The following is a 144,179-nucleotide window of genomic DNA, read 5'->3' as shown; positions in this document are numbered from 1 at the left end:
AAAAAAGTTTAAATGCATACAGTGACACTTCCATGAAATGGAATTTTCAGAGACATTTGTTTCTTGGATCTGTTGCTACGATTTTAAAATAGGAATGTTATACCCAGGAAAATATGCAATGTGGGAGCAGGACATATTTTACCACTGTGGGTATGTTCAAATTTCTAAAAATATTTTTGTTTTCTTTCTCTTTTTAAAGTTTGACAAGAAAATATTTGTGTACTCAAATTTTTTTCCCTAGTTATTGAGTTGTTTTTCCTCATTGTTCCTTGATGTCATCTCACCTAAGTATATGATTTCAGTGTGTTTTCTGGTTGGACTCCTGAGAGATGGCAACGTCAAGCAGGTTTGTTTAGCTGTGTGTTGAACAGAACTGCAGGAAGCAAGCAAAGGCTGTTAGCAGAAGCCAGGAGATCTTTAAAAGCATGATGAGCTATGTTACATACACCAAGGGCACAAATAAATTGCATTTTGCACCATCCTTAGAGATGTCGCCGGTAGGTGGTAGAGTGTTCAGGAGTCAGAGCGCTAGTCCAGGATCAATGCAACAGCAGCAGCATGGAGGTGAGAGAGCCGAGGATGCCGGGAGCCACCTGGTTTCCACAACTGATGGAGCAGGACCACCGCCCTCAGCCTCAAGCTGTTCCTGCAGCTTGGAAACTATCGGCTAAGCTGGCCCAGAGTATGAGAATTTTCTAAAAGCTGAAGGGAGACAGTCCCTTTAGTGCATGGGTATTCTAGTCATTAGATCCAAAGACAAGCTCAGCTTCTATTTCAAAAAAAAAGCAGCAGATAGCTGCAGGGTTAGCTCTTCCCCCAATGGCTGTTCACATTGATTTGCTTCATAGATTGATTGCTTTTGGCATTCACAATCCTCCTGAACAACAGGGGAAAAAACCCAGTGGCTGGGCCAAATTCACAAATGATGAATGAACGTGGAAGACACATTTGGTGTCACACTGACTTGCAATGGATAACAGCATTTAAAAGTAGTAACAGCTGGATTCAAGTTTTTAAAATTAGGGCTGTATTATTAATGGGGGAATTGGGACACTGGGAGTCTGAGAGGCAGATTAAAAGTTTATTTGAAATGAATGGGCTTTCTGCTGCACCTTGGGATGGCAGCCACAAGGCGGACATGACACACGGCTCTGGCCCCTTGTCAGACAACTTTTACTCAGCTGGATTCAGCATTAGACCTTGGTGTGCAATGAGGACACTCTAACAAGCAGCGGCACAAAACTTCTTTTGTATTTATTGTGGGGATTTTGTAAAGTATATTGTCCAATAAATCTCATACCGTCTTCTTCATGAAGACATCCAGGAGAAATTCCTCACACGCCTTACAGACAGGAAAAGCTATGTTCTCCAGAGAAATGATGCTAGTCCCCTTCACAAACACTGAATCTTGTGACTGCCAGAGTTTCCCTCCTGCCTTGGTCCCGGTGAGGCAAGCGACTGGGTTTAAGATTAGAATGGGACCTTCCGTATACACTGATATTCAATACTTTTATTCCTGGCTTCACTTTGCTTTCTCACCCGTATTTTTCTTTCTCTCCTATTACATGCATTTATGCAATGAGGAGGAAGATAAACAGTCAGTACACATTTTCTAGTGATAAATTATCATTTTAAATTTTGCCCAAGTGGCAATATAGTTATAAAAGAAAATATCCGAACAACAAGCTTCCAAGATGCCGCCCAAAGGAAAAAGTGGTTCTGGAAAAGCGGGGAAAGGGGGAGCAGCCTCTGGGAGTGACAGTGCTGACAAGAAGGCTCAAGGTCCCAAAGGTGGTGGCAATGCAGTAAAGGTCAGACACATTCTATGTGAAAAACATGGCAAAATCATGGAAGCCATGGAAAAGTTAAAGTCTGGGATGAGATTCAATGAAGTGGCCTCACAGTATAGTGAAGATAAAGCCAGGCAAGGGGGCGACTTGGGTTGGATGACCAGAGGGTCCATGGTGGGACCATTTCAAGAAGCAGCATTTGCCTTGCCTGTAAGTGGGATGGATAAGCCTGTGTTTACAGACCCACCGGTTAAGACAAAATTTGGATATCATATTATTATGGTTGAAGGAAGAAAATAAAATCATATGAAAGACTGAAAAAAAAAAAAAAAGAAAATATCCTTAGTTTTTAAGAAATGCAGACCCAACTATGGATGAGAGTGAAATGATGTCAACTGCGATTTGCTTTAAAATACTTCAGCGGCCGGGTGCGGTGGCTCAAGCCTGTAATCCCAGCACTTTGGGAGGCCGAGATGGGTGGATCACGAGGTCAGGAGATCGAGACCATCCTGGCTAACACCGTGAAACCCCGTCTCTACTAAAAAATACAAAAAACTAGCCGGGCGAGGTGGTGGGCGCCTGTAGTCCCAGCTACTCGGGAGGCTGAGGCAGGAGAATGGCATAAACCCGGGAGGCAGAGCTTGCAGGGAGCTGAGATCCGGCCACTGCACTCCAGCCTGGGCGATAGAGCGAGACTCCATCGCAAAAAAAAAAAAAAAAAAATACTTCAGCAATCAAAGGGGTAGATAAAGCAAGAAGGGAAACATTTTGAAAATTGAATATAGGTGGGTTTTTAAAACTATCCTTTTTAACTTCTGTGTATGTTTAGGAATTTTAATTAGAAAATGTTTTCCATTTGGATCAAATTTTTGATATGGTGGGAGGCCAAGTTTCTTGTCAACTTGACAGTTATTTCCATCAGAAAATGTTGAGTAGTTTTTCATATATTCTTCTGAAACTGGTTTAACTGTTTTGTTTTTCTCCCCCTGCCTTGTCAGTTGAAGCTTCAAGTCATACAATCTAAGACAGAATGAAGGCAGCAAATCTAAACTCCAAGGCTACATAAAATGTGCCAATCCACAGGTAGAAACACTCACATGTGCTTAGAAACGCTCTGCTTTCCTCCTTGATTACCCAAATTCTCACTCTAAGCTTCTATTTCTCCAGATCTAGACCTGGGAATTTAATATCTGAAGACTCATATAGGGCTGATGTACCCTACGTTGCAAAATTTCATGCGTATTTCATACTTACACTCTTCATATGTCAATGGTGCTATTGAGTTTGGTTACTTTCTCTATCTGTGTGGTTTCATCACCAGTTTATTCACTCCTATATAAAACTTAAGATTTGAGATAAGAACTGGAATTTAAATGAGCTTTAGGAAAGAGTGTATCTTGGTTAGAATATAAGAGTCTGAAAAGTCTGCTGTGGGTGCTAAGCTGGCTAACTAAGGGAAATGGTGATGCTAACAGAAATTTGTCATATGTCTTCAGAGTATTGTCTGGCAACTGATTAAAACAGAGGAAGAGTGAAACAACATCTGCTTCTCTCCACCTCACACTGATAAAATGGTTGAATAAATGCACTTTGCTTATGGCCATGAAGAACACAGGGGACTTCATCTTTCCAAGTGTTTTCATGCAATGCTCAAGGCTAATTCTTTTGGTCCTGATGTTTTATTTCTTAGCACCTGCTGGATCAAGAAGCACCCACAAGGATCATTTCTCAAAAATGTCTGAAACTATATCTATTCTGACTATGAACCTTGATCACAATTCAAATCCTTAGGCTACTAAAAATAAAATGTTCTGATTGTTTTCAGCATTACCCACTAACTTTTGCTTTCTATTTCCACATTCTGTCTTCTGGGGGCACTTTTTAAACAGAGTCTGAACATGCTATTCTTTTTTTTTTTTTTTGAGACAGAATCTCTTTCTGTTGCCAGGCTGGAGTGCAATGGTGCAATCTCGGCTCACTGCAACCTCTGCTTCCGGTTCAAGCAATTCTCCTGACTCAGCCTCCCAAGTAGCTGGGACTACAGGCATGCACCACCATGCCCAACTAATTTTTGTTTTTAGTAGAGATGGGGTTTCACGATGTTGGCCAGGATGGTCTTGATCTCTTGACCTCCTGATGCACCTGCCTTAGCCTCCCAAAGTGCTGGGATTACAGGCGTGAGCCACCGTGCCCAGCCCAAAAGTATTATTCTTACTATGACCTATAGTGGTAATATTTCACTTAAAAACCAGTGCTATGCCCATTGCTGGTTAACAAGCTTTGGAGAAGTATTAGGTTGAACCATAGAAACTGCCACAAATGGTCAAATATTGAAAATTTTATATGCTTCAGCTTATAGTCTCTTTCACACACATTCTCTTTCATATTTTTTTATAATTTTATTTTTTATACGACTTAATGGACACATGCTGATTTCCTGTATATCATCAACACTCCGGAGCCATGAGGGTAAGATCAGAGTTGCAGGAGCCCAGACACATACTTTGTCACCTGCCAAGTGAAAGACAATGAATGGAGTTCCCTAAATTTTTCAGTGAACTTTTCGGTGTCTATGTTGCCTAATTTTATTCCCTTTCTTTGTGTTTAAGAAAGATCTAATACCTACATAGAATATCAAGGCTATTAAACGCTAAGCAGATTGCCAACCTCAAAGCTTAAGTTCCTGTTATCATAGGCCTCATTTCTCAAATTTGTATAAATGTACATGTGATGGAAAACCAGAAGATGCTTGGTAAACATAGTCAGTTTTACTCAATGATGAATGGTTTCAGTCATCATTTTTTGTATTAAAGGAAACAGAAATATACTATAGAGTAAAACACAAACACTACATGGATTTTTAAAATAAAATCTAGGCCGGGCGCGGTGGCTCAAGCCTGTAATCCCAGCACTTTGGGAGGCCGAGACGGGCGGATCACGAGGTCAGGAGATCGAGACCATCCTGGCGAACACTGTGAAACCCCGTCTCTACTAAAAAATACAAAAAACTAGCCGGGCGAAGTGGCGGCTCCTGTAGTCCCAGCTACTCGGGAGGCTGAGGCAGGAGAATGGCGTGAACCCGGGAGGCGGAGCTTGCAGTGAGCTGAGATCCGGCCACTGCACTCCAGCCCCGGCGACAGAGCAAGACTCCGTCTCAAAAATAAAATAAAATAAAATAAAATAAAATCTGACACTTGAAAGGCGTGTTCCGCATTTAGGGCTATTGCAAGGCCCAGAACCATGGGATGAAGTTTTACTCCTTCTGTTGGTAGAGGAAGTTTAGTGGAAGGTTTGAGTACCTTACCCCTGAGTGTAGGAAATGTATAGAAGTACCAAAGTCTGAACAACACTGAGAACTACACAGTAAAATTAGCACATAGGATTATCCTTTGTTGAATGAGTATATGAGTATATGATGATGATGATGAAAATGGCCATGATGATAAAAAAAAAACTAATATTTTTGGAGTTCTTACAATGGGCCTAAGTATTGGTGCACAATTATTCTAGGGATTGGCAAACTACATCCTGCAGACCAAATTCAGCCCACTGACTGTTTTTGCAAGTAAGATTTTATTGGAATATAGCCACACCAAGTCATTCAGGTATTTTCTATGGCTGCTTCCATTCTATTTAATACAAGGGCATACTTGAGTAGATGCAACAGAGACAACATAGTCCACGAGGCCTAAACTATTTAGTATCTGGTTCTTTACAGAAAAAATTTGCCAATTCCTGTATTAGTGCATTACTTCTCATAACAAGCTTATGAGGGAGATTCTAATATTAACTTCATTTTGCTGATGAAAAAACTAAGGCATAGAAGGTTATTTAACTTACTCAAAGTCATAGAGCAAGTAAGTGGCAGGGCAGTATTTGAATCCATCATTCTGGCTGTAGAGCCCACATATCTGAAACAACTCACTATAGAGATCCTTCTAGATAAAACATATTCAAGGTCACTTTAAAAACACAGGCCCTAAGTTGATAGCCTCCTAGTAAATGCTGTTAATATATCTATAAGTAGAAAAGAGGGTGCCAAATTATGAGGATGGTGAGCAAGAAACCCGGAACATGGAAAAAATAGCATCTGTATTAGCCAGTTCAGGCTGCTATAACAGGGCACCATAGATTGGTGGCTTGTAAACAATAGATATCTCTTTCTTATAGTCTGGAGGCTGGAAGCCCAAGGTCAGGGTATGAGTTGGTTTGAAAGTTTGTCCCCTCCAGATCTATGTTGAACTGGGATTCCCAATGTTGGAAGTGGGGCCTAGTTGGAGGTGATCGGATCATGGAGGCGAAATCCTCAGGAATGGTTTAGCACCATTCCCTCAGTTGGTGCTAATGAGTTCTCCCTCAGTTAGTTCATGTGAGATCTGGTTGTTTAAAAGAACCTGGGACCTCCGCCTTCTCCCTCTCTTGCTCTCATTCTCACACGTGATAACACTGGCTCCCTCTTTGCCTTCTGCCATGATTGTAAGCATCCTGAGTTCCTTACCAGAAGCAGATGCCAGCACCATGCATCCTGTACAGCCTGCAGAACTGTGAGCCAATAAACTTTTCTTTTTTTTTTTTTTTTTTTTTTTTTTTGAGGCGGAGTCTCGCTCTGTCGCCCGACTGGAGTGCAGTGGCCGGATCTCAGCTCACTGCAAGCTCCGCCTCCCGGGTTTACGCCATTCTCCTGCCTCAGCCTCCCGAGTAGCTGGGACTACAGGCGCCCGCCATCTCGCCCGGCTAGTTTTTGTATTTTTAGTAAGACGGGGTTTCACCGTGTTAGCCAGGATGGTCTCGATCTCCTGACCTCGCGATCCGCCCGTCTCGGCCTCCCAAAGTGCTGGGATTACAGGCTTGAGCCACCGCGCCCGGCCTAAACTTTTCTTTTTAAATCACCTAGCCTCAGGTATTTCTTTGTAGAAATGCAAAAATAGACTAACACAGGGTACCAGTAAGGTTGGGTTCTGGTGAGGGGCCTCTTCTAGGTTGCAGACAGCTGACTGCTCATTGTATCCTCACATGGCAGAAAGAGAGCCAGAGAGGTAATTGGGGTTACTTTAGGGCACTAGTCCCATTCATGAGGGCTGCACCCTCATGATCTAATTACTTTCCAAAGGCTCACCTCCTAATACCATCACATTTGGAGTTAGGATTTGAACATATGAGTCTGGGGGAAAATATAAACATTCAGTTCATTGTAGTGTCTAAAAACATCACAGCCCCATCCACTTGATGCCCACTCCCCATGTGCCAGTGGGAAGTTCAAAGAATCCTGAAACATCTAAACAGAGCCCTTAAAAAAATTAAAAACCATGAAATCACTAAAACTATTGCTCTAGCCAAAGCTGTCTCTTCCTGAATATGGCTTGCAAATCCCAATTCCATGTTTGTGCATTCCCTAAGTTGTTGTTTTCTACTCTTTGCCTTCCCAATACCCACAATGAAAGTGGAAGGAAATTCAGACATTATCTGAAGGAATGTTAATAATGATGGGGAGTGTCAGGTTCACACTGGGGTGATCATGAAAATGCTGTTCTTTTAATGTCATATTCGAGGTTCCTAGAAAGCAAAGGTTATGACTACTTAGTGAATTTCTTAAGATCTTGCAATGTGCATGCAAATACATAATAAATACAAGAAATGATCTTGTGTTCAGGCTTCTGTTAACTAGAATTCCCTGTTAATTGTTACTCCATACTTCTATAATAATGGATCTCAGAAACTTGTTGAGGTTGCTTCTTAATTATCCAAAACCTGTGTTCATTATAGTTTTTTTTTAAGTCATGAATACACTTTTAATTGATCTCAGATTGGAAGGTCAGTAATCATTTTCGCCCCTAATCTGTTAGAGCCCTGTAGTGAGCAGCCTTGAGGAGCTGGGTTAACTGGTTATTTTCCCAGTTTCCATCATCTGCAGTATTAGAGCAGACAAGGCACTGTCTCAGTTTAGGATAAACACATGGCTGGCGACCAAACCCGTCTCTTACATTCCGCGTATCTTCTTTAGCTCTTCTACTTTGTTGGCGTAAGCTTTCATGGCATCTTCCTTGGTAGTCCCTTTCAGCTCATTCCAGGTGTCCCACTTGGTCTTACCCTTGAAGTCCAACAGCCCAGGCCATTCTATATTTATGTTGCCTGCAGTTGCTTGTTTGTAGTGGCCATAGATGAACACATCTCATCATCCCCTGGCTCGGTCTTAAGGTGTTTGACATCTTCCACAGCTTTCTCAAACTCAGCCTGAGACATCCTGGCCAGCTTGCAAGGACTCCAGGGAACCCATGGAGGAGGAGAGGAGCAGGAAGCAATCATCATAGTTTTAAAATTAAATATGTATACCATGCTTAATTCTTTTACAGATGCACTCTATATATGTATATATAGTACTATTTTCTTTTAAACTGGTAACAGGTTCCTTACAAAATTATTGATAGTTTTCTGTCTCTGATAATGGAGATGTCAGCTTACCTTTGGAACTGGCTTCTTTTTCCGGGTGGGTGGGGGAATCCCCAAGTAGTCCTTTGTGTGGTATAAATGTAAAGGAAATAACCATCCATGAGCTGATAAGGGTAGATAATTGGATCTTTGTGGGATCTAGTCCAGGGCTCTGGCCCTTTGAGTAGATGATGTCTCATAGCCCTCCTCAAGTGAGTGTCCAACTCAGACTCCCACTCTCAAGTTCAGAGTTGTCAAATGGCCTGATGGGCCTCCAAAGCCCTGGTGAAGATGACCAGCAAAGGTAAGTAAGTCCAAAGATAGAATTTGTGATAAGGGAGAAGAGCCTGCATTGGTGACCCTGATTCAGTGTCAGGGCCGTAATCAGATGGAGGAAGCACTCATTCTGGACTTAGTGCACAGCTGATATCAAAACTTCCTTGGACCAGTACCTCCAGTGCTGTGGGTGTATCCTGGGGAAATGACTGAGGTTGTGATTAGATTACATATGGCTGATTCCTAGACAACTTGAAATCGAGGCTATATGTCTTGTGGGACACCCATGGCTGAGTCTGCGGAGAAAGGGGTAGTTTCCCAAGGAACATATTGGTTATTTTATCAGCAAAAATGCAAACGAATAGAAGGGTGCAAACAAAAACAACTGACTACATCATAAATACTAAAAATGGTTTCCCCCTTTTATAAAAGGTAAGCAAATGCCTATGCCTTTCTCAAGTTCAAGAATTATTATAACCATGCTTCCATTTCCAAAAGAAGGAAACTGTACCCATAGTGACTGTATAGAAAAGGAAACACAACAGAGGTTCAGAGTCATAGCTGGGCTGACTGCCTGCACACACCCAGCTGTTCTCTTAAAATCGCAAACCCCGTGGAAGTTCAAGACTCTGTTGTTTTGGCCCAAATTACATATTTCAACACTTTATTGTTTGCTTTTGATGTCTGGGTTAGTAATTTTAATGCAAAAAGGACCATCTGGGAAAAACATTTTTGTGTGTGTCTCATGTGGGTTCTTTAGGGATAAGCAAAAATGCTCATTATTTAAGCAAAAATGTTTTTAATATGGAGCTGCAATGATGTTGTGAATAAGGAGTTACATCATTGTGATATCCACTTCTGTGCCCAGAAAAACAGAAACACATTGCTTTGCATTCATGAGGAAAGTGTAGAGATCCCTGCAAGAAATGCGTTTTAGAAATTGCCCCAAATATTACTCTAGAATACATTCTTTGTTATTAAGCTTGGTTATAGCATAAGGAAAAAAATGCTTCAGTAAACTTTTTCAAATGATCTTTCATAAAATTACATTTCTTAATATATTTTTAAATCAAGAAAGCCACATATACAATATTAACTGGGAAAGGATATTTTTTAAAATTCTTGAAAATAACAGATTGGCATAATCAAATCAGGTGAGTTCTGGTGATTACTGAGAATAAAACACCTGGATTCAATAAATCTTAAAGCACTTAACCATGTAATAAAGCACAGAGCGATGGAAGAAAATGTGTAAATTTGAAGTCTCATCTAATTTAAAGTCACAAAAATGAGAATCACACAAAATACTCTCGCCTTCCTGGGCAGAAATGAATACATCAACACTGCAGGCTATGACAGTGTAGTACCTATTAATGTATTGTGGATAAACAATTAAAAAGCTTGATCACCAAATGTAAGATAATGTAAGGGAGCACTCTTCAAATGAGTCTCGGTATATCAGAGTATATGCAGACTTGCCCTAAGAGACCTTGTTCGGTGGGGGGGTGGCTTTAAAGAATCCAGGTTCTTAAGTGAATTAAGGCAAGAACAGAAAATCAAATACAGCATGTTCTTACTTATAAGTGAGAACTAAGCATTGTGGGAGCTAAGCATTGGATACTCATGGACATAAACATGGGAACAAGAGGCACCGGAGACCACTAGAGGTGGGAGGGAGGGACGCAAGGGCTGATAATCTACCTGTTGGGTACTATGCTCACTGTTTGAGTGATGGGATCATTTGTACCCTAAACCTCAGCATCATACAATATACCTACATAAAAAACCTGCACATCTACCCCCTGAATCTAAAATAAAAGTTGAAATTATTAAATAATTTCTTTAAAGAATCCAGGTCCTTACCTTCCATATGTTCTCTTTCCTAAAACACACCTGCCTACAGGATATCCCTCTGGTAGTTCTCCTCTTATCCCTCACCACCATCACCTTCCAATGTACTCAAGAACAAACCTTTTACTCTTCTTGCATCCAACTACATACATTTTTCCAGGGTGGAAAAACCCCTCATCAAACCAAAGGTTTAAAATGTCAAAATTGAAATATAACATATTGGCAGAGGAAAAGAAAAGAGATTATCAGTAAGAAATATTGAAGGCATAGGTGTGTTATTTTATGCAAGTGACAAACTTTTATCAAAGGTTTTTATCTATTTAACTAGAATATTTAACTGGAAACCATGCTAGGAAGTTCCAATCAGTTAAGATGTGTGTTCTCTCTGCATCTTTATGATTCTCAGTAGTGAGAATGAGCTTGATAATTTGCATTATTAACCTGCATCATGGCCTGTGTCACAGTTGCATATTTGCATGGTTTCAAGGAAGACGTGACAAAAATGTCCGTGTTTACTTGCATCAAGTTTTTCCAAAAAGACCACTTACAAGAAAAATCATCTTTATTTTATTTAATAGAGATACGAATCTCCTGCTCACTGTCACTCCTCAGTCATTGTGTTTATTCAACTATTTGATGTTGTTTTGTGACACATAATTTATTTAATAGCAATCATCATTTCACTTTTTGTAAACTCGACAATTACTAGGGACTCAATACTTTCTCTTTTCTTTGCTGGTAATTCCCAGCAGAGTAAACTGCACTCTTTAAAATAAAACATTTACTTAGGTATGGGTGTATGACACCCCTCTGCCCCCTGTAGAGAGGGTAACTGGCTCATAGTGAAATCCTAGGTTTCTGTTGTCCCTTGCTCCCTATCTGTAAGTAATAAGCCTGCTTCATGGAACTTGTATGTGACTGTTCTATCTCACTGGACTCAGACAAGTTGGTAACCAGTTCACAGTGAACCTGCGTCACACTATTGGCTTAAAACAATCATTTAACTCTCACAATTCTGCTGTTTAGGAATTTAAGCAGTGCTCAAAGGGAAAAGCTCATTTCTGCAACTGGAGAATCCATGATAGCTTTGCTCACATGTCAAGTTTCTCAAACGCTTGACTGAAGTGGCTGGGACCTAGCTGATCCTTTCTCTCTCTCCCTTCATAGGCTCTTATACTCCAGGGCCTCTTTTTCTGCACACAGTCTCTCTTTACATGGTTTCTGTATATAGCTGCTTGTTTCCTCTCTGAGCTAAAACAGAAGCTATATGACATTTGAATGTCTGGGCTCAAAAATCCAATAATATGACTTCTGCTGCATTAAACTTGTCAAAAAATCACAAGTTCAGTGCAGATTCAAGGTATGAGTAAACAGACGTGTTCTCTTGGTCAGAGAACTGGCGAGTGTGCGAATAATTCTTACTGGCTGTAGTTACATACAATCTTCCACAGTTTGCCCTCTGGCCACAAAAATTCACATTACTTCCATATGTAAACTATAGTCAACTGCTCCAAAGACTCCCAAAGTCTCAACAAGTTATAATATCAAATTCTATGCCCAGTGTCTCTTGATCTACATTGGGATCATACAGATGTGCATGAAATTTCATAAGTGCAGCTCCTTTTGATATGAACTGTGAAGCAAAAATGCAAGTTATCTGTACCTCCATGTCCAACAATATAATGTTAAGACAGACTAGAATAACCACATTAGACGCTCATTTATAAAAGGGAGAAATGAAGGCACATAGCAGTCACTAGTTAATAGAAATTCTGAAATACAGACAGGCTCATCTTATCAGTGTCCCCTAATCTGGAGGCAAGGAATGTTTCTTGACTCAGGTTCGGTTTTGCTATATGGAAGTGATTATCTAATAGCTTATATCTAAGCTTCTAATAGCTTGTATTTCTGTTTGTGGGCTCTGGCTCCACCTTCTGAATTGTATTTCCTTTGTTCATAGGAAATTTTCCATGTTTGCCCTCAGGTAGCTGTCTCAGTCTACTTTTTGCAACACAAGTTGAGGGCCCAGAGAAAAATGAAATTAAAAAAAGACCTTTTTTTCATTTTGCACCTTCCACGTCCTTTTAAATTCAAGCTGGTATATAATACCTTAAGAAATTTAGTGTGCTTCCTATGTATCAAACTGTAAATCCGAAATCCAAAATAAATCTAATTATAAGTGAAAAAGTCACACATACAAATCTCTTCAAGACAAGCCCCTCTCTAATGCAGGCTTTGAGTCAGAATGCTGTGGAACAATATTCTTAAAATTCTTACAAGCTGTTTTGTCTAGCTGAGAAGGTTGATGAGGCACTGAGTTAAATTAGGGATCTTGTAACTACACTGTTGATTTGGTCTTTACACTAAAGTCACGTTTTTATTGACAATGTCCTGAATTCTATCTTTTTCCTGGGGCCCTTTCTCACTTTTAGAACATTTTTCTAACTCAAAAATGTGGGAATGAGAAAATATTTTATTTTCCAACTCAGCAAGTTCTCAGTTGGAAATATTTTCTCTACATTTGACTTGAAATTAGAATCATTCCTCTTTAGTCAATATCATTTTTGCAATACCTTATAATATGTAGGTCTAAGAGGCTGTATTAGTACATTTTCTATAAAAAATGCCACTATATGGGGAGGGGGGAGGAGGGAGGGATTGCATTGGGGAGTTATACATGATATAAATGATGAATTGATGGGTGCTGACGAGTTGATGGGTGCAGCGCACCAACATGGCATAAGTATACATATGTAACAAACCTGCACATTATGCACATGTACCCTAGAACTTAAAGTATAATAAAAAAAAAAAATGCCGCTATAAAAACATACTTGAGACTGGGCAATTTGTAACAAAAAAAGAGGTTTAATGGACTTGCAGTTCCACGTGGCTGGGGAGGCCTCAGAATCCTGGTGAAAGCTGAAAGGCATGACTCACATGGCAGCAGACAAGAGAAGAGAGCTTGTGCAGGGAAACTCCCATTTTTAAAACCGCCAGCTCTGATGAGACTTATTCACTATCACAAGAACAGCAAAAGAAAGGTCCACTCTCGTAACTCAATTACTTCCCACTACATTCCTCCCACAACACATGGGAATTGTGGAAGTTACAATTCAAGATGAGATTTTGGTAGGGACAGAGCCAAACCATATCATTCTGCCCCAGCCCCTCCCAAATTTAATGTCCTCACATTTCAAAACCAATCATGCCTTCCCAACAGTCCCCAAAGTCTTAACTCATTTCAGCATTATCTCAAAAGTCTGCAGTCCAAAGTTTCATCTAATACAAAGCAAGTCCCTTCCACCTATGAGCCTGTAAAATCAAAAGCAAGTTAGATACTTCCTAGATACAATGGGGGTATAGGCACTGGGTAAATACAGCCATTCCAAATGAGAGAAATTGGCCAAAACAAAGGGGCTATAGGCTCCATGCAAGTCCAAAATCCAGTGGGTCAGTCAAATCTTAAAGATCCAAAATGATCTTCTTTGACTCCAAGTCTCACATCCAGGTCACACTGATGAAAGAAGTAGGTTCCCATGGTCTTGGGCAGTTCTGCCTCTGTGGCTTTACAGGGTATAATCCCCCTCCTGGCTGCTGTCGTGGCAGGCATTGAGTGTCTGTGGCTTTTCCGGGTGCACAGTACAAGCTGTCGGTGGAGCTATCATTCTTGGGTCTGGAGGATGGTGGCCCTCTTCTCACAGCCCAACTATGTGTTGCCCCAGTAGGGACTCTGTGTGAGGGTTCTGACCACAATTCCCTTCTGCACTGCCCTAGCAGAGGTTCCCCATGAGATCCCTGCCCCTGCAGCAAACTTCTGCCTGGACATCCAGGTGTTTCCATATATCCTCTGGAATCTGGGCAGAGGTTCCCAAACCCCAATTCTTGACTTCTTTGCATTGGCAGGCTCAACACCACATGAAAGCTGTCAGGGCTTGAGGCTTGCACCCTCTGAAGCCACAGCCTGAGCCACAGCCTAGGCTGGACACAGCACAGGTATCTTGGGACCCACCCATGAAACCACTTATTCCTCCTAGGCCTCCAGGCCTGTGATGGGAGGGGCTGCCATGAAGACCTCTGACACACCCTGGAGACATTTTCCCCATTGTCTTGGGGATTAACATTTGGCTCCTAGTTACTTATGCAAATTTCTGCAGCCAGCTTGAATTTTTCCTCTGAAAATGGGGCTTTCTTTTCTATCGAATTGTCAGGCTACAAATTTTCTGAACTTTTATGCTCTGCTTCCCTTATAAAACTGAATGCCTTCAACAGCACACAAATCACCTTTTAAATGTTTTGCTGCTTTGAAATTTCTTCTGCCAGATACCCTAAATCATCTCTCTCAAGTTCAAAGTTTCACAACTGTCTAGAGCAGGGCAAGATGCCACCAGTCTCTTTGCTGAAACATCACAAGAGTCACCTTTGCTCTTGTTCCTAACAAGTTCCTCATTTCCGTCTGAGACCACTTCAGCCTGTCCATATTGCTATCAGCATTTTTGGCAAAGCCATTCAATAAGTCTCTAGGAAGTTCCAAACATTCTCACATTTTCCTGTCTTCTTCTGAGCCCTCCAAACTGTTCCAACCTCTGCCTGTTACCCAGTTCCAAAGTCACTTCCACATTTTTGGGTACCTTTTCAGCAGCGCTGCACTCTACTGGTACCAATTAGTCTGTTTTCATGCCGCTGATAAAGACATACCCAAGACTGGGCAATTTGCAACAAAAGAAAGAATTTCAATGGACTTACAGTTCCACATGGCTGGGGTGGCTTCACAATCCTGGTAGAAGGTGAAAGGCACATCTCACATGGCAGCAGACAAAAGAAGAGAGTTTGTGCAAGAAAACTCCTGTTTTTAAAACCATCAGATCTCATGAGACTTATTCACTATCACGAGAACAGCACAGGAAAGATCTGCCCCATAATTCAATTACCTCCCACCAGGTTCCTCCTGCAACACGTGGGAATTGTGGGAGTTACAATTCAAGATGAGGGGACATTCTTAGGTGGGGACACAGACAAACCATATCAGAAGCCAACTGCACGTTCAAAATTTTGCCTGGAGGCTGGGCGCGGTGGCTCATGCCTGTAATCCCAGCACTTTGGGAGGCCGAGGCAGGCAGATCACGAGATCAAGAGATCAAGACCATCCTGGCTAACACGGTGAAATCCTGTCTCTACTAAGAATGCAAAAAAATTAGCCAGGCACGGTGGCCGGTGCCTGTAGTCCCAGCTACTCTGGAGGCTGAGGCAGAAGAATGATGTGAACCCAGGACGTGGAGGTTGCAGTGAGCCGAGATCGTGCCACTGCACTCCAGCCTGGGCGACAGAGCAAGACTCCATTAAAAAAAAAAAAAAAAAAAATTGCCTGGAAACCTGCTTAGCCAGATCCACAAAAATCCTTAGGTATATTTTCTATCTTTATATTCCTGCACATAATAGTTTTTTCAAATGTTTCCTCAGTGCTTAATATTGGGCATTCTTCTCCATCCTCCAATAATAATTTGCTTACTGGTCTTCTAACCTCCATAAATAGTCCCATTGTTCTTTCAGTTTTTACCTGTAGTTCAGGGGCTGGTTGGGCTTCTAGTGTCTCATGCATCAGAGGTTTTTTCTCTCCATGTGGCCACTCTCTCAGGGACAATAAGTGAACTTCCTCACACAGCAGCTGTTTTTCCCTCTGACCAAAAGCAGAGGCTATGTGCCATTGTAGGCCTGGACCCAAAAGTCCTAGAATGTCATGTCTGCTGCATTCTATTGGTCAAAACAAGTCCCAAGGTGAGACCAGATACAGTTTACCCTCATCTCTTGATTAGAGAAGCCACAAGCATATATGATATGCAAAAAACTCTTGGTCCCTACTGTGGGTTGAATAGTGACCCCCAAATAAATGCTTATGTCCTAATTCCCAGAACCTGTGAATGTTACCTTACTTGGAAAAGGGATCTTTGCAGATGTAACTAAGTTAAAGATCTTGAGATGAGGATAGCAACCTGTCTCATCCAGGTGGGCCCTCATCCAATGACAAGTATTCCTATAAGGGACACACAAAGGAAAGCCACACAGGCAGAAGAAAAACCATGTGAAGATTGAGGCATATGCAGTCACAAGCCAAGGAATGCTGGCATCTGTCAGATGCTGAAAGAGACCAGGAACAGAATCTCTTAGAGCCTCTGAAGGAAGCACTGATATCTTGATTTTGGACTTCTGGCCTTGAACTGTGAGAGAATCAATTTGTGTTAAGTCACCACATTTATAGTATTTGGTTATGGCAGTCAGAGGAAACTAATATAGCAGCTATGTTCAAAGTCGATCTAATACATTATGCTTATATTATTTTTAGTGTTCAAATACTCAACATAAATAAATTTTACAAAAATTTTGCTTCAGTCTACATAAATCAGATATATAATATTTATTAATAATTTTTAAGAAAAAAGTTATTTTTGAAAATAGTTTTTGAATGGAATGATTTTATGGGATAATGAACATAAGAAAAATCATTTTCATTTTGTAAATGGTTTTCAAAACTATAAATGTTGTCCCTGTGTAGATTTTAAATTGCATACTTACTACACAAATACTAGTCTAAAGCATTGCTTTCTGCAATGATGGAAATGTCCTACGTCTTCCCCGTCCAATGTTGTAGCCACTAGACACAGGTGAATATTGAGAACTTGAAATATGATTTATGTGACCAAGAGTTTAATTTCAAATTTTATTTCATTCAGTTAATTTAAATTTAGCCAAATGTGACTAGTGGCTACCATATTGGACAAGTGCTGGTCCAACAAATCCTTTCACAAGTTAGGTGGTATATACTTTTTTTCTTTTAACAGAATTGAAGAGGAGCATAACAGTATTGCCCACTGATGGACTGAATTAGTCACGGCAACCACCCATGGCCACATGGCAAGAAACACATGGCATGTATTAGGTAAAAGGTCAAGATATGTGTAATAAATAAACTATTTACAAATGTGAGCAGGATGTAAAGAAACTAAAGATAGTGTAATACCCTGACAATAGTAACAAGAAGGTTGTCAATATCTTTGGGCCTAACAGGATATAAGGCAGAGTTTACTAGAACCCAGAAGGAGATAGTATAGATAGGATTACCTTGAAAGGGAATGTAATTTTTCAGGGAAGGAGCTGGGAGAATACATAGCCATCTCTTCACTTCCTCTAATCTCCTGCCAAGAGGTACTCATTGGTAAAATCCAGCTGGAAGCAAGAAGGCAAGCATGCTGATATAGTCCATACAGGTCAGCTTCCAGGCAGGAAGTAAGGTAGAAGAGGATGGTATAGATCTAGAAGGATAAATAGAAGATATCCAACACCTACAAAATTAAAATAAAATTATTATTTATTATAATGTGTTTTTGGCTGATCCAATTCAGCTGATGTTTACAGAAATAAGTGACATCGTTATAATTAAACTTTTTCTATTTTGTTAACTTATTTATGTAAATGAGATTTCCACAGTCTGAGCCCTGCCTCATTTTAGCAATAAGTGATTCATCCAAAGGTACATAAACTGAAAGGAAGGGAATGCTCCATTCATTTCAGATGTTTCCAAAAAATTTGGAAATGATCAAATGTTTAATGATAATGATCAAATGTTTAATGATAGGAATGATCAAATGTTTAATATATTTAAATTAATGATGCATTATAATAACATTATAATTACAATTTAATCCAGGAGAAATTTTTCAATAGCAAGAGCATCTAGTCAAAGAACTTTAAAATTTGATTTATATATATCCAGAGAGAGATTATACAGTAATTAATAAAAGACTTTTAAGCACAAACATATATTTCATTAGGATAAAATTCAACAGAGAAAAAAGAATGAATATGTAAGTTCAAGACAGAAAAAAAGAAACAATGTAAAATTTCTGACTTTCCTGAGTTTTTTTCCACAAATGTGTTTTTGTAAATGGATGAAGATGGGTATCAGGTTACTCTGGTAGGTGAGGTATCAGCAAAAATGGCAGAGTATGAATTCCAAAAGTCTGTCCCTCCACAAAAACAATGCATAAAGTGGCACAACTGTCAGAATCAACTTTTTCAGAACCCTGGAATGTAATCAAAAGCTTACAACAACCAGGGGAACACTTAATCAAGAAAAGCAGCCAAATCTGAGCATATGTCCTAGCAATTCCACTCCTGGGTATACACTCAAGAGAACTGAAAACATCTGTTCACATAAAAACTTATACATGAACATTCATAGCAGCATTATTAATAATAAATAAAAGTGGAAACAACCCAAACGTCCATCAACTGATGAATGGATAAAAAAAATTTGATATAACTATACAAGGAATATTATTCAGCTATTACAGGAAATGAAGTATCAATAGGTACTATAGCATGGATGAACCTCAAAAACACTATGCTAAGTGAAAGAAACCAGTCACAAAAACCCACATTATATGATTCCATTTATATGAAATGTCTAGAATAGGCAAATCCACAGAGACAGAAAGCAGATTAGTGGTTGCCAAGGGATGAGAGATGAAGAGAATGGAGAATGACTGCTTAATAGATACAGGGCGAGGTGGCGGGCGCCTGTAGTCCCAGCTACTTGGGAGGCTGAGGCGGGAGAATGGCGTAAACCCGGGAGGCGGAGCTTGCAGTGAGCTGAGATCCGGCCACTGCACTCCAGCCTGGGCGACAGAGCGAGACTCCGTCTCAAAAAAAAACAAAAACAAAATAGATACAGGGTTTCTTTCGGGATGATGAAAATGTTTTGGAACTAGATAGAGGTGATGGTTCTATAACGTTGTAAATGTACTAAAAGCCACTGAACCATACACTTTACAATGGTGAATTTTATGTTATGTGAATTGTACCTCAATTTTAAAAACTGTGGTATTTAGATTCCATTGGATACATTAACAGTACGATGGATTTTTATTTGAAAATTCAGAATTTTCAATATTCTTGAAGTTACCATCTTTATAACAATTTAATCTAGAATGGAAACATTCAGATATTACTTAAAAAATGTGTGGCAGGGTAGGTTGAATCAAATGAGGCTAGTGATATTTGACTGTTTTAACCTATCAAATGACATTTCATATGATTCCATTGTTCTTCAAATTTTCTAGAAGGTGTATGAACAAATAAATAGATCACTATGTAAACGACTGGAGAAAGAAGGTAAACTTAGCACCTGCTAACCTGGTGGAAGTGAGCTTCAGGTGAGTAAGAATTTTCAGAGAGGGAATGGAAGCATGAGCAGTGTGTGATGGGGGGCAGCACACGAGAACCCAGGCCCTAGGCCTGCAGCTTGCCTTCCAGTGCTCCACTACTTACTGCTATGGAGCATCAGACAAGTTCATTACCTTCTGTATCTCAGCTTTCTGCATTGTAGAGATGAAACTAGTACTTACCACATAGGGTTGTTCTGAGGATTAAATGACCTAATGTATAAAAAGAGTTTGAAACAATACTAGTAAAATACACGCTGCATTAGCAGGCCACTGCCACAATAACACTGCATAACAAACAAGCACAAAATCTCAATGTTATACAACAATAAGCATTTATTTCTCACTCTGCACCTGTGGATTTGTTAGACTTGCCTCAGGTTGCGGGTTGGGACCAGGTCTGCTACACGAGTCACTCATCTTCCTTGGACCAGCAGATAATCAAGGAACATTCTTCTCATGGCAAAAGGCAGGAATACAAGGAAATGTTAAACTCCCTTTTGAAGTAAGGCTTTTTCTTAAGTTTTTTATTTCCTTTGGTTTTGTACGTTCTTCTAAATTCTTGTATTTTTATTGGAATTTCAATAGAGAAAATATCACTATCCATTAAACATTCCTTGGTTGTGAAGCAAATTCATGCTTCAGTCAAAAACACTGGCGTGTCCCATTCTTTGAAACAGTCATCTTCCCTTCTGCACTGAATGAGCTCCATGAATCCCATACAACACTGATAGAGATGGAGAAATATAATTTCCTTGGATTCTGAATTCATTTTGATTATAATTTTCTCTCCCCTTCTTTTGACAAGCCAGTCTTACGTGTTGTCAGAGCAATTTTGTAGCATCTACTAAAGAGAAATAATTTGGAAAACACATCACATGTGTTAGCTGAGAGATTTATCTTGTTGTCAGACAGGTGAAGCAGAATTCAAGGGGAATGTGCATCTCCTCCTATAGTTTGGCCTGTGTGTTTTATTATCAGAAATCAACAAAGTTTTAATTCCACCTTCTTCTGTTTTCTGGCGAGTAAACAAAGGAAGATGTTTTGATAAAGAGACAATGGGAGAAGCTGATGTATTATACCTTTGCAGATAACTCAAATTTATAAGCCTAAGGAAATACATTTATCAATTCCTCCCAACTGAATAGACCGTTTAGCTTGTGAGATTCTGATAATAAAGTAAATAAAATCAACACTTTTTTCCACATAGTACTGCTGCAAATTACATGCAAGGTGATCACATGTGCCTGGCCAGGATGAAAACACCTTGAGATCAAGTCTTTACTATAATACTAATGTGCATAATCCTTTTGGCCAAAAGCAAGAAAGTACCTTTCTTACAAGTACATAATGTAGCTTCCAAACACTAATACTTTTTTTCTGGGTTGCAATTCTAATTGGCAAAGACTGAGTGTGAATAACACACTTGATTTTGTTGACAGCTGTTACTTTATTTTTGGTTGCAGACAGGGTCTTGTTCTGTCACCCAGGTTGGAGTGCAGTGGTGAGATCACAGCTCACTGTAGCCTCAACCTCCTGTGCTCAAGTGAACATCTCTCCTCAGCCTGCCAAATAGCTGGGACTACAGGTGTGCACTACCACATCTGGCTAATTTTTTTAAATTTTTTTGAAGAGATAGGACCTCACTATGTTGCCTAGGCTGGTCTTGAACTCCTGGCCTCAAGCAATCCTCCAGCCTCAGTCTCAGCCTCCCAAAGGCTGGGATTACAGGCATGAGCTATTGCATCTGGCCTCCCAGCCATTCTTTTTAATTGCAGTTTAAATGTTTTACATTGTGATTATATTTCCTTAGAGTGAGGGAGCTTTAGCCTGGCCCCAAGATGGAAGGTGTAATGTCACAGGAAGTCCTAGCTATTACTCTTCCCTCTGAAGTTCAACTAAAAATGATTAGGTACCTTTGATCACATGTTTGATTCTCAGTCTTAAGGAATGTGTGTGTGGGCACTATGCAACCATTCATCGTGATATCGACAGGGAGCGGGGTGAGAGGAACTCTAGGCAGAGAAGGACAGGTCCCTAGTGAAGTCCCACTCTCAAGACAAAAAGCCTGAGACTGCGGCCCAAAGTGAGAATTTATATCCCTGTTTTCCTGCTTGAATATTGCCTTTTCCTAAGTCACCCCTGGCCCTACCCTGCCCCGTCGTGTGCCTATAAAGACCCCAGAGCAGGCAGAGAGGAGAAGCAGCTGGATGTCAGGGACTATGGCTGGACATCAGAGAGAAGTGGCTCAACTTCACAGGGACAGCTTGACAGTGTAATTCCAGAGAAGAGTCCAGCCAGAGATGGCTGGACTTCTGGACCTGAGGGGAAGATTACCCACCCATCCCATCCCCTTTTCACCTCCCTTTCCCACTGAGGGTCACTTCCATCAGCAATAAAATTCCCTGTATTTACCATCCTTCAGTTTGCTCATGCAACTTCATTTTTCCTGGACACTGGACAAGAGCTTGGGAGCCATGAGTATGGATACAAAAGGCTGTCACACAGGCCCTTTGCCCTCACTGGCGGAAGGCCGCTGCCTCAGGCGAAAAGGCAGAGGGCCGGCTGAGCTGTTAACACTTAAGCCATCCACAGAGGGCAGAGCCAAAAGAGCCCAGTAACACAACCTCTGGGGCTTCAGGGGTCTCAGGCACCCCCAACTAGATGCTGCAGGGCCTGCACGGAGTTCGCTCGCGCCCGTGCCCAAAAGTGCTAGCTCTGGCTCCTGCACCCACTCATCTGTGTGCTCCCTCCAGCAAGGGGTACAATGAGGCAGGTCAGAGTGAGTGAAGTTTGATCCCGTTGGCACTGAAGTGGTCAGCTGGTTCCAGCACTCCAGTTCCCACCTCGTTCGCTTGCGTGCTTCCTCCTGCGAGGAGTTGAGAGCAGCCGGCTGAGTAAACAAGGCACCCCTGTCCCAAGTCCCACAAAGGGGTCAGGGAAATATCCTGCTTCCTCACTTCTTTAAAATCTTTAATGACAGGAGAAAATTCTCATGAGAGAATCATACTACTTCTAAGTGAAAAAAAAAATACAATACAAACTATTTAAATAGTATAATTCCTATTGAGCAAGAAAAAAGTACAGTTATTTGGAAGGAAATACTTTTAAATGTTAATAGTGGGGCTTGGAATCATTATTAGTCGTCCTCTTTCATTATCCTGTATTTATGAACAGTTTACAGCAAATGAGAGTAACTTTTATAACTTGAAAAGTTCCTAAAAATTAGCTCCCCATTCTTGTTCTGTCACCCAGGTTGGGGTGCACTGGCAATATCACAGCTTACTCTAGCCCTAACTTCCTGGGCTCAAGTGATCATCTCTCCTCGGCCTCCCAGATAGCTGGGACTATAGGCACACACTACAAAACCTGGCTAATTTTTAAAAAATTTTTTGGAGAGATGGCATCTCACTGTATTGTCCTAGCTGGTCTTGAATTCTTGACCTCAAGCAATCCTCTGGCCTTAGCCTCCCAAAGGGCAGGGATTACAGGCATGAGCCATTGTTCCCAGCCTCCCAGCTGTTGCTGAAATATGCTGGAAAAATAACATTGTGTACATTAAAAACAAGATATAAAAGAGACTTTTCTAAACTTCCCAAAACTTTTACCTTCTGCCATAACTTGTTTTTCTTTATTCTCTTCTTGATGGTCTCAGTTAAGGTCATAATTTCAACCACTGATGTTATCACATAAACACCTTGGTCCTAGGTATCCAGTCTTTGCATTGTCCTTCAGTTCTAGTCCTGCAATGCCGACCACTTGCAAAGTAGCTCTACATGGATATCTTATAAGTATACTCGTTTTTAACCCCCAAACAAACTCATGAATTGTCCTCCGAGGCCTGCTTGTGCTCCTGCTGACTCTCTTCTCATTAATAGCACCACTCTCTCGGTCATTATGAAGGTAATTACACTGTTCTCTTAACCCTTCCTTATCTTTCACATACAAACAATTGTCATCATATTTTATCTCAACAATGTTGCTTGAATTTAATTGCTCCTTTCCATTCCCACTGGCAATATCCTAATTATACCTCTCACTTGGACAATGGCATTGTACTTACCAAACACCTCACATTTATTAACCTTAACCTTCACAATAGTCCTAAGATGTAGGTACTCTTCTTATCATCTCTATTTAGGTCATAGAGTTTACAAGCAGAGCTAGGATTTGAACCCAGGCAGTCCAATGTCAGAGATTGTATGCATAATTTCCTGCCACATAGTCTCGAGATCAGTAATGGCAACAACAGCTACTCTTTAATTTTCACTACAATCCTATGAAACTAGCATTATCCGAATTTTAGAGATTTGGAAACCAAGGCCCAAGCAGGTTAACAACAGAAACACCTCATGAGTTGAGTTGGCCTACTCACCCACCTGCCTCCATCAGATTAATCCTCTAAGTGCACCCGTCTGATTACTCCTTAAATAAGAAAAAAGAAAAAGAGAAAAAATGATGTCCTTCATTGCCTAAGGAATAAAGTTCAAATTGTTCATTTGGGCATTCAGGGGCTCCCCATGTTTGTTTACTTTCCAGCTTCATCTGCCACTTGTCACTCCAGCTAGGTAAGTCACCTGGCCTGCACTCAGCCATGCCCTCAGGTCCTGCCTGTACTCATACATGCTCAATCTTCTATTTTCATTTCTCACCACCCATCCAGTTGTTGTGTATGTGTTCTGTGTATGTATTGAAGAGGGACATTTGGAATTTTCACTAAATAGCAACCATAGATTAGGTATATTCTGAAGACTTCTCTGCCATTACACAGACCCTGGAAAGAGAAAAATCATTTAGTTTTTACAAAGTGGGAAAATAGGCTTGGCAGAGCTATCTTCTTGCTTTCTCTCATGCAGTGGTATCCCACAGTAATGCTGTCCGTTCAACAATGTATATATAAGCCGGGCGCGGTGGCTCAAGCCTGTAATCCCAGCACTTTGGGAGGCTGAGACGGGCGGATCACGAGGTCAGGAGATCGAGACCATCCTGGCGAACACGGTGAAACCCCGTCTCTACTAAAAATACAAAAACTAGCCGGGCGAGGAGGCGGGCGCCTGTAGTCCCAGCTACTCGGGAGGCTGAGGCAGGAGAATGGCATAAACCCGGGAGGCAGAGCTTGCAGTGAGCTGAGATCCGGCCACTGCACTCCAGTCCGGGCGACAGAGCGAGACTCCGCCTCAAAAAAAAAAAAAAAAATGTATATATAAATAATAAAATGTAAAAAAAAATGAGGATTGTGATGAGTAGAGTGGAAACAAGAAGCAGGTTGAATCCTTTAGCTGTTCACCCTAAAAATGATGGCTTAGATAGTCCCAGCCTAGAGACCTCTTGTGCCCAGATGGCTCTTTTGTATTGGTCTTCTGCTGTAGGCTAGAATGCTGGTTTTAATCTTTTCCTCCTTCTCCTCTAGCTCCTTCACTTCTTCCTCCTCCCTCTTAGCCTTCCTCTCCTTCTTCTCAGAACTTTTCATCCAAGAAAGTCTTACCAGGAGGTTCAATGTGAACAAGAGATTAAAAACAGAGCTGCTCTGCTGGAGGTTGGGTGGGGAGCCTGAGGACTTCTTCATCTGCCCCTCACCACATCCCCCCTCCTTGCACCTGAAGAATGCTGCAGATACCAGTTTCCAAGGGCTGTGTGGGCAGAGTGTGCATGTACAGGCATGCATGCCTGTTTGCAGATGGTATGGAGAAAAAAGTGATTGTATTGTTCATAAAAATGTAACTTGCTCAAATATACACCCCCTTTCTTTCTAAATTACTTGCTTTTACATTCTGGGTTCCCTAGAACTTAGACTGAAATGTCATCTAACAGCTATTTGTTTAGGGCTTGCTGAGCTGCTTTCATACTGTGAGGACTGAGAAATATATGAAGCAGTCCCTGCCCAAGAAATTGCATAATTTAATCATGAGGCCAAGACTGTCACCTTCCTGAGAGTGACTCCAACTTTCTAGATTTTCAGTTTTGATCTTTTGCTTGAACTTTAACTGACTATTGTCCTCCTAGACAATCTCTGCTTGATTATCCTACTCTTCACCTCAATTCGACATCTCTAAACCTGAAACAATGTCCTTTGTCAGGAAACCAAGACGTTTGTAACATCCACATCAGAGTTGTCTGGTAAAGGAGTAAAAATATGGAGGAGCAGTAATAAACAGTGGAGATCATCAAAGTGACCAAAGTAACAAAAATAATTGGGGATTGCTAAGACCTACTGTTAATTAGTTGAAGCCTGGAATGTATGAAAGGGAGTAGATGTTTCCTGGAGTGAACATATACCTGCTATTACTTCAATGACCTCAGTTCCCTGCCTTTCATCTTGTCAGCATCTCTATGTTAATATGATTATAGTATTTAAAAACAAGTTTTTATATATAAGTAGCCTTTAAATTGCAAGTCAATAACTATATCTACAATGCAGCCAAATAAATAGAAATCTGTTCTAAAAATGGAGAAAAAACTAACCATGATGGACACTCTAAAAGAAGGTACTATATATAAAACAGTATTTATTACAATTTCTGGGTAGTGATTGGTATTTTATGGATCCCATAGATCAGGCATGTTCAGTGTGGTATGGTCATAGACATGACTGGTATTTTCTTTTATTTTTATTTTTATTTATTTATTTTTTTGAGACAGAGTCTCACTCTGTCGCCCAGGCTGGAGTGTAGTGGTGCGATCTTGGCTGACTGCAACCTCCACTTCCCGGGTTCAAGTGATTCTCCTGCCTCAGTCTCCCAAGTAACTGGGATTACAGGTGCCCGCCACTATGCCCAGCTAAGTTTTTGTATTTCCAGTAGAGATTGTGTTTCACCATGTTAGCCAGGATGTTCTCAGTCTCCTGACCTCACGATCTGCCAGCCTCGGCCTCCCAAAGTGCTGGGATTACAGGCGTGAGCCACCATGCCCGGCCCATGACTGGTATTTTCAAGAGTAATTTTGAATCCATCTTATCTGCTTACTTTAAAAACAAACCCTTGCAAAAAAAAAAAAAAAAGTGACTTTATTGTATTTGATTTTGCTGTAGAGAAAAAAAACCAAGGGTTGCAGAGTAGCAGACTGTTGCTCAATGTAAAGGAGAACTCCTAATAAGAGAGCTCCCCAAAGTCAGACTAGTAGTCTAGGAGGGCAATGTGTTTCCTTTTCCAATTCAAACATGAGCTGGGATGAAGCCCTGCATTCAGAGGGATGTTGAACTGAAAGTCCTTCAAAGTCCTTCCAACTAAACACTTTACGAGCATACGAATGTAAGTTCACCAGGAGGTCAGGGAGGCGAGAAACTAAAATTAGAAGGAGTTTTAGCAGAGGGGTCTTCCTAATGGAGGAGGTCATTAGGGCTTGCTTTGAAGGGCTGCTAGGGGTGAGTAAAAGGCATCATTTTGGGTGGGAAAAACATGATGTCAAAGGTGTGGAAGAGGCTGGTCAGGTGCAGGAGAAGGAAGAGGGCAGCTGATGCTGGTGGGGGAAAGCAATATGATAGAAAGAGCCCCTGGAGAGAGAGTAAGATTGAACTGTGTTTGAGGCTGTGGTGAGCTTAGCAAAAACCTGACAGTTGTTCATATATTATCTGATAAACCTGACAGTTGCCTAAGGACATGTGAACTCAGGAGCAGCTCTGAAGTGCAAGGAGGTGAAAGAGCTGTGTGCTGTGTTACAGCTTCTTCTCCAGGCTGAGGAACTGGGTCTTGCCTAAGTACAAGGGGGTGGCTGCCAATCAGAACTTCCAGTATATCCAAGGCAGAGTAACCTTCTTTTAGGTGTCTCTCTGCCTTGACTATATTGAGATGAAAGAGCAACAAGAAAATCTGTAAACATCCTATTCAAGCCAGAACATGACATTTTAAGAACTTTCATTTCACCACAGAGGTGAAAAAAGACTTTCAAAAATATCATAAAGATCCTTTGTTAGTGAACAAATAAGTACAGATCATTTATTAAGGAACTGAAACACTGAAAGCAAGCCAGATATGGAATTGTTTACAAAAAATAAAATAAAAACCTTGAAATTATTATCCATTTTGTAACTCTACCATTATAACTATAATTTTATTATAAATTATATATCCAAATTATAGTATAAAACCATTACAGGATGGTTTGCAGCAGTATAATGTCACTCCCACTTCCAGCTGGGAGTGACAGTATATCCTCTGGACTGCAAATGACCAGTCTCTGATGTTACTGGCCCCACTTGAGCCCTAGGTACAGAGCTGTGCATATTATGGCAAGTGGCCAAGGAATTATCATGATGGTCCCATCAGCAACCCCAAAACTGTGATGGTTCTAGGTAGTTTGCATATTTCTATGTTTTGGCGTTATTGAGTTACAACTGTATAAGTCTGTATTTTCATTGTATTACTTAATGAACACTTAATGAAAAGGAGAAAAAAAGCAAAGAATACATTCAGAAAACAGTAGAACAAATTACGTTTCAATCAATTTGTACTTTTGTAATAAAGAGACCTCAAATCCTGAAATATTAACGTACAACAGGAGAAGTTCCAAACATTATTCTACTGTTATCCAGTTGTCTACGTGTGAGGATAATGCTGGTTGTGAGCACAGAGACCTAATCACAAAACTCATCATTTGGGTAATGAGACCCTCAGTAGAATAAAATAACACCTTAGATTTATTCTGAAAAAGACAAAAGACTTTTTGGCTGGTGATACCCAGTGTTGTTTCTATGATATTACCTCCCACCGTAGACTATCGCGCCTCTCCTGGGATCCAACCATATTTTTGGATTGACCTATAATTAATCTTAGATTTATTTCAAATAAAATTTCCAAGATATTGCTGTTTTCCCCTTCCTTAAGTGTATATACAGGTGGGATTTAGATGGGATGAGGGAGGAGGGGACACTTAAAAGCAAGGGAACAGCCTGAGTAACGACAGTATATTCATGTATGAGAGAAGTCATAAAGAGAGTAGCCAGGCTACAGCAGACAATTTTTCCTAGAGGGGGATGGTGGGACGTTAAGGAGGAATCTTCTGGTGGCACAATCTTATAGAGTAGTGGGTGTGTCGGTTGTAGAGTGGTGGGTGGGTGCCAAAGAGATGTGGAGGAGAAGAAGGTGGCAAAGCTCACAGGTGGGTCATCATGAAGAACAGTGGAGAGAACTGAGTTGCTATCCTGAATGCAAAGTCAGGAAGCAGTACACAAAACCACCCTCACTTCTGACACCAAACGCAATTCCAGGGTTCCTGGAGACCACCCTCAGTTTCCATAGTTCACTAGAAGGACTCACAGAACTCACTGAAAGCTGTTATATTCATGGCTTTGATTTATCACAATGAAAGCTTACAGAATCAAATCAGTTAAGGGAAGTGATACATAGGGCAGTGTCCAGAAAAGTCCCCAACAAAGAACTGATTATTCTCTTCCAGCATACTGTGGACAGCATTAACTTTCCCAGTAACATTGTGAGGCAATATGCACAGAGTACTGCCAACCAGGGAAGCTCATCCACGGCTTGGTGGCCAGAGTTTTACTGGGGCTTCGTCAAACAGACCTGGTTGGTCACCCATGTGTCTGACCTCAGTCTCCAGCCCCACCAAAAGCACACTGTTAGACTGTTGGTATGGCCCAAGTCCCTCAGATAGACAAAGACATGACATTCTAAGGGGTTAGAGAGTACCTCCCAGGGCCCAAGGAAAAAGCCAGGCTTCTCTTTGGGTATGGGTAATTTATTACTATACCCCAAGGTAACATATTTTGCTCTTCATTTTGTCCTCTTTTTCTTTTTCTTCTTCTTCTAATTTCTGCCCTTTCTTCCTTTTCCAAAATTTTTAAGGTATAAATCTATGCCCAAACAGTCTATGCCCAGAACCCTCTCCTCTGCTGCTGTCCAGTCACTGTCCAGTCACATAGAACCCAATGACTGGGTTCTATGAAGTGAGAACAGGGTCAGTCGCATCTCTTCATTCTAAGTTTGACAAACGCCACAGGGTATGCTGGGAAAATCTCCTGGTGCCAGGTCCCTGGAGAATGTTATCTGCAAGACAGTCTCCTCAAGTTGAAAAAATACACAAAAAAATACAAGTCACCTCAGAAGCCAAGTACTAAAAGTCTGATTCCCATGGCAACATAGGGATTGCCCCTTTCCACCAGGGGTAGAGCATGCTGAAGATTTACTCTGGGTTATATAGTCTCAAATAATGAGAGTTCTTACAAATATTAAATTACCCTAAATAAATTGACTATGTGATTCAGGTAAGGCTGCCTCACAGTCTTAGAACAGGTCCTTTTAAAGCTCTCCCAGGTGTCTTCTTGTTTTATTTGAGATTCCTTTCTTTGCCATCCTGTTTCCTTCAGTGAATGCTTAGCCAGGGAAAGCCTTCTCAGAAAACGAGATTTCGCCACCTCAAGTCTTTGGTCTTCCTTAATTATCTTTGGAGATTTCTATAAGAGTAGCCTGCCTTAATTCTTTTTTTATTCTTTGGAAAAATCAGTCTGGGTCCAGCTTTGGGCTTATGTCTACATTATAAATGCTAAAGGGCTTTATTTGCAAATAAATTATTTCCCATTCGCACTTGTCAAACTAAATAATAAGGCACAAAAATAAAAGGACTTGAATTGACAAAAATGATAATTATTTGCAAAGGGAAACCATTTCAAATGTGTTCATACTTACCCACACCTACTTTTTGATCTTTGGTCCAAAAACTCTCTTAAATTAAGCGTTTTGCTTTCAGTGCACTTATCTCAGAGTCGTGGAATGAAATAAATAGGGAACATAAACGGCATTATTTTAAAATAATGCAATTTGTGTCTAGTATGGTCATGTGTGGTACTCTTACTTATTATGCTGAACTGTAATTTAAAATACTTCATATCCTATATACTAAAAACTAACCTAGGGTTTTCTCCTACGTTTTCAAAAATCATTATTATACATTCATATTGTCATTAACATTGACTATGCTGCCAGACAAGTGTTCTGCTTTATATATTTAAATGTTTAATGTTTTGTACTTGTACCTTGAGGCAATCTTAACATGAAGGGGACAATTTTGTAACAACAACAACAACAAAAAACCCAACACATACAAAGAATGATATGTTTCCCATAGAACATTTAAAAGCCAAAATTCCTGCCTCAAAATGTTTTCAGGCTAAAGAAATTACAAGGAAAATTAAATGCTTTTAAAATGTCAAGAGTGAGTTAGTTCATTTATTTAGTTTGAATTTTGGTTCGTTTGATGTATTCATGAAACCTGTTCTATTTTTGCTGAACAGAAATTATGAAGGTTTATTACATAGGTTATTTATAATCCTTAAAAAAACTGGAGATAATGTAAGTGCCCCAAAATAGGAGGCTGGTTGCACAATTATGGAGCATCCATACAATGTGGCCCATAAAAGTCAGGATGTAAAATATTTAATGACAGGCCGGGCACAGTGGCTCAAGCCTGTAATCCCAGCACTTTGGGAGGCCGAGACGGGCGGATCACGAGGTCAGGAGATCGAGACCATCCTGGCTAACACGGTGAAACCCCGTCTCTACTAAAAATACAAAAACTAGCCGGGTGAGGTGGCGGGCGCCCGTAGTCCCAGCTACTCGGGAGGCTGAGGCAGGAGAATGGCATGAACCCGGGAGGCGGAGCTTGCAGTGAGCTGAGATCCGGCCACTGCACTCCAGTCCGGGCGACAGAGCGAGACTCCGCCTCAAAAAAAAAAAAAAAAAAAATTTAATGACATAGAAAAAGTTTACCAAATGTTAAGTGAAAAAAATAAGATTATAATGTAGTATGCACAGAATACTCCTTATTTGATTAAGAAAAAGTATGTATTTGATGAATAAATAATATATGTCAATATTCATGGAAAACACTGAAAGGACGTTCATACCAGGTTAATAGTGGTTCTCTTTACATAAATTAGACATGGTTTGGAAGAACATAAATCATTAACTCTTAGAGACGAAGAGACTTTGAGATCACTTAATTCAGTTGCTCATTAACTCACCAGATAACTCATTCCAAATACAGATTGATCCAAATATTTGGGAGTTTTTTCTTAACTTGTGTCTGCCTTCCTGTAATTTCCACTGGCTGATCCTATGTCTGCCCTCTGGAGCAGTGGGGGAATAAATTCAATTCTTTATACATGAATAGTTCAACTATTTAAAGACAACCCCCAGTTCTTCCCAAATCTTTTTTTCTTCAGGGTGACAGTTTATTCAATCTTTCTTTATGGTTTCCTAACTCCTCCCATGGTCCCACCATACTTACCTGGAGGCCCGGGAGTTGTTTGCATCCCTTTAAAATGAGTTATCCAGGCCGGGGGCGGTGGCTCATGCCTGTAATCCCAGCACTTTGGGAGGCCGAGGCGGGCGGATCACAAGATCAGGAGATCGAGACCACGGTGAAACCCCGTCTCTACTAAAAATACAAAAAATTAGCCGGGCGCGGTGGCGGGCGCCTGTAGTCCCAGCTACTCAGGAGGCTGAGGCGGGAGAATGGCGTGATCCCGGGAGGCGGAGCCTGCAGTGAGCCGAGATCGTGCCACTGCACTCCAGCCTGGGCGACAGAGTAAGACTCCGTCTCAAAAAAAAAAAAAAAAAAAAAAAAGAGTTATCCAGAGTGGACCCTGCATTCCAAGTGTTCTTTGGCCTGCTAGAATCCAGTGAAACCTCTTTGCTCCTTTGATCTCTGTGTAGCAAAAGCTGCCATTCATATCAACTTTAACTTAACTAAAACTCTTTCAGGAAGTTTCTGCATAAGCAACTATTAAGAACCATCTGATCCAATCTGAGTTTATTCTATTAATTATTTGAATCCAAAGCAGGACCCATACAGCTATAACAGTCTGTGATTCAGCTTCTGGTCTTTATATTAATGCTTCATATGCCATATTTTACTTGTTTTAGCCCACATCCAAGTCTGTCAAATACTGATATGTTTTAGGAAATAAAAAAATCTATAGCATTTAGTATGGAAAATAAAGACCAGTACAAAATGGTAAAACCAAGGAAAAAAATAAATTCAAAAATATCATATATAGCACAGTGGTTAGTCAAGAAAAGGACATAAAATATCCTTGCTTTTTCCCTTTCATGAGTGGGTCTCATTATTGGGCTTTCAGCCCTGTACCTCCACAGAAGTACTCCCCAATGACATAGCTTGGACAGACCTCCCTACATTTTCCTCTTCATAATCCCATCGAATATGATGGCTTCAGCAATTATAACTAATTTGTAAGTCCCAAAACTACATATTTGAGTCTGACTCTTTGAATGAAAGTCTAATGCCAATTTTCAGTTGCTTTCTCTGTGTTCTCTACTTGGGTGCTCATCTATGCATCTCTAAAAAGCTGAAGTCACCATACTCTCCAAACTTATCCCTTGTCCTTGGTTTTCCAATCTGTTGGTAATAATTCTGTCCTTCTAGCTGGACAGGTTTGCATCTTTATCAATTAATTTGTTCACTCATCAAATATTATTGGGCATCTAAACTCTGTCTTACACCAATGACTATGTGCTGAGGATACGGTGGGGACTTAAAGTTATTTCCCGTATAGAACTTCATTCTAGGCAACAAAATTGTGTTATATAAGTGCAGCGATTTAAAATAAAATAAGAGAGAGAGCGTAAGAGTGTTTGCTTTCCACATTTAATAAGTCTCCAAGGCCTTTTCTTTCACTCTTAATGTCTCTGGTATTTATACTTATTCCTCAGATTCCACACTATCCAAGTTCTGCTTTCAATGTGCCTCATTTGACAAATGGCAAAAATGTCTTGGTTTAACCCAATTCATTTGAAAAAGTATGTACTGAGCGTTTACCATATCTGGGCACTAGAATTGATACAGATTCCAAAATGATTTCTAAAAAATTTGCAATCTAGAAAGAGGGAGGAAACAGACATCTAACCCACTTAAATACAAAACAAAATTGATAAACTCAGAAATTATACTCAACCAGCCATCGAAATTCACAAGATGGGGAGCTTCTGGAGAGGACTCAGTTAAGTGAGTGGTATTCAAAATGCTGCTTGAAGAATGGATGGAACCTTTACAATTTGCATTTGGGGAGGCAAAAGCATTCTGGGTAAAAGACTGGATGAGTCAAGAGAGGAATACTGAAAAGCACAAATGTCTGCATAATAGTGGGTGGTGCCATTTGCTGGGAGCTTAGGTTATTGGTAGAGGAAGCCAAGGTTAGGAAGATAAACTGGGGCCATTCTGTGAAGAGTTTAAAAGGCTGGTTCAAGGAATTTGTTTGTAATTCATTAAACTATGGAAACCTATTTTCTTCTCCTTGGGACGTGCATGACCTTTCCGTTAATCTGTTTGTTTATAAAACACTTATGAGATAACTGCTTTCCACTAACCTAGGATATTGGCATACGTGTTGGAACAGTACCTTATTATATGAAAGCTTAGTAGATGGTGGTATGAATGTATTTATGTCCACAAAATTATGTTTCTGAGCTTTGGAGTATTTTAGGTTCCCATTATTTTGAAATTAGATAAAGGCTGCCAGTGAGACAATTTACAAAGTTCTATTCTCTTAACTTTAAAAAATGAAGAAAGAAAAGCATTCTCCTTTGGCATTTATCAAAATTCAATGAATTGGCAGAGTCTAAAAAACACAACAAATGTGACAACAAAATTTTGGTAGAATATCTTCAGATGTTAATGAATGTCTGAACGAAAATACTATAAATATGGTTTCTTCTAAATATATGTAAATAATTACCCATTTCTAGAATGAAACATTAGTTTCCAAAGAAGTAATTTGTCTTTCTAAACAAAAAAGACTGAATTGTTTAATTTAAATTTTGCATCAAGTTACAAAAGGAAATTCCCATTTGAACTGGTTTATTTCAAAAGCAAATAAACCAGTTGAAGTTTTCAAATACAGAATTATATGTATTGTGTTGATGACTTGTCATAACAAACAACATTCTGGTGTAACTTCTTATTCTGTACATGGACAATCTTCAAAGTATAGAATTGGTAATAAGTATAGTACTAACTTTGTACTATATGGAGTAGATTTGAAACCCAATAAGATTTCAAAATTGGCCAATTTTACCAAGAAAACATGAAGAAAGGTTTCCATGGTTTCAGAGAATCAATAGTGCCCTCTAAAGGAAATCTATGTGAGGTACATTCAATATGTAGGTTTAATTCAGCACTTATTCCACAAAAATGCTACTTAATTGTAACTTATAACAACACAGATTAAAAATTACAAAAAGAATGCAGGCCAGCCCTAGTCATAATAAGTATCACAAGTAGCTGTCTACACCAACGCTGGACTGGCTGGCAGAGCTACTTCAGTCCTAGCTGCTTTTGCCCCTTGTGAACTGTTGTTATCATCCTTATGGAAAGTTCCTAGAAAGGGAAAAGGGGATAATTTCCAAGTAGAGGATTAGACATCCTAGATTTGGAGAGATTGGAACCCCAGAAGCAGATCCAAGTAGGTATCTTGGGAAAACGTGCTACATTGAAGAAAATATCTGTAGAACTGAATGCTGAGAAAGTCAGCTATTGCCCTGGGCCATAGCTGAAAACCTGTGTATTGGGGAAGATAGCCAAATTAGCTGAATTGGAAGAGGGCAGGCAGTGTAGCCCGGCTGAAACATATGAACATGAAAAGAAAAAGTGATATGAAACATTTACAGATTTTTGTTTGTCCATCTAATTTTGTGGTTTATGTTTTTGCTCCTATCCATTTTTCAAATACACACAGATCCATCCACAAATAGCTTGATAATGTCACAAAAATATTGAGTAAAACCATATATTGCTATTATCAATTAGGAGCAGGGCCAAGTCTTGGCGATTACTATCTGCCTTACAGACATTAAAAAGTCAGTGAGTACAGATTATTAACTCCAGATACTAATGGCTGCAGCAGAGTTACTGTCATAATAAGATGGTTGAGAATGAAAAACGCTTCATTTATTCTGTTACCAAAACTACACATATAGAGCACTGTTTACATTTTAAAATTTTTCCTCCGGAGTTCAGGTCCAGTTTTATCAGATAACAAAGATCACAGATTAGGTTGACACTTAGCATGTACACCTGTAGACAACCTACCCTGAAATATTGGACAACTTACCCTGACATATTACTATACATATATTACTGCACCTGAGCAGCACAATAACCCGTGGGGTTGGCAGAGCAGCTACTATAATTGCAGAGCAAGAAAAAAAAGAAATCTTGTGGAGCATGAGTTATATTATGTGGAAAAATTAATTTTCCAATATCTATCTTTCTACTTATTGATTGGAATATTAAAACACTTGAAGATATATTAGGTTAATAGTTAATGGAAATAAAAAATCTGATAAGATGATACTGTGGCATCAACCACAGTCAGCAAGCTGTTCCCCAGCTTTTGGGACAATCCAGGTTAAATGGCACATTTCAGCAGAGAAGCTGTGGTAAGTAGAGCAAGGTAACAGCACTGCACCATCTTAATTAGATGTGACACATTAGTCTGAAGTAATCTGAGAATTAAGGCAAATAGAGTCATCTTTAGCAGGTTCCTCAAAATAAGACCAAAGCTAAAAGTTGTGTCATCAGAGCAGCAGGAGTGCAGGAGCTGCTGGAAGCAGCTGACTGTTATCACTACATCACATCAACCCACAGGCCTCCTACCGTATATTTGGAACTTCACAGGCTACAGTTCAAAGGGGCTTTAAATGTTCGTTTAGGTTTTCCTTCCAATGGCTCTTAGAAAAGAGAAATCCCAGAGAGCATAGATTCCTTAAAATCTCCAGGGCAGGAGGTAATACAAAATCCCTCCTATAATTTATTATTTTTAGCCAAGAGGCTAATTTAAAGGAGGAGCCAAAGATGTAGGGAGTTTATCACCACCATAGCATGGCACAGTGACTGGCTGGGCAGGAACCATAGGATTCCTTAGGTCTGACTGTCCAGTCTTCAGTGTGTAATGGAAAAGAGAAGTGCAGCATTCTCTCAGGATTTTCAGAATTCCCTTCTGGAACCAAGGCCCTGCTCAAGAAAAATGGCTCTAGATGAAGTTTGCTGCTCATAGGTGCTTCTGGATGAATGAGCAAGAACGTTTCTAGCCTGGGCAACAGACACTGCCTAGGTACAAGTGAGTGTCGGAGAAGCTGCCTTCAGTGCCCTGGTCATCAGCCACAGTCCTGAGTCTAAGGAAGGGGCTGTTGTGTTCCTGCTGATGCCCAGAAAAACTGTGGCTTATCACTGCCACAACCCAGCTCCATTTCTCCTGTTAGCTATTCTTAATATACTGCACTATATGGTCATCAGTACTTGGACACAGACAAAAATGGCACGGGCAGCATTCCACATGGTTAGGCAGGGCAAGTTATTATAATCCCCAATCGGCTGCTAGCGAAACTAACAGAGGAGTTAAATAATTGGAGCTGAGGACACTGCTAGCGAACAACCCTCAGTTTCTACCCTTTAAGCTAATGCTCTTTGCTTTTTGTCACTTACACACTTTCCTTTGGGTCATGTGTCAGTGAGGCAATCTGATAAAATAACAAACACTCAAGGGAGGAGAGCAGAAGTACTTCCCCTTAGATTGTCCTCTCTAAGGTCTTTCTGGAGATATCTTAAAATGGTCACTGTCTTCGTAAGAGTTTTAGGATGGAAAGGACAGAATTTTGTTGTGATTTTTAGGGATGATGAAAAGGAGTAAATGTACATCTTTTAGTGTCTCCCATGGGATGTTCAGAATACATATCCACAGAATCTTTGGGGTGTTTATGAAAACTGGCCAGGATAATAGGGTTCTGTTACATGTCAGAATGGGGGAGGGTGTTGCTTGGAGACAGGTCTTGAAGGGTACTACATCCAAAAAGGAAAGTCACCTGTATGAAAACCCTGTCAGGTCACTGTGGTTATTGAACCAGGGAGTCATCCAGGATGTGTCTTGTGAACAATGGAGCTGTTATTCTCATAAATTTTAGTTTTGTTTTACTAGATTTAAGCAGCATTTTGGTGTCCAGAAAAGCAGGAGCCCTGGGAAACTGTTTTGAAGGTCTTGTGAGACAAGACAAGGAAGTAATAGTCAATGGGGCTGTTTACCTAAATGAGCATTGGTCCAGAGTATTCATGGCAGTAATAGCTTACTCGGTCTTCTGATAAAGAGAAAAGAAGCCGGCTGGGCACGGTGGCTCACGCCTGTAATCCCAGCACTTTGGGAGGCCGAGGCAGGCGGATCATGAGGTCAGGAGATCGAGACCATCCTGGCTAACACGGTGAAACCCTGTCTCTACTAAAACTTCAAAAAATTAGCTGGGCGCGGTGGTGGGCGCCTGTAGTCCCAGCTACTCAGGAGGGTGAGGCAGGAGAATGGCGTGAACCTGGGAGATGGAGTTTGCAGTGAGCTGAGATCGCGCGACTGCACTCCAGCCTGGGTGACAGAGCAAGACTCCGTCTCAAAAAAAAAAAAAGAGAAAGAAACCAAATCCTGAAAAATATTTCTAGAGCCTTACTCATTACAGGGGCAATCAATTGTGTTAGAGAAACTTCAGCCCTAGTTTCTTCTGCTCACTAGGACCTGTTGTCACCATCCTTGTGGAAGATTCCTGGCAAGGGAAAAGGTGATGATTCATGAGTAAAGGATTGAACAAACCGGATTTTCAGAGATGGGAAACCTGGAAGTTAGGAAGCGGCGTTTGGTCTCCATTAGTCTAGTTAATCCCAGTAGCCTAAGATTGTATTAATCAGGAATATGTACTTTCATGGGCATCAAAAATTGGAAAGCTAAAAATGACATTGCTGGAATGTAGGGTCCTGGAAGCTATCTTCCTCCTTTTTGGGGCATTTTTCTGCTGGCAACCAAGACTATGGAGACCTGCAAATACAGTTTGCAGCTGCTGCAGGGGCAGCAGGAACCAAACTCTGGACTCCAGTGTCCAGTGACTGTGGTGATAGTGACTTTCTAATTCTTGCCTTTTATTTTCTGAGTTGTAGCTGGATGATGCATCTTGAAGTCAGGTGACCTTTTGATTGTAGTAGAAAAGTGATTCCCTTATAGGTGGTCAGCCAGTGTTCTGTGAATCACATCCAGAAGCCTAATGTACAGCCTGCTCCTCCAGTTCTTCCAATTTCATGAGCACCTCACTGCCTCTATTAAATCCTTTTTGTTTAAAATATCTAGAGGTTTCTGTCTTATGTACTATACTGTCTGATGCACAGAGTACTAGGAAAAACAAGAGACCTACACTAAACATGTTTTGTTGAAATTTTCATTTCAGTAATAAAGAAATAAAATCGAGGTAAACAAAGAATCTACTAAGGAGAAAAAATCTAAATTAAAGTTATCTGTAATACTTAATACCAAAAGAATTGGCGTGGTATCAAATTTGGGAAAAGTGCATGTCCCTAAGATTTATAATCCATAATTGCGTAACACGGACTCTGAGGAGTTTGCAATAAAGAAGCATGCTTTATTTTGTTTGCCCAATTGTTTCCTAAATTTATTTCAGAATGATAGTCATTAGTTGGGAAATACTAATTTGCTTAATTATGAGGGAGAAAGTATAGTGTCAATATAACTAAGAAAATATTTGAAACATCAAAAACAAAAGATCAAAATTTACAAAGTGAAGACAGATACAGAAGAAAAACCAGTAAGCAGTAAAACCAACAGTTAAAAGTCTAAGTAACTGTTAATACAGTTATTAAATTTAGTATACATATCAAGTTCTTGAAAGGGAGTGCAAAATAATAATAATAATACGAATTTACATTCCTATAACATTTGAACAAAAACTAACAAATGGGAAAGGGGGAATGAAGAAAATAGGATAATTTTTATATCTTCTACTGAGAGCGTCAACAGATTTGGGATATCCTTGACCCAGATAGAAAAATTTAGGAAGTAAATAAATGAGTGAACAAGTGTTTAATGATGAGGTAATATAAAACTACTATGATTAATAACATTTAAATCAATAGAGAGAAAAAACAAAACCTAACAGAGGAAAAAACAATCAAGAACTTCAAATATTAGATGGTTAATGTTAAAACCCAGCAGTGACAACTCTAAGTGTAACAAGCAAAAAAGATTTATGCTGGCTTTTAAAGAAATCCAAATATATGCTCTTTAAAAGAATATATCAAGGACAAAACCATATAGAAGACATAAAATAAATCAAGGGATGAACAAAAATATGAGACATGCAAACCAAAGTAGGGGGTCTTGATGTCAACACCAAAATAAAATTCAAAGTTAAATAATTTACTTAAAGCAAAAGGGAGACTTTTATGTTGCCAAAAATTACACAATAATGACAAAGGGAAGGGATACTATTTTCTCCTTCTGAGTGCTCCCCCTGATAAGTGTTAAGTGTTAAGGTGCACCTCCAGAAGTGCCTCCCCTTAGCTCTCATTTGCTCCTTCCACAGGGATAACTTATTTGATCAGTGAAATCAGAAAAGGATCATTCTGCATTCATGGACTCCTCTCATTGACACACTCGCTTACTCATCTGAAAACAGCATGAATTCTGTGTGAAAACCTCCCTGAATCATACAATGGTAAAATTAAAGTCTGGCTTTGGAAAAATTCAGCCCTCCCACCTAAGCCATCCAGTGAACAGTAAAACAGTGTGCTTGCTATGCAGACACGACTTCAAGATATACTCCCGAGCGCGCTCTTCCAATCACATTGTTTTTCCTGTCCCTCCAATTTAAAACTTCTGGGGCTACCTCCTTTTGTCATCTACCTTTATTTATGACTAAATAAACTGAGTAAGTAGTGGAAAGTCTGCTTTGGCTAGAAATTCAGTCCTGAATTAGAGAAGTCCCCTAATTCAGTGTAGCAGGCAAGGAAGCTAATATTTCATCTGATCCAATCCGATTTGCGTATCTTTCTCAATTAGTTTATAAACTGGAAAGGAAAGAGTTGTAATTGACACCCTCCAAACCTCCAAAATGGGGACCATTAACTTTGTTGAAAATACATTAAAGAAATATATAAGAAGAAATTGACAAAATCACATTTTATTTTATTTTCATTTTTATTTGTAAATAGAGATGGGGTGTCTCACTATGTTGATCAGGCTTCAAGTGATCCCCCCATCTTGGCCTCCCAAAGTACTAGGATTACAGGAGTAAACCACCATGCCTGGCTGACAAAATAACATTTTAAAAGGAAAATGAATGCTCTCTTTCAATCTTTAATTGAGCAAAAGGACAAAGAGCAGAACTGAAATTTGTATTCTACAGAGAGTTCTCATTCTTTTCACGTATTCATTTAAAAAAAAAAACTGCAAAATTGATCATATACTAAGCTCCAAATAGAATCTCAATAAATTTCAAAAAGTAACAATTCTACTTGCCATATTCTCTAACTATAAAAATAAAATCAGAAATTAACAATACAAGACAATGACAAAATTTAAAATGGATCCAAAATATAAAATAATCTTAACCATCTAGTCAAAGAGTTAATTAAAATCACAGTTTAAGATACTGGAATTGTATCAGATGCCTCCTGTGTACCACCTTACATCCTCTTGGTCTCATCTCTAATTCCAGTTATATCTGTGGCAAGTATTTCCACATAGGTTGCAAACTGTTTTGTGCACAAAGCAGCTCACCTAAAGGGTTAGTCATACTCAGCACTCATGGATTCTCAACTAGGAAGTATGAGAAGGAGTCAATGGAGAAATACTTCTCCCCTTTGTCTTTTGAGGAGACAATTCCAAGACACATACAGTACAATCCTCAGAATGTCCTTATCAATTCATTAATGCACGCACATATTGGAGTTCCCTCCTTTCCCTGTTTTCTCTGGCCCCTCACTCCCACTTTCTGGGATCACTTCCCCAGCCAACTACTTGTACACAAGCTCTTGTCTCAGGCTTACCTTTCCCTTTCCCAGGAGCATAAGTCAGTCAAGTATGGTCCTGAAAAGCAAACCATCAGGGTGGTATCTGGAGCCAAATTCACCAGTCAGATGGCAACAAGAATTTCACTGTGGTGAGATGAACGTCAAATAACAGAGAGATGACTGGAGACGTTACTGCAATGAGATTGCCTACAAGCACCGAATATATTTAACCACAGAATAAAGACTAAAGTAAATGCAGAATAAAGTACCAGAATAGAGTGCAAATGTTTCATGTCTTGATGGTGTGAAAATTACTAAACTAATAAAAGTTGGGAAGAAAAAGGAGAAAAAAATAGGAGCTAAAATAGGTATATTGCTTTCCTTATTTGTAATAATTTAGAGTTGAAAGGTATCATTTAAAGCTGACAAACCAAGTAGTAGAAATATAAAAATACTTAACAGTATAATGAATAAGAAAGACAATATTATATTATCATCTAAAATCTATTGTTGAAGAGAAGGAGTCATGCAAAAGAAACATGCTTATTTTCAACACTGCTGAATATGCAACTTACAGATACTGTCCAAAGTAACAGAAGATCAAGGGTATTAGGCACTAGAAAAAAACCGACAGACTTTTCTTAATATCAGAAAAAAATACACACACACACACAAGATAAATCATACAGTGAAAGATATTTTAAGAACTGCTAAAGCAGAGCACATAAAATAATACAACAGAATAAAGATCAAACGTATCTGAATATCAATAAATGTCAAGTTACTTAACTTACACATTGAAAAAAAGATTTTCAGACTGGATCACAAAACCATCCAACTCTGTGTTTTATACAAGTTACACACCTAAAAGAAAATGATCCAGAAAGGTTAAAAATAAATACTAGGCAGGCACCCCTTAAAATAAAAATAGAATCAAGATCTTAATATCAAAAAAGGTAGAATTCACACCAAAAAGCAAGCAATAATCTACAAAAATAAGGACTTTCTTAAAGCCAAAGGGCACAATTTACAGTGAGGATATAATTATGAACTTTTATGCATCAAATAATACTCCTGCATATTGAATAAAGCAACCATTACAGAAATTACAAGGAGAAACAGAAATACATTCTACTAACATAATTCACCACATTACACTGAGACAATCATTGTCTATCTATGGCCACCAAAAAAGCATATGAAAAACAACTAAACAGCCATTTTTTATTATAAATACTCAAGTAAAACGGGAAAAGATGTATATTTGCCTAACATAATAAATCTATCTTAGCCCAAAAGTCAGCATCATGCTTAAAGGGAAAAGAGGAGAAAGCAAACCAACTAAAAAATATGTACAAGACTATTATGACTGCCATCACCATTATTACACAGTACCGTGCTGGAGGAAGAAGCCAATGCAATTAGCCAAGAGAAGGAAATTAGACAGCTTTAAAATAGAAATAAGGACTTAAACCTATCATTATCAAAATTATTATGTACCTGGAAAACTCAAAAAATAGCTTTTACATATACAAATACTAGTAAGATATGAAAGACCACATTAACAATGGCAACACAAAGCATTAAAAATCGACAGAATCACAAACACTGTGTAAGACCTATACAAAAAGAATAACAACACAGCTTCAAAACATTTCTGAAGTAGGCCAAACATTATAAAAGCATTGATTTAATATTTAAATGAAAGCACCAAAATGTTATTTTAAAAAGCTAAACAAAATGATGCTAAAGTTTATAGGCAAAATGTATACATAAAGGAAAACTCTGAAAAACTTGAGATGAGTAACAGGTTGGAGAGTCTAATGTCACTAAATATTAAAATACATTTTACAGTTTCAAACATTAAAATAGGGTGATACTGGCATATGAATAAACAGGCAACCAGTGGAACAGAATAAAAATTCCAGAAATAGATCCAAATACCTAAAATAATTTAGTATGTAATAAAGGTGTAATTTCTAATCAAACTCAAAAGATAGGCTTTTTAACAAATGGTATCAGGCTAGGTGGATTGCCTCTTGGAAAAAATTAGTTAAAGCTGTATCTCACAGTATATATATATGTATAAACTCTATAGAAAATAAAACTTAGAATGTTAGATAAAAATTAGAGAATCCTTTTATAACCCTAGAATGATTAAAAATAAATGACTGATAAATTTTACATAAAATAAAAAAAGTAAGCATAGTAAAAAGAAAAAATATAATAAGCAAAATCAAAAGATAAGAAATGATTTGGAAGAAAAGTTTTTAAGTCACATCACAAGTAACTGACTAATCTATCAATATATAACTCAATCTTAGAGATAAAGATCAATAATCTAATGGTAAAATGGGGAAGGAATATGAATAGGTAGTTCAGAATTGTATGACTCTTAAATGCAATCTCCAATTAAGGGAAATGCAAATTTCCTTACAAATACTGAGCTATCTACCAAAAGGGCATAACAGGCACTTATACAGATGAGTGTGTAAATTGGTTAAAACCATGGTGGACAATATTGTAGTGTCTATTAAACTAACAAATGATATACCTTCTGATCCATCAATTCCATTTCTGGAAATTTCTCCTACAGCTATACTTACACACATGTAAAACTAATGTACAATGTCATTTAATGGAGCATTATCTGTAATAGCGAAGACTGGAGGCAACCCAAATACCTATCACAGGAGGACTGGTAAATTAATGTTGGTATATCCATAAAAATTGATTAGTATGAAGCTATCTCTTAAAAGTGAAGAGGCTTTTTATGTAATGATATGAAAAGATCACTGTATTACTCTCCTAAGGCTACTGTAACAAATGACCACAAACTGGATAGCTTTAAAACAACAGAAATTAGAATATTCTCTTACAGTTCTGGAGACTAGAAGTCTGAAATCAAGGTGTTGGCAGGGCCATATTTTGTTGAAAGGCCCTAGGAAAGATGCTTCTCTCTGAGCTTCCTGTGGTTGCTGGCAATTCTTGGTGTTCCTTGGCTTGTAGACATCACTCCAGTCTGCCTCCATCTTCACAAGGCATTCTCCTCTGTACTAGGGCTTGATTAAATAACTGGGTACTACAGCTAGTCAAGTTGGCATATAGACTAACCATCACAATAAGAAATATAATGAATAAAAAATAAATCAATATACACAATAGTATATAAAATATGCCATCTTTACAAGATGAAAAGAATCACAATTCATATTGTATTTGCACAAATTTTGGAAATGTCACTGGTTCTCAAGAAACCAAAGAAAATAGTTTTTTTTTTTTTAATATTTATGTATATTTGTAACTAGTTAGATTAAGGACAGGAAAAGGAACAAGAATGTACTGTATACCTTTTCATATCATTTTGATTTCTGAATCATGGAGTGTATTACCTAGCCAAAATGTTTGATTTTTAAAAAGAACATACGTTTGATTTTTAAAAAGAACATAAGATATGTGGTGCTGACATAGAAAAAGGAGGATAATTAGAACAAGATACAAAGTCCAGAAGTGTACACATACATACATAGACACACACACACACACACACACACACACACACCAAAAATGGCATTTTGGATGAGTTGGTTGAACTTTAGGTTAATTTTTGTTCTTTTGCTTATCTGTATTGTCTATTACCTCTATCAGCTTGTTTCTTTTGCACGAATAGAAAAACAATTTAAAATGTCTTTAATACCCTTTGGCAAGTTTGGCAGAAGCAAACAAAGATCAAAGCCTTTTGAGAATAAAAAAATTCCTCATTTTCCTAAAAATGTTTAAAAACTGATTGCCTCCCCTATTAAAGAAAACATTTTTATCTTGAAGGATTTGCAGAGAGAGGAGAATGAAGAAGGGCCAGGAACTTAACTGTACAATTCAGATATTTATGAAACTCAGAATTAACAGGGAGAAATGAGCTTTAGGAAAACCATTTCCAAAGTTGAAGCTGTTTGACATGATCATTTCTTTGTTATTATTGTTTGTATTCATGCTTTTTACACACTGGGTAACCTTGTGCACACACATGGCTACAAATTCCACATATGTATGATTAAGACAAAGATCAATATCTTTGGTGTAGATCTTTCTGTTTGCTAGGCATGTCCATGGATATCCCACAAAAAATTCAACATGTTTAAAACGGAGCTACTCATCAACTCCTACGTTCAAAATCTGTTTTTCTAGTAGTTTCCATTTCAGTCAGTGTCCCTGTCATCTCTTCAGTTATTGGGGGCTTCTTCTCTCTCCCTCTCTCCCACATTCAATTGATTACCAAGTGGTATCAATTCTCTCTCATAAATAACTCTATCATTCTTCTATATAGTATATGTCCACTGACTTTTTCATTATTTCTTATCTGCAATTCCTAAACTGTTTAATCCATCTTCCACGTCAGTATAGAAGTGCCTGTTTCAAAATGAAAATCTTATGTCATACTGCCATCTAAAAATCCTCTTATGATTTCTAGTAAATTGCATTATATAATAGGAGCTCCATAAATGCTTAACAATGAATGAATTAATGTACAACTGCAAGATGGGCAGGAGTAGAATCAGGTATAGTTATTTTCACACTTTTTAGCCATAAAACAATTGCTAGAAAAAATGTCACCCAGATAAAGCCATTTGCTAGCCCTTAACCTCTGAAACAACTACCCATATCACATCAAACTATTATAGGTGAATGTCTCCTTTTCTTCATATGCTTCTTGATTTTATTTTACTAAATAAACCAGGGACAATGGTTGCAATTTATATAAAATTTTGAAATCAATTATACCAATAAATAATAATCATGATAATCACAACAGGATTTCTGCAGAGCTATAGGTACAATTGAGATGTATTTGCCAATGGTGATATAAAATTCAGAACATTTTCAGCTTCAAATTCATATACATTGAGCAACACAAAGAAATACTCTCCCTAAAATAAAAATGACTAATTCTTCATCTCCTAACTGTTATTCAAAACACACTGTTTATAAGTATACCTAAACACATTTCTGCAATACTAAAAGCATCTGGAGATACATAGCACTTACCTTGCTACAAATTTAAATGCAATCCTCACCTGTATTTTTATGAATTAATAAAAATGTTATTTGGGCATTCTGGGTTTTGCAGTTAATCAAGAGAATTGTATCTTTAAGAGAATATCCTAGCAACCTCTCAGCAGCTAAGAAAAAAACCCAACTGACAATGTACACTGATTTAATTAATGCTGCTGGACTCCATCAAACTTTGCAGTTAATCAAAAAGACACTTAGAAACAGAAATTAAGCTACAGCTGAAAATGAGAAATACTGGTGAAGGGTACGAAGAGAAAAATTTCATAACTAAATGAGAACTCTTTACTTCTGGAGCATGTTTATCAATAAACAGAGTAACAAAGAAATTGATGAAGTTACGACTCCAGGGGGGGTGTCAAAACCAATATATTCATTACTCTAAGAGATTGCTGGTCCTAGAGCCAAAATTACATTGTGGTAATCACAGTTTTACAGATACATTCAAAACTTGCAGTGCCACTACATTTTCACTGGCCTGTCAGACTGTACATTTTCTAGCGGAGATGCATTTTATGGCACCTGAGCCTTGGAGAACATTTGGAAATAGATGTATTTTCATCCCCAGCCCTCCCCCACTCCATCATCAATATCAATATTTTATATGGCCTGGTACTTGGCACCATATAAGCACATTACACAGAAACAGGTCTGTTCTAGACGAGGTGGGTTTTGTTTTTGTAAGACAAAAAAAAAATTAAAAAGCCAAAGAAAGACATATGAAGACTTTATATAGCAAACAAAATCCAAACATGATCGACTGTGTTAGTAAATAAACACTTCCTCTAGATGTACGTAGGAATTCTTGTTTATATACCTTTGTCTTCACATACACTGAGGAGTGGATACATGAGAAGCAGGAATACTTAATTCTGTCTCATTTTTCTTTTTTTGAAATACTCCCTGTATATCGGCTAATCTAATTTAGATAATTTTAATATTTTTTAAAACTCAAGCATAGAAACTACTTGACTGGACCATGAAGTACACACACACACTCACACATACTTTTCTCAAACTTTCAAAAACCTGAACACTTAAACTTGTTGCATTAAAAAATGAATGTTCACAAAGAACGTCAAATTTAAATCACATTGATTTGCTCTTCTTGAGGGAATGCTGTAAGAATAATGTTTTGAAGCTTTTTCTGAAAGTTTGGGAATCATAGGTTATAATGGAGGAATGCTACATGAACTACCCAATCTGTTTGGTGCTCATTGTTCCAATAGAATTCCTCCTTCGTGACTAGTTCAAATTTTCTGACATGTTAACCATGCAGAACAGACAGTTACAGATCACAACTGGTTCAGTCACAAAATAAAAAACACAGTGGCTTCTCTCCAGTCCAGTGTGCAGTGTGAGGAGGCAAAGATGAGTCCATATACTGCACCTGCTCATTGTGATCACAAGCCCTAAGTGCTAGATTTAAATATAGAAGAACCTTCCAGGGTAGCCATTTCTGTACATAAAGGAACACCTACTCACCCCAACGAGTAGTACTTTAGAATAGTGGTTCTCAAATGAGCTGCATCAGGATCACCTAGGGGGCTTGTTCAAATACTGATTGCTGGCCCCTACCCACAGAGTTTCTTACATAGTAGGTCTGGAATACAGCCAGAGAAATGACATTTATTTTCTTTATTTTTTCCTTTTTTGAGACAGAGTTTTGCTCTTGTAGCCTAGGCTGGAGTGCAATGGCAGCGATCTCGGCTCACTGTAGCCTCCACCTCCTGGGTTCAAGCGATTCTCCTGTCTCAGCCTCCCGAGTAGCTGGGATTATAGGCGCCCGTCGCCACACCAGGCTAATTTTTTCTATTTTTAGTAGAGATGGGGTTTCACCATATTGGCCAGGCTAGTTGCGAACTCCTGGTCTCAGGTGATCCACCCGCCTTGGCCTCCCAAAGTGCTGGGATTACTGACGTGAGCCACCGCACCTGGCAAGAACTGACATTTCTACCAAGTTCCCAGAGGACATTGCTGCAGCTCTGGAGGTCATAGTTTGAGAACTATTGCCTAAAGTATAAAGTATATTTATTTAAATGATGCTGAATCTGTTCTTCAAGAGGAAAACATTAGCTCCCATCCAGGGAAACACCACAATTTTCTGCCTAGGATGAAGGAGTGTATGATATTCATTATAAAACTAGACTTCAGAAATACGGGTCCCATTTTTCTATATTCTAGACCCTGGTCATAATGTGTAAAGTATTAACACTAACAGATTTTCCTGGCCTATGTTCTTTGTTTGTATTGATCCTATTTTTCTACTGAAAATCATTTTAGATAAAGAGTATGAAGGTTTGTCCTGATTAGTTGGAGCTCCTCTGTAAGTACTTAGGAGAGTAAATATTACAGGTATCACAGAGATTAGGAGCAAATATTGAGGCTAAATTTAAGACTCGGGGGGAAGTTCTTATAGAACAAAACAAAGCCTTAAATAAACCTTTTTTTCTAGTTGTAGTTTTCAGTAGCAGCGATTGCCTATATAAAACACTCTTGGGTTCTTTATATCAGGGTAAAAAAAAATCTGACATCTATAATGTCCTATTATAGACTGCACAAAAAGTATGCATAACCAGGATCAGTATCAACTGGAACCAGAAATGTGAAAGTTGGTATTCAGGTCAGTTAAAGAGAGAAGAAAGACAGTCACCTTTGGTCATGGTAGTTAAGGAATCCCTGTAGTTCTACTGGCAGGGAGACCATCCTGAATTCTAATGTTCTGTCTTCAGACCACAGTCTGGGCTCCTGATTTGTATCTATTACCCTCCATGGAAATGGCTGGTGAAGTAAAACTATGTGTGTAAAACTGCATCTGCCACAGGCTGCTTGTCCACAAAAGCATCAAAGCATCTCTATCGAATACCTCTGTATGGGTCTGTAAAGAAGAGTCCCCACTTCGATCAAAGACAGCAGATTATGAGGTAAGCTACCAAGTGCAGTTTTTAAGATTCCATACTGACAAGCTTCTGTTGTTTTTAAACAAAGTTTTGGGTGTTGATACAGAAGTTAATGCTAAATAGATAATGCTCTCCCTCTACTGACATGCTTCATCATGTTACTTATTCTCTTCTCTCAAAAATACACGACGTCATTTAATCTTCACAATAACCTTGTAAGATAGGATCAGCTCTATTTCACTTCTGGAAGATGTTAAGAAAAGTTAATTATTTGACAAAAGTTGTAATTAGCAATTGGCAAGCACTCCAACCCAACTTCTGACTCCAAAGTCAGTGTTTTTACTATTCTACTCTGACTGCTGAGTTCTAATTCTTATTTTATCTTAGATTGAGGTAGATAGAATATAATCGCTTATATATGGATATGTATTTCAAAAATGTAGCATTTAGTATGGAAAATACATATTTGGGTCTCTAAGTCTTTTCTATGAATTCTAAAATGTAGATATCACATCCATCTTATCTATTGCTGATACATCATTCACCCTTTAATAATCAATAAACTTCACAGTGCAACCCCATCATATCTTGTTAGAAAAATGCCTCATTCCTGGGAATAAGGAGTGCTGAACAAGTAACTAACTTTTAATGTTTATTCCCTATTATTTTTATTCCATATTATTTTTTGATTAAAATTTTTAATCAAAAAAGAATATTTTATGTCAAAAATTCCTTCATCAGGGGAACCATGCCTCCTCCATTCCACAAAAATCCTGTTCATTCCATGAAGTAGGTAAGAGTAGGGATCCATCCTTTCCCTGCACAAGACCACCAACCTTAATGCCGGGCACACAGCATTCCTTGGGCCAAACAGACTTCTGCCAGATTAGACTTTCTTTTTGTGGGGGGTGGGAAAAGGGGCATGCCAGATGAAGGAATGATGTGGGTTCAAGGCTACCAACTGTAACAACTGAAACATTATCAAATGTAAAGTTTCTCTGAAAATGAGACCAAGCAGTGGACAGAGTAAGTACTATTATTCGAACCTCCAGATCCAACCACACTTTATTAAGCTTTCTGGATTTGAGACAAAAGTAATTTCCTTATTTTGCTTAAGCTAGTTTGGGTTTCTGTCACCACTTAAAGCGTACTAGGCCAGGTGGGGTGGCTCACACCTGTAATTCCAGCACTTTAGGAGGCTGAGGTGGGCGGATCACCTGAGGTCAGGAGATGGAGACCAGCCTAGCCAACATGGTGAAACCCTGTCTCTACTAAAAATACAAAAAAAAATTAGCCGGGCATGGTGGCAGGTGCCTGTGATCCCAGCTACTCAGGAGGCTGAGGCAGGAGAATCGCTTGAACCCAGGAGGTGGAGGTTGCAGAGAGCTGAGATTGTGCCATCGCATGCCAGCCTGGGGGACAAGAGTGAGACTTCATCTCAAAAAATTAAAAAAAATTAAAAAAAGTACTAAAACAAAACTCTTTCTAAAATATTTCTTTAGAGTTCTCATATTGAGGCTACTGAATAGCCTGTGTAATCTCATGGGCAACCTATGTAATCTCATGGGCAACCTATAACATATATCACAATCTATTAGCTGTAACTGAAAATGGGACTAATAGTACTTATTTGGAAAAACTTTGTGAGGAATAAAGCACATAAAAAAAGCCAACTGCCATGGCTGGCATTCAGCAAAAATAATTGCTCTCCACAATTACTGTCTTTCCAAAATAACAATAGCAGCTAACGTTCCAGTGCTTCTGGTTCTAAGCGGTTTTTCCTGTATTAATTTCGAGTTAATTAGGTTAGATTACTATGAGGTAGGCACTCTAATTAGCCCTGTTTTATAAAGAAGAAAACAAAAGTGCAGAGAGGTTTTGTAACTTATCCAAGGATACGCACAGACAGACATTAAGGGACAGCTGAGGTATGAATTTATGCAACCCAAAAGTTATGTGGGTTTGAAAGTTTCTGGATTTTGTTTGCTGTGAAGCTGTTAACTCTCACCTCTCCTTATGTCACTGAACCTGTCTTTAGAAAATCCTTTCAAAGTTTAGTTTTTTCACTCTTCTGTGAGTTAGGAAACAAACTCATCAATCTTACTGCAAATTTTTTTATTATTTTTATTTGTTTTTTTTTTTTTTACTTTAAGTTCCAGGATACATGTGGAGATTGTGCGGGTTTGTTACATAGGTATGTGTGTCATGGTGGTTTGCTGCACTACTGACTTATCCTCTAAGCTCCCTCCCCTCAACCCTGACCCCTCAACAGGCCCTAGTGTGTGTTGTTCCCCTCCCAAATTTAATACTGAATAAAGGAAGGAGAGTTCTAAGTGCAGATAAAAAAGACATAATATATTTAGTACAGAAGTTTTATGATAACTTGGAGGTTTAAAAGCTTTTTCTGCTTATGTCTATCCACAGTATAGCATTAATGTATTACATATTCATACCTGTATTCTATTTGTTCATTTTTTTCCCCCTACAAGAAACTCATAGTTAGTCATGGTAATAGCAGCTAATATTTACTGAGTGCTTATAATGTGCCAGGCACCTGCCAAGCATAAACCTAAGTATTTCATTTACTCATAACCACCATAAGTAGTACAATTAAAGACCAGTAACAACTGAGCAAGCTGTAGTCCAAGGACACACAGGGAACAGTGGGAGAGCAGGGATGGAAACTCATGCAGTCTGGCTCACTGTGCTCTTCATCCACTTTGTGAAGACAGGGGCCTGTCTGGTTTACTCTCCACGCTCTCCTGCCATCTAACATAGTCTAGGGCATCCAAGAAGCACTAGTGGTTAATTTTTTAAAATACACCTAAATAGACTCGCTTGAACCTGGGAGGCAGAGGTTGTAGTGAGCCAAGATTGTGCCACTGCACTCCAGCCTGGGCGACAGAGTGAGACTGTCTCAAAAACAAAACAAAACAACAAAAAAAACAAAACCCAAAAAACAAACAAACAAAAAACTCCTAAATAAAAGGAGAGCAATTTCAAGCGATATAAAAGGAGACTAACATAAAAGAGGAAAGTTTTGTGTAGAAGGGGAAAAACTTTTTAAGGCAGATTCGTCACAATTTATGGTAACTTCTTTAATTCTAAGAAAATCCATATTATCCCATAATACAAATTTCTCTTCCCATTTTCATCAGGGAGATTTACATGCTCTATCCAACTAACAATTAGTCAGGGATACCAGAAGTCGAGTATCTTGGAAAATGAGGTGGAAGAGGATGATCAGAAAAATTACAAGTCAGCCATGGAATGAACTTGTGTTTATTTCACAATTCAATTTAATCCTCTTTACCCTCACCTTTAAAAAAAAAAAATATATGAGCAATATGTGCCATTATGACAGCCATTAACAGTGAAAGGATTAATTAAAACTATAATTATCTGATAAGACTAGCATACTGTCTAACCTGATTTAGAGCAGATTCATCTACTTCAACTAAAAATACTGAACATAAAAAAAGGTGTATAATGAAACAAAAATTAACCCTGCAGGTCCTGTTTCCATTATATATTTTCTAAGTAACTTCAGGTATCACTTAAATAAAGAGTCATCGTGCATTTTTAATTTTTATTAGTAAGAGTTCTGAGTACAAATAAATTTAATGACATTTAGAAAAAAAAAAACAATTTACCCTCTAAGGTTTGTTCATAAAGAAAACCCTGTTTTGTACATTTTAATTTCCAATTTTAATGCTTAATATCATAATGCCTTTACATCTATAACTTAACTTTAGGTTTAATTTTAATAATTTTGTCTTCTTGCATCTGGTTAAAGAGATCAGGTAGAAAAAAAGCAAAAAATTAGGTTAAATGACCTGAATAAAAAACTTAACTAAAAAGTTTTAAAAGCCTTTAAAACAACCTAAAACTTAGAATACTTTTGGCAGAAAAATTAGCAGCTAGGAACAAAATTAACATTACATAATATTTTACCAAGAACTGCATTACAAATAATATTGTTTTACATATATTAGAATGATTTGCAACATATTATAGTAAATGGTTATACATATCAGACGTAGAAATCTAATTATTAAGAAAACTTTTTAATATAGTTCAGCACTTTTGAGATATTCTGTTCCCAATAAATGAAAGGAACACAATTTAGAAGATGATAGGTGGTACATCTTTTAATTGGAGACCTAACCAGGTAAGTCTTGATAAATAGTCATGCAACGAAATTCAATAATAAGCATTTATAAGAACTCAGAATTAACAGTAATGCCTTCCCCTCATCAGTATGCATGCCTGGCATCAGAAATCATACTATGAGCAAATGCTAGTAAATTCTTGAAAAAAAAACAGCTGACTTTAGAATAAGTGCCAATCTAAATTTTTTATTCTTCCCAACACACTATTTCCACCACTCTTCATTTTAACAGTGTTTTCTCCTTGGTTGGTGGTATATTACTGCTTTTTAAAGACCAATCATATCCAGCATGATCCAAACTCATCAACTTCTCTATAAGCTGAAGTGAATTACAAACAGCCAAAAGACCAATGCATTTAAACAGAAAACTATCCACTCTAGTCAGCAAGGCAGAAGTCCTATGTCTAAAAATCTTCTCTACAAAGTTGCTTTAAAACTAGTCCTGTAAGTCCAATAGTATTACACTATTGTTGTCTCCTTGGTTTGAGGACAAGTTCAAATCTTAAAAGCATTAACATTTCCAAATTATATTACTCTGGAAACATAATTGAACTGAAGATCTTTCTGTAATATATTGGGATAAAGTTTCTTCTATTCTTTGTAATTGGTATGTATTTCTACTATTCCTTGCATTTGGCATGAAATCTTACACCCAGTCACTGAGATACAAAGAATGTAGGAGAACAAGGAGAGGAATTACACTGTATCCAAGCTTCTGGGGGCTATGACAGAGAGCAACTGTCCTTGCAAACAGAGAAATGTCTTCTGAACTCAATGTAATATTCTAACAGAATTGTAGGTAAGTGATTTCCATAAATACTGAAATTGGGAAATGAGTAGTGTTTAGCTGTGGGTACTTTCAGAGGAATGAGAAATCCCAATGTTGTGACTGCTATCACTCAAGAGTAGCTCAGCACTGCCATGTAAGATAGGGACCCCTGGCCCTATCCATAAAGGGAAGGGCTCCTAAGAAGCACTGGTTCTCCACCATCTGGAGCTACACTTCCCAACACAGACTTTTACCCTTAATTTTCATTCAACAATTAGTGGGAAGACTGTATTTAGCTCAATGAGAATATGATCAAAAATACATAAATAGGGATAAAAGTAGAAAAGGAATACCACCTCCAGAGCAGTTAAACTTGCCATAGCACTGGTTGAAGAGTTAAAATCTATTTCATTTTTCAAGATACATTTTTATTTTTGGTTTCATTCAAAAAAGCCTCCTTCATTCTTGGCAAACTATCTATGTGGTATATGTATGGTCTACTTTTTAAATGCATTGTATTTAGCTATTAAAAATAATTCCTTAATAAGGACATTGTAGCATTAAAAAGTCTGAATGTTTATAATAAACACTGTATTAAAATATTTCAATATTTACAATTAGGAAAAATGTATACTCTAGTCAGTCATCTCAGTGCTACTTCTTCAATTTCATCTTCTACAGAATCAACTGCTTTTACTGCTGGTTTATCATCTGCATGTTTTAATCGGTGTCTATTTGGATTAAAACTTCTTCCTTCATTGAGGAAAAAGTCTTCATCTTCATCATGTTCTCGATCTCTGCTGCCTTTATCCCCAGGGAGAAAATTTAGAGGGTCAATGTCTCCTTTACCGGAAGCCACAGAATTTGGGTCACTGCTTTTGGAGGAAATGGTGCTGCTACCACTGGCACCAAATAACTGTTCCATCAAATTCGCTTTTTTCTCTTTTCTTGTAATTAAACCTACACCATCTTTACTAAGTTTTTCCACACTGTTTCTTTGGAAATCCAAAAAACTACTTTTTTGACTAAATGGATTTGACTTCTCTGATGTTTTTGCAAATGAAGGCACATACCTACCAAATGCAAACTCATTAGGAGAGGCTGGACTTCTAACATTTCCTGAATTTTGACCTTCTCCTTTTGGAGTTGAGAAATCGATATCTTGCAAATGATGCCCATTAAATAACCTCTCTGAGGATTCAGAGAACCTGTATGTTTTGGGGCTTCTCTCTGGGGAGTGTAGTTTTGATTCAAAATCAGGTAACAATGGCAGAACAGGGTATTTTAGATTTCGAGAATCTTGGAGTTCTCTGTCAATTTCATTCAGTTTAGCAAGTAGCATTTCTCTCTTCAGTCTTTCTTCTTCCTCTCCTTGCAATTTATCCATATTCTGAATTTGATATATTTCTAGTTGGTACCTTCCAGTTTCCCACTCTGGCTTTTCTTCTCTTTCCAGTAAATATGTCTTTTCTTTTTGCTTTTTATCAAGTTCTTCTCTTTCCCATTCTGTATGAAATCAAATTTTTTTTAATGGGATTTTGTAACAGTCAGTATTTTTAAACAGGAAAACTATCAAGTTTTATAAAACAACCATATTTAATTTGGGTATAGTAAGTCAAGTGAGAAAAGACATCATAAATTTCATTTTTACTTGATATTCTGGGAATAGAGAATAATGTATTTAATATGTATTGCATTTAAGATCCTCATTTATAAAAAAAATTTGTTCTTCAAGATACTGGTGGAGAAGAAAGGTTCTTTGCCTATTTTTTACAACTAATATAATGCTGTATGGTAGGGATGGATGGATAGATGGAGTAAAGACTCTACACTTAAAAATAAATGAAACCTTTGGATGTCATGTCCTGAGATATGACTTACGTGGTATTCTGACAGAAGATGCATTAACTTGAATCTAATTAAGAGAAAACTTCAGACAAATCCAAAATGAAGAACATTCTGTTTTTAAAAATGGGTCTATATTCATCAAAAATGTTAATCTCTCACACACATTCTCTTTTTCCCTCTCTCTCTCTCTCTCTGTACATATATATGTAACAAAAATCTCCAGATTAAAGAAGACTGAAGAGATATGAAAACTAAATACAATTCATGATCTTATAACAGAATGAAGAAAATGCTATCAAGAACAATATTGTATCAACTGACAAAATAATAATATGAATGACAGATTAATGTGTTGCATCAAAATTAAATTTCTTGAAGTTGAAAACTACATTAGAATACGGTCTAAGAGAATGTCTTAGTTTGGGGAAATATACATAGAAGTATTTAAAGGTTTGGGCATGAGATACACAACTCACTCACAAATAGTTCTTTAGCTACTCTCGCAACTTTAACTTTGAAACTACTTCCAAATGAAAAAATTAAAAATATTAAAATATGTAAGAACACTGCAAGTATAGTAACTTTAGTAAATGGCATCTGAATTCTACTTCATCAGAATTTTCTGAATGCAACTCATCCTTATTCCCTAACCCTAAATAGCAAATGACTTAGAGTGTTCAATTTTTTTCTTTCCTTAATAACATTATTCAAATGTGTACAGCTTCTGATAAGCCATCCCCTACCACTGTATCCACCTTTCTTTGTTCTACCTAACCGATTCACAGTTAAGTTGGAAGATATTAGAGGATGCTCACTCTTTCTTTCCCAAGGAATGCTGACTTGTCACATGCTTAAACAAATTCTTTTTCTTACCATCCTCCAGCTTTTCAACCTCCTGTTTTACGACATGGAGTTCTTCACCTTTAACAAAATTTTCTTCTCTTTCCACAATTGGGTTTAGAATCCCTGCTTCTCCATGCCCATCTTCCTTCTGAGACTGCAAGTCCTATTATACGTTAAAAAAAAAAAAATGCAAGTTCACAAATTATAGAAAAGGGGGGGAACTAAACAACACAGATTTATCCATTAAACATGATTACCAACTAAGTTAAAAATTAATGCAGATTTTCAATTAATAAATCAGTAAATCACAAGTTACCACTCCTTGAAAAATGCTTCAAAACCACACAGGATTATTTCTATTAAAATTGTAAAGAAGCATTTATAAGACGTATTAGAACCAGTATAACTGAAGTAAAGCCAAAATGGTACATAAAGTTCTGAAGAGACAAGTTTTAGAAGGATCCTTGCTTTGTGCATTTTCACCAAAAATCTGATTAATTCAGTTAACCAGTAATGGCTATTTGCCAACTATGCGAATCAACTGAGATGCTGTTGAACTGTAACATAAGCAGTGACAATATTATGTCCAAGCCTCCAATTAATATATTTTATAATATTCAAATCAAATAAAAATGTTATAAACTTAAAATTCCTTGTTTCCTATGGTAACTTTCAAATATGTGGGTGTGTGATTTTTCTTAATAAAAGTGAAATATCTATTATTAGTAAAGACTTGTCTAGTATCCATTTTCATCTTCTTCCTTTTAGCAACAGAATCCTGTGAGTTTTAGCAAGACATAGAGCTGCTTAGCTGGAGACTACATTTGCTACCCTCCCTTGCAGCTAGAAAGGACTAATGAAAGGGGAGTGGAAGTACATGTGCAATTTCAGATCACATTTACAAAACCAAATGCTACTTGCCCTCCATTTCCTTGTTGCCCTTTCCCACAGGGGTGGTAAGCAAGTTCCAACCATACACAAGAGGGCTACACTCTTCAAAATGGAAGATCAACAAGACAGGGGATGACTACCATGAAACAAAGCTGTCTACCAACTGTCAACTACCAACTGACTTCAGTCTATTACAAGAGAGAGAAATTTTTCTCTCACTTGAGCCACTCTATTCTTTTTCCAATAGCAACTTAGCTTGTACTGTAAGCTACCATTTGGTGAGGCCCTTTACAGTGGCAGGTTCAGTCTAAAGAGTTTTATGAACATCATGATTATTTCCAATTTCATGTGACTAAAAAAGAAATAAAAAATGAAAAATAAAAAAAATTCATGATTATTCATTGTCACAATCCTGAAAAGTAATCCACCCTAATTTTATAGATGAGAAAACTGAGGCTCCAAGAAGTCACACAATTAAAATGTTAGAATTTAACTAAAATGAGAGCTAACTCCAAGGCTCTCATACTCTTACACTCTTTTCACTATACCAGGTTTCTATTCCTTCTGTTGAAAGTATACTATAAAAAGATCAATTTTTTTAGTTCTTTTAAAGTTAATAATTACTTTGTCATTCCTCACTTTGCGATCTCAAAAAGACAAATCAACATGATCTAGTTTCAATGACAGTACAAATACAGAAACACACTTAGCGGATACAACTAACTTGTATGAACTATCAAGCAAAAATAAATAAACAAGCTAGAATATACAGAGAAATCAAATCAGTCCATCCTTTCTGTTTTACACCTCAAGAAGAGACCTCAGGGTCACTGGGAAACTTACAAGGTATAAACATATACCATTGTATGAAATATGCTAGGTTGCCGATATGTTGTTTTCTTTGGAGTTTAAGCGGTAAACATTAAAGATAAAACTCGCTTAGAGAAAGAGACTTTCCAGTGATTCAGAATGGAGGTCCTTTCAAATGAAAGTCCAACAGAGACTCCCTGAATTCCACTCTAATTTGAACAGGATAAGATCAGATTCCATTGCCATTACTTTGTTCATTATTCAGTCAGTTACCATGTAAAATTCTCTTATATAGGAGATCAAAAAAAAATTAAACCTAGTCAAATTCTAAGAAATCAAATTCTAAGAAGTCATAAGAAAACTACTATTACTTGCTACTAAACATAAAAGTACTGAGGGTTTTCCAAGACTATCTCGGTACATAAGAGAAACTTAGAAGGCAAATTCTTCTCTTCTGCCCCCAACCCAGGAGGCACAATCCATCATTCTGAAGCACCTGAAATATGTGATGTAAACTAAAAGAGTCAAGCCAAAAGAATTTTATAAAATACACAATACCTCTTTCCCTTCAAAAAGGCTAGTTGCATATTCACATAGACATAGTACTAGCTTCATTACTGAAATGTTAAAATGTTTGATATTGTGTTTTTACGAATAACTTCATACTGAATTTGGTACATAATAATACTGCTAAACTCACTAAAGTAAGATGTTCTGGTTCTTCCCATTTGTTTTCATAACACATAATTGTTTCTGGTGTTAAAGGATATTCCTCTGGCTTGAAGTCTTCCATCGTTTGTACTCCTTTTGTACACAGGTCTGCAAAATCACTCTGGCATGCAGCTACAATGAAAATCATTTTAAAATTATTATTACAATGAATAATGCCAAAATATATGGAATTCAACTGGCATGTATATATACACACATATATATATGCATGTGTGTGTACATATACATGTACATTTAAACACACCACTTCATTTAAATGGTGAATATATATATTCACTTATATATATTCATTATATAAATATAATGTATGTTTTGCTCAGCTTAATACTCACTATTACTATTTTTGTTTCTAGGATTTACTGGCAATTGTATGATTTGGGGAGAATTCTGACTACAAATGCTTTAAGTTTCACAACGTTTATATTTTAAAATCTTGCAATTCACATAAGAGGGAAATTACAGTTTTGTTAAAAAAGAAAGTAAAACTACAAATAACAATACAAAGTATTTGTAGGTGAAATCAACTGACATCTGAGATTTACTTTAAAATATTCTAGAGAAAAGTAGAAAAAATAGATGAAATAAAACTGGTAAAAAGAATAACTGTTAAAGCTACATGATACATAAATGAAAGTGCATCATATTACTCTCTACTTTGGGGTATATTTGTATATTTTCAAAAACATTTAAAAAATTATAATAAGGAAATTTCAAAAAGTTATGTAAAACAATTTTTTTTTTTTTTTTTTTTTTTGAGATGGAGTCTCGCTCTGTCACCCAAGCTGGAGTGCAGTGGCCGGATCTCAGCTCACTGCAAGCTCCGCCTCCCGGGTTCACGCCATTCTCCTGCCTCAGCCTCCCGAGTAGCTGGGACTACAGGCGCCCGCCACCTCGCCCGGCTAGTTTTTTGTATTTTTTAGTAGAGACGGGGTTTCACCGTGTTAGCCAGGATGGTCTCGATCTCCTGACCTTGTGATCCGCCCGCCTCGGCCTCCCAAAGTGCTGGGATTACAGGCTTGAGCCACCGCGCCCAGCCGTAAAACAATTTTAACAGCCTCTCTTCCGGGGGAAAAAAACAGAGAAAACTGAAAAGAATTTCTGAAAATTGTCAGAAATTTAAATTGCAAAAAATACATTTATTTTAAATATATTTCAGTGAGATTCTTTTCCTTCCCTTCCATTTCAGAATTATTGTACTCTCACTAAATAATAGCAATAATATCAGTTTGTGAACAATCATAGTTACTATACCATTTTTTCTTAATGTAAGTTCTTTTTCTTTATTTGGAGAGGACTTTGGCAGACGATTAGAATATATATTTTTTATATCCAGTTCTCTCTCCTTTTCCTGAAAACAAACACAACATAATTAAGGAAGTAGAGTCTCAGTTTAAAACAAAACAAAACTCCTCACTTTGTCATCTGGTATTTTCTTACCATATTAAAAGATACCTGGTTCAGCTTCCTTCTGTAACTACCAAACTATAGAAAAAAACATCTCTAGTATACTGAGGTTAGGATAGAGCAATAATTTTCCTGAAAAAGTCTAATATGTCCTGGAAATTTAAAAAATTAAGGCAAATTTCATTTTTTACCCATTCCTACCTGATATAGCTAGTATTGTCTTAACTGAGACACAGAGACAAATAATTTAGTTAGTATCTCTCAAATGTAAGTTCTGAAATATTGATGAGTTAAAAATTAGACCACTCTTTCAAACACAGGCATACTTGGCCATTTTGGGGCTGTGGCTTTTTCTGAGAATTTTATTAACAAAAAGAAAACATAAGATAATGTATAATTTTGCACTATTTTACACAAAATTTTGTGCAAAATTTCATTCTATCTAGAACTCATTTATGACTTCGACGTAGAATGAAAATTGCCTGTTTTAACAAAATTAAATAATTTGAATACTTTCTCTAAACACTGTGAAAACGAAGAGCATCATTTGAAACAACTTCAAAAATAATAAATCATTGGGTGATCTAAGGAAAAACACTGAATTATTCAACCATGCAACACAGTGAAGCTCTAGTTCCCAAAATTTTCTTCTATGATTTTACAATTTACTTCAGTTACATCATTTATATTGGTGTATTCAGTGTTTCACCCTTTTTTGTTTTTGTTTTTAATTTCACTTTGTTATAGTGATTATACCAAACACCTTTTATAAGTACTAAAGACAATACCAGAATTTTGTAAATTATATTGTACCAACTTACAAATATGAATAGTAATATTTAGTGTTTTAAAATATTTAATTTTCATCTAATACACATTATGGAAAACATAATGCAATTTAAAATACTTACCTTTAATTTGTGATATAGTCGCTGTACCTCCTTTTGAAGAACTTTATTTTCATCATAAGCCTCATATGCCCTTTTCCTTTCAGCAAGCAACTGTCGTTGGAAACTGTTAGTACTCAGCTCAAGGTTTTTTGATAGTTCCTATATGTATAAATACATAAAAAGCACTCCTTTTAAAAAAACCCAACAATAAAACATAACACATAGCAGTGTCAAAATGATGTTTTTAGTGGTATTGTCCAAGACCTACAAATCAGACTGGGCATAGCATTCATGTACATAAGCTCTGTTTACCAACAATTTAGTAAGGTATCAAGCCTATTATTCCTATCTGTTTTTCATAGTAATTTGTCAATAAATTCTTAAGGATGGGATGGTGGCTCATGCCTATAATCCTGCGCTTTGAGAGGCCTAGGCGGCAGGAGCACTTGAGACCAGCCTAGACAACAAAGCAAGAGCCTATCTCTATAAGAGTTTAAAAATTATCTGGGCATGGTGGTGCATGCCTATAGTCCCCGCTATTCAGGAGGCTGAGATGGGAAGATCACTGGAGCCTGGAAGTTTGTGCCAATGAACTGAAGCCTTGGTGACAGAACAAGACTATCTTCAAAACAAAACACAACAAAACAAACAAACAAAAAAAAACCTTAAGCACACACACATTGCTTGGGCAAATAATAAGATACCAAGACAGATAAAATTACACAGCACTACCAAAGCTGCAGAGAGTACCTAGAGTAAAACATCTCTAGATAAAAACAATAGCCATTTCCATCCATGGTCTTCAAACATGTTCCATCAAGTTTATAAAATAATTTATGTTAAAATATTTTCTTATAAAATAACTTAAGTTGTTAAGACACCATTTCTAACTTGTGGTTTTTTTTAAAGCATCTTATAGATAGACAGATAGATAACAAATAAATGTTTATTATAAGTATAAATAAAATCACAAAGAAAAACAGAAAGTAAAAAGCAGTTACAATCTCATTACATTGTGATAATCACTGCCAACATTTCGATGTATATAATTTGAGACTTTTATGTATCTTTCTCAGTAAATAACACCATAAATCCCTAAGTCAATCTACTGTAATAACACAATCTTTTTTCAATGGAATAGTATTGCACTTTACAGATTATCATAACTTAACTAAATTCTGCTGTTCAATATTAGGGTGCTCCAATTTTTCCTAGAGTGAACATCCTAATATATCTAACCTTAGTCATTTATTATTTCCTCAGGGTAAATGTTAAGAAATAAAACGTCTTAGACTTTATCTAAATCAAGAACTCCTGACCTTTGAAAGGTCCCATTAAGCAAATGAAAAGATAAGCCACAGACTAGGGAAAATATGTGCAAATCCCCTACCTGCTAAAACAGGGGTGCCCAACCCCTGGGCTACAGAATGCTACTGGCCTGTGGCCTAGTAGGTACCGGGCTTGCACAGCAGGAGGTGAGTGGCAGTGAGCAAGCGCGAGCATTACCACCTGAGCTCTGCATCCTGCCAGATCAGCAGCAGCATTAGATTCTCACAGGAGCACAAACCCTATATTGTGAACCGTGCCTGCGAGGGTTCTAAGTTGTACTCTCCTTATGAGAATCTAATGCTTGACCAACTTGTTCCAGAGATGGAACAGTTTCAGCCTGAAACCATCCCCCTCAAACCCGTCCATGGAAAAACTGTCTTCCATGAAATCAGTCCCTGGTGCCAAAAAGGTTGGGGACCGCTGTGCTAAAGGACTTGTATGAAGAAATGTATAGAGTTATCCCTCTGTGTCTGTAGGAGATTGGTTCCAGGACTCCTGTGGATACCAAAATCCAGGCATAGTCAGGTCCTGCAGTCAGTCCTGTGGAACCTGAGTATATAAAAAGTTGGGCCAGGCGCAGTGGCTCATGTCTGTTACCCCGGCACTCTGGGAGGTCGAGGCAGCGGGATCACAAGGCCAAGAGATCGAGACCATCCTGGCTAACACGGTGAAACCCCATCTCTACTAAAAAGACAAAAAATTAGCCTGTGTAGTGGCATGTGCCTGTAGTCCCAGGTACTCGGGAGGCTGAGGCAGGAGAATCACTTGAACCCAGGAGGCAGAGGTTGCAGTGAGCCAAGATCATGCCATTGCACTCCAGCCTGGGCAACAAGAGCAAGACTTCATCCCCCCCAAAAAAAGTCAGTCCTCCACATCCAAAGGTTTCACACACTGCAAATACTTTTATTTCTGCATTTGGTTGTGGAATGTGGAACCTGTGGATATGGTGAGCCGACTGTGTTTATTGAAAAAAAAAAAAATTTGCATAAGTAGACCCACTCAGTTCAAACCCGTGTTGTTCAATGGTCAACAGTATATTACATCTAAACATCTATATCTGTCCCACAAAATTCAGTAACATGAAACCAAACAGCTCAGCAAAAAATGGAGGAAATATGTAAACAGATAATTCACCAAAAAGATATCCAGAGACAAATGGGCACATAGAACAATGCCTCAATATCATAACTTATAAAGGAAATACAAATTAAAGCCACAATAAAACAATGCTATTTATCTATCAGAATATCTAAAACTGGAAAAACTGAGTATACAAAATGGCTAGGATGAGTAGCAACCAGAACTCTCATACACTTTTGTTTTGGGAATGTACAATGGTACAACCATTTTGGAAAACAGTTGGGCAGTAAAACATACATCTACTATATATAACACAGTCATTCCACACTTAGGTCTTTACACAGGAGAAATAGAAGCCAGTGTCTATACAAAGACTTCTGCATGAATGTTCACAGCAGCTTTATTTGTAATAGTTAAAAACTGGAAACAATCCAAATGTCCATCAATGGGATGGATTAATGGATAAACAAAATGTCATATATATGTATACAATAAGGGTAACCACCACTTAGCAATAAAAAAGAATGAACAACTGATACTTCCAACATGTTTGAAACTCAAAACAGTTTTGCTAAAGAAACCAGGAATAAAATAATACATACTATATGACTCCACGTATATAAAATTCTTAAAATGCAAAGTAATTTATAGAGACAAAAAGTAGATTAGCTGAGGAGTAGTGGGCAGGGATTGATAAAAGGGAGGGAGTACAAAAAGGCATTAAAATTTTTTATAGATAATAAAAAACAGTAAAAACAAGTATATAAGTTTTGAAAAATGAAGCTTCTGGGTTGATAGACATTTGTACAATTTTAAGGTTTTGAAAAGCATTACCAAAATGCCCTTAGAAAAGGTTGTAACAATTTACATTTTCTTTGAAAGTCTAGTGGCCTTTATTTCACTAGATACTTATAGTAACAGGATACTATAATTCTTTAATCCATCAGATTGGCCTAAAGAAGGATACAATTGTTTTAATTTGTATTTCTTTGATGACTACTAAAGTTAATTTTCATCTTTATTGTCCATCCATATTCTTCATGAAATGTTTTTGTAATGTAATAAGAATTTAAAAGATAATGACGAAATGAGGAAAAAGCAAACTGATAAACAAAAGAAGCAAAAAAGTTAAGAATTTTCCAGAATTGAAGATATAATGAGAGATGAAGTTGGAAAGAGCATCATGATAAAGACTGGATCAGAAAAGAATCATCAAGGGATGCTAAATTTTGATGAGGAACAAGATATTTACATATTCTTAAGGCAGCTCCACATGGACAGATTATTGATTTCACTGTAAGAGGAAGAACAGTTAATGGGTAAATGTTAGAGAACTTGAGCAGCACTTTGGCTAGGAGATCAAAATTAACAACACTAGTGAAGGTCAGGAGATATCACGTGGCTCCAGATGTGATATCTTAAGAAGGAAAATAGTATTACCTATTCAGTATTCTCACCAAAAACACAAAAACCCCAGTCTATACACAATGAAACATAAAAGAAATACAAAGTTAAGGATATTCTATTAAATGAAAAGGGGTAGGGAGCTGTATGCTTCAACAAATGTGAATGTCATAAATAAAACAACAGTATGTGGAAAAGTTCCAGATAAAAGAAGGCTGGAAAACTGGACAATTCAGTATAATACTTGACCCTAGACTGGGTCCTACTGGAGAACAGAAAGTACTATAAAAGATATGATGAAGGCTGGGTGCGGTGGCTCACGCCTGTAATCCCAACACTTTGGGAGGGTGAGGCGGGCAGGTCACGAGGTCAGGAGTTTGAGACCAGCCTGACGAACATGGGGTGAAACCCCATCTCTACTAAAAATACAAAAATTAGTTGGGCATGGTGGTGTGCACCCACAATCCCAGCTACTCAGGAGGCCGAGGCAGGAGAATCGCTTGCACCCAGGAGGTAGAGGTTGCAGTGAGACAAGATGGCGCCACTGCACTCCAGCGTGGGTGACAGAGCAAGACTCTGTCTCAAAAAAAAAAAAAGATATGATTAAGTCAACTGAAAAAAAACAGACAGTAGATTAGAGGAAATTATTGTATAAGTGTAAATCACAGTATAACCACAATTTTACTATGGTTCTATAAGAACATAATCCCTATTCTTAAAAAATACATGCTGATGTATTTAGGGGCATGACGTATCCAAGTTACCCTCAAATAGTAAAAAAAAAAAAAAATTGTCTATATAATATTATAAGACAAATGGGATAAAACGTTAACAACAGACGAATCTGGGTAAACTGTATAGGAGTGTTCTTTGTACTGTTTTCAGATTTGCAACTCTCTGTAAGCTTGAAATTATTTCCATATAAAATATTAATTTAAGAAAATCCTACCCCCCAGATATTTTGGAGCAAAACAGGAAACCATTAAACGCAGTAAGAATGTGTTTAAAAAAAAAAAAAAATACCAGGGCTAAAAAATACTCAAGTTCCAAATGATAGTAACTGTCAACCTGGAATCTAGCAAGACCCAGTGAAATTATCATTGAAGAGTAAAGATAAAATATATTCAGACAAATACTAAAGAGTGTTGCCACTCAGAAGCTCTCACTTACATATATATTTCAGTTAAGAAAGGAAGTGAACCCTGAAGGAACAATAATGAAAACGGTGATATGCAAGAAATAATGGTAAACCAATAAATACTATTAAAATACTAAGAAGAAATTTTTTAAAATTAAAAATACTGTTAAAAATTAAAAGCTTAAGTAGAAAAAGAAAAAAAAAGCAAAACCAAATTCCCACATGAGGACTAAATCCAGAAGGTTTCAGTGGTGAAATCTAACAAATTTTAAGAAACAGATTATCTGTAAAAGAGAACAGAAAGGAAAAACTCTATGTCATTTTTGATGAGATTTTTAATAATCTTGATGTCAATAGTAGAAAAACAAAATCGTACACCATTCCAAAATATGAATATTGTTGCAAAAGTCCCAAACAAATACTAGCAAAAGGAATTCAGCAATGTGTAAAAATTGCATCACAACTAAATAGCACCTATCCCAAGAAGCAAAGAACGAGAGTAGTTTCACATTCAAAACAATCCATGATTTAAAACAAAAACCCTAGCAAGCCACTAGTAGAAGAAAATATCCTTACACATAAATACATACACAAATTCACAGAAAAAGATCCAAAAGGATACACACTAAGATACCAAAAGTGGTGACATCTGAGTGGTAAGAATGAGAATGTTTTCATTTTATCTTTTAATTCTTCTCTAATTAAAAAATATATGTACATGTACTACTTATAAAAAATAAAAAGCTTCTAAAATATGTTTAAATAAAAATTAAAATGCTTAGAAAAATCATATCTAACAACTTCAGAATAGTAGTTACTTCTGAGCAGGGAGAGTAGAAAAAGGATGTTTGGAGAAAGGATACAGGGAAACTTCAATGTATTTTAGAAAAATAAGATCTAAAGCAAAAATAGCAAAATATCAAGTAGGTACATGAATGTTTTAAATACTTTTTGTATATTCAAAATATTTCATAAAAAAATCAGAAGTACTTTAAGAAATTAAATAAACTAAAAGGATAAAGAAGAGAATGCAAATAGTAGTTATCTTCGGCTGGTAGGACTATGGATATTCTCCCCCCACTGTTACTGTAAATTTCAAAACATCTTTAAACAAATATGTTAATAATACAATAAAATTTAAAATACTTAACATTTTTTCTAAAGGACATATCATAGAATTCTATCTTGTTAATGGAAATAAATATAATTTAACAATTTTTGAAAGTTAACACAAAGGATAAGTAATTTTACCTTCATTTGTTTTTTATTAATTAGTAAAGAATTAGATTTAAATACCAATATTGCATTTGTTAAAATAAGTCTATCAATATCAGTTGTTTTAATATCTGTTCTGTATTGTTATAGCTCAATTCTAAAGACTCAGATCCTTGTGTAAGCAAGGACCCTGGAGGTCATGAGTCCACCTTATAGTAATACCTTTTTACAGTATTCCTAGAAGGTAGACAGTGAATCTTTGCACAAATACTTCTGGTAGCAGAAAGCTTGATAATCAAAGGATACTGATTTCATTATTGGACAATTTCAATTATTAGGAAGCTCTTTTGAATGAGTGCAAACCAGTTTTCTAGTAATATCCATTAGGTTTGTATTGCCTTCAGGAAATAAATATATTTCTCCCCCTCCATGTGACAGCCCCTTAAACAATGAAGTAAGTTAACATTTCTCCTTATCTTTTCTATGATTTTATGTTTCTTCCACTGTTTCTTTTATGCCAGTTTTTTGATACCCTGGTAATCCTGTCTGCTCTCCACATGTCAGTTTGTTACCTAAAATCTGGTACTTGTTATTAGATGTGATCTGACCAATGAAATTAGACTTATTATTACCTCTTAGGACGAAGGTACCACCATACTTGGTTAACTTCTTCCCTTCCAATTTTTTTTAAATGGCCATATAATTACAGTTTCATATACTTTAAAAATTATGCTTTAACTTCAATTATTATTAATCCAGGGCTCCCCATAGCGTACACATAAAATAGATGGAAAAAAATTGAGGTGAAACAGTTAACCTGACTAAATTTTATCTTGCTTATTTTAGGCCAGATTTTGAGCCTAGGGGGATCAAGCTTGATCTTGTCATCCATCAAATTCATTGGGCCTCCTGTTTTTGAACCTGTCAAGAACATATCCATCCATTCATTATTTTAAGAAACACTAATTTTATGCCAGACAGAGTGCCAAATGTTGTAGATACAAAATCAAATAAGACTTGTTCCTGCTGTTAAGGAACCTGGTCAAATTCACTGATAAATATGCTGAAAGGAACAGAGCCTAAGACAGCACTCGAAAGCACCCACCTAGAAACCTTCTCTTCAAGTTGACAGCTATTTATTTACCTGCACCCTTTGGGTATCATTACTGATCCAATTGTAAAACTTTCTAACACTATTTTCAACCAGTCCATAATTCTCCATTAAAATACAAACATGAAAGGTTTACTGAATTTACCATATACTATCCATATTATATCTACTATATGCTAATTGATGTAATATACAGTTATATAATATATTGCATATAGCATATTGCATGTTCTGTATACTAATATATTGCATATACTATACATATCTGTATTATATAACTGTATAGAATTCTATAATTATATATACCATACTGAGTTCTATATAGTTCTCTCTATATAATATATAGTTCTATATAGTTCTCTATATACAATATATACAGTTCTATAACTATATTCTATAACTGTATAGTATAATGGTATAGTATGTAGTATACAGTATAGAATATAGATATGTAATATATAGTATATATACATAGGAGAATATAGTAGACATAGCATATCTTCATGCACTATTCTAGCAATCCTAAGCGGGGGGTGGGGGAAAGAAAGTAAGAATAGCTCTAAGTAAGCAATATTTTCCAAAACATTTAAAAACCTGGTAGAGATTTCTATCAAGCTCACTGACTGATAATTTCTAACACCTACCTCTGTTTACCTCTGAAAACACTGGTATTTGCCTTTTTTCACTTTCTCACTTCTCCTAGTCTTCCTAACTCTCCAAAGTACAATAACAAAGGCTCTGGAATCACATTTGCAAGGTTCTTCAGTCCTCTGGAGGATAATTCATTTGAATCTGGAGACTGAGCTAATTTAAATGAGCTATCTGTGTCTTACTATTTCTTCATCTGCTTTGAGCAGGACAAGATAGAGGCAAACTCATAATCCAATAGTTGTGCTTCCTCTGTACATTGCAAGTCTGCCCTAAGTAATGGATCTTGTTCTTGTTCTTGTTCTAATGAAACCTGTTTTCTTTAATGAAATCTGTTTTCTTTAAAAGTGTTTTGCCTTTCCTTACCCTGAGCTTTTGTCTTCCAACATAGATTTTTTCTCCACAGTATTTACTAGTTAGCACCAAAAATACAACAGATTTTAGAAGTGATTTCTGCTCAGCAAATGACATATAGAGAATTAGCATGATGACAGACTTTGAAAAAACAATTAGTATCTTTTATAGTTTTTAGATCATTTCATCAGAAGATGCTGATAAAATAACCAAAATTATAATATTTTAATTACTGCTATTATTTAAAACTATGAAAAAACACAAAATGTACTATTACAAGAGGAACCTATTACTCAGCATTTAAACATGATAAAATTCCAAGGATTTTGCTAAAATGATAACAAAATAATAGAGCAACAGAAGACAGAATACTGCAATTCTACTCCCAAACATGAGCTTCTAGTGACCTATATGATTCTTTTTTGTTTCGTTGTTCTGTCTCTTTCTTGAGACAGATTCTCACTCTGTCACGTAGGCTGGCGTGCAGTGGCATGATCTCGGCTCACTGCAACCTCCACTTTCCAGTTTAAAGCGATTCTCCTGCCTTGGCCTCCCGAGAAACTGGGATTACAAGGAGTGCACCATCACACATGACTAATTTTTGTATTTTTAGTAGAGACTTGGTTTCAACATGTTGGCTAGGCTGGTCTTCAACTCCTGAGCTCAACTGATCCGTCTGCCTCTACCTACCGAAGTTCTGAAATTATAGGCATGAGCCATTGCACCCAGCCATGACCTATCTGATTCTATGTGACCTAGAGGAAGGCAAATAACATCTCTCAGTTTCCTCAACAGTTCAATGTTTGCATTGGACTAGACAGTTCCCCATGGAGGTGTTTCAGAGGTTGCTTCAAGTTGTTAGGCATGTGAGTTTCTGAAGTCCCCTCTGTAACATAACTCTTCAATCAGTACCACAGAACAATTCAGTTGTATCTGGTTGCCTGTGAAGAACTGTCAAAATTTGAAAAACCAATAGACCAAATCAGTAGTTTCAAACTTTTTTTAAAAAACAGTAGAACTGGCCGGGCGCGGTGGCTCAAGCCTGTAATCCCAGCACTTTGGGAGGCCGAGACGGGCGGATCACGAGGTCAGGAGATCGAGACCATCCTGGCTAACACGGTGAAACCCCGTCTCTACTAAAATATACAAAAAACTAGCCGGGCGAGGTGGCAGGCGCCTGTAGTCCCAGCTACTCGGGAGGCTGAGGCAGGAGAATGGCGTAAACCCAGGAAGCGGAGCTTGCAGTGAGCTGAGATCCGGCCACTGCACTCCAGCCTGGGCGACAGAGCAAGACTCCGTCTCAAAAAAAAAAAAAAAAAAAAAAACAGTAGAACTCTTGAAGGCCACTGAGCTCAAATTGAACACCACTGCACTAAATTATTTCCACGGGCCTTTCAAACTCAAGAATGCTACCATGCTTTAATGTATTTACCTTTAATTAATGTACTTTTAGTACATTTCTCTTTTTCCACTTATAAATTAGGTGTCCAGTAGGTACCAAGCACTGAGCCAGACTCATTATGAACTTTATACCTAACCCTGTTTATGATCACCTGCAAACTTTTACAGACTGGAAACTAAGGTTCAAATAATTTAAGCGGTGTATCACACATCATAAAGCTGGAATGGTGTATAACCAGAATTTGAAATTTGTCTGTGTGTGTGTGTGTGTGTGTGTGTGTATGAAGTTTCACTGGGAACTTAATAGGTTAAAGGGTAGGTATTAACAGTCTAATTAATAGCCTAATTAAAATATAAGCTAAAATTTTTTCAATTCAACCTTGAATTCTAAGCCAATAATTTGTAACTCAGCTAAGTTAGCAAAGTCCATCAATGTTTCCATATTAAAGATGCTTTCATAAAAACGCAAATGCCTAGGGGATGGAAAACAAAAAATGGAAATGCTCTAGAATCTCCTGGAATGATAATAACCACAAGAAGGGCCAATTTAATCCTCCCAAAATGAAGAATTTAACTTTGATCCAAGAACAACTATTATCCAGTACCATTCTTTAGAGTCCTCATATTAACTAATAGCCAAAAGTGATTTTAAAATGCTCTACTGACCCAGAGAGTTCCTCTTCCAGGGTTTTTCCATTAGTATACTAATATATACAAATAAAAATTAATGTTTAATGCTTTGCATCTTTTATACTACCTCAAAACAAAAGCCAACATATATATTAGTGTTAAAAGAATAACTTTAGACAATGAGCAGAGTTTATTTGAGCCAATTCACAAACTGGGCAGCACCTAGAACCAGAATAGGTTCAGGGTGACTCCACGGCTGCCAGATGGTCAGGTAACATTTATGGACAGAAAAAGGGAAGTGACATATAGAAAACAGAAGTGAGGTAAAGAATCAGGGGGGGCTGGTTACAGCTTGGTGTCTGCACTACTTGAACATAGTTTGAATAGTTGGCCACTGGTGACTGGCTGTGACAAGAGTAGCTAACTGTCTGTTTACATATTCAGTTAGATTATAGGTTGCTATGTATGGAGAAACTTTTAGGCCAAACTTAAAATATGAAAGAAGACAGCTTTAGGCTAAACTTAAATTTAACATTAATAAGGAAAGGGTTCATCATATTATGATATATCTCCACAATGGAATAATATGCAACCTTTAAAAAGCATGAGACTGTCCAGGTGCGGTGGCTCAAGCCTGTAATCCCAGCACTTTGGGAGGCCGAGACGGGCGGATCACGAGGTCAGGAGATCGAGACCATCCTGGCTAACACGGTGAAACCCCATCTCTACTAAAAAATACAAAAAACTAGCCAGGCGAGGTGGCAGGCGCCTGTAGTCCCAGCTACTCGGGAGGCTGAGGCAGGAGAATGCCGTAAAACCGGGAGGCGGAGCTTGCAGTGAGCTGAGATTCGGCCACTGAACTCCAGTCCTGGCGACAGAGCGACACTCCGTCTCAAAAAATAAATAAATAAATAAATCATGAGACTGATTTTTTCGTGTGTGTGCAAAAATACACACACATATCTATCTAAATATATGTATATAACATAAAAATATGTAAAAAGTGCCAAAATATACTTTTCAGTGAAAAAAAATGTATTGAACAATGTGTATGGTATACTCCCATCTGTGGTAAGAGAATGAAAAATGGACATTAATATATAGATATGAGATTGCACACATAGCAACAATTTCTTAACAGTGACTGTTTCTTTGGAAGGGGCTTGCAAAGCATAACATAGAAGGAAAACTGATGTTTCATTGTCTATCCTTTTGTATAAATTTTAAGCCCTGTTTTAGTGCTTGTATTACTTTTTCAATGGGAAGGTTATCTTAAATATTAACACAAAATTGCCTTAACAGTTGTTCCACCTAAATGGGTAGTTTCTAAGGATACTGCAAAGCTTATTTTCTGAAATTGTTTTAAGCTTTACCCTTCAATCATAAATCTCATAATTTCATTGTAAATCTTCTTCCTCCAGAAAAGGTAAAAATATACATAAATAATAAAATCTAGGCGGTTCTTTGATTATACAATAAAAATTAGCAGAATCTCAATGAATGATATTTTGTCTTCTAGGCAATTATTCTTTTCAACAATGGGAAATTTTCATTTCTCCAACATTAAATAATAGATATAATAAGGACTTAATTGGGGAGCATAAATATAATTTACCATGTTAAAAACACTTTTTGCATATGAAAGCTTTGAAAGTATGAATTTAGACTTATCAGATTTCAGAACTGAATGTCACCTCAGAAATCATTGTTTAATTTCTTAGATGAAACGACTTCAACCTGGAGGTTAGGAAAACTGTACAAACTCAGAGTTAGACAAGAACAGGGCTAACCTGGTTTGACCATTATTCTGTACTAATTAGCTTCATTTGTTAGATAAATGCAGAACAGATAGGAGAGGCAAAGGCAGGCTTCTGGATTTGGGTTTCTGAAGGGTGAAAGGGCAGAAAAACTTTCAGAGCAGCTTCCAAGCCACTAGAGCAAAATATAGCAGGTAAAGATAAAGGAAAGTGATCCTGCCTGGCCCAATATTAGACAGTTCACTTCCAGTTCTGAATAAACTAAGAAGAGTAAAGGGAAGACAATGCTGTATCTAGGAAGACAGACTAGTAAGAGTAAAGGGAAGATAATGTAAGTAAAGGGAAGAATTTCAATTCTTATTTTTGAAAGTGGTTTCCATGGAGGCAACATTATCAACAAGCAACACTTATACCTACTTGAGGGCAGCTCTAGGGTCAAGAGAATTTGAATACCAATCTCTTATAGTAAAATCTACTGAAAGAAAAAGAAGTTTATTCAAACTTCGTTTCATAGTTCCATGATACTGAGCTGTATGATGATACTCAAGCATTCCCCAAAATCTTTAGAAATTTTTTAAAAAGGAAAGTCTTAATAGTTTCATTTTGTTTTTCTAACAAAGTAACACACTCTGTGCCAACTTAACGTTAAAAAAAAAGTTGAATTTTTATATGTACTAAAAGTGTACCCTATAGTTTACTGGAGTCCTTTTAATAATTATGTACATAATATTACATTTATGATCTTCTCACAATGCTTGGAAGATAGTTTCCCATTTCATGATTATGGTTTCTTATGATAGTTACCTTTCATGATATTTGCTTTATGACACACTGTTGGTCATAGCTATGACTGATCTGCTATTGCATCCCTGATCAGGAACACAACCCCAACATTGTCTTTCTTATAAGGAGTTAGGACAGAATTGATGCCTTTACCTTCAGCCCCTATTTGAAGCCAGTCTCTGGACCAATAAGAAATGGTGCAGTCTTGCAGTCACTAAAAGAAACTGCATATTAGGGGAATTACTAATGAAGTTTCTAACAAAGAACTGTCTATGTTAAGTCAGTGATTCATAAAGAATGATATGAAAACCCTTAAAGGTCCCTGAGACACTTTGGAGGGTCTTCAAAGTCAAAACTATCTTATAATACTAAGATATTATTTGCTATTTTCACTCATATTGTGTCATGAGTATACAATGGAGTTTTCCAAAGGCTCCACTGAAACATATACACATTTGGAAAGTGAACCAGTATTTTCCAAATGATCAATGCGTGATGTAAAACATCCATTGAAAGACCATCAATGAATGTTAGTGTATCCAAATACAAAAAGCTCATTAATATGATTTCATATTCCACATTGCAACTAACCATTAAGAAATCACTTGTTAAGCTTTAGCGTAACACCAAAAAAGACTATTCATTACCTGAAAAGGCTACCAAAATACTCCCCTATTTTCTAACTACTTTAGACATCTGCATGAGGCTCAATTTTCTTCATACTTATCAATCACAACATAACGCAACAGATTGAAGCAGAAGCAGATATGAGGACCCAGTCAGCTGTCCCCTATTAAGCCAGGCATTAAAAAATTTTTTTAAATATAAAATTATGCCACTCTTGTCCTCATTTATTTTTGGTTTGGGAAAGACAGATTTTTTTTGTTAAAAGATCTTATAACATATAATGAATTGTTTATTACTAAGTGAATTAAGATAAATTTTTTAATGTTCTTGATTTTTATTTCAAATGTGCTAAATATACATAAACAAAAGCTGGAGGGAGGTGTCAATCATTTTTAAGAATATAAAAGGGTCTTGAGAGCAAAGGTTTGAAAACCACTACTTTATATAACTAAAAAATGTTTTTCTTCTATTAAAGTTAGGCTGTACATGTGTTACAGTTTCATTTAAATATTGTATGGCATATGTATATGTATGGTAGATGCACCTGACAACAATAACTGAACTTAAGCACACCCTGAGAATGATCCTGTATGGCAGGCACACCTGAATGTGTGTTCAGAGTTCCAAGCAGTGGCCAACCCAAGAGATTCATTCCTTACCTGTGAGGAACATCTGAGTCCCTGGCCTGTCTCATGGAACGCTGGCCACACAGGGATATCCAGACTCTTTGTTTTGGGTTAAAAGAAGTTGCCAGGTGGAGGTTGTTAGGGGGTGGAGGTTAAGTGAAAATGCTATATAAACTGCATGCTTTCTGCAAGAGGTGGCAGTTCTATCGTCCAGCCCACCATCACTGGACCACCCTGTATGCAAGTTACCCTCAGAAAACCTTATGTCTCATTTGCTGGCTCTGGATCTCTTTTTCGGCCTCTTGAACCTGGTGCCATTCCTGAGGAAGTTAATAGGTATCCCACGTGACAAAATATTAAATTGAGGCTGATACACTGACAGGACTTTATTCAATAAATTTATTGATATAAAAGCCAAAATAAAGGTATAAAGTCAACTGTAAGGAAGAAAGGAAGTATACAGACTGAGGTAACTGTCTGCCCTTTGTACAGAGCTCAGAAAGTTTAATCCCATCAAGTATTTCTCCATCCCTGGTCTATGGCCTGGAACCAGAGCAAACCACATCTTACAAGATAGGCTGTAATTTCTGAAGGAGGACAGACAATTGTCATGGTGGTTATCCCCACAGATACCTTTGGTTGTTCACCTCTCTAACTAGTTATCCATTTCTAAACTATTCCGTTCGTAAATTACTAAGAACATCATAGAACTTAACAATAACAGAGATCTTTACTAAGATTTTACTGTAATTTCAAGGGATACCCAGGACTTTCTTGGGTTTTAGTTAATTTGCAAAATGAAACATCACAATCAAGTTTCTGGTTCTTTTTCTCTTAATCAGTTAGTGGTTTGACTATACCTGAGTTAGAAGAGAAAGGATCAACAGTGCTGGCTGAAGTAAAATTTGAAAAATAAAATGAGGCACAAAAACAAATGCTGAATTTTGCAGTAAAGTAAGAAACTCAATAGTAAATATTTCAAATTTTGGATTGACTGCTGAGATCATGAAAGATGTACAAAATGGGTTAAAAACCAGAGGCTGCATTTAGGAAGTATGAAAAAGTAGGTTAAAAAGTGGAGAACAATTACCCGCAGGTGGGCTGCGCTGGCTACACTCCCCCTATCCCCCCAAATAACAAGAGAGCTACTATAGTACAACAGCTGATGTGAACTTATTGGGTTAAGAGAAGTAGGTTCATGGCTGGGCGTGGTGGCTCACTCCTGTAATCCCAGTACTTTGGGAGGCCAAGGTGGGTGGATTACCTGAAATCAGGCATTCGAGGCCAGCATGACCAACAGAGTGAACCCCATCTCTACTAAAAATATAAAAATTAGCTGGGTGTGGTGGTGTGTGCCTGTAATCCCAGCTAATCAGGAGTCTGGGGCAGGAGAATCGCTTGAACCTGGGAGGTGAAGGTTGCAGTGAGCCGAGATCATGTCACTGCACTCCAGCCTGGTGGACAGAGTGAGACTCTGTCTCAAAAAAAAAAAAAAAGTACGTTCATAATATCATATTAAATATTGATTCCAATATAGCAGAAATGAAGCAGTTTAGACGTACCAACCCAACTTTGAGGTATACAGTTGATAAATCCAGTATTTCTAAAACTTGGGAGTAAACTTCTAAAACCGTTATTCCTTGGTTTGCACAAAACATTCTTAACTCCTTGTGAAAATAACTTTTACAACAAAAATACGTTTTGAAATTCAAAAATAAAAGTTCAAAAGTAATTTTCTAATTTAGTAAGAATTGAGACAATTTAAAATTGCACCAAAAGAAATAAAATATTTAGGTATAAATCTAAAACATATACAGATTTGTATTCTGAAAATTACAAAATAATGATGAAAAAAATCGGATTTCCTAAATAAATGGAGACACATACTATGTTCAAGATAGGAAGATTCAACACAGTCAAGATACCAATTCTCCACAAATTGATCTATGTTTAATGCAATTCCTACAAAAATTCCAGGAAGATGTCTGTAGATGTAGACAAGCTTATTCTAAAATTTATATGGAAAGGCAGACGATCAAGAGTAGCTAAAACAGTTAAAATGTTTAAAATGAGGTATAACATGAGAGGAATCAGTCTCTCTAATGTTAAGGTTTATTATGGATGCTATACGTAATCAAGAGTGTGTAGTAACAACAAAAGAATAGACACACAGATCAATAGAACAGAATAGAGACTACAGAAATAAAGCCATAAAAATATGCCCAACTGACAAAAGTGCCAAAGCAATTCAATGAAGGAGGGATATCTTTTTAACAAATGGTGCTGGAGTAACTACACATCCATAGGCCAAACAAACAAAAAGAACTTCAACCTAAACCTCAGAGTCTATACAAAAATTAAATCAAAATGAATCATGGACTTAAGTGTAAAATATAAAACCATAACAATTTTATAAAACACCAAGTGGTATACCTTAAAAGTAATCAATTTTTATTTGTCAATTATACCTCAATAAAGCTGGGAGATGAAAAAATAGAAGAACATCTTTGGGACAAACAGGTAAAGGACAATAGGGATAGGTGACGTGTTAGACTTGACACCAAAGCACAACCCATAAGAGATATATCTGCTAAACTGAACCACATCAAAAATCAAAATCAAAAATTTCTCCTCTGAAAGACACTGTGAAAAGGATGAAAAGACAAGCTACAGAATGGCAGAAAACATTTGTAAACCACATATCTGACAAAAACCTTGTATCTGGATTATAATAAAGAATTCTCCAAAAATAGATAAAGCAAACAATCCAATTAGGAAATGGGCAGAAAACATGAATGAAATGCACAGATCTACAGATGGCACATAAGCACATGAAAAGATGTTCAACATCATTAGCCATTAGGGAAAGGCAAAATAAAACCACAATGAGATGATGCTACATAGCTATCAAAATGCCTAAAACTTTAAAAAGTGTTAACACCAAATGCTGGCAAAGATGCTGAGAAACTGGACCACTTACACACTACTGGCGGGACAATAAAAAATGGTACCACTACTTTAGAAAAGAGAATGTTCTGATGATTGTTACAAATGGAAAAAACAACAACAAAGAAAAAAGTACAAAAAAAAAAGAGAGAACGGAATGGCAGTTTCTTACAACATCAAACAGATTTATCATAAAACCAGCAAGTACACTTTCACGCATATATCCCAGGGAAATTAAAACGTATATTCAAACAAAAATCTGCACATAAATGGTCATAGCAGTTTTATTAGTTAAGAGCCCAAAACTGGAAACAAACCAAATGTCCTTCAACGGGATGTACCATAATACTCCGTAGTGGTGCATACCATGGAATACTCAGGGAAAAAAGAAACTATTGATACATGCAACAATTTGAGTGAATGTATAAGCGGAATCTGCCAATGTCAAAAGGTTAGATATTGTGTGATTCCATTTATATAACATTCTTGAAATGACAAAATTAGAGAAATAATGAGCATATTAGCCGATGTCATAGGTTAGTGAGGGAAAGGCAAGAGGTAGCTGTGGCAGTAAAAGGGTAAAATACAAGGGATTCTTATGATGGAATTGGTCTATATCTTGACTATGCTGGTAGTCACACGAATCTATACATGTGATAAAACTGCACAGAACTAAATACACACACATGTAAAACTAGGGAAAGTTGAATGCAGTTGATGAATTGTATGTATCACGACCAATTTCCTGGCTGTAACATTATAGTTATTCTACATATTTTTTACAACTGCATGGCAATCTACAATGAACTCAAAATAAAAATTTAAAAAACTTCCAATATGAAAAAAAATGAGGACACTATATGGTTAACTACTTCAAAGACTTAACATTATAGGTGACTGATTTTCATGCTCCCAAGTGAGCAGTCATATAATTCACCTCCATGTATAACTCAGAATCCACAGGGTCAGTCCCATTTCTTATCTCTTCTCTCTCTCTTCTCCCTCCCCACCACCTGTCAATCCCCTTCACATAAGAGAAAACTGCAGTATATAGTTGTATACGTGTGTGTATGCACTGCAATTTCATGTTCTCTATATGTAGTTTTATATACACACTCAGCTATTTATCATATTTATTAATTAGCAATCTGTGCTCTTCATAATTTTAAAATCCATTATTTGGCACATTTTATTCTTCCCTTTAAAAATAATTAAAATGTCAGTTATTTGTTGTTTATGGTAACTATTCTCAGTCCCCACTCCTACCCTACTTCATGGGTAAGTGGCTCTTAAAAACAGTTTGTTTGCTTTGCACTGTGAGCTGATCATTACTGGAATCTACATAATAGGGTATCTTCTGTGCACTGAAACAAAAGACAATAATTGCAAATTTTGAAGGAAAAAAAATAGGCGCCTTTTCTGGCCACTGATGTACAGCGTGTATTTAATGAGTCCCTGTCCCTGGGCATGGCACTGGTATAATGGGCATGGCATATTATATAGACTAAGTACCACAACATGCCATGTATTAAAAACATCTAATTAATATACTGCAAAAACCTAATTTATTGATAGTTCTGAGCTTCCTTTGCTCACTCTCACAGCAAGCATTATTGCCATACTTTTTCATACCTTTGCTTTCCAAACTACTTGTCAATTTTAAGCAACAGAACCTGACTCAGGGCTTCTGTCTAATACATATACACAGAAGGTGGCAACTGAGTGCCCTGTGTAAAAGTCATGGGATAGGACTCTTTTCCTCTCTCCATTCAGGAAAGACATACTTTTAAAAGAGCTGCTGTATTCTCAGACTGTTAGTCCTAACAGTCTTCCACCCACGCTCTAACAGTTTTTTCATTCTGGGGAGTAGGTGCAGACCATGTCCAAAAAGATGTACTATAATTAATTTTTAACAGACAATGTGCATAGATATAAAAACAGAAGGCATTGTTCATGTGGCATTTCTTACACAGTGGCCCCAAAAGGTCAGTTTTATATACTATGGCTATTACAGTGTCATTTCCAATTTCAGAGAAACAATCAGATAACCAAATAGAGTATTTTCCCAAAATGACTATGATCCATCAGTCAACATGTAGCTCATTAATGTACACAATCTTTTGCATCTTCCTCTTAAATATAAAATACTAAATTTTCCCGAATCTTTTACTTAGAAAACAGTACTAAAAATAGTTTTCATTTCCAAGCAAATATCAAACTGCAATAAGCAATTTTAAGAGAGCACATTAAATGCCCAATAAGAAACATCCCAAGAAAGTACAACTAGAAGCTGGAGAAATTGTACCTTAATTCTTCTCTCGGTGTCATCTAACTTTAACTCTGCTGAAACTAGTTTCTTTGCCAAATCATCTCGTTCAGGTAGGTGTCTAGCTTCAGAGATCTCTTTCAGTTTCTGTAAGGAAAATTTTGTCCTAAATAGTTCACTTTCTGTATCTTTTACCCTTTTCTCAGTTGCCCGTTCTTTCTCTTGAGATTTTCTTAAGCGTTCTTTGAGTGCTGTAATCTCATTGTTATGACGAAATATAAGCTGTGAGATTTCATTTTCGGCATCTTCAAACTTATTCAGGGCTTTCTCCTGTCTGTACTGAAGCCTTTTCAAAGATTTATTTTCTTTTAGCAGCTCAGCTAACTTGACCTGGAGTTCAGATACTTCATTCTGCAGCTCATTGATTTTTAGCAGTCTTGCAGACAGAATCCGTTTTGTAACAAGATCAGTATCTTTCCGAAGTGGCTCTCTATTGAGGCTCTGGGAGCGAAATCCCACTCGGACTCCCTTTCTGTTTGGTAGACCTTTAGGGCTTGGTTTCCGAGGGACTAAAAAAGAAACAGGAATAATGTAGAGTGAAAGCTATACCAAAAGTAGTGTTATTTATTCATCCTAACACGAGGGTCCATAACATTCTTTAGTTATTTTTGTCATTAAGAAAAGATTTTACAATATTAGTAAAAGATCAAGTTTTATTTTATAGGTTTCTACTAAGAAAGGTGTGCTATATTTTAAGAAAGGTAAAAAATATTCTGATCCACCAAAAATGATATCCAAATAGTTTATACAGAATTATTTTACACAGCTTTAAAAGACAGCAGTGTCAAGCTTTAACCATTTTTAACTTTTTAGATAAGATGGCAAGTCAGAATTCAAACATGAGAGTAATCAGCATCATCAGCATTAGCGTGGTGCATAACAAACACTGGACAAAACATTGTGATATTCAAATCATTCGTGCCAAGATATTGGGATCATTATTTGAAATGTGAAAATGTATATTTTCAATTTGCATTTCTCTAATGATCAGTGATGTTGAGCTTTTTTTCATATGCTTGTTGGCCATATGTATGTCTTCTTTTGAAAAGTGTCTGTTCATGTCCTTTCCTCACTTTTTAATGGGGTACAATGAGATACCATCGCACATCAATCAGAATTATTATTAAAAAGTAAAAAAAAATAATAGATGCCGGCAAGGTTGTGGAGAAAAAGGATCACGTATACACTGTTGGTAGGAGTGTTAAAATTAGTTCAACCATTGTGAAAGACAGTGTGGCGATTCCTAAGACCTAAAGTCAGAAATACTACATGACCCAGCAATTCCATTACTGGGTATATACCCAAAGGAAAAGAAATCATTCTCTTATAAAGGCATGCACATGTATGTTCATTGCAGCACTATTCACAATAGCAAAGACATGGAATCAAACAAAATGCTCACCAATGATAGACTGGATAAAGAAAATGTGGTACATATACACCATAGAATACTATGCAGCCATAAGAAAGAACGAGATCATGTTCTTTGCAGGTTCATGAATGGAACTGGAGGCCATTATCCTTAGCAAACTAACGCAGGAACAGAAAACCAGTAACATATGATTTCACTTATAAGTGGAAGCTAAATGATGAGAACACATAGACATATAGAGGGGAACAACACACACTGGGGCCTATCAGAGGGTGCAGGGCAAGTGGAGAGAGCAGATCAGGAAAAATACCTAATGGATACTAGCCTTAATACCTGGGTGATTAAATAATTCATACAACAAACCCCCATAACACACATTTACCCATGTTATAAACCTGCACATCCTGCATGTGTCCTTGAACTTAAAACTAAAAAAAAAAAGGAAAAGAAAATGTATGTTTTCTCTACATTAATTACAACTTTATCTGGGGATAGGATGACAGCACATTATACAGTGAGATTTGTGGCTCAAATTTATCACTTAACTATTTGGACAATTCAATCAAACCTTTCCAAGTCTATTTACCGAGCCCATAGAAAGAAGACAATGTCATCAACACAACTAGGTTGTTGGGAGAGTTAAATGTTCTACGTGTTCTCTGTTAGTAATAAGAATATTCCATTTATCGGTGATTGAAAATGGAAAACAGAAGTACAGGTGTGTTTCTAAATGCTTTCTCAGAAGATTTCTTTTCTGTGATGTTCAAATCAAAAACACCTAATTTGAGATGAAAACAAAAAATCACATCCTTAAAAATGTAAGTATATGAAATCTTTAAAGAATACATTTTAAGTCACATTGCTCAAAAATTTGAAATAATGTTTTTATTTTTACTAAAAGTTCATTAAACTTAAGCCTCAATATTCAGAGCACCAGCCCTTTAAAAGAGGCACTTGAAAGTCTGCTAAGAGTAATCATCTTTAATCTACATGGTGACTGCATTTTTTTTCAAGGAGAAAACACATTCCAGAGTACAAAAGTTTGAAGAAACACCAGAAGATCCAACCTTTCCTTCCCCGTTTCATCAGCCATGGATACTTGATTCCATTTTGTAAACAAGTAAAGAATAATAAGTAATTTTCACAATTTAACATTACAAAGTTTCATTAAAAATATAAAAGATTTTATAGAAACTGTTCTGAATGTGTATCAATTTGGGATTCCAGCTCTATAAATAACTGAATACATGAAAGGAAGCAGTAATAAAAAGAAATGAGGGAGTACTTAATTATTGCTACCTTGAAACTATGCTATCCATTATGGTAGCCACTGCCACACACAGCTTTTGAGAACCTTGACATGTGGGTAGCTCAAATTGGGATATGCTGTAATTGTGAAACACACACTGGATTTTGAACACTTGATTCAAAAATAAAAATAATGCAAAATATTTCACAATGTTTTATACTTACTATATGTAGAAATAATACTCATATATTATTAAAATTAATTTCATTTGTTTTTCCTTTTTAACCTGGTTACTAGAAAATATAAAATTACATTTGTGGCTTGCATTTGTGACCTGCATTATACTTCCAGTGGGCAGCATTACTTTAGAATACAATTTTAAAGTTGAAATGTCCATCATTTCAGTTTTCTTTCCCAACATATGTAGCTAATGGAATTTTGGTATATATACGCTATTATGGGATATGTACTCAGCTCTTGGAATGACAGAAACTTTATACATAAAAATAATTATATATGAAGATGAATGTCAACTGTTCCAAATATGGTTTTATTATACTGCTTATAAAACGAAACTTCACAGAGCAACTTGTTTTATACGAAAAGTTAAAGCCTAATAATATAAGAATCAGGATAAAAATTTTGAGTCAGATAAAAAAGGGTTTTCACAACCAACTTTCTGACATCCTAAAACTCTGAGTATAAATTTTTTAGCATATTCTATAACTACAAACTGACCATTAACCAGAACTCACAAATATTTCCAGCTTTCATCTACCTTTTTATTTTCATTTTTAAAACTATCAAGACAAAATATTTTAAACTCTTAAGGGTTAATAAGAGTAAGAAGAAAGATGATTGTTGTGTATATCATTCTTCATCTCGCTTTGTTAAGTCACTCCTAAAAAGTGGGTGGAAAATTGCTTTTTCTTCCTTCAGGTGTTAAAAATAATATGACTAATTTTTTTAATGTAGTAAAAATAAATTATGCATCCACCAAAAAAATCAAGATATGTTTATATTATTGAAAAAACAAAGAATAAACATATAACAAATGAACATGTATAACTAAAACTTACTAAATTTTGCCATGATAAATTCTGATGCAGCATGAATTTTATGCAAAAAAACAAAGTATGCTGAAAATTAAGGAAGGGGAAGGAAGAATATGCTATCGAACATGCCAATCCGAAAATTCGTTTAAAATACTGTTTTAATCACATTTGTTTTGTCCTTAGGTTAGTCTATACTGATTGCAATTTAAACCAAGAGAAATTAACTTAGTGTTTATGGAAACGTATCAGTTTGGTCTTGTTACTTGGTCTAAGGCCGACTAATTATCACAGACTTTAATTCAAAGGACAGTGTAAAACAGAAAACAGTACAAGTCAAATTGAAGACAATAATTGAAAATTTCTGGCTGATGCTGGACTGCTTTTCACAGCTTTTCTCAATTATCTTCTCAAATAAGGTAAGGCTTACAAAGTTCTGACTCTTTAATTGGCCTCCTAAGTTGTTTCTGGGGAATGAAGAAAAAAATTAAACTATTCCTTACCAATAATACCCTAGGTATTTCTTCAGAATAACAGGCATTTTCTAAGGTTCAACCCTAAGATCTGTTTTGTTAGTTCTTAATTATACAGCAAAAGTTTAATAAGACATCATGCTCTCAACTACAAAATCATAACAGGCCCCTCACTGAGACAGATACAGAGAAAGAGACCAAAATACTACCACCACCAAAGCACTGTACTCACAAAAAAAGAAAAAGAAAAAGGTTCCTAATTGTTATAAATGGTTAGAAGTATGGAGCTAGACTGGGGGTCCATGAAAGGGTTTCTTTCAAAAGGAATACACATTCTTTGTAGTTTTTAATGAGCAAATATTATTTTTTGAAGTAAAAATTTTATAAAGGCAAACTTAATTATGCCCTTGCTTAACTCCTTTCAATGGCTAACTATTCCCCACAAAAATAGTCAATACATTAGCACAGGATGCAAGGTGTTTCATAATGTGGTCCCTTGTTTCCCTTTTCCACCCACAATTTTATCACTCCCTGCCTTGCAATCTAAACTCTCACCATTTTAAACTACTGCTGTGCTACTTTTATTAATGGGTACTGTAATTATCTCACTTGTCTTATTTTTCTACGCTGTACTTATAAACCTTACATATTTTGTTACTAACTACAGTGGGGTGTTCTTGACCAGAGATTTATTGAGATGCAGATATTTGTAGAATATTATATAGTCAAATATGTATGAAGGCCTATTTCCATTCTAGTAATATTTTAATAACAAAATGACTTCTAATGATTAATCCAGTTTCCATTACAACACACTTCAAAAGAAAGCAAATTACACCAAAGGCCCCAATTCCATTCCTAGGTTTAATTTGAATTTTTACAGTAAACACTGTATTACCTAGAGTAAGCAATTTTACTCAATCTATTAAAAATGTCCCTTAACCACTTTATATCAATGCTTTTCCTACTTTCAAAAAAATGAAGATACAAAAAGGTACATATGATTTATAAACTTTTTTGTCTTTACAGTATCTTGGAAACCCCAAGACAAGCATTTCTTTAGGAAAAAGAAAAAACAAACAGAAGGCTTAGGTATGTTTCCTTCTGTATATTGTATGACTCTGAATATAACAAATTTAATAGTACCATCAAACAACATTTATACATAAGTATATAACCTATAAAATGTAAATCAGCCCACTTCCATGTATACAACAACATATATACTAAAAAAAGAGTTTCATTCATACACGTTGTCCTTAAGCACTCAAAGTGAGTCTTCTAGGTCCACCAGACTCTTTTAAAGAAAACTTACCTTGGTGATGTACTTGGCCGTCTGAAGTTTGTCTTTTAGGATTTTTTCTCCTAACACTTGCAGGTGAAAAACTGACCAGTGATGATCGGCCAGAAGACTGTGGCGTTTCAAAATCAGATGAATAAGAACAATGGTGTTTGTCTGACTTTCTTTCTTGATCAGTACCTGGACTTCTTGCTCTTTCCCCCATTGTTTTGAAAAATGGTTTCTATTCACATAGTTTCACAGATTATTTTCTCCAGAGGAGACTATGACAATACTGAAAAACATTTTCACAGTCTTCAGATCCTGATAATATGCATTTCTGTGCAATCTATTTTCTCCAGAAGGTATTTGTAGACCACAATTCACATTAGCATCCAGAGGACAAACTTTTTTGCCCTGAAATTAAGGAAGGGGAAAGGAGATTTATCATACAGTCTCTACAGTCGTTTCTACAATTAATTACAATGAAAGACACTAAAAGCAAAATAATATATAGCTCACAATTTTTAAAAGAGGCTACAATTTATCTATATTTTCACAGATAAGTTTTTTACAGTATTTGGAAGAACTACAGACTGTCACAGCCTAGACAGATAATAAGTACCTGACATACAACTACTTCTGAACAAATGTTAACTGAAGTTGACTGTTCAATTTTAAGAGTTATACCAGAGACAAATGCTGAATTTTAATGGACAATAATGACCAAATTACCAGTTTTTTCTTTTTTAGGCAGGGAGGTGGTGGGAGTGGAGGTAGTGGTGATAGTAAAGAACAAATCTGCTAATAAGAATAAATACATTTTGGGAGGCTGAGGCAGGCGGATCATGAGGTCAAGAGATCGAAACCAGCCTGACCAACATGGTGAAACCCCATCTCTACTAAAAATACAAAAATTAGCTGGGTGTGGTGGCGCACACCTGTAGTCCCAGCTACTCAGGAGGCTGAGGCAGGAGAATCGCTTGAACCCAGGAGGTAGAGGTTGCAGTGAGCCAAGATGGCGCCACTGCATTCCAGCCTGGTGACAGAATGAGAGTCTGTCTCAAAAAAAAAAAAAAAGGAAAAAAGAAAACATAAAAATATCCAAGATTGACCACACCAAAAACGTAACACTAAAGTATATTTTTTAAAAACTAAAAGAAAAAATACTTGATTGGAAACATTTGCAAACATGACAAAAAAAATTATCATCTTCAATACATAAATGTATCATCCTTTGAGAAAAATATGAGGTAAAAAATTAAATGGGCAAAATATATAAGACTCCAAAAAGGCAATACAAATTATTAAAGATTTTTCAAAATAATAACACTCAATGTTGTCAGAGTTGCTATCAGAAAAAGATCCACAGAGTTTTCTGGAAAAACACTGGCAAAATGTATTGTCACTTTAATTATGCTTTAACCTTTGATACAATAATTTCTGGATTCCCATAAAATAATGCTAAAATTAGGAGAAAAGTTATGTGCAAATATTTAATGCAGTACAGTACAATTTTTTTAATGGAAGCAAATTAAATGCCTAATCATTGAGGAATAATTAAGTAATGTACAAATCCATACAGCATAATATCATGAAGCTACTGAAAATGTTTACAAAAAGTTTGTATTTAAGGAAAATGCTTATACTATTATCGCAAAGAAAAAATTCAAATCAGTGCACACAGTATGATCTCAACTACACATATTCATTTAAAAAAAAAACTGAAAACACTATTATTCTTATCTGAATTCAGAAACTGAAAATATTTTCCAAAGCAAGGAATACACAAACACCAAAATAGTGCTTGCCTGACAACATGGATTTTGGATAATTTTCTCTCTCCATTAACATATTCTGGTTTTCTAACACAACAAAATTGGATTACTTTTATAATCCAATTTAGAAGAAACAAAAATCCCATTGATGAAATTAGTATTAGAAGTATTGTTCTTCTAGTAATAACATATGAAAGGACATGCACAAGGCAGCACTATTTATTGTAGCACTAATGTAAGTAGAAAACTAAAACAATAAAATGACCAATAAGAACTGGTCTTACAAATTATAAACATCCACACAATGAAGTATATGTAATACTATGAAGCTATTAAAGGAATGAAGACTATCTCTGTGTATTGCTCATAGTATGATGTAATCTCTAGGATATACAGAGAAAAGAAAGATGAAAAAAAGCATGTAGTATGCTACCATTTATCAAGGAAGAAGGGTAACATATGTAATTTTTTATATTTTTAAGTGGAAGGAAAAATCAAGTAATTAAGAAAAATAAAATGAGTTCGCTAGGGTAGTTCTGTCCAACAGAACTTTCAGCCAGGATGGAAATGTTCCATAATCTGTGCTGTTCAAGATGGTGGCTGGCCACATATGGCTATGAAGCACTTGAGATGTTGCTGGTGTAACTGAAGAACTAATTTTAATTAATTTTAATTTAAGAAGCCCCATGTGCTGGTAGTTAGCTTACTAAACGCAGCTACAGGGGAAGGAAGGAAGCAGAATTTAGGGAAAGGGATAGAAGCTTGGCTTCTTTGTATATAATTTTTGTAGATTTAACATTGGAAATTATAATTTTTAGAAATGAGATTTTTGAAAAGCAATTCCCATAAATCAAAATAAAATTAGATAAATCAACCTACATACATGGTTGGTGGTAAAACTACAAAAATTAACCAGTTCAAATGACTTTAAAACACAATAATTTGACTTTATATTCCTAGTGAGACATAATGACCAAAAAAAAGTGTAAAAAAAATTTTAAAGCCATTCAAAGAATCTTATTTTGCTACTGAGATATTTTATTCTCAGACTTATACACATGTACTGCGAAATAAAACAAACGAGTAATTATTATTGGTGCAGCTGGGCACTAGAATTTTCAACATGGAAGAATTAAATATAAACTAATGTGAGTTTTAAAACTTTGACATTCAAAATTTGAATTATGAGTGACACTATGAATTTATGATGGCTTTTATTTTTTAAAAACTTATTCACTTTGTTCACCGAAAAATCCCAGAAACAAGGAAAAAACTAGGAACATTCCTAGAACCCAGAAGTAGTGTCTATATGCCACTTCCCATTGAAAGAACCTAAAGTTCCTTGTGAAATGCCTGATTCCATTTCTGAGGGAGGAAACATACAAAATAAATCTAAGAATATAGCAGTCTGGTCATACTAGAAAGCAAGGAAGCTATCAGACAGACTACTGATGGAGTGTCAGTCAAATGGACTCAGGAGCCAACTTCAAGGAACTACTTGCCAAAGACAAGGCAAATTTGTCACCAATACAAATTATATCAGCAAACGATTTAAACATATCAAAAGTATTTAAATCCTTGAGTTCATATATTTTACAAAAACCTAATTATTCACCTTTGGAAGATTCTAGGAAACCATCTCATTTAATTTAAAAATTTATACATTAAAAAAAAAATCACACATGCATCTTGCTATAATATACTCTTAAAAAGCTATTATCTGAAAATAAAATATTAGATGAGGGGAAAGTATTTCTTTATGGAATTATTCTAGTTAACAAATAAAAAACAAAGTATTAAAATGACAGAATTAGACGAGTGACATTTCACAACTCCTAAAGAAATAATGAAGCTATATAATGATCATAAATGGCTGTATCGCTCCAGAAAAGTAACAGCCAGATACCATGTCTCTGATAGGACACAATAAAACCTCTGAAGTAATCTTCCCTCCTCCCCACAAAAACTGAATCTGAATCTAATGAAGCCTCTAAATGTAAATGACACTGAAAGTACGAGATCAAGGTACAAGGAAGCAATCAGAAAAAAATCCAGACTGTAGCAAACTCTACAGGAAAAACTAGATCTTTTTTTTTTTTTTTTTTTTTGAGGCGGAGTCTCCCTCTGTCGCCCGGACTGGAGTGCAGTGGCCGGATCTCAGCTCACTGCAAGCTCCGTCTCCCAGGTTTACGCCATTCTCCTGCCTCAGCCTCCTGAGTAGCTGGGACTACAGGCGCCGCCACCTCGCCGGCTAGTTTTTGTATTTTTAGTAGAGACGGGGTTTCACCGTGTTAGCCAGGATGGTCTCGATCTCCTGACCTCGTGATCCGCCCGTCTCGGCCTCCCAAAGTGCTGGGATTACAGGCTTGAGCCACCGCGCCTGGCCGGAAAAACTAGATTCTTTAATGAACGAATTGCAAGCAGAACAAGAGAGGAGAGAAGAGGGTATTTATATAATAAGAAAGTCTTAAGAAACAACCACCAAGTACAATCCATGGACAGTATTTCAATCCTGATTACAATAAATTGTATTAAAAAATTATAATCAAGAAAATTTAAACACTATTTATTGTTATTAGAGACAGGGTTTTGCTCTGTTGCCTACACTGGAATGTAGTGGCACAATCATGGCTTACTGTAACCTTGAACTCCTGGGCTCAGGCAATCCTCCTACCTCCTGAGTAGCCAGACCTACAGACATGAGCCACTATGCCCAGCCCTGACCACGTATTTAATATTAAGGAATTCTACTGTTTTAGGTGAGATATTGATACTGTCATTATCTTTTTTTGTTGTTTGTTTTGTTTTGTTTTTGAGGCGGAGTCTTGCTCTGTCGCCCGGACTGGAGCGCAGTGGCTGGATCTCAGCTCACTGCAAGCTCCGCCTCCCGGGTTTACGCCATTCCCCTGCCTCAGCCTCCCGAGTAGCTGGACTACAGGCGCCCGCCACCTCGCCCGGCTAGTTTTTGTATTTTTAGTAGAGACGGGGTTTCACCGTGTTAGCCAAGATGGTCTCGATCTCCTGACCTCGTGATCCGCCCGTCTCGGCCTCCCAAAGTGCTGGGATTACAGGCTTGAGCCACCGCGCCCGGCCTGATACTGTCATTATCTTTTTAAAGAATCTTTATCTTTTAGAGATATAGGTGGAAATATTTATAAATAAAATCGTCTGAGGTTTGCTTCAAAATAACCCAAAGGAAAATGGGTAAGGGTAGAGATACAAAATTGACCATGAGTTGACGATTATGTAAACTGATAGAAGACTTTTGAATTTATTATTCTAATATTTCCAATTCTGTATTTGATATTTTCTTTAGAAAAATATTTTAAAAAGCAAAAAGCACTTGACTTTGATTTTACTTCTGAGTGTCTAGCAATCGCAGTCTCAAAATTAGTTACTGTATCTAAAATCAACAATTCCTATGGCAAGTACTAATATTAAAAATATACATAAATCAGCCTGAATCTTTCACTCTGCAATCATGTGAAAAAATATTTACACATGAAAAAAATTATCTAGAAAAAAAGAATAATTATAACAGCAAGTAAGTGGCTCTGGTACTCATTAGCTATGTAAATCTGGAGAGTTTACCTCTCAATGTAAGTCTAATTTTTTAATATGTAAAAAGATAATATTACTAGTAACTACTTTAGAGAATTCTTGTGAGGATTAAATGGGATAATTCAATGACTATTACACAGTAAGAACTTGGTAAATATCAACAATTATATTAGCAATTCAAATACATATGAGATGCTCAGTAAATTATAACTGATGTTCTTTGTCAACAACTTTCAGTTTAAATTCCAGTAATATAATTAAAAGTTGGTTATATGGTAAAGATGAAAATTATTTCTGTTTACATTTGCATAGCAGAAGTAGCTTCCTATGATCTATCCTATCTAAATCCGAGGGGCCCACCAACTTTCTATGGACAAGGGGAAGAACACACAAACAGTGTTCTCTCCCTGCCGCCCCCAAATATATCCACATAGTTCCATAAAAATAAATAAATAAAGGAAATATCCAATGCCCCACTATCCAAGTCCTGCTCCCTGAAACAACCATTTTAATGGCTTATACCTTTATGTGTGTGCTGTATCTTGAGTTAGCAATTTTAGACTATGAAAGATGAGGATTTAACTCACCCTTCACTTTATATGGTTGCAACATGCAACTACGTGTTGGTTATGCATGGTTTTTCTCTTAGAATTCCTGATTGTCTTTTTTTCCTATTAAGGGGAAAAAACATTTCTTATATCACTAATATCTACCAGCTTCTTAATCTACCAACAGCCTTAAGTCCATTCCATTCTTCCTCCTAAGGACATTTTCCTTGAATTTCCTATTCTAATTTAAACCAACTACTTTCTAGACCTATTGTACTGCTGTCATTCTGGAATTACTTTTATTAAATTCCTGAGTTAGTGCACTATTTCATTAACACCATGTCATCTTTATTAGTTTCCATCATCATTTTACTGGTCCACATCCTTAAATAACTTCTTCAGGAAGAGTTTATGGTTTAGGAAGTAAATGTTCTAAGTCCTTGCATGCCTGAGAATGTTGTTATTTTACCTCACACTTATTACTTTTCATACATTCCAAATTCTAGGTTATCTTCTCTCAGAACTTTGAAGACACTGCTTCACTGTCTTTTAAACCCTCAGCATTGTTTGTGAGACATATGTTATAATCATTCTTTTATTCAAAATATATCAGCATTGTTTGTGACACATATGTTACAGTCACTCTTTTATTCAAAATATATTTCTTGAGCTCTATGTAGCAGTAATGAACAAAAAGTCCCTGTCCTTAGAGAATTTACACTCTAGTTATACTAAAATAGATTCTCATTCCTTTATAGGAAATCTTTTTCCTTTTTTCGCTCCCTAGGTGCATTTAGGGCTTTCCCCCTTGTTATACTGAAATTTCACAAGAACATGAATACCAGTGAGCCTTTTTCATCGTGTTGGGACCCTTTCTCCCCCTCTTCCTTTCAATCTGGAAATCTGTATCTTTAAGCACCAGAGGTTTTCTTATATTGTTCTTCAGATAATTAACCTTTTTTTCCATTTTCTTTTTGAAATTTCTCCTAAATAATAAGCCTGCTTTTTTTCTTCTATTTTCAAAGAGTTTTATTCAATTTATCTTCTAGACCATCATTTAAAAAATTATGCCAATATCTTCATTTCCAAGAACTCTTTCTTGTTCCGATTTTTAAAATAATTATTCTGTTCTTGCATTACCGAGGTAATATATTTTTTTCTCTGAGATTACTACGTAAACATTTTCTGTTTAAAGTCTCTTCTGGTCCAAGAATTACCACTGCTTCATATAGTGTCAGCTTTTCTGTTTCTTTATCTTGGGCTTTTTATTTAAAACCATACTTCTGGTTTTATTTATTTGAAGATAATTTCTGATTGATCATTTATACTTAAAAAAAGAGAAAAAAGAAAGAAATGAAACCACTCCTAGGAAATCCCCTCGGTTTAGCAGACCAGCTGGACCAATTCCTAGGACCCATCTTTTACACCTGGGCTAAAACAATGTCTATCATAAATATCCTGCTCACAGGAGAAGAAAAGGGAATAATTAGGAAAGTGGTCATAGCCATCTGGGAGAGGCAACACCCTTCCAGGCAAAAAGTCTTGCCAGCCAAACAAAAATTTCCAAATGTCAATCCCAACTGGAATAATCACAATCCCAGGACTGGGCGCAAATGCAGAACCTCAGGAAACTAATAATTAAAGGGATCAAAGAGTCCACTCCTGGGACACAAAATGTCTCAAAGGCATTTGAAATTCAACAAGAAAAAGAGGAAATTCCCTCTGCATTCCTGCAGAGGCTCAGAGATCAAATGAAAAAATACTCCTGATTGGATCCAGAGGACCCAGTAGGGCAAGGTCTCGTGAAAGTTAACTTTGTAACTAAGAACTGGCCTTGCAGGCCAGGGAGTGCAGCTGCAGGTTTGGGGGCGGCAGGAGCCACAAGCCGGAGCAGACAGCCAAGATAACTACTGGACAGTTTGGGAAAGCTAGTGTGAGTAAACCTCTAATAAAAGAACTAATGTCTGTATTACACTTAGGGAGTCACTGGGGACCCCAGGCTCTGTGTGATGCAATACTTAGGAATTATGGGTGTACAGGGATTTTATACCCTCAGTAAACAAGTATGTGGAAATTGTGTAACTTGTCAAAGGGTAAACAAAAAGGTGATTAGAAAATAGGCCACAGGAGGAAGGCCTCCCGAACTAAGACCATTTCAAAGCATTCAAGTAAATTTCACAGAAATGCCCAAAGCAGGAAAACTAAAGTATTTACTGGTAATCATAAATCACCTTTCCCTCGGGGTGGAAGCCTTTCCTCTTCCAATAGCCACTGCCGGGAATGTGGTCAAAATAATATTAAAACTAATTTTACCTAGATTTGGCCTGGTGAAAAATATTAATTCAGACAATGGGAGTCACTTTACCTCAAGGGTGTTAAAGGGAATTATGGAAGATATACAAATTAAATGGAATTATCACACCCCTTGGCATCCCCCTTCCTCTGGAAAGATAAAAAGAATAAATCAAACTCTCAAAAAGCTATCATCAAACTAACCTTAAAAACTAAAATGCCTGGAACCAAATGTCTCCCAATAGCACTCCTTAGAACAGCCCCAGGAAAAAACTTGGGATTGTCCCCCTACAAGTTATTATATGGGCTCCTATATTTTGGCAGAGCTATAAATCTCCCTACTATGGAAACCAAGGATCAATTCTTAAGAAATTATAAACTGGCCATATCCTCCACCCTGTCATCCCTTAGGTTGAAAGGACTTCTAACTCAAACTCCGCCTCTTAAGTTTGCTGTTCACTACTTCCAGCCTGGTGATTTGATGCTGACTAAAACTTGGAAAGAAGATAAGCTCCATCCAAGCTGGGAAGGTCCCATCAAGTGCTCCTAAGCACTGAAACAGCCATGCAAACAGCTGAAAGTCAGCAGATTCACTGTACTCCAATCAAGGCACTCGTAAAACAGACCCCAGAAGGGAGGGCAGGGGAAAACAACAGTAAAAAGTGCGTGAGTCACCTAAGGAACCCTTAAAGTTAACTCTAAAAAAAATCTAACAAGAAAACATAGGCTGGCCCCATGTCTGGAAGTTAATATAGCTAAAATGGGCTACTATACAAAAAGCAGAAGGTCAAAATGGAAACTGGCAGGGAACTCCTCCCTACTCAATCAAGTCGGTAATTAATGTAACCAAGATGGTAGCACTCCAGACTATAAGATTTAATGCCTGCCTGGTCTTACTCTGTGGGAATTTGAAAAATCAGAGATAGTTCTCACAGGCAAATAAATATCTCTGCCCTTAACCAGATACAGGTTACAGTAGTGCATGACTCTGCCCCAGCTGGGATGATGTATGGTAAACTACCCAATTTCAGGGTTGGATAGTAAACACGGGGTGGGTAACTCCAAGCTGGAGACCCTTAAAGAATAAACTACATCTGCCCAAGGGCTCCCCGCCAAATAACTGCCAAAATTTAAAATGCAATCCTATACTCATCACCATTAACAATCCAGCCATTCTAAACCAAGAACCAAAGGAAGCGTCTTGGGTATATGGGCAAGGAGCAGACATCACAGGGAAAGACCCCCTAGGGCAATTCGTTCTCAAAAATGAAAAACTCAACCTCCCATTTGCCAGGGACTACTCCAACTCCAAACCCCAATAAACACTTTAGTCCACCAAATAATAACCCTAAAAGGGTAAAAATAATTGAGGTAAAGAATTTAAGGCAAACCTTAGAAATTGAGACAGGGTACAGGGATGTGAATGCCTGGGTCGAATGGGTCAAAATTTCAGTACAAGCCCTCAACAAGAGTAACTGCTACGAGTGTGCTGCAAAACAACCGCAGGCAAAGGTGGTGCCGTTTCCCCTAGGATAAAACATCAATCCTGAAGGAATGCGTTGCATGTTGGCTCTATACCAGAACATGGATGCATAGGAAAATGAAACTTATAAAAGTCTGTCATTGCTCTTTCCTGCATTGCGGAAGTCAAATCCCAGAGCAATTCCCTCATTCTCTATGGGGAATATAAACCACTCCTCTTGTCTCTCTAGGCAGGGGGCAGAGTTCAATAAGCCCATGGGAGAATTCTCAACTTGTACCCACATCTTAAACATCAGTGGTAAGGCAATGTCAATCACTCAGCTAGCAATCACATACCTGGTGCTAACGTCATGTGGTATTGTGGGAAAAGGAACCTCCGTTAACCTGTTACCATCTGATTGGACCGGGACTTGTGCTTTAGTCCAATTGGCCATTCCCCTCACCCTGACATTCCATAAGATTTTCAAAAATACACATGGCCACAAAAACCGAAAAGATGTAACAAATTCTTTTAAGCCCAATATATGTGTTAACTCAACAGGAGTCCCTAGGGAGATGCCTAATCAACTTAAGGCCGCAAACCAAATACCTGCTAGGTTTAAGTCAGCACTCTTCTAGTGGTCAACTATTAATAAGAATGTGGATTAGATTAACTACATCTATTATAATCAACAAAAATCATCAATTATACTCAGACGCCCTCAAAGAGGTAGCTAGCCAGTTAAATGCCATCAGCCAAATGGTCTGGGAAAACAGGCTTGCGCTAGACATAATACTAGCAAAAGAATGGGGCATATGTGTTATGCTGGGTGGAAATGTTGTACTTTCATTCCTAACAATATTGCCCCAAATGTAACCATCACAAAAATTTTACAAGGACTAACAACTCTAGCCAACAAACTGGCAGAAAATGCTGGAATTAATAACTCATTTTCGGGCTGGCTAGAAGGCTGGTTTAAAAAACGGAAAGGCGGCCGGGCGCGGTGGCTCAAGCCTGTAATCCCAGCACTTTGGGAGGCCGAGACGGGCGGATCACGAGGTCAGGAGATCGAGACCATCCTGGCTAATACGGTGAAACCCTGTCTCTACTTAAAAATACAAAAAACTAGCCGGGCGACGAGGCGGGCGCCTGTAGTCCCAGCTACTCGGGAGGCTGAGGCAGGAGAATGGCGTAAACCCGGGAGGCGGAGCTTGCAGTGAGCTGAGATCCGGCCACTGCACTCCAGCCTGGGTGGCAGAGCAAGACTCCGCCTCAAAAAAAAAAAAAAAAAAAAAAACGGAAAGGCATGGTAGCTTTAATCCTTACATCTCTCATAATTGTGGCAGGAGTCTTAACAGCAGTGGGATGTTGTATTATCCCTTGTGAGGGGACTAGCACAGAGATTAATTAAAACAGCTATTAATAAGCAAATGCCCATAACTTACCAGCAAAATAACCTGCTACTATTAGAAACCAAATTAAACTCACTCTCCTAGAAAGAAAAAAGTTAACAACTTCTAAAGCAATTCAAGGACCAGAAGGCTTTAAATAAAAATGAAACCAAAGAAAGTAAGTAGAAAAGAAGAGTGAATTAGTGAAAAACATTTTAAATGGTCCACTTTCAAGGCATGATAAATCTAAGCACTGGCAGCCAACCTGCAAATGTAACAAACCACAGGGCTCATGCACTTAGAAGGTCATAATAAGTGAAGAGAATGTAGAGGATGGGTCAGCCAATAAAAGGAAAGAAAGTTTAGTTATTGGGAAATCGAAATTTAAGAAAGGAAGGGGATGGTGTAATCTATCAGCCTTATAAGGTATCCTTATAAGGCTAACCTTATAAGAAGTATAAAACTTGGGCAACGTCCAGGAAGATTGCAACCCTATAGTGAGAGGTGAAGCCAGCTTGACTTCCTGGGCCAAGTGGGGACTTGCAGAACTTTTCTGTCTTACAAGAGGATTGTAAAATGCACCAATCAGAGCTCTGTAAAATGCACCAATCAGCTCTCTGTAGCTAGCAAGGGAATTGTAAAATGCACCAATCAGATCTCTGTAGCTAGCAAGAGGATTGTAAAATGCACCAATCAGCGCTCTGTAAAATGGACCAATCAGCGCTCTGTAAAACGCACCAATCAGCAGGATCCTAAAAGTAGCCAATCACAGGGAGGATTGAAAAAAGGGCATTCTGGCCGGGCGCGGTGGCTCAAGCCTGTAATCCCAGCACTTTGGGAGGCCGAGACGGGCGGATCACAAGGTCAGGAGATTGAGACCATCCTGGGTAACACAGTGAAACCCCGTCTCTACTGAAAAATACAAAAGACTAGCCGGGCGAGGTGGCGGGCGCCTGTAGTCCCAGCTACTCGGGAGGCTGAGGCAGGAGAATGGCGTGAACCCAGGAGGCAGAGCTTGCAGTGAGCTGAGATCCAGCCACTGCACTCCAGCCTGGGTGACAGAGCGAGACTCCGTCTCAAAAAAAAAAAAAAAAGAAGAAGAAAAAAGGGTATTCTGATGGGACAGAAACAGAACATAGGAGGGGACACAGAAGGGAATAAAAGCTGGCCACCTCAGCCAGCAGCAGCAACCCGCTCAGGTCCCCTTCTAGGCTATGGAAGTTTTGTTCTCTCCCTCTTCACAATAAATCTTGCTACTGCTCACTCTTTGAGTCCATGCCATCTTTAAGAGCTGCAACACTCACCACGAAGGTCATGGCTCCACTCCTGAAGTCAGCGAGACCACAAACCCTCCGGAAGGAACCAACTGCAGACACAATAGTACTCAACCAGTGAAGAACTGGGGGAGGAACTTGTGTGCTGTGAGATAAATTACCTGCTGTAGCTGCCCTGGGTGTGCCTGCCTACCAGACACCCAATCTGCAAAACCACTATTAAAAGTATCAACTATTAAAAGTATCACTTTTACTGTTCTTTGTGCCTCTGACTCCATTCGATGGGTTTAAACAGGTAAGCATGTTTCTCACAGTAATAACAAGAACAGCCCCAGGGGCACTAGAGAATATATTCTTTTCTTTGCTAAACTTCTGATTAGTTAGGTTCTATTGTGAAATAAGGTAGGTTTTTCTAACCTATGTGTAATACTTATATCATCTCACAATTCACCATTGCCTTTAATAAGCAAGTACATCCTTAGGAAATATAACAACAAAAATAACTTAGCTTTCCTAGAGAATGGAAACTCAGACACTTGTGAAAATTCACTTGCAAAAAATTAGTCCTTAGTCCTTGTAGAAACTTGTAGCTGCCTGGCTAATAGCACTTCAGAAAAATAGCTCAATTAAGCAAACAGGCAAATAGAATATAAGTTAAATAAAAAAGAAAAGACATAAAAAAATTAGACCAAAAAAGAGAAATAAAGATGAGGTAAAGAAAATAATTATTAAGTTTTCTTATAATGTATAAAGCAATAAAAACTACTATGGCTTAACAAGATTACATAACAATTTGCCACTGGACAGTACCCTAGGAAATCAAGTCTTTCCTTTGCAAATATTTAGGAAACTGAGGCCCGGAAAAACAAAATGACTTACCCAAGTTCACAACTGGTCCAAGGTCAGAAAGCTCAGTTAGTAAAACTTAAAACAGACTATAAGTTTTCTGAGTCTTAGTTGAGTGACCTACTCAATATTTCGATAACAATCAGATGATAACTACCTCATCTTTGAAGCCACCTCCACCTGTATCTATCCCATCCTCTTTGCCCTCTCAACTCTGCTAAAACTGAAGAAGCATTTCTGTTCCTTTTTAAAGCTAAACTTTTACTCATCTTCTTTCCCATACTACCTCTCAATGTCAAGGATTGTGTTTCTGCAATTGTGTCCTCTCTACAGGATCATTCCTATCAACGAAGAGGTGCTAATGAAGCTGATGCTTGATTCCATGTTCTGTTGCATCTACAACCCAATTTCTCTACTCCAATTTTCCAATAATTTTTTGAAGAGTAATCTTTAACCTAGAATGCTATCACTTCTTTTCCAAACATTTCCTTTTGAACCCACACTAGTCAGGTTTTCATCTCCACCATTCCACTGAAACAGCTTTTGTCAAGCTCACCAATGACATTCATCTTCCTAAATCCATCAGCCAAGTTTCTTATTTCTTCTTTTACACATCTCCTCCCACCATCAGCCAATTTTCTGTCCTTCTAGTCCTTAACCTCACAGCAGTGTTTGACATAACCAACCATTCCTCCTCAAAATTCTCTTACTTGCTTTTCCTGGTTTGCTTACTACCTCACTAGCTGTCTCCTGTCAGTCTCCTCTGTTGAATCTGCCTCCTCTTCCTGATCTCTAAATGTTGGAATACACAGCGCAGCACATGTTATCTATACTCTCTCCTTAGGTGATCTCATCTAGACTTCATTTACCCTGGCTTCCACATTCATATATTCACCTTCCTACTTGACAGTTTTATTTGGATATCTAAAAAGCATTTCAAATTTACAGGTCCAAAACTGAAATCATTATCTGTCCCTTTTCCACCTCAACTCTTTCCTATGTTTCTGATCTCATTAAATGGTAAATTCATCCACTAAATTACTCATGACACAAATCTAAAGATCGTCCTGGATTCCTTCTTCCTACATCTCTCATTCAAACCATCTGTAAAACCAGACACTTTAATCTCCATACTATATTCCAGATCTGACCATTTCCTACTGTCCACAGTGCTACTGCTCTAGTCTAAGTCATGTGAATCTAGTCCACATCCACGTTTTCTCTGTAGGACTTCTGCAATAACCTCCTAACTGATATTCCACTTTCATCCTTGCTTCGTCAGTTTTTCACACAGCAGTGAGAAAAAGCAACTCAAAACAGAAATCAGACCAGCACTGCTCTCCTGCTTAATACACTTCAATGGTCTCCTATGGCTGTCAGAGTCCTTAACCAGGCCTGCAAAGTCATATAAAGTCGAGCCCTTCTGTCTACTTCTCTATCCTTACATCACTCTTCCTCTCAAATTTCCTTTTTCAGGTAAGCTAACCTTCTTTTGTGCCTTCAACATAAACGATTTTTGCCAACAGCCTTCGTACTTGCTGCACTAACTAGAACTTCACAAAAGTGGTTCATTCTTTTCTTCCTGTTCTCAGCACAAATATAACTTTCTCAAAAATGGCCCCCTGATAATTTTCTATTAAAGTGAGCCCAGTCACTCTATCCTATCACTCTGCTTTATTTTCTTCACAGACCTTGTTACTACTGGAAATAATCTTACATTTATTGTTTTACCTCTCCTACTAAATATGACCCGTGAGACAGAAATCTTATTTGTTTAGTTCACCATAGTAAACACACCACCCACCATTCATTATTTGTGAAATGAATGATTATAATGTTATTTCAAATAGAATATTAAGTTCCATTTTATAAGATTTTCCTTTTTGTTTTAAAGAAAATGTTAATTAAATCTTCCCTCTTTCAAAATAATTGCATATGAATTACTTAAATCTCTAAAATTCCTGAGAGAAAAGTTAGCAAATCAAAAAGTTTTGCTCAGAGTCACTGCCATTGTAAAGCTGAAATATTTTTTTCCAGGTTAATTTTAAATAACTGAAAACCTAATAAGGCTTCAAACAAAATGAATTTCACCTGCAATTACAACAATAATTTCTGACTAATGTAATGACTAATGTAATGTAGTCATAATACTATTGAGTGAATATAATTATTCTCTTTTTTTTTTGAGACGGAGTCTCGCTCTGTTGCCCAGGCTGGAGTGCAGTGGCGCGATCTCAGCTCACTGCAAGTTCCGCCTCCCGGGTTCACGCCATTCTCCTGCCTCAGCCTCCCAAGCAGCTGGGACTACAGGCGCCTGCCACCACACCCAGCTAATTTGTTTGTTTTTTCAGTAGAGTCAGGGTTTCACCGTGTTAGCCAGGATGGTCTCCATCTCCTGACCTCGTGATCCGCCCACCTCAGCCTCCCAAAGTGCTGGGATTACAGGCATGAGCCACCGCACCCGGCCCATTCTTTTTTTTTAAAGGAAAGAAGTGATCTTAGATGAACAGAACACTGAAGATTTATACTCCATGTGTAGTTCTGCACTAATTTAAACCAAGAATGAGTCAGTTAACAGTCGTTTGTTGCGGGGGGGAGTAGGGGAATGACGGGTACTTGTATGCATCCCATTAGTTCCCTCTCAATGATAATCAAAGAATTAACTAGATAAAAGCAAAAAAGGAAAATTATAAGTCTTGCACCCAATTTCAATTCCTAAGAACTGTTTATTTCCTAAAGCTGGCTAAACATGCTACTACAGCAATAATAGAAAGCTACCAAATCTAATTCTTGACATTGCTCATCCAAAAGTAAACTCTTCTTTAAAAAAAAGTAAAAAGTCCCAAACAGTATAGGTTACACATAACAGGTCAAAAAAAAAAAAAAAAAAAAACAAAACATAACCTAAAGATCCTCGAGTGCCAGAAGTTTCTTTTATCTCTGATTACAAATGAATCAGAAAACAAATATAAACTACAGAGTCCATTGTATATAAATATCATAATGGTATCTAATTCATCTGACTCTAAGTAAACGATCTCAGTTTTAAGAAAAAACGGTAAAATCAATAAACTGTTAATTTCCTGACATATCCCTGTGCTCAGCTTCTTTGTATAAAACATTGCTGACTGGCTACCTTTGCTGCCAGCAAAAGAGTTCACACAACAGACAACTAGGCAAATAAAATGGAAATAAACTTAAGTGAGAAAGATATAAATAAGGACATTTCTCCTCCCCCAAAAAAAGATGAGATAAAAGTAAAAACCATATTGCTACATTTGGTTTTTCTCCTTTGCTGAAGAGAAGCAGTTAGTTTTTGTAGAAAACTACAACTGTTTCTCTTCCACAAGGGAGAAATAAGTTTCTCCACTCTTCTAATACATGTCCCCACGTATTTATAAACATTTTCCTTATTCTGCTACTTATCTGCATAATCTTGCTTAAAAACCAAACTATTTTTAGTTAAAAATAAAACAAAAAATAAATAAAACCAAAAAATAAAGTTTAGATTTAAAGTATGATCAAATATGATCAATCAGGTCACAGTAAATGCTACACTTAAAATGTAAGATATAATCAGCTTATTTTAAACACTTTAAACAATGGATCAAATTAAAGCATCTTAAGTACAGTATATATTTCCAAAGTTTAGTCAGTCAAATGAAAACATCATACAATGTTCATTCATTCATTAATTTGAAAGACATTTACTGAACACCTACGAAGTGTCAGGCACTGAATTATAGATGGAGCTGAAGATACAAAAATGAGTAAAATACAACTGATCCCTCGCCATTAAGTAATTCCCAACCAAGAGAGAGAAAAAAATAATACGACAGTCTATAAGTACTAATGATAAAAGGAAGCAGAGGAAGCTTAGTAAACTCAAAACTAAGATTAGAGGACAGAGGGAGTTTGAGCAGGTTTCTAGAGGAGATAATACCTAAACTGAGTCTTACGGTATTAGCAGAGGTTAAGCACAATTATAATTTCATAAGTGTGTGTGTTTGAACAGTGGGGTAGTAAATGAGGTTAGAAAAAGAAGACAGTGAAGTACGACCCTGTTTCAATAAGAGGATGCAGCATCTGCAAAAGTAAAAAGCACTAGATAAGCATGGCATATCACCAAACAGCAAATACTTTACAACTGTGCTGTCCAACACAGTGGCTTCTGAGCACCTCAAATGTAGCTATTCAGAATTGGCATATGCGGTAAGTGTAAAATACATGTGGAATTTTGAAAACTTAGTACATAAAACAGACCATAAAATAGCTCGTCTATAATCTTTCTTATATTGACATATGCTAAAATAATATTTTGGATATATGTGGTTTAAAAAATCTATTAAAATTTCATCAGTATTTTATTGTGTCTACTGAAAAAATGGATATACCTCACATTCTACTTCAAATGGACAATGCTAGCTTAAAAGGGTGGGATTGGCTGGGGAGTAGTGCTAAAGTAATAATAAGTGGGACTGGATCGGGTGGAAGATAATATCACAAGAAGAATCTCTATGTCATTAATAAGTTGGTTGGAAACCAAGGCTCTTCAGTAGGGTTAATATTATCAGATCTGACATTTGCAAAGATCCATCTCCAATCCAAGAATTGGAGGGCAGGAAAGCTGGAGGAAGAATATCAACTGGTCTCGATAATCACTGACAGTGTTTTGAAGGTAGAATAACAAGAGATACAGAGTACAGAATTGATTCATAAATGTTTTTCAAGTAAGATAAGCTACACTTGGTGACAGATTAATTATGAAGTATGAGAACAGAGAAGAACGTGAGTAAATTCCAAAGTTTGGGGCTTGCAAAATTAGGAGAATGTGGTATTCAAGCAGGACAGCTTTGGCAGGGAAAGGTGATGGGTTCAATATTGGACATATTGAGTTTGGGATGCCTATGAATGGGAAATTTATGTGGAAATACCAAAAATTAGCTACAGAAGTTTGACAATAACTCAAAAGTTCCAGATCAGAAATAAAACATTGGGAGAGCATTAATAAAACACAAATAGTATAACCCAAAGGAGAGGAAGAACACAGCCAAGAACACAGAGTAAAAAAAAGAAGACAGAAGACTGGATTATGGGGAAAAACAATAATGAAATATAGTGGGCAGAGGAAGAAGATCCCACAAAGGAGGTGAAGAATGACAGGCAGAAGAAGAACCCAAGAGAAGGGTAGCATCTTTATTTTAATGGGCTTCCATTGTGTCCTACAGAATTACAGTTCTACAATATGTTTAACGGAAGAGATGTGACTGACAAAAGAAGAAAAACATCTTTTCCAAAGTCACAAACTACTTTTTGATATTTAAAATGATACTTTGTCAACTTAGAGAATCAAAACAAACAATTATTTCCTATAACTTATTTGGATAAAGATACTAGCTAACATGCAGGAAATCACAAAGTGAAATATTTAAAATGGTAATATAGAATTTAAATGTGGAACAACTGGAAAAAAACATAGATTAAAATAACCACGCAAAAGAAAGAGGGAATGAGTAAAGAACTGGAAACATTGGTTTTACCATTCTAAAAAACATATAGCCACTCCTAAAAACTAATTTAAATGACTTCTGATTCCAAACACATCGCTAATGCAAGTTCTTAACGTGAAGATAAAGGAGGGCATAAATATGAATGTGCCCAAGTATACTTTCCAAAGAACGAAGTGAACAAAAAAGGGGTTTATATCAGATGAACTGGACCAGGGCTCTTCACTGTTAAACACTACCCCACGGTCTATCTAACGTAAACATACTATATCTGAGTACCCACTCCAACTCGAGTGTGCCAAAAAGGCACTTTTTTTTTCTTTTATTTGCTAACCATCTTTACTCCTCTCATCCCATCCCTGAAGGATGTATAGAAATATCACAGCCTGGACAAGTACGGCTTTCCACTCTAATAATAACACATCTATTATTATCCCAGAGCTACCAACGCCTCCTTTTCCTTCTTGGCCCTTGGCCCTGCCCCTCCTCTCTAGTCTTGAGTCTCCAAGGGCCTCCACGGTTTTCGTTTTGTTTGTTTTAATAACTTTTAACCACTTCTCTAGATCCGCCTGCTCGCTTCCTTCTCTTCCCGGTCCCTGGAAGTAAATACCCTTTCCCAGCTCCTCTCCTCCTAACTTCCCAGTTCCCCCAGTGTCGGTCAACCTCCGTTCCTCGGGACCCTCTCAGGAGCCGAGCTCTTGACTCATTTTCCAAAGTCTTCCTTCTCCTCGCGGTCCCTAAATCCTCCCCGTCCCTAATCCCTTCATCTTCCCTGCTTTAAGAACCACCCGCAGGCCCCCATCCAAGAACGCCCCTTCGCCAACTCCCAGACGCTTCACCCCAGCATCACCTCGCACCTCCACCTCCCCCGCCATCTCCACGCCCACTTCAAAGCCCACCTCCAACCCGCCAGCTCTTCCACAGAGCCGATGGCGTCCCGCCTCTTGCCTTCCCTCTTAGGACCGAACTCCCATCTGGGGCCTCGGCGTCTGGCCGCCAAAGAGTGGGTGCCTGGCTCCTGCAGAGGCTGCGGGGCGGGTGCCGAGGTTGCCGGGCTGCCGGAGGTTTGAACACAGGGATAGGACAGGGGCGAGGACCGCGGATCCTGGGTGGCAGCAGCGGTAACCTGGGCTCCAGGGTAACGGAGGCGGAGGCCTAGACTGCACTACGAAGAGACCGCAGCCAATCATGATGACTCTACTCGAGCTCCCATTGGCCTCTGTCTCCAGACGGCCCTTTTTATTGGCTTCCGTGGAACTGGAAGGCGGGACGGCAAGTGCGGGAGAAGGCCGACTACTCTAGCTGTAGCGGAGACCCCAAGTAGGGAAATTGGGGCAAAGCGCGGAGCGCGCCAGGCTCCTATGGGTTGTGCTGTGCGAAGGCTTGACTGCTGAGCGTAGCGGGCTCTGGGAGGGACGCGGGCGGAGGGCAAAGTGGGCTCATGAAATGAATTGTAAAATTGGCGACTGCTTAATGTAAAACACTTAATTGCTTAGATTTCCTTTGGGAAATAACTTGCTTTTAAATTGTAAACAAATTACAAACAAACGGCAAGTGCTTCTGGGTCTTCTTACCGAAATGGCTGATTCAGGAGGATACGGGGTGAGTGCACTAATGTTCCTGCCTCGAGATCCTGGCCGTGAATCACCAACGAGCCGTGAGTTTGGCTTGAAAGTGATTTTTAGGTTTTGGAACAGGTTTGGGGTGGAATGGCATCTGAAATATTGCACACAAGTTTTGTTTTGTTTTGTTTTTAAGGAACGTTTTGAGGAGCATGTCAGTAGCCTATTGAGAGCTGATGTGTGACATATTTTTCTCTTTTAAAAATGGCGTTAATTGCTGGAGACAGGGAAGGTGAAAAAAAATCCTCTTTCATGAGGGCTTTAAATTTTCCGAGCCATCTGATTATCAAGGTGGTTTAATACTTACTCTGGCGGTTAATTGCTCACTGGCCTTTACCACCATTCTGTAGAGAATCTAATATTTGAAGGCAAATGCTTCCCAATAAATCTTCTAACCATGAAGATTGGTAATTCCTACTTCTCGCTTAACCTCGTTTTTCCACCTTTGCACTGTTTCAAAGCTTTCATTTTATCCTGTCAATACATTATACTTCAAGTTACAGACTAACCCACCCAAACAATATTGTGATTAAACGTAAATTTCTGTATGCGAAATATATCTGTACAAGATGGCAGTCATCTGTTAGTGAAAATGATGAGTAATCCCTAAATTGCACTGAATTACTTTTCATCAATTCTTTAATCTATCTCTGCTGACACTCTTAAAATAGCTCACTGATGGACTCTGTTAGAATTAACATGTAAACGTATGGGTGGATTACTTATAAAGGAAGATGCTAGGAAGAATCAGGAAACATGCCGTATTTACGTGGACAAACAAATGTCTGTCACAGAAGCGTCAAATCAGGATTGCTGAAGGACAGCAGAGAATGAAACCACCATTTATTCAACCCTCCGAATGCTCCAGGCAGTATAATCTCATTCCATCTTCATTCATGACTCCAGACAGGTATTGCTATTCATTGTTTATACTTGAGAAAGCAGATTCAAAGACGTATATCTACCTTAAGATACTAAAGTAGTAAGTAGTGATGCCAGAGTACAAGCCTAGGTCTGCTTCCAAATTTCGTGGTTTCAGATTTAGTGCGTTCAATGTGTTTCACCTACAGGTTAAGAAGTTGTTGGTAAGCAAGAAAATATTTAAAACGCTGGGAGAATCCAAAAAATTGTCTAGTTGTGTGAACATATTCTCAGGATTCTTACAGTGTAAATAAAGTCACCCCCTCATATTCAAAATAACAGTATCAGTTTGACCTTGAAAAAAGATCAGAAAATTTATAAATTTACAGAAAAACTAGTAATTACTATTTTAAAAGGTTACCCCAAAATAGAAAACAGTTTTAAAGTTTTATGATATATGGTTTTATATATTATTTTTGATAGGGCTAGAATTTTCTAAGGTACCATTTGACATTTCACTGCCACACAGGATTCTGCTTTTCAGAAATAAAGGAAACAAAGTTAACCAAACCACATTTATATTTCTGCCACTTGAAATTATAGTTAACAGAAATCAGACTCTTTCTTGTTTTTAAAGATTTTACTTATGAAATAAATTCTGCAATGGTCATTAAGCACTTTGGTGTTTTATTTTTAATATTCCTGGGCTTCTTTCATTGATAGTGCAATATCTCCAGATTTGCTGTATTGCTAACTGAATGTTCATTTTCTGTAGGACTTCGATTGGCCTCTTTAATGCTATATGGCAATGATATAGCTGATATAATGTAATTAAAATACTCCTACAAATGCTTACTAGTAGGATTATTCTCACTTCCTTTGGGGAAACTAGTGTCGAGTTTGAATGGTTAGAAGTTTCAAAAAAGTAAAGGTAGATAAATAGACTCCGTAACTGTAGACAGAGAAATTACAATGACCATAATTTGTAAAGGGGGGACATACTATATACAGTATTTTGGAAAGCACGTAAGTATAATTATCCTTAGCTAAAGTTCAGTTGTCTATTTCATACCATTCTACAAAAAAAAGAAAAGCACTGTCACAATTTTATATAATTTACAGAAATGTGATACATAAAATGCAAAAATTTTATATCTAACTTCTTGATGTCATGTTGCTTGGAAATTTTAATTCAAAAACAGGCAAAAATCATCTAAAGTGGAAAAAATTAGAACAGTTATTCACTGTGGGGATGGAGGTGGGATCGAGTGGAAGGGACTGAAAGTTAATTTTGGAGTCATGTGAATATGCTGTTTTGACTGACATGGTAGTTAAAGACAGTTTCCGGCCGGGCATGGTAGCTCATGCCTGTAATGCCAGCACTTTGGGAGGCCGAAGCAGGCAGATCACTTGAGGTCAGGAGTTTGAGACCAGTCTGGCCAACATGGTGAGACCCCCATCTCTACTAAAAATCCAAAATTAGCCGGACGTGGTGGTGCATGCCTGTAGACCCAGCTACACATGAGGCTGAGGCAGGAGAATCACTTGAACCTGGGAGGCGAAGGTTGCAGTGAGCTGAGATCACACCACTGCACTCCAGCCTGAGTGGCAGAATGAGAATCTCAAAAAAAAAAAAGTTTCCTTTCTCAAAATTCATCAAAATGTATAAAAATACATGTGCTTTTCACTGTATGTAAATTTTACCTCAATTTTTTAATGGCTTAAAAAAAAATGCATTGGCTTGTATAACAGAAAAATCTAGTAGACCTAGCTCCACTTACGGTTGGATCCAAGTGCTCAATATCATTACAATTTTTTCTTCTCTGTCTCTTGGATGTACTTTCTATGTGTTGGTCTTATTTAAGGCAGGCTTTCCCTTCCAGGTATGGCCACCATGCTCCAGATTTACATTCTATTTACCTAGGAACCCCAATGGAAAAAGAATATCTCTTTCCTGATTAGTCCATCAGAAATCTTGGTATTAACTCTGACTGCCCACACCTGAATATAAACTAGTAGTAATTACTGTGGCCAAGTGTTTGCTTGGGGAAAGAATATGATAAAGTCCCCTTATCTTTCATGTTTGCTCAGAATAGTGAGGTGATTCTCCAAAGGAAAACTGGAATGCTGTTACTAGAAGAAGAAATACTGGACAAAGCTAATAGATGTCCCCAAAAGTGATAATAATTTTATTCAAATAGGTTCATAGATCAGTCTGGTGGGCCTGTTTTCCCATTTTGTTTAAGAAAAACTCTTGTAATTATAAGTTCCCCAGTCTATAAATACAGATGAGATTAACCAAATTTTGTTACTTTTTGACTGCTTCTGCTTTATAGTACCTCTCCCCTCCAAAGACTTCCCCACCAATAATTTCTGGGACTTCCTAGAGAGTGTCTCATACTTACAAATACATACCTACCTCTACTGGGCATCCCACTAGGCAAGATACCAGGACCACTGCTCTGCCAGGCAACAGTCTATCCCTCTTCTCTCCAGGACCAAGCAACTCCTGCTGGTGGCCACTGTGAAGTCACTGAGTACCACCACTTACACCAGTGGCAAAGTTGAACTGAAATTGTGCCAGTTATATGCCTTTTGTTTCTCAGATCCTAGCCTGGCTTTCTATATTCTACTTTTTTATTTATTTATTTTGAGAAAGAGTTTCGCTCTTGTTGCCCAGGTTGGAGTGCAATGACGCAATCTCAGCTCACTGCAATGCAACCTCCGCCTCCTGGGTTCAAGCGATTCTTCTGCCTCAGCCTCCCAAATAGCTGGGATTACAGGCATGCACCACCACATCCAGCTAATATTGTGTTTTTAGTAGAGACAGGGTTTCAGCATGTTGATCAGGCTGGTCTCGAACTCCTGACCTTAGGTGATCCACCCACCTTGGCCTCCCAAAGTGCTGGGATTACAGGCGTGAGCCACTATATTCTACTTTAAGGTGCAGGAGCTCAACAAACTGCATTTCCCAGACACCCTTGCTAGTTGGCTTATCAGTAGGTTCTGCTAAAATGGGGCACTTAGGGAGAGGTTGGAAGGTGGGCATTAGGAAAAGTTCCTTCTCAATGTCTGTTCCTGTCAGGCAACAATTGGCTCTAGTCTAATGTGTCTTTTACTCACTGAATATAAAAGAGGAGACTAAATGAATGTGCTTGTTATTGTGTTTGCAACGTACACTATTACTTTGTCTCCTCCTTCTCCTCCCACCCCCAAAAAACCCATACAAACAACAGCAAAAGAAAAAAAATCCTCCACAAAACGTTTACCATCTTACAGAGAACAACTAACAGTTGATGACCACACAAGAATTAAAATGTGTTGAAATAAGGTCTTATATTTGCCTGGCACTCTACAGAGTACTTTCATGAAGATGACCTTGTGATCTTTTTTTTTTTTTTTGAGACGGAGTCTCACTCTGTCGCCCAGGCTGGAGTGCAGTGGCGCGATCCACGATCTCGGCTCACTGCAAGCTCCGCCTCCCGGACCCACGCCATTCTGCCTCAGCCTCCTGAGTAGCTGGGACTGCAGGCGCCCGCCACCTCGCCCAGCTAATTTTTTGTATTTTTAGTAGAGACGGGGTTTCACCATGTTAGCCAGGATGGTCTCAATCTCCTGACCTTGTGATCCGCCCGCCTCAGCCTCCCAAAGTGCTGGCATTACAGGCGTGAGCCACCGCGCCCACCTCGACCTTGTGATCTTAAACAGCCCTGAGAAATAGAATATAGATGAGGAAACTGACCCTGAGGATAAATCAGATTTGTCTAATAGAAATAGAATGTGATCCACCCACTTAATTTTAGATTATCTAGTAGTCACCTTAAAATAAGTTTTTAGGCCAGGCGCGGTGGCTCATGCCTATAATCCCAGCACTTTGGGAGGCTGAGGCGGGCGGATCATGAGGTCAGGAGATCGAGACCATCCTGGCTAACACGGTGAAACCCCATCTCTACTAAAAAATTTAAAAAATTAGCCGGGCGTGGTGGCAGGCGCCTGTAGTCCCAGCTACTCGGGAGGCTGAGGCAGGAGAATGGCATGAACCCAGGAGGCAGAGCTTGCAGAGAGCAGAGATCGTGCCACTGCACTCTAGCCTGGGTGACAGAGCAAGACTCCATCTCAAAAATAAATAAAAAAAAAAATAAGTTTTTTAAAAGTAAGATTAGTTTTATTTAATATTTAATATCCAAATTATTTCAACTTGAAATCAATATTTTAAAGTCATCGATGAGATATTTCACCTTTTTTTATACTAAGATGTTGACACCTAGTATATATTTTGCAGTTACAACACATTTCATTTCAGGCCAGCCACATTTCAAGTACTCAGTAGTCACATGTAGGTTGTAGCTACCCTCTTGGACAACACAGGATTAGATTATTTACCCAGAGGTATATAATAGAAAGTAATGGTCCCAGGTAGCAAGCTTCTAAAAAGGAAAATATTGCTGGTCTAGAAACCCAGAGTCCTTAATTCCATACATGGCTCTGCCTCTTACTAGTTGTGAAACACGGGATAAGGCATTCTTTCTTAAAGCTTGGTTTCTGGATTTGTTAAATGGCATCAGTCAGTTGTCTTTAATCCCCCACCCACTTTCTGCAGCAGAACCCTTTCTCAAGTAAAATCTTATATGGAAACCCCATATTAAAAACATAAGAAGCATATTTAAAACATAGTAACTGTCTCTCTGTTGAAGGAGGCATAGCAGCAGGGAGGTGAGGGGCACAAGTGGATTACAATCTGTGTAGTCTGCACACATACACACACAAAGGCATCATCTGAGGAGCCTCTGACAAACACTTCAAGTACTCTACAGACATCAGTATATTGGTGTTTGATTCACATTTTTAGTTTTATAGAATCATCAGTTATTTATAAATATAAGAGGGCCTTTATGATCAATTATTCAAGTTGTCTTCTGATGTCGTTTTTTCCTTACTAAGAGACCCTTCTTTTCAAACAGTACCTTTTAAAGAAATATAAAACAAAACTGCTAGTTAAAATCAGAATTGCCCTGCAAAGTTGAAGTGTCTACGAGGAATTAAGAACCCTAACAACTCAGCATCTCTCAAATACCCTCTTCCATAAGTGGCCCCCAAGAATCCTCTTTCAAATCACCCTGCAAGGGTGTCCAGGGGATAGAATACAGTCATGGGTTCTCAGTTCCTGTTCCTGTTTTGGCCAGTAAAGCCCCTTCCTCATCCCTCTTCTGCCTAACACTAGAGACAGAAACTAAAAACCATGGCTTTTCAGGCTGCTAAAAGCCTAAAATAAAACAGCAATGACGACGACAAAATCAAGCGGGTTGGACCGCCTTACAACTAGAGCAAGCCAATGGAGTTTTGTTTTGTTTTGTTTTGTTTTGTTTTTTGTTGTTGTTGAGACAGAGTCTCGCTCTGTCACCCAGGCTGGAGTGCAGTGGCCGGATCTCAGCTCACTGCAAGCTCCGCCTCCCGGGTTTACGCCATTCTCCTGCCTCAGCCTCCCGAGTAGCTGGGACTACAGGCGCCGGCCACCTTGCCCGGCTAGTTTTTTGTATTTTTAGTAGAGACAGGGTTTCACTGTGTTAGCCAGGATGGTCTCGATCTCCTGACCTCGTGATCCGCCCGTCTCGGCCTCCCAAAGTGCTGGGATTACAGGCTTGAGCCACCGCGCCCGGCCTCCAATGGAGTTTTAACAACCAAAGATTAAGCCCAGCTCCAACCCTTTCATCAGATAAGGAAACCGAGGCCCAGTGAGGTGCTTAAAATCCCACCCCAAGCTGGTGTCAGAGCTGGAATAATCACTGCTGTGCTGGAGCCAGCTGTTTCCAGCTTGCAAAAGCCAATTGTTACATTTTCAGAAATTTTGCAAGCCAATTGATGTCACCCTGGTAGCTCAAAATCAACCATGGTGAAAATATTTACACCACGGAAACCAACAAATGCTGCAAATCATAGCCTCCCCAGAGCCGCTTGTTAAACCTTTACCAGCACACCTCCGCACCCAGCATTCCTGTCTGGGTCTTTATGTACTACCCAGCAACCTGAAAATAGATGTGCTGCATTTTGATAAGAAAAAAAATTTAAGTTAGTAAAAATCAAAAATAAACCAAAATAGAAATTGTGTCTCTTCATGAGTAACAACACCTAAAATAGCAATTTTTCTCAATATTTACCATTTCCTGTTGTGCAGCACATACTGGTTCCTTTGATTCTTTAAGCTGTTATTTGGAGTATTCAGCTACTTTAGGGATTATTTTTAACATTAGATGAGCCAGGCAAATAAATGTCTAAAACTTTATTTTTAAATGTTTAAAATTTTAAATGTTTTAAATTATTTAAAATTAAAGCCCAAGCATAAAATAAGGAGAAAATAGAAGAAGCTACAGAAACTACGGCTTGAGTAGCAACTCATCTGATACAGTGTCTCGGTCTCCCTCTAGTTCTATTTCTGGCTAGGAAGGGTACTGAAAGGTCAGTGTAAACAAATGCTGAAGTCCTCAAGCTTCTCAGCTGGCCTCATGTCTCCCTGTATTTAATCTTCCCAGCTGAACTTCTGACTCATCATCTTAACAATGACCTGTTTCCCTTTGCGAGTTCCTCCCCTTCCCTGGCCGCTTTTCTTTTTGTCCTTTGTAGCGCTGCTGCAACTCCCCTGCAGGCCTGTTTGGGCATGCTTGCGATGTCAGATGCCCGTACTTCAGCTGTCCTTTTGTATCCATGGTGACGGATGAACAATAAGCTGCTTTTCAGTGATTTGAACTTTAATCCAGTCAAATGATGCATGCTTTATTACTCAGGTGACTTTTCCCAATACTTTCAGATCACTGAAATCTTGAATTATTAAAGAGGATTTAACATAGTTATGTTTTTACCCTTTCTTTTCTTTTTCTTCTTTAACCATTATTATGCCTTGGTAAATTCAAATAATCTTTGATCTTATCACCTGAAAATTTTGTCTTCGTAATTAATAGAAAGATAATTTCAGAAATAAGATTCCAACAGAAAAGAAACTAAAAGATGTTGTTTAGTTCCCTCTCACTACATGTACATAAGTAACTATTAGGCTAAGTAAAGCATGGAGGACCTGCACAATACTAGGGAAAACAATGGAAACTGTAAAACATTGACAAAGTTGTGTCATCCAAAACGCTGGCCACTTAACACTAGTGATACTTGAAATTATTAAATAACATTGACTTCAAATCTTTCTGCATTTAGGAAAGAGAAAACCTAAGCCTGATGGTAGTCTTAGCACCTTGCTAACGTGCTGTCATTGTTTTTTTTAATAAACAACAACAACAAAGGGCAGACTGTTTGCATACAACCTTGGTAAGCAATAGCTTCTAGTTAAAATGTTTCCATTTTCTCAACTTTCATATAAATTTCTATTATAAATAACACTGACTTTCCAGGGATGTAAAATTTCCTTACATTAAAAAAAAAACCGTAATCAATAGTACAAGTGAAACAAGTAGAGTTGAGATCATGATATCTGGACCAGGCAACAGGGAAGGAAGAACAGGGTAGCAATTTCACGTGCCTTGGTCTAATCCGTAACACAAAAATTAATTATTGGAAATAGAGCCCAGGTAGACCCTAACATTATGACACTATGATGTTGCCAAAGATATTTAGGAAAACCATAATATTTGGATGAATTAAAAACTTTTTTTTCCAGATAATACAAATAAGGGGGTAAAAATGATTAAGCTTGAAAGTGTCTTCAGTCTTCTTTCTCCCACTTCCTGCTTAGTGGGGTTTTTCCTGCTGCCTCAGAATTGTGGCTACTGCCCAAAGCTGAGAACATTCTCTAAGGAGCCATAAATAATTAGGAGTCAAAACCTCCCACCAGGGCTTATTAAAAAGTGTATAACCAACTGTACTGCCAGCAACCATCACCCGAGGAAACTCCTCTCTTCACTTTTACTTCACCGTAAGAGAGGTGTGTGTATGGGAAAGAAGGGAAGAAACCATATTTGGCTTCTTGGAGAGGGTTTTCATTCTCCCAAGGAGAGAGTGGATGGGGCTGAGAGTAGGAAGTCCAAGAAAATAATTCATAGCAATTCATAGGGTGCTTTGAAGAAGAGGAGATTGGCATCTCCCTTCCTGAGGCCTGCTAACTAGCAACTCTTTTTTTTTTTTTTCTCGAGATAGAGTCTTGCTCTGTCGCCAGGCTGGAGTACAATGATCTCAGCTCACTGCAGCCTCCACCTGGGTTCACTGCCTCAGCCTCCTGAGTAGCTGGGATTACAGGCACGCGCCACCACGCCCAGCTAATTTTTTGTATTTTTAGTAGAGGCAGGGTTTCACCATCTTGGCCAGGCTGGTCTCGAACTTCTGACCTCGTTATCCACCCGCCTCAGCCTCCCAAAGTGCTGGGACCACAGGCGTGAGCCACTGCGCCCAGCCTAAGTTGAAACTGTTTTGTAATTTTGTGCTACCATTGGACTAAAGCATTTGAGACAGTTCTTGGGAGAGTTTCCCATTGTTCATGAGGCATCCGTAGAGACTATTCCCTGTTTCTAGTCTAGAAATTTCTGAAGATGGGTGTAGGAAAACCACTGCCTTAAGGCTTAAAGACATAGTATGCCTGAGAAGAGGATAAGACTAGACTGCCCACAGTCTGGTTCTCTATGACCTTAAAGGACATGGCAAGGACGACTGAGGTTTTATGGTGCCATGAGTTAGAGGAGAAGCAGAGGAGCATGATCCACCCCAGGAGGCTGCTGGGTGGTAAAGAGCACAACCCAGAGATGAAGCTGGGAGGTACACTACTGGTAGACTTGAGGGAAGTCTTTCTTTTCTTCACAGCGACAGAGGGGTGCTGGGTAACGCTGAGCATTGCCCAAGGGCACCCACCACACTTGACCTGTCTGGAGAACATCTCAAGCCTTGATGCACTGGCATCTGACCTGAATATGCTGAACCGGAGTGAGGCCCTTGTTGCCTCCCTACCCCGATCCAAGGGCCATTTGCATAAGAAGCTGGATCCATTCCCTCTCCCTCCACCAGAGACTGCTCCCCAACATCAGTCCATTGTGGTGGAAAGAAAAGAGGTTGAATTAGAAATTAGACTGAAGTTTTAAAACTGGACTATACTTCAAACACTGAAAGTAATCAGAATATTATAGAATGTGTCCGAAATGTTTCAATGATGAGACTCTGGAGTTCCCCTATGCATAGTTGAAAGCAGTGATTGGGGGGAAAAATGTAATTTTTGTTAATACCCTAAGAAGCTGAGACTGCTGAATTAACATATATAGTCCAACTATATACATAATAATAATAATTTTTTGAGACAAAGTCTTACCCTGTTGCCTAGGCTGGAGTGCAAGGGCACAATCACAGCTCACTGCAGCCTTAACTTCCTAGGCTCAAGCAATCCTTCCACCCCAGTGTCTCAAGTAGCTGGGACCAGGTGTGCACCACCACACCTGGCTAATATTTTCTGTTAATTTTTTGTAGAGATGAGGTCTCACTATGTTGCCTAGGCTGGCCTCAAACTCTTGAGCTCAAGCTATCCTCCTGCCTCAGCCTCCCAAAGTGCTGGGATTATAGGTCTGAGCCACTGCTCCCAGCCATACATAATTTTGTATCATGAATTTTCATTTACTAATTAACAATTTTATCATCTTAAAAAAACTTCATAAGTATCATTTATAATAGTTTTATATTTCCATTATATATATATGCCAAATGTTTTAATCTTTATTATATTATAGGACACTGGTGTTATTTTTAAATTTTAAGATTTAAAGTATTTGTTCCCTTAAATGTGATTATTATTTTCATTATTAAACATCGACTGATCATTGGACAAAGAGATTCTGACTACTTAGTTTTTCATTAGGAGAAAGTTTGAGGTATTGCTCAATCAGCGGGAGTTTTGATTATGTGTGTTTACTAAGCTGGCAGCACTGCATGTTTTATCCTTCTAGTGTTTGCCAATTTGTTCAGAGCTGAGGGCTGTAGTACTACAGGAAATAACATGTCCTTGCCTTCTAGAATGTAGGTACCACAAGGACAGGAATTCTTTTTCATTCTCTACCATATGTCTAGCACCTAGAACAGGGTCCAATGCTGGATAGCCACTAAATAAATATCTTTTAAATATAAGTAAGTGAAGGTAGTAAAAACTAGGGGTGGGACATAATTATTTCTCATCGTCAGCTTTTGCACAGTGGTTTATGGAAACCACATAAATAGATGGTTAGAGCAAGTCTGGATCTAATAGGGGAAACAATGAAAAAAGGCAGGGCCTATAGAAAACAAAGATGAAGGGGATGAGGGGGTTTCAGGTCCCTGGCATCAGAACCAATATCAATATGATCCTATGGCTTTGTTATTAAGATATAAATTAATCCAATGAATAAGATATCAAGCTTATAACAAAATGACTGAAACCAAGCAATGGCCATATAGAGGAAATTATTTGTAGTGTCACCAAATGATAAACAATACATTTCTTTTCTTTCTTTTTTTTTTTTTGAAACGGAGTCTCGCTCTGTCGCCCAGGCTGGAGTGCAGTGGCCGGATCTCAGCTCACTGCAAGCCCCGCCTCCCAGATTCACGCCATTCTCCTGCCTCAGCCTCCTGAGTAGCTGGGACTACAGGCGCCCGCCACCTCGCCTGGCTAGTTTTTTGTATTTTTTATTAGAGACAGGGTTTCACTGTGTTAGCCAGGATGGTCTCGATCTCCTGACCTCGTGATCCGTCCGTCTCGGCCTCCCAAAGTGCTGGGCTTACAGGCTTGAGCCACCGCGCCCGGCCAACTGAACACATTTCTAATCCTCTGTTTCCCAAAGTCTCCATGAAATGACAGAAACGCCATGAAATAAATAAAAAGCATTTGTAAAGTTTAAAAACACAACATTAAGGATGAGGGGCATGGAATGAAGACAGCAGTTCACAAAAAGTTCAAGGAAATTCTGGAAAGTACAAACTAAATAAAATCAGACTAAGGGAGCAAACCAAGAAATAAAAACTTACAGCCCAAAATTTCATAGGTAAGAGGAACATTTTTCAAAAGAGGCCCAGAGAAATTCAAGTGCAGAGGCAACATTTGCAAAAGCCAGTTCAAGATGAGGCTGTCACCAATGTAAACATGTAATGATGTTTTGGTCAATGCATCACGTAGTCAACATTGGTCCCATAGGATTATAATGGAGGTGTAACATTTTTTATCTTTCATATCATATTTTTACTCTACGTGTTCTATGTTTAGATATGTTGAGATACACAAATGCTTACCACTGTGTTACAATTGCCTACAGTATTCAGTATAGTAACACGCTTAACAAGTTGGTAGCCTAAGTATTCAGTATAGTAACGTGCTTAACAAGTTGGTAGCCTAGGAGCAATAGGCTATACCATATAGTTGAGGTATGTAGTAGGGTTAAATAGATGTTCCAAGCAAGCCTAACAACTGTTTTTAAAAATAACAAAAATCAGGGAGGAGGAAGGTGGGGAATACCTGTAAGTATCCTAATCTCCTCATCTTTTATAACAGTGAGTTAATAGATACTGTCTAAAATTAGTAAGTTAAAAAATAAAATTGAAATACATTATTTTAGATTAAAGAGTAACCGCCACAAACAAACAAATAAGAATTCTTTAAAAACATTCAGTGGGCTACTGACAAAAATGATTATCTGTGGGGGTAAGGAGAGTTTTACACAGACATATTTGTATCATTTAATTTTTTCTGTGTTTTAATGTTTCCTTGATTAAAAACAAATTTTTAAATGCATAGTAAGAGAAAAACATGAGGAAATACGTTAAAATCTTAATAGTGATTTTTTTGATTAGTAAGAATTATGGACCAAAAAAATTTTTCTTGTTTTTCTACAGTTCTGCATTTTCCAAGTTCTCTATCTCAATTACTTCCATGGTAAGAAAAAAGTTATTAACAAAATGTCATGACCATGGGTTTGCTGTTAAGTTTCATGCATATAAATAAGTAATTTGAAGCAATATTTAGATGAAAGGAGGAGAATTAAAGAAGTCAAGAGGAAAGGCTGGACTTTTGCAGCTGCTGGTAACAGGAAAAGGTAGAAACTGGAACTGAAGGAAAGAAACTGGAGCCCGTATCAGAAAAGAATAAATTCTGACTGTCTACTGGAATGGAAAGTTTGGCCAGCCATAGAGTTTACTAAGCCACTCCTGGATTTTTTCCTAATGTAATCCTCTGCTTAGGTAGATATATATGTATAATGAGAGCTTCAGATCCTTTTTTCCTCTCTTATTTATCACAACCAGATAAAAATCCAACCACCACAGACATTAAAATGAAAAGAAGAAAAAGATCACTGCTTCCTGATTTTGACCTCACCAATCATGTCTGCCACCAACTAGACATGATCTTATAGAGTTAGCTTCATGATCACCTGACTACTATTCCTATTTGGTCAAGGAGTCAAGGTATTGAGTACTTACTTCTACAGGATGATCACCAAGTATGGTGTGGTTAGTGCAGAGTATTATCAGAAAGTAATAGCCGTCATAGGAGATGCCTTTGCACAGCAGCCTTGGTGCTCGCTGAACTATTAGTGTCCCCAGCAAACCTGTCTCACTTGTACTTCAGTGTCATAATCATGGTATCTGTCTCTGTGCCTTTATTTTCATATTTTCCTACCAATGCCCCAGGAAAACTGTATTTTCTCACAAAACCAACCAAGATTTTCTACAAAAGTCAATGGTCAAGAGTGCAATGTTAGTTGAACATCAAAGAGCAGTGTGCCAGTCTACTATGGGGAAAGCTAAATAAAAGAAAAGAAAAGAAAGAAATATCCACTATTTCAAGGATCCCAGGTGAAGGCCACTTTCTTGCAATGTTTCCAAGATTTGAAAGAGTTACTTTTGAAGGATATTTTTGTTACATTTTGAAGGCATATTTCTAATACCCCTGATGGACTTTTTCCATTACAAGCTGCAAGGATGTTTTAATCAATGTAAAAGTTCTATGGAATTATAAAACCTCTCTCCCAAATTATTTAATATATAAAGAGCAGTAGACAGTATTGAAATATTCAGGGAGCCATGACTGACTTTGCGGTGGGCTGTCTAAAAGTCAGCTGGGATCTTTTTGGTCAAGACTTCACTTATTTTTTTTTTTTTTTTTTTTTTGTATTTTTTAGTAGAGACGGGGGTTTCACCGTGTTAGCCAGGATGGTCTCGATCTCCTGACCTCGTGATCCGCCCATCTCGGCCTCCCAAAGTGCTGGGATTACAGGCTTGAGCCACCGCGCCCGGCCCAAGACTTCACTTATTAAAGTGAGGTCCACAAACAAGCAGTGTCATCAATGATGTGAATCACTCATAATATCAGAAAACTTTTAAAAAATAACATAATTTTTATAATTTTAGAAAAGGAGAGGAGGAGACTATTTCTTATAAAGAGTTACAGCCTGCAAGGTGGCCCTCCTGCAGACTAGGAGGTATGCCTCTAGCCAAGACCAGAGACAGGCACGTTGAAGGAGGAGGGGTTGGGGTAGGAGCTTTATGCTGAAGAGTTTGGCTAAACATACATGCTCAACTGGTTACAGGAGGAGCTGTGAATATTCATGAAGGTGGTCCTAAAGAATTGAACAAACATACATGTAACATACCACCCATGTTCACTTTGTGGTGGAGACTTAACACTTAAATATATTACAATTAGGCCCTATATGTAAAAATGCCTTTTCAGGCCGAGCATAGTGGCTCACGCCTGTAATCCCAGCACTTTGGGAGGCCAAGGTGGGTGGATCACCTGAGGTCAGGAGTCTGAGACCAGTCTGGCAAACATGGAAAAACCCTGTCTCTACTAAAAATACAAAAAATTAGCCAGGTGTGGTGGTGGGCACCTGTATTCTTGGATGCCTGGGAAGCTAGGGCACAAAATCACTTGAACCCAGGAGGTGGAAATTGCAGTGAGCTGAGATCGCACCACTGTACTCCAGCCTGGGTGACAGAGTGATGCTCTGTCTCAAAAGAAAAAAATAAAAGTCTTTTCGGGGCAAAAGCATGTGAGCATGCCGTCTCTGTAAACTGGCGAGAGCCAGTCCATGGTCGGGGGTCCTCTTATGAGGAGAAAGTTACTGAAACCAGTCTCTTGTCCAATCAAAGCTGTAGTTATGGCTGATGGAACAGGGGTTCCGTTCGTGTCTGTGAACTGAATGAGCTGTAATTGTTTTAACATTGCTTATCTTTAGGTCAGTGCTTGTTTAGTTGCCAAATAAAAAGAAAAATCTTGTGGCAGTTAGAACACAGTTTAAGTTTAGGGGAGTGTGACTTAACCCTTGACTGGCATGGCCTTTGGTCCTGTTTATAATCTGGGATCTTATTGCCAACAAGATTCTGTTCTGTAAGTCTTATGATCTCTACTTTAGCATTGATCTTGGTCAGTTTTTGTGTCTAAACCACAAAAGAGGGAGGGTATAATGAGGTGTGTCTGACGTCCCATCCTGTCATGGCCAGGTACTCAGTTTTAAGGTTCTTCTGGGATCCTCTTGGACACAAGGGGGTCCATTCAGTCGGTGAGGGGGCTTAGGACTTTATTTTTAGTTTACAGATCCTAATCCAGATCTACAGAATAAGAATCTTCATTCCAGGTGATTTGTATGCGCAGTAAAGTTTAAAAAGCATTGGTTTAGGAGAATCCAAGATTCCTTTGGGAAAGTTCTCAGATGTCAAAATAGGAGCTCTGCATATTATGAATTCCACAATTAACTTCTCAGCATACTATACTGGTTCTTTGGTCTTCGTGTTAAGTTAGATGGTTCTCATCATGCTAAGCAGTACTTCAGATTACAGTTACTCTAAGCATAAGACCCTATGTCCTAGGGTTTGGAACCAACTCCTTCATTGCTTTGGTGAATTAGATCCTTTTAATTGTGATTGCAGTAGATTAGAAAGGAGTCCATCTCCCAAAGGGTATTCAAGTTTTAGTATGGAAGCTGCTTTTCAGTCATCACTGGAATTTTCCTATGAGAATCACTTACATAATCAACACAGCCAAATGCAAAAAGAAAAGACAGAGTAAGTTAAGGAACAAAGTTAACATCTCATCTGCATGGCCTCTAAGCTTATACCTGCCAGTCCCAATGTTACTCTGATCAAAAATGCAGGATGTTAAGGAAAATGATGTTTGTATGTTTTGTTAGTAAGAATTAATATGGAAATAATTTGCAAGACTGGTTTCCAGTGAACCTCTTCAAAATCACAAAAGCTCAGCTTTAGGCAAGATATACACATGTCCAGATAACTGGGTTTAGAAGAAAGAGTTCATCATCTCAGTAAAAATAATCCATACTTGTGGCTCCGGTGAAGAAACACAAAACTTGGTAGTGTACGTTTTGGTTTCAGTTTCTTTGTTTTTTACTACTTGCATGAGCAAGTAAACGATACAGAAAAACAAGAAGGGTGATTCTTGCAGCCCTAATGAACAGGCACCATCAGAACACCAAAGAGAGTCAGAAGACTTAATTTTGTGAGACAGAGCCATTTTCCTCCTTTCTATGAAGTATCTCTGATAATGTACAGTTTTATGAGAAAATTATATGATCTGGGCCGGGTGTGGTGGCTCATGCCTGTAATCCTAGCACTTGGGAAGGCCGAGGTAGGTGGATCACTTGAGGTCAGGAGTTCAAAACCAGCCTGGCCAACATGATGAAACCCCATCTCTACAAAAAACGCAAAAAATTAGCGTGGTGGCACGTCCCTGTAATCCCAGCTATCCTGGAGACTGAGAGGCAGGAGAATCGCTTGAACCCGGGAAGCAGAGGTTGCAGCGAGCCAAAATTGTGCCACTTATCTCCAGTCTGGGTGACAAAACGAGATTCTGTCTCAAAAAAAAAAAAAAGAAAAGAAAAGAAAAAGAAAGTTATATGGTCTGACCCCATTTTTTAAGGACTCTTCATCCTGAATAAATACTACAGTATTATTCATAAACTATCATATATGTCACCATCTATTTCTTAAGGATCACTTTTTAAAATTATGTATTCAGTGGAGCCATGTTGTTGAGAAATTTCAGCTCACAAGTATGATTCTCAATGGCCTTTGAAGAACAGTGACTTGTCTTTCCCTCTTATTTTTCCTGTTGTGACCACAGTAGGTGTATTAATACCATATCATTGTGATGGTTATCTAATGCATTTAAAAAATTAAGTAGGAATTTCTAGGAGTTATTTTTATATAAGAAATTCCAGGAGGTAGAGGTGATATAATTTCCAAATCACAAAGTTTTTGCTAAGGGACATAATGTATGCAAAAATATTAATAAGACTTTCTAAGCTTCTCTTGACAAATTCTACTAACAGTCATTTGAGGGCTCTTGTTTCTGGAGTATTCTTTGAAATTTAATAGAGGATTTATTGAGGAGTCTGCAATAGGGAATAAAGAATGCTGATCTGAAATTTGTAATTCTAATGTACTTTTCTCTAAATCCTAAAATCCAGTCAATTGGAATATAAGTTAAAAATATAAAATTCAATAGCTTTCATATTGCAGTTTGGTGTTGTTAAGAGCACAGACTTTGAAGTCAGGGGTCAGAGACCTGGGTCTGTCACTCAGAAGTTGAAAACTGGTACAAGTTACTTAAACTCCCTAGGATTTAGTTCCCCTGTTTGTAAAATGGAAAATATAATGACTACTTCCTCAGTTTGTTTTGAAAATTAAACTAGACAGTTTCTTAATAAACCCCAAGGCCAATGGATGTGGATATTATTATATTATCATTATATACTTGGCAATATTATTATATGCACAAATATTGTTATTACAGATACTGTTATTTATGTCTGGCAATATCTAGCTAGATAATGTAAAATAAAAGATATTTACTTCACAACAGTCATATTTTGTGACCTACATAAAGAAAAAATCTAAAATTATACCATATTCCTAGAAAGGAAAACTGAATAATTTAAAGGTGCTAAATCATCCCAAACTGATTTATAGGCTAATTGGCATTTTAAAAACCATCTTATTAAACTTTAAAAAATGATCTTAAGACCACATGGAGTGGTTCACGCCTGTAATCCCAGAACTTTGGGAGGCTGAGGCAGGCGGACCACCTGAGGTCAGGAGTTCAAGACAAGCCTAGCCAACATGGCAAAACCCCGTCTCTACTAAAAATTCAAAAATTATCTGAGCGTGTTGTTGGGCACCTGTAATTCCAGCTACTCAGGAGGCTGAGGCAGGAAAATCCCTTGAACCCAGGAAGTAGAGGTTGCAGTGAGCCAAGATGGTGCCACTGCACTCTAGCCTAGGTGACAGAGCAAGACTCCATCTCAAAAAAGAAAAAAAAAAATCTTAATGTACTTGGATGCATACACTTGGACGCATAAACTGGCAATCTATGTTTTGTTTTGTTTTGTTTTGTTTTGTTTTGTTTTGAGATGGAGTCTCACTCTGTCGCCAGGCTGGAGTGTAGTAGTGTGATCTTGACTCACTGCAACCTCCGCCTCCTGGGTTCAAGCGATTCTCCTGCCTCACCTTCCGCATAGCTGGGATTACAGGCGCGCACCACCATGCCCACCTAATTTTTGTATTTTTGGTAGAGACAGGGTTTCACCATATTGGCCAGGATGGTCTCGATCTCCTGCCCTCATGATCCTCCCGCCTTGGCCTCCCAAAGTGCTGGGATTACAGGCGTGAGCCACCGCGCCCGGCCAGAACTATGTTTTTAAAATGAAAATTAATAATTATGAAGAAAGATGTACCATATCCAAATATTAAAATTTTATACTGCTATGAAGTTTTTAAAAATAGTACAACATAAAAATAAAAATATATGATAAAGTAAACTTCCCAAATCAAAGAAAACAGAAAGATCATTCACTAAATGATTCTGGGACTCTAAATCATTCACTAAATGATTCTGGGACATGTCATGGGCTTAGGCAACTTTGTTTATAATCTGTACCTCATACCATTTCATCAAACACATAGCAAGTGAACTCAAGAAGTATAAAAATTCAAAATATAAAAAGGAAGATAAAATAAAAGCAAATATTTATCAAATTTCTGCAAGAAGGAAACATTCTAAAATTAAAGTAGTGAAAGATGTTACACTCAAAAAGGCTGACAAATTTGATTTTTTTTTTTTTTTTTTTGAGATGGAGTCTCGCTCCATCCCCCAGAGTGGAGTGCAGTGGCATGATCTCGGCTCACTGCAAGCTCCGCCTCCTGGGTTCATGCCATTCTCCTGCCTCAGCCTCCTGAGTATCTGGGACTACAGGCACCCGCCACCATGCCCGGCTAATTTTTTGTATTTTTAGTAGAGACGGGGTTTCACCGTGGTCTCGACCTCCTGACCTTGTGATCCTCCCGCCTCGGCCTCCCAAAGTGCTGGGATTACAGGCGTGAGCCACCACGCCCGGCTCAAATTTGATCTTAAAAATTAGAATTTATGACAAAAATATAAGCACATCTAAAAGACAAGAAACTGAGGAAAACAGATACACTACATGTGACAAAATGTTAGTCTAAAAAGATAACATAAATTGATTATTAAATATACGAAGTCTCCACTAAACACATTAACTAATGTTATGAACAATTACCCAAAGATAATTTACTATATGTTAGCAAAAGTAGGAAAGTCTAACATCATTAGAAAACTTCAAAAACTTACCAACATCAAAGCAGATCCCTCTTTTATTTCTCCAATTGTCTTATATTTCAAGAACAAAAATACTGAATACTGATAATGATGCAATAAAACAGGTATTCTTATACTCTTTGAGAGTATAAATTGATTTAAGCTTTTTGTTATTAATATATCAAAAAGTCTTAAAACCACTGTATCCCTTAACCCAGTAGTTCCACTTTTAAAATTTTCCTCAAGGAACTTCCTAAAAACAAAACCTGTAATATACAAGCACACAATTCTCACAGAATTATTTATAAAAATGAAGATATCTTGAGTAGTAATGTGATTAAGTATGCTAAATATGGTTTAATTTTGGAAAATATTAAGAATGTTTGTAAAATTTACAATAATGAGGGAAAATAAGTATATTATAACATCTTTTTAAAAGAAACATATTAAAGTATAATAAATAGGCAAAAACATTAACTGTCTTTGGATAATGGAATGGAATATGGGAATTTTAAAACTTCTTAAAATATATGTTCTGATTTGTCTATTCTGAACATATTTGACTTTTAAAAAGTCAAACATGTGATTTAAGAAAAAATAAAGTACTTCTGGAAATCCAAAACATATATATACTTTTATAACAATTCATGCTTTTCTGCCTATGTGAAAAAACATATAAGATAAAACGTCAATTTGTATTTCTTCCCTGACCACATGCACAACTGTAGACTACAAAGTGACCAAGTAGAATGGTATTATATATATTTCAACAAACTGATTTTAAAAAATAAAAAATTTTTAATTTTAAACAGAAAATGTAAAAGTTTCTACAATTTATATTTTTATAATTTTTATAGATCATAAATAAGATTAGTGGAAAAAGGAAATACAGTATTATAATTGTTCACATTTTAATTTTTATTAAAATTAATACCTATCCATAATTCCTTTGCCTAATTCATAATTTGAGTAGCTCATAACAAGAAAAATTAATTTGTGACTATCAAGAATATGTTGAATTTTTGAAATTATTATTAAAATACAAAAGATTTAACCTAATTGAGCAGCAAAAAGCATCCAGTATAGGTTTTTAAAAAACATCAGTAATGTGGGAAAAAAATGTGGGGAACTATTAATAAAGAAATGAAAAAACTGGCACTATTCCACTGGGAATGTTCCCATCCCAATATTATGCAATAGTCTTCCAAAGGTAATTATGTTTGGAGTATTTACATTTGGATTAAATGAGCAGTATAAGAAAGTGCATTATAATTAGTAGTGAATATGCTTGTTAGGATTTGCCTCAGCCAGCAAATATTAGATGTCCAGAGAATGACTTTTTCTAAGTAAATTTTAATGTTTTATGAGATAGCTACTCATTTTTATGTCTCACTTGGAAGGCAAAACTTTTTCCAGATGCTCCCAGAAGAAGTTTCCCTAATTTCAGGGAGTTCGGAATTAATCAGTCTGGAATAGACAGACTATGAGGTATTTTACAGTTTATTATTGTGAACCTCACTGATTCAAGGACTTATGATCATTCATATCTAACTGGGCTATTGTTTTTCTTGGAACTATCAAGGAAGAAAATGTTCACCATTAAAATTAATATCATAAATACAATCTCCTAAAAGAGAAAACTAATTTAAATACGTTAGCACATTGTTTTGCTGTGACAGTCAAATGAGTTTCACTTGAATAAGTGATACATGCAAGGAAGGAGAAGATATAACCATGGGGAATGAATAACAGATTAAGAGGATGTGTGCAGAACCTGCTGCTTAAACTATTGACAGCTTGGCTCCAGAGATGGATGGACTGTTGGAGACAGCACAGTTAGGGCACAGGTCATATATACACAGAAGGGCCAGCAACCACTGTAAAATAAATAGGTGATTGCTTAGGATGTTGCATACATTGGATAGCACTAGATCCTGGCATCAAGCCCAGTTTTCTATGGCTATATAAATATATCATATAAATATAATTTTTAACATCCTATTGGAAAGGGTTTTAAAATCCTGCTTTGAAAGGAGGCAATGCATTTGAAGACATTTAAACAACAGAATACACTATATAGAGTCATATATTTTACTTAGAACAAATCAAAACTCTACATAAGTTCTCTGTGAAATAAGAAAGACTGACCCTGCGTGATGGCTCACGCCTGTAATCCTAGCAATTTGGGAGGCCGAGGAGGGCATATCGCTTCAGCCCAGGAGTTGGAGACAAGACTGGGCAACATGGTGAAACCTCGTCTCTATAAAAAAAATACAAAAAATAACTGGGGGAAGACATTCCAGTAACATCAAGCATGCCTAGTGCTCAGATGTTGGTCTCTGATGCCATTCCCCACAGAAGGAATCAGGGCTTCTAGAAATAATGGCTGGTTTTAGGGCTAGGGTAGAGTAGGCACTAAATGAGCCTGAAACATTTGAATATGCCAGAAAGTAAGCAGCACTAAAAGGAAGCAGGAGGAGGAGAAGAAGGAGGTGGTGGAGATAGAGAAGAGGACATGTCACAAGGACATAGAAGCCAGGCTGAAGGGAACTCCCACTGGTCAAATCTGGGACAATTTGAGCACTGAAATAGGTATGGTAATGTATATAAATTATTGAAACGGCCAGGCACAGTGGCTCATCCATTCCAGGTGTTCTCTGATTTTTCCACTGTATAGTTACCACTTTTTCCATTAACAACTATGAAGGAATATGTGAGAATATGCTTTAAGACCTGCAGATAGACCAGGTACGGTGTCTTACGCCTATAATCCTAACACTTTGGGAGGATGAGGTGGATGGATTGCTTAAGCCCAGGAGTTTGAGACCAGCCTGGGCAACATGGTGAGACCCCATCTATCTCTGCAAATTTTTTTTTAATTAGCTGGGCACGGTGGTTGGTGAGACACGTGGACATTGTGTGTCTCGCAGTGTGATGTGGTACCTGGAAAAGGACTCAACACCACTCATGCAACATTCCAGCCAGGAATGGATAATCCAAATCTAATAATGAGTAAACATTAGACAAACCCCAAATGAGACATAGTCTATTAAAGGTGTCAATATTATAAAAGACAAAGAAAGACTAGGGAAATGTTCTTCCAAGAATAGAGACTAAAGGGACATGACAATTAAACACAATACTTCATATTAGACTAGATCCTTTACTGGAGGAAATAAAAATGCTATAAAGGACATGATTGAGTAGATTGACAAAGTTAGAAGGAAAAGTAAAGGTGTTACATCAATGACAAATGTACTGACGTTGATAATTATACTTAAGTTACATAAGAGAATACCCCTATTAGAGAATACATATGGAGATATTTAGGGGTAAAAGACCATTATGTATGCAACTTCCTCTCAAATGGTTCAGAAAAAAGATTTATATATAATAGATGTATACTACACAAATGTAAAGCAAATGGAATAAAATGTAAACAATAGGTGAATCTGAGTAATGGTTATATTGTGTTATTTGTACTCTTCTTATTCTTGTAAATTTTTTGGATTTGAAATTGTTTCTAAATAAAAGGTAAGAATAGGAGAAAAATAGAGCGTGCAAGAGAAGAAGACAGAGGAGGAAGAGGAAAAGGAGGAGAAGGAGGAGAAGAGGAAGAGAAGAAGAAGGAACTTAAGAGGAAACAGTTTTGCCTGTGGTTCAGGAAGGGAATCAATGTGGGAGGAAGCATAGACCATTCTGGGAAACTGAGGGGACTAAAACCTAATAATAAGAAGTAATCTTCAAATATGACCTAAACGAAGTGTAAATTCAGTAAGGGAAGCAGTTTAGACATTGTGATTAATGAAAGGGGACATATACAAATAAAAAGGAAGAATGAAGGTTAGCATAACTGAAATGAGGCTAGAAGGATTATTAACCTACTAACAGTAGAAGGATTAGTAACCTAATAACAGTAGAGTTATGGAACATATAGTAGCATCAGACTGAATAAAGATAGCTAGCAGGAGTCAGGTGTGGTGGTGTATGCCTATAGTCCCAGGTACTAGGAAGCTGAAACAGGAGGATCCCTTGAGCCCAGAAGTTCAAGGTTGTAATGTACTATGATCGTGCCTGTGAATAGCCACTGCACTACAGACTGGGCAATATAGCAAGACCTTGTCCAGAAAGACAACAACTAGAAGCACCTGTAAGATTATGGCATCAATATTTGTGAAATGGGAAAATAAACAGACATAAAAATTTAATTTATTGAGTTTATGGGAATTTTGGATGAAATAAATGTTTAAAATATTTTAGTTCACATGGCATATGTGTTAGTATTGTTTTTTAATTGCAAGGAGCAGAAAATACAACTCAAAATGGGTTCAATTAGCACTGTCCAATAGAAATTGAATGCAGGCCACATATATCTTTCACATTTTCTAGTAGCCATGTTTAAAAAGAAGAGTAGAAGAAATAAAATTAATGTTAACAATACATTCTTTAATAATAAGTAATAAATATTGTTAAATACATTGAATAATTTTAATACTAAAATTAATTTAAATAATTTTAATATTTTAATAATAACTCAAATATTTTCAACATGTCATCAATATGTATAGCCTAGCATTTGGTGGGAGAAGGTATATTTCTTTTGTGTACATGTTACAGTTGGGAAAATAAAGAACAATGTATGGTTGTAATATATTGAAAATATGGTTGTAATCATTAATTGACTATCACAATTCTTTCAATTACAAAATAGTTTGTGAACATGCCATGCAAATAAAAAGTAGTACCACTAAGTGTAAAATTCCAAACATCTTGGGACTACCTGCTGAAATTCACCCTGTATTCTTGAAAGCAAACGTGCATCTAAATAAACTAAAATAAAGATTTTACTACACTGAACTTGGATTGAGCAACGTATCTTCTCAGATCTGTTTCATGGCTGCATTTGAGAGGACTGCCACTGCCTCTCCACCTGCATACTCTGCCATGAAATTGCCTTTTGCACACCTCTGCTGACGGCATGGAACTGGGCAGTCATGTTTGTGCTTCGGTGACCCTGCCTCTCCATTCATCTAAGTGGATCACCTGTGGAAACTTCACTCAAGCTGAGCCAATCATATTCTGTCTGTCTAGACAATGTAAACTAAAAGACATAGATGGTTTAAACTGGGGTACTGAACTTTGAGTAGAGGACAGAGTCAGTTTTACGACAAGTCGTAGACGCAAGCAGAAGTAGAAGGCATGGGGAAGGAGAAACTAACAGGCTTGCGGAAAAGGATCAAGATTAAGGAGAAGCTAGCCCACAGCTCTCTAGTGTCTACAAGGCCTGATTATTTCCTGCAGTTGCTTTCTGTAGTATTACTTCCTATCTCTACAACAATCTATTTTTTTTATTAGAACTAGTAGAGTAAGTTTATTAGAGTTTCTGTACCTTCTCACAAACTCAGAGTAAGACAGTTGTGTAGTTTTGTAGAAATACTCTCAAAAGCCAGGGGAAGCCATTACACACACACACCACACATACACACATATGTATACACATATATAATTTTAGTTTCCTTATTTGTGAAATGGAGATGATACTTCCTATATTACAAGACAGTTACGAGTATTATAAAGCATCAGTTTAAAAATATGACCACAAAAATATTAATATGTAAGAGTGCTCTTTAGATCTGCTTAAATAGTTTAGCAACTATTAAACAAATTGGTCCCTAACTAACTCCTAGGTCAGGTATTTGGAATATTTTAGGTGGAAATGTACTGCTTTAGCTTCTCAGACTTAAAAATCTGTGTTTAGGGCCGGGCGCGGTGGCTCGCGCCTGTAATCCCAGCACTTTGGGAGGCCGAGGCGGGCGGATCACGAGTTCAGGAGATCGAGACCATCCTGGCTAACACAGTGAAATCCCCGTCTCTACTAAAAATGCAAAAAATTAGCCGGGCGTGGCGGCGGGCACCTGTAGTCCCAGCTGCTTGGGAGGCTGAGGCAGGAGAATGGCGTGAACCCAGGAGGCGGAGCTTGCAGTGAGCCAAGATCATGCCACTGCACTCCAGCTTGGCCGACTGAGTGAGACTCTGTATCAAAAAAAAAAAAAAAAAATCTGTGTTTAGGGACATAGAGATGAGAGTAAGTAACCAGATCAACGTTGGTTTCCCACTATTCCTTAAAAGATAATCTTTATTATGCCTCATCCTCCTTTTCCAATAGAAACACACACACTGACCACATACCTACTCATTCACTTATATTTTCAAGCACAGGAATTCAGAAAGAGATGATAGCAGAAGGTCTTTTCATACTGCCTGTATCGGGATGTCTGATCTTTTGGCTTCCCTGGGCCACATTAGAAGAATTGTCTTGGACCATACATAAAATACACTAACACTAATACGTTTTTTATAAAACCTGATAAGTCTTTTAAAAAACCAAAAATCAAAACAAAACAAAATAGCGAAAAAACTCATAATGTGTTAAGAAAGTTTACAAATTTGTGCTGGGCTGCATTCAAAGCCATCCTGGGCTGCATGCAGCCTACTGGCTGTGGATTGGACAAGCTTGGTCTATATTTTTGTTTGTTTGTTTGTTTGTTTTTTGAGATGGAGTCTCGCTCTGTCGCCCAGACTGGAGTACAGTGGCGTGATCTCAGTTCACTGCAACCTCTGCCTCCTGGGTTCAAGGGATTCTCCTGCCTCAGCCTCCAGAGTAGCTGGGATTATAGGCGAGCGCCACCACGCCCCACTAATTTTTTTTTTTTTTTTTTTTAGACGGCGTCTCACTCTGTTGCCCAGGCTGGAGTGCAGTGGCACGATCTTGGCTCACTGCAAGCTCTGCCTCCCGGGTTCACGCCATTCTCCTGCCTCAGCCTCCCGAGTAGCTGGTACTACAGGTGCCCGCCACCTTGCCCGGCTAATTTTTTTTTTTTATTTTTTTTAAGTAGAAACGGGGTTTCACCATATTAGCCAGGATGGTCTCGATCTCCTGACCTCGTGATCCGCCCGCGTTGGCCTCCCAAAGTGCTGGGATTACAGGCATGAGCCACCGCACCTGGCCTAATTTTTGTATTTTTAATAGAGACTGGGTTTCACCATGTTGGTCAGGCTGGTCTGGAACGACTGACCTCCTTAACGCCCCCCCCCCACCCCCCGCCCCGTCTCTGCCTCCCTAAAGTGCTGGGATTACAGGCGTGAGCCACTGCTCCCGGCCTAGCTTGGTCTATATTAAGTCCCTACCACCCATCCCTCAGCCACCTCCCTCACTTACTCTTGGCTTAGTGAAGTGACTTGTTTGACCAATGGAAAAATAGGAAATGTGACACAAGCAGAGACTAGAAAAGTGATTACACATAGAAACTTTTCTGTTGCTGGTTTCGAAACTGTAAAGTAGCCCAGGTTAGTCTGCCACAGGTTGGAGACGTGTAGCCCAATTGCTCCTGTAGCTTCAGCCACCCACCAAATATGTGAGTGAGGCCATTCATAAAAAGTCAGACCCCAGATGACAGCAAAATGCAGCTGCATGAGTGAGTCTAGGTGAGACCACAAAAAGAATATCCACATATCCAACCAAAATTGCCAGTCTACAGAATTGTGAGCTAATCAATGATTATGCTTTTATGGGACTATATATTGGAGTGATATAAACAAAAATTAACTAATATTAAAAATTTGTGTCTGTAAATGGGGTTTTGCCATGACAAATGTCTAAAATGTGTGACAGTGGCTTTAGGACTAGGCAGCTGATGCTGAAGTTGGAAAAGCTGTGCAATAAGGCTGTCAGCAAAGACTGGAATAATTATAAAAAAACTTAGCAGAGACTGGAAAAATGTTAAGCAAACGATTTGCAGAGGCTGGAACAGAAGTAAGTAGATTGCTATGGCAGGCTGGAAAACTGGTAACTCATATTGAATAGTAGTGAAACAATTAATAAAACTATCACCTGTGGTAACTTGGAAAACAAAAAATATATCTAATGACTTGTGTGTCTGAAAAAAAAAAACAAGACTTCTGGGCAGTACCAATTTTGCTGCTAGCTGAATATCAGAAAGTAGTGTAATAAAATAAATGAGGTGAAAAATGAACTATTACATTTGTAAATAGAATTTAAAAGACAATGACTTTATGCCTGGCAGAAGAAATGTTAAGAATGTAAAACTGCACTGTATTTTATTCAATTTTTAGATTTTTAAAAATTCAATAGCAGTTTGTACTTTTTTCCTTAGGTTTGCAAATTCTGTGTCTTTTACTACTTCCGCTATGATGTTTCATTAGAAAATTAATGCTAAGAAATTTGCCCAGTTACACAGCAAGTGGTAAAGCTAGGATTTGATCCTGAGCTATCTGGCTTCCAAGTTAGTATGTTTTCCAAAATATCTTTCCCTCTTCCCTTTTTTCCAAATTATTTCAGCAAGGAGAGGCTTCCAATTTATAAGTTATTTAACTTAAAATATATACTATATTTTCATTTTAAAAACTTCTCAGGAAATACACAAGAGTTTTACAGGTCTGAATCTTTTTAACATTCAAGATGGTTGATAAAATGATACATTATGTATGAAGGGCTAGAATATGCATTCCACTTTTGCAATTAAAATAGGGTGGAAATTATGGTTTGTGCTGTTAAAGGTGAACTTTCTCTTTGATATCTGACCCATAATATTCTCCTGGTACATCTGCTGCTGCTTCTGGCTTAGTATCTTCCCCTTTTTCTGGATAAGCTTTTTTCTCTATTTTTATTCTGAAAATTCCCATTTAGATTAATGAAATGGAATTTTCCCTGGCAGAAGAACGAGGAAGAAATGGATTTTCAACAGCAGGAGGCTATAATATCAAACCTACTTAGGAAGGAAGGAATATGTTCAGTTAAGATAATTGCTCTTTTTTTCCCCCTCCACAAGAGAAAGAGAATGCTCCTCTTGGAGTGATTTAAAGATTATTTTCTCTGGAATTAGAGAGCACAGATCACATAAATTTAAATACTTTATTCTCTGAATTTTTATATTAATCTCCATTCTCCTGGGATTTGGAAAAGAGAAAATTCCCTTCTTTTCAGAACATGAATTCAATAACAACTAGGCTCCCTCATGACCTTTATTCCTGGCAGAAGAAATTTTAAGGATATATAATGGTACTGCATTTTATTTAATTTTTAAATTTTAAATTTAATACTAGTTTGTGCTTTCTTGAGTTTGCAAATTCTGTGTTTTTTTACTATTATTTACTGCCATGATATTTTATTTAAAAATTAATAATAAATGGTGTTGATATTTTGTTATTTATCAAACATCTAAATATTACAAAGAGAGAATTGGAGTACAACCTTATAGTTTATCCTGTTATTTGGTATTGTTACAATGCACGCTTTCTCAATAGAGACACTGTTTATTATCATTTTAGGCAGAAAGGTAATTCCTTGTGTGGGATTGTTCTGAGCATTACATTAGCTTATTATCCCAGTCCCAACACATTGAATGCCTATATGGTTCCACAATCATTGTGGTAAACAATAATGCCTACACACATTTACAAACACCCTTTGGGGATATGGTATTGCTACCAATTGAGGGAGATTCACAGATACAGTGCATATTTGAGAAATCCAAAATTCTCTATTTCTCTTCTCTAAACTTCCCCCAACAAATTATGGGAGTCTGTATGGGGCATGTCACTCATGCTCATGAAATAATCCTCTCAACTGCCACAAGGCAGCCACTCATTTCCTTCTATCCAGCTGATCATTACTGGTGCTTTTTCCTGCTATATTTCTTTCCAGATGCAGACTGGTGCAACTTAGTTCTCAGAACTCACCTATTCCCTTCACATTCCTACAGTTCTAGTGTTAACTGAGATGAGTGGTATGTCAAGGTTAGTCTTGGGGTGAGGAGGATAGAGGGTAGAGGAGGATGGAAAGTAGAGCAGAAATGAAGCTGAGAGCTTGCTTCTTTCAGCCCAGAACTTGTGTTCAACATTCTTCTCCCTTAGAATAGTTATTTCCCAAGAGTATCTCAGTACCTACCAGATTCTGAATTCTAGGAGAGCATGGACTTCTTTTTTTTTTTTTTTTTTTGAGATGGAGTCTTGCTCTGTTGCCCAGGCTGGAGTGCAGTGGCGTGATCTCGACTCACTGCAAGCTCCGCCTCCCAGGTTCATGCCATTCTCCTGCCTCAGCCTCCTGAGCAGCTGGGACTACAGGTGCCCGCTACCACGCCGGGCTTATTTATTTATTTATTTATTTTTTTAGTAGAGATGGGGTTTCACCATGTTCGCCAGGATGGTCTCGATCTCCTGACCTCATGATCCGCCTGCCTCGGCCTCCCAAAGTGCTGGGATTACAGGCGTGAGCCCAGCGCCTGGCCGACAGCATGGACTTCTCAAGAATGATACCTGGCTTATTATTGGTACTCAAATTCATACACTACACCTCCTTAATTGAGCAGCAGTCCCCACTGGACCTCGAGTTACACTCAAATATGCCCCTTTCAAATAGGGCCGCCTTCAAGTTCTCAGGCTGATACCCCACTATAATTTTAGTTTTTAAAAACTTAGTTGACATTTTAAGTACGTTCTCACTTCATGCTTCCAGTTATATATATTATTCTACTGTCCCAAACATAGTATGTCCAGAACAAAAATAATATCTTACTCCACAATAGCTCATAATCAGAACTACAAAGTTTGGAATTTTATCGTTTGTCAGTTGTTTCCATGATAAATTATAAATCTTTGGAAAACCAAAAGTATATTTTACTCCATTTATGTATTTTCCATAGCATCTAGAACAGGGCCAGGTACATAAAAATCGCTTATGGGACCAGGTGTGATGGCACTTAGGGAGGCCAGTGCAGGAAGATTGCTTGAGGTCAGGAATTTAAGAACAGCTCGATCAACATAGTAAGACCCCATCTCTACAAAAAATTTAAAAACTGGCTGGGCACAGTGGCTACTCAAAATGCTGAAGTGGAAGGATCCCTTGAGCCCAGGAGTTCAAGATTGCAGTAAGCTATGATTGTGCCACTGCACTCTAGCCTAGGTGACAGAGCAAGACTCTGTATCTAAAAAAAAGAAAAAAAGAAGAAAAAAAATAAATAAAGAGAGAGAGAAACAAATTGCTTACGAATAAATACTTGTTCATTAGTTTTATTGGAAACTAAAATTCTCCCAAGATAGGCATGATTTTTAAATGAGCTAGCTGGGAAGCTGGGATAAAATATTTAGGATTCATTGATTTTAGCTGGTTTCCTATAGGCTGTGATGTTTCATGTTTTTTAAGCAAAATGAAATCTCACTAATTAAATTTTTTAGGATTTAGGTCACCAAGTTAACTCACTCCTTAATCTCACCACACTCCTTTAAAATGATTTACCTCTTACTTGTGTAGATTCAGTCTATGTTATAGAAAAATTATAATGAATGAAACTAAATCTTCAGAAAAAGTTTATTAAATCATTTTTGTGGAATCTGATAAACTAATTCTAAAATTTATTCAAAAGAGCAAAAGGTCAAGAATATTTAGGGAGAAAAAAGTTAGCCAATACACTATTGAAGAAGAAATGTACATACAGAAGTAGAGATAATTTGCCAGTAATATTTCCAGTATTATTTAAAGTTTCACTAGTGTGTTACTGGTACAGGATAGGTAAATATACCAGTGAGATGGCCGGGCGCGGTGGCTCAAGCTTGTAATCCCAGCACTTTGGGAGGCCAAGATGGGCGGATCACGAGGTCAGGAGATCGAGACCATCCTGGCTAACACGGTGAAACCCCGTCTCTACTAAAAATACAAAAAAACTAGCCGGTGAGGTGGCGGGCGCCTGTAGTCCCAGCTACTCCAGAGGCTGAGGCAGGAGAATGGCGTAAACCCAGGAGGCGGAGCTTGCAGTGAGCTGAGATCCGGCCACTGCACTCTAGCCCGGGCTAGAGCGAGACTCCGTCTCAAAAAAAAAAAAAAAAAAAAAAATATATATATATATATATACACCAGTGAGACAAAAACAGGAACCTCAGAGACAGGCCTTTACATATGTGAAGGAAGACTGGGCTGCAATTTTAGAGAGATGTAGAAGAAATGGACAATTTAATAAATAATGCCTGGAAAATTCATTTCCCACAAGGACCTACATCATAACCAAAAAATAATTTCTGACAGGAATTTATTTATACTTTTTAAAACTTGTTGAAGAAAGTAGATTATTTTTGCAACTGTATGTTACAAAAAGATTTAAGACGGCCGGGCGCGGTGGCTCAAGCCTGTAATCCCAGCACTTTGGGAGGCCGAGAAGGGCGGATCACGAGGTCAGGAGTTCGAGACCACCCTGGCTAACATGGTGAAAACCCGTCTCTACTAAAAATACAAAAAAACTAGCCGGTGAGGTGGCGGGCGCCTGTAGTCCCAGCTACTCCAGAGGCTGAGGCAGGAGAATGGCGTAAACCCAGGAGGCGGAGCTTGCAGTGAGCTGAGATCCGGCCACTGCACTCTAGCCCGGGCTAGAGCGAGACTCCGTCTCAAAAAAAAAAAAAAAAAAAATATATATATATATACACCAGTGAGACAAAAACAGGAACCTCAGAGACAGGCCTTTACATATGTGAAGGAAGACTGGGCTGCAATTTTAGAGAGATGTAGAAGAAATGGACAATTTAATAAATAATGCCTGGAAAATTCATTTCCCACAAGGACCTACATCATAACCAAAAAATAAATTTCTGACAGGAATTTATTTATACTTTTTAAAACTTGTTGAAGAAAGTAGATTATTTTTGCAACTGTATGTTACAAAAAGATTTAAGACGGCCGGGCGCGGTGGCTCAAGCCTGTAATCCCAGCACTTTGGGAGGCCGAGAAGGGCGGATCACGAGGTCAGGAGTTCGAGACCACCCTGGCTAACATGGTGAAACCCCGTCTCTACTAAAAAATACAAAAAAAAGCTAGCTGGGCGAGGTGGCTGGCGCCTGTAGTCCCAGCTACTCGGGAGGCTGAGGCAGGAGAATGGCGTAAACCCGGGAAGCGGAGCTTGCCGTGAGCTGAGATCCGGCCACTGTACTCCAGCCTGGGCAACAGACGAGACTCTGTCTCAAAAAAAAAAAGATTTAAGACAAAAAAGAGGCAGAATCTGCAAAGAAAAAGAGATAAATATAACTATCAAAATTAAAACTTGTTTATTGAAAGACACCATAAAAAATGTGAAAAGACAAAAGACAAGCCATAGACTAGGAGAATACATTTCTAACACATGTTAATTAGAATAAAATATTAATATTCTATATATTTTTATAACCCTAGTAAAGACACAGAAACCAATAGGAAATGGGCAACGACTATGGATACACATTTCACAGAAGAGGAAAAACCAGTGACTAGTAACATGAAAAGATGTCCAACCTCATTCATACTCAGAAAAAGGCTGAAATATCATTTTGTACCCAAAACATTGGCAAAATTTTTAAAGTTGACAAATCAGCATGCTTGTGAAGGTTAGGGACAACAGGAACTGCTAATACTGCTAATAAGGGGATAAATGGTCCAACCCCCTTTGAGAATAATTTGATTGTATTTAGTAAAGCTGAAGATGCACACACCTAACACCCAGCAATTCCACATGTAGGTATATATCCCAGACTGTAGAAACTCTCACATATGTGCAAAAGGACACAGGTATTAAAATATTTATTGCAGCACTGTTTTTTGTTTTGTTTTGTTTTGTTTTGTTTTGTTTTGTTTGAGACGGAGTCTCGCTCTAGCCCGGACTGGAGTGCAGTGGCCGGATCTCAGCTCACTGCAAGCTCCGCCTCCCGGGTTTACGCCATTCTCCTGCCTCAGCCTCCCGAGTAGCTGGGACTACAAGCGCCCGCCACCTCGCCCGGCTAGTTTTTTGTATTTTTTAGTAGAGACGGGGTTTCACCGTGTTAGCCAGGATGGTCTCGATCTCCTGACCTCGTGATCCGCCTGTCTCAGCCTCCCAAAGTGCTGGGATTACAGGCTTGAGCCACCGCGCCCGGCCTGCAGCACTGTTTTTAACAGTAGAAAATTGGAAGCAACACAAAGGACCACTGACAGGAGACTGGAGAAATAAACTGTGGTATATTTATCCAATGAAATATTTAAAATATAGCAGTGAAAACGAGTATACTATAGCTTCATATGTCCACGTGAATGACTCTCTCAGACATAATGCTGATGAAAATGAAAGTGACAGAATATACAGATTGCAGTTTCATTTATATGAAATTCAAAAACATGCAAAACCCAACAAACACATTATTCAGGAATACATACATTTTTATAACTACAACAAAAAAAATTAAAGGAATGATAACCCATAACTCAAGATAACGATTACCTAGGAAGCAAGGAGTGGAGTAAGTTGAGAGGAGTGGTGATGCTAGGTGGATACACAGAAGGAGACTTCAAAAATATGTTAGAGTCTTCATTCTTTTCTCGTTTTTCATTCTTTTTAAATTAACATTTTAATTTTTTTTGGTAAGAATTTTATTGTGGTAAGAGTTTTCACTCAAGCTGAGTGGTAGGTAGAAGCAGGCTTATTTTTCTTATCTATATTGTACATACTTATTTTATATTCTTAGTATGTATGAAATAATTAAAAATGATTTTTTTGTTACTATGTGTAATATGTGTCAATGAAAAGAGTCAAACTGTAGAACATTTGAAGACATTTATTCTAAGCCAAATATGAGTAAGCATGGCCTGTGACATAGCCCAAGAGATTCTGAGAACATGTGCCCAAGGTGGTCCAGCTACAGCTTGGTTTTATGCATTTTAGGGAGACTTAAGACATCAATCAATACACATAAGATGTACGAAGTACATTGGTTCTGTCCAGAAAGGTGGGACAATTTGAAACTTGAGGTGGATAGTTCAAGGTTATAAGTCAATTCAAATAATTTCTGATTGGCAATTGGTTGAGTTATTACCTAAAGGCCTGGAATGAATAGAAGGGAGCGTCTGGGTTAAGATATGGGGTTGCGGAGAACAAGGTTCTTATTGTTATCCAGGTAGCAGGCTTCAGAGAGAATAGATTGTAAATGTTTCTTATCAGACTTAAAAAGGTGCCAGACTCTTACTTAATTATCTCCTGGGTCAGGAAAAAGACCTGGTAATGGAAGGAGATTCTCCCAAGAGACTACTTCGCAAGGGCATTTCAAAGAAATGTATTTTGGGGTAAAGTACTTTAATTTCTTTCATGGCCTGCTATCAGTTATGTTGAAGAGTTCATTTTGTTAGTCCTAAGGTCTCTGAACTTTTTCAGGCCAACAACTTTTTTCAGGTTAACTTTGGAATGCCCTTGGGTCTAGGGGGCTTAGAATTTTATTTTTGGTTTACATATGTGTTAAGCTAAATAACCTCGCTTCTGGTTTGTATCCTGATTCTAAAGTGGGTTTCTTTGCCTAACTTGTCTGAATGCCTATCTACAGTAGTCTCTTTAACCACAGTGTCTGCTTGGTTCCAATTACTGTATGTAAAGGGAATTATCTCTTTATACCTATATTTTCCTTTGTAGAGAATTTACACCCAAACTGTATAGAGTAAGACTGGCAGTGGGAACACGCAGAAAGTCAGGATAGTTTTGCTGAAATTGAGGGCTGAGATTATGGATAAATTGAGAGATTTCTACTTTGCTTTGTGCTGAGTAGAAATGGTTTTCATGTCTACAATTTTTAAATAACATTAAAAAATAATCCCTTTCTCCTTCCTTTTTCACAACTCTCCCCACATTAAATATCTTTAGGAACATATGGTAGTTACAAGGAAAAGCCAAGTGAATATCTCAAACATTAATGTGCCATGCTGCTATCATTACAAGAATAAAGAAAACTGGGAATCCTGAAATCTCCTAACACAACAACTGTTGCCTGCCAATTTTTATATCAAATGAAAATCATCATCTAGGGCAGGGATGGTTGCACGGTGACTAAGCAGGCAGATGGCAGGTGTGAGTCAAAACACTCTGGAGTGCTAGCTCAAATCATTTTGCATTACTCACTGCTGGAAAGATATGGAATCAAGAAACAAATTGCACATTGGACTGGGAGTAAAATACTGAAAACTCAACTCACAGAAATATAAAGGGTAAAGAAGACAACCACAATTTTAAATGTCATGTTGTAACTTCTAAAGCAAATTCTTTAGGTCTGCCCTGTGATCTTTCTCTGCCTCCATAGAATTTAAGCCTCCTCTATCTGTCCTAGCTGACAGTTCCTTGTGATTCACAAGAAGGTAATTGTTTCTCCACTTTACCACCCCTGCTGGAGTAGGGACCACCTGTTTCAAAGGTAACCAGGCTGCATTCCTGAAGGGCAATGTTCCAAGGCTAGAGATAAGATGTTAACCACTTCCTTGCCTGGCAAGAACCTGTGGTGGTTCACTGCCTTAGCAGTGGGTCAGTTCCTGGGAATGAGAAAATCTAATTTGTATATATTAGATTCAGGGGGAAAAAAACAAAGACTCAAGCACTCTGTTTTACTTGCATAACTGCTTTACATATTGCTATCATAAAAGAGGAGATTAGCTTTAACGAATATGAATGTAATTATAGAAAAGGGCCCTAGGTGGAGCCTCAGTACTGGTGGCAACAAATGGAAGAACAAATTGAAAATAAATCAAAGCCCTTCAAAAATTACGTAAGGAATAACTGCATTTTGTAGAACTAACCTGTTTGTTGTTTTTGTTGTTTCTCCCGCATAGGAAACTGCTGGATATAAAAATTTATGCCTTGTTAGTTCAGAATAAATCTTAAAAGAGCTTTGTTCTATAATCAAGAATGAAAGCACATTAATGCTGGTATTCTGTCTCTGATGGAGTTTCTACAAGGCAGTGTGTATGGTAGAGAACTGTCCCTAACCTTAGCACATTCTCCTGAACGAACGTCTCTCCTTTCTCCTTATAAGACATTGCCACTTGTTTATCTATTTACATATAGTAAAAACATCTTACATTGTAAAAGAAACAATCAGTATTATTTTTAAGATGGCTTGCTTTTATTAGATTATAAACACAGAACCTGTAAGAAGTCAAAATTACTTTTTTCTGGTTTTGTTTTGTTCTGCTTTGCTTTGTTTGTCACCACTGACAAATAACCTAGACAGACTTACCAGGTTTTTTTTCCCAGCTTTATTGAGGTACAGTTGGCAAATAGAAATTGTATATATGCAACGTGTACAGCATGATGATTGGATATACATACACACTGTAAAATGATTACCACAGTCAAATTAATTAACATATCCATCACCCAACCTAAGAAATTAAACATTGCAAAAATTTAAAATCTATTGGTAACACCCTTTGATCATAACCAAGTCCCTTTACCTTTGTGGCATAGTTAATTTGGTGTTTATCATTTAAGTATATGTCTAAAATTGTACTATATACATATGTATCATTAAATAAAACAATGTATCAATACTTCTAAATTTATATAGTTGGTTACATACTGTATGTGTCTTCTGCAAGTAATTTATTTCCTCAACATTATGTTTGTGAGATTTACCCATAATGATCTAAGAAGCTCTATTCATTTCTTAAAAAATAAACTTTTTTAAAAATAATTTCAGACTTTCAGAAAAGTTGCAGAATACAAAGAGCTCCCATACACCATTCCTCCAACTTCCTCCAATGTTAACATCCTACACAACAATGGTACATTTGTCCATACTAAGAAATTCACATTGGAATGTTGTAATTACCTAAACCACAAACTTTATTTGGATATCACCAGTTTTTCCACTGGTGTCCTTTTTCTGTTCCAGAGTTCAATCTAGAATACCACATTGCATTTAGTATTAGCTCATTTTTTTCTGCTGTATGATTACACTACAATTTATTTCTTCATTATGTTGATAGATATTTAGATTTCATTAGGCTTTCGTTAATACACCTAATGATATCGTTGTGTACACATATGGTATCTTTGTTCACACAATATGTAATACATGCTCTTCAAAGTAGTAATATCAATTTATCTACACTCTCACAAATATATTAAAGTTCTTGCTGCTCCAAATTCTTTCCAACTC

The 144,179-nt window shown here is 37.6% G+C and overlaps 3 protein-coding genes and 1 pseudogene across 5 annotated transcripts; 2 read left to right on the top strand and 2 right to left on the bottom strand.

Moving 5' to 3' along the window:
• Positions 1-1,658: 1,658 nt before the first annotated feature.
• Positions 1,659-2,122, top strand: LOC117097584 (peptidyl-prolyl cis-trans isomerase NIMA-interacting 4). Its single transcript, XM_033235584.1, has one exon. The coding sequence runs from the start codon at positions 1,695-1,697 to the stop codon at positions 2,088-2,090; it is 396 nt and encodes a 131-aa protein (XP_033091475.1). The 5' UTR covers positions 1,659-1,694; the 3' UTR covers positions 2,091-2,122.
• Positions 2,123-7,767: 5,645 nt separating this feature from the next.
• LOC117097583 lies at positions 7,768-8,030 on the bottom strand (annotated as a pseudogene).
• A 44,874-nt stretch (positions 8,031-52,904) lies between these two features.
• LCA5 (lebercilin LCA5) lies at positions 52,905-106,308 on the bottom strand. 2 transcript variants are annotated; one of them, XM_033235581.1, is made up of 8 exons: positions 106,046-106,308; positions 86,524-86,904; positions 81,042-81,571; positions 61,709-61,846; positions 60,645-60,741; positions 59,362-59,504; positions 56,991-57,123; positions 52,905-55,775 (listed from the first exon to the last, which is right to left on the bottom strand). In XM_033235581.1, the coding sequence occupies exons 2-8, from the start codon at positions 86,711-86,713 to the stop codon at positions 54,913-54,915; spliced, it is 2,094 nt and encodes a 697-aa protein (XP_033091472.1). In that variant the 5' UTR covers positions 86,714-86,904; positions 106,046-106,308; the 3' UTR covers positions 52,905-54,912. The 2 variants fall into 2 exon arrangements, with proteins under 2 accessions (XP_033091472.1, XP_033091473.1); XM_033235582.1 differs by lacking the exon at positions 106,046-106,308 and adding an exon at positions 92,414-92,499.
• LOC117097582 lies at positions 106,259-120,078 on the top strand. 2 transcript variants are annotated; one of them, XR_004442996.1, is made up of 3 exons: positions 106,259-106,466; positions 107,563-107,678; positions 119,462-120,078. XR_004442996.1 is itself a non-coding variant. In XM_033235583.1 (3 exons), exons 1-3 carry the CDS (start codon positions 106,725-106,727, stop codon positions 119,568-119,570), a joined length of 249 nt encoding a protein of 82 aa, XP_033091474.1. In that variant the 5' UTR covers positions 106,259-106,724; the 3' UTR covers positions 119,571-120,078. The 2 variants fall into 2 exon arrangements, 1 of the variants encoding a protein (XP_033091474.1); XM_033235583.1 differs by having other exon boundaries at positions 106,259-106,748.
• Positions 120,079-144,179: the final 24,101 nt, after the last annotated feature.

The sequence above is a fragment of the Trachypithecus francoisi genome, unplaced genomic scaffold (genome assembly GCF_009764315.1).
Source record: "Trachypithecus francoisi isolate TF-2019V2 unplaced genomic scaffold, Tfra_2.0 Lachesis_group15, whole genome shotgun sequence".
NCBI lineage: Eukaryota > Metazoa > Chordata > Mammalia > Primates > Cercopithecidae > Trachypithecus > Trachypithecus francoisi.
The sequence above is the reverse complement of the archived record's forward strand: the minus strand, read 5'-3'. Positions and strand labels throughout refer to the sequence as shown.

What these genes read in the sequence shown, in the direction of transcription:
- LOC117097584 (XM_033235584.1), top strand. Translation starts at nt 1,695, where the DNA reads ATGCCGCCCAAAGGAAAAAGTGGTTCTGGAAAAGCGGGGAAAGGGGGA.
- LOC117097582 (XM_033235583.1), top strand. Translation starts at nt 106,725, where the DNA reads ATGGCTGATTCAGGAGGATACGGG. An exon ending in CTGATTCAGGAGGATACGGG is followed by an intron (nt 106,749 to 107,562) that starts GTGAGTGCACTA and finishes TGTCTGTCACAG; the next exon opens with AAGCGTCAAATCAGGATTGC. An exon ending in TCATTCATGACTCCAGACAG is followed by an intron (nt 107,679 to 119,461) that starts GTATTGCTATTC and finishes GTTTTTCTACAG; the next exon opens with TTCTGCATTTTCCAAGTTCT.
- LCA5 (XM_033235581.1), bottom strand. Translation starts at nt 86,713, where the DNA reads ATGGGGGAAAGAGCAAGAAGTCCAGGTACTGATCAAGAAAGAAAGTCA. An exon ending in CGGCCAAGTACATCACCAAG is followed by an intron (nt 81,572 to 86,523) that starts GTAAGTTTTCTT and finishes TTTCTTTTTTAG; the next exon opens with TCCCTCGGAAACCAAGCCCT. An exon ending in ACACCGAGAGAAGAATTAAG is followed by an intron (nt 61,847 to 81,041) that starts GTACAATTTCTC and finishes TTATACATATAG; the next exon opens with GAACTATCAAAAAACCTTGA.